The sequence below is a fragment of the Papio anubis genome, chromosome 12 (genome assembly GCF_008728515.1).
Source record: "Papio anubis isolate 15944 chromosome 12, Panubis1.0, whole genome shotgun sequence".
Taxonomy (NCBI): Eukaryota; Metazoa; Chordata; class Mammalia; order Primates; family Cercopithecidae; genus Papio; species Papio anubis.
Genome location: NC_044987.1, coordinates 14388125 through 14531615, shown reverse-complemented (window position 1 = coordinate 14531615; position 143491 = coordinate 14388125). Strand labels below are relative to the sequence as shown.

The 143491-nt window shown below is 48.2% G+C and overlaps 1 protein-coding gene and 2 long non-coding RNA genes across 5 annotated transcripts; 1 reads left to right on the top strand and 2 right to left on the bottom strand.

Moving 5' to 3' along the window:
• Window positions 1–55340: 55340 nt before the first annotated feature.
• LOC103877958 lies at window positions 55341–80606 on the bottom strand. 2 transcript variants are annotated; one of them, XR_004177326.1, is made up of 5 exons: window positions 80515–80606; window positions 77463–77691; window positions 69183–69308; window positions 65277–65453; window positions 55341–55519 (listed from the first exon to the last, which is right to left on the bottom strand). It is a non-coding gene; the product is annotated as an uncharacterized LOC103877958 (long non-coding RNA). The 2 variants fall into 2 exon arrangements; XR_004177325.1 differs by lacking the exon at window positions 55341–55519 and having other exon boundaries at window positions 62538–65453.
• Window positions 80607–80655: 49 nt separating this feature from the next.
• On the top strand, window positions 80656–83745 carry LOC108582063. Of its 2 annotated transcripts, XR_001895218.3 has the most exons (3): window positions 80656–81226; window positions 82953–83098; window positions 83572–83745. It is a non-coding gene; the product is annotated as an uncharacterized LOC108582063 (long non-coding RNA). The 2 variants fall into 2 exon arrangements; XR_002517255.2 differs by having other exon boundaries at window positions 82953–83745.
• Window positions 83746–89866: 6121 nt separating this feature from the next.
• Window positions 89867–118682, bottom strand: TRIM29 (tripartite motif containing 29). Its single transcript, XM_009187493.3, has 9 exons — window positions 116294–118682; window positions 107475–107570; window positions 106429–106662; window positions 104642–104840; window positions 101898–101999; window positions 99603–99695; window positions 97277–97375; window positions 93926–94002; window positions 89867–91068 (listed from the first exon to the last, which is right to left on the bottom strand). Exons 1-9 carry the CDS (start codon window positions 117095–117097, stop codon window positions 91006–91008), a joined length of 1767 nt encoding a protein of 588 aa, XP_009185757.1. The 5' UTR covers window positions 117098–118682; the 3' UTR covers window positions 89867–91005.
• Window positions 118683–143491: the final 24809 nt, after the last annotated feature.

Here is a 143491-nt window from a genome sequence, read left to right as displayed (position 1 = left end):
ATCCGCTCGTCTCGGCTCTGCTGTCACCTTCTCAGCCTCCTCTCTGTCTCCCTTAATTTGATAATCTTGGCCCCCTCCTCCGTTTGGGTTAGAGGCCGCCCCAGGTCCCCGTCCTCCCAGACTAACCCTCATCTCTGCTGACCACATGGCACACGCTGTGTCTTTTTACTTTCCTGCCTCATCCAATAGGTTCTGAGATCCTTGAGGGTCCTCTCCACACTTCGTTAAACCAAGACTACGAATTGCTCAAAAGCAGGGCAGGGCTGGGTCCAGGGTGAGCAAGTAAGGCACCCAGGATGCAAAATTCAAGGATATGCACACTCTCGGGCTTCCACAATCCCAGGTGGGCCCCTGAGAATGAATGCCTCCTGAAAACACTGGAAAACACCAGGTTGGGCTCACTGGAGTCCTGGCCCTGGGGCACAGCAAAGGAAAGAATATTAATTGTTAAAAACCAACCATGTAGAGACACTACGTTATTTCCCTGATCCTCAAAGTAATCCTATAGAATAGGTACTGACAGCTTCATTTACGAATAAAGAAAATGAAGCTTGGTACAATTTTGCACCTTGACAATAGTCCCAGAACTAATATCACAGAGCCAGAACAAACCCCAATCTTCCTAACGCAGAGGCACGTCAGGCTGCCTCCAGCAACCGTCTGCAGCTGCTGTCCCATGTCAGAGAAGAGTGCCTCTGAAGGGGTGTCCTGTGAGGGGACAAAGGGCTCGGCCTCCTGGACATGAGCGTAGGTGGAGCTCGGCCCAACGCCCCCAAACCCTGACTCGCAGGTGTGGCTGGGCCTGGGAATATCTGTGTTTGCCACGGTCCCCAGGAGGTACCCATGCACCGTCTGGTGGTGGGGACGCTGCACTGCACCAACCTTCCTTAGGGCCACCCTAATCCACAGGACTTTCACTATAGCCCCTCCCTTCTCACCCAGGCCTCCACGGAGTCCCCCTGCAGGAGCTTCCTGCCCGGGGCTGTGCCGGCTGCCAAGTTGTGCTGCTCCTGGTGCTCCGAGGGACCCTGGGAAGCAGCAGCCACCACTCAGAGCAGTCTGGTTTGCCTGTTGCTGCAGGCTGTGGGCTGCAGGAGCAGCCCTGGAGGGGCTTGGCACTACCAGTGGCGGAGGGGTCTGTGTAGACTCAGAGACAGATGTGGCAGGCAAGGATGGGGGACTTTGTCAGCAGCCCTACTAAGCCTAGATGGTTCTGCGTCCCCAGGCCCCACCCCCCGGCTCCTGCCTTTACTCTTACACTCCTTTTCCACCAGCATCACCACTGAGGAGGGCAGCCTAGCTGGCCCCAGCACCAGACAGGCAACGGCAGGAAGCACAGAGGAAACATCGAGGGAGAACAGGTACCCAGGGCAGCCGGAACGGGCCTCACACACCCCCACAAGCAGAGCCCATGCAGTGGCAGAGCTGTCGGTGGCAGTCAGGGCGGCCAGCCATGCTCCAGGTTTCCAGAGTGGAGAGGAAAGGATCCCACACTCCAGATGGGCTCCAGGGTGCTGGGAGCAGCGGGTGGCCCAGCTTGGAGCCAACCTGCCTAACTGGAGCAACCTGCCTACCAAAGACCAGTGACCCACCGAGGAAATCAGGCCCCAGAGAGGATGTGCCCACCACACTCACCCCCCAGCTGCTGCCACCCTCATCACCTCTCTCTTGTGACTTAAGTCATCAGGCCGCAGTTCTCAGCTGCCCTTCCTGCCCCACAGGCTGCCTCCAGCCCAAACTACACAGCCTCCAGAAAGCGTTCTGCCCAGACCTCTGCCCCATTGAACACAGGACTACCCCTCACCTGGCATTTCTGGGCACCCATGATCTGGCCCAGACATCCTGGAGGGTTCACCACTGCTCCTCCAACACAGCCACGTCTTCCCATCTCCCGCCCACCTCCCCTGCCCTGTGGTTCTGCTCTTCATCTGCCTACATCTGACTTATCTTCAGGATCCATTTCAAATCCTGCCTCTCCTCCTCCTCCTTCTCTTATCCCCTAAACCTTTGGCCTCCTGGAGCCCTTTGCCTGTGGCATTTGTATCACTCCCCACATACCCCAAACTAATCTATGAATTAATTAAGGGCAGAGACGGAGCTGTCCTCAGCATTGTGCTTCCCTACACACACAAACCTCTGCCATGTCTACAGCTCCTCCCACACACACGAAGCCATCAAGCCTCTTTCTTCAGATGACCTCCACAGGCAGGAAATCCTGTCTCGTATCCAGCCCAATTCCACCCTGCTCAGGGATCGTTTTCATTCCTCAGTGAAGATGGAGAGCAGTGGATTATCTTCCCCTAAATAATAACCCTTCTTAGGCTTTCACACTATTATTAAATCACCTTTAACCCACCTTTCTTCTTCAGGCTAAAGAATCCCAGTTCTTTTCGTGTTCCTTCAGAATGTGACTCCCTGACCTATAATTAGCCTGGTAACACTTTTGCATTCTCCCCAACTTCTCCACACCCAGAAAGAAGTGCCTTGAGAGGGAACCAGAAGGAACTGTGTGGAGGGTCTATGATGTGCCAGGGATCACCCCCCACTACATTTAATCCTTCTAGCTTGCTGCTCTTCACCCCCAATTTGCAGATGAGGAAACAGAGGCTCAATACGGTTAGCAGGGCTTCTTAGCCTTAGCTGACATGTTGGTTCAGATGATTCTTTGTTGAGCAGGTGCTGGCTGTGCCTCCTAGGACATTTAGCAGCATTCCTGACCTCTACCCACTAGATGACAGCAGTAACTACCACCCCCCCCCCACACACACACACACAATTGTGACAACTAAATATGTCTCCAGACATTGCCAAATGTCTTCTGGGTGTGAAATCACCTCCAGCTGAAAACCATTGGGTTAAAGGAATTTTGCAGAAATCAATCAACTTTTAAGTAACAGACACTAAATTCAGATCTGTCAGCTTCAAATAATTTTTCTTCTACCCCCATACAACCTCCTAAGACAAAGTCTCATCTGAGAAAGTAATAGGAAAATGTCACTATGTTTTCTACTTTTATCACTCCTTACCCCAACATTTAATCTTCTATATGTGTCACTAGGATCAACTCATAGATGACTCCGCTCCAAAGTCTAACCCACACTCTCCAAGTTTACCCACACTCAATTTGAAAGCATTAGCTTGGGTGCACCGTAACCACGGGAACTTTCTTTTTTCCAATCAATTGCTCAGTATCACTTATTTCAGGCCTGCTGCAGAGAAGTAGCAGAGAAAATTGAGAACAGACCCTCCTCCTCCAAGAGCAAAAGGTCCAACTTGGGATCTGGGGATGCACATGAGCAGTTCTAACACTTACTGAGAAACGCACAGACCATTCTTGCACAATCCCCAGCAGGCTATCGCAAAGCAGGAACACTGAGTTCACTGAGCAGTTGCTTAGACTAAAGATGCCAAGCAGTCAGTGCAAGGAGTTAGCTGAGACCAGCCTGCGTCACGGTGGAGATGCTGCCATCAACTGAAGCAGATGAATATAGTGGACTGCACGTCGTGACGGGGACATGCGTACTGATGGGATGCAGGGTAAGGGAACCAGGTGTCCGCACGCTGCCGTTGCTATTTCTGTGCTCCAGACCAGCCTGGGGAACTGAGCTCTGCTCTGAAGCAGGCTCCTACTCCCATTCCACCTCCTCTATTCCAGGTGTCAAGGGTGGGAAAAACATGCCAGGTTGAAACGTCATTCATCCGAAGCCACGCCAGGCCTAACGCAGTTCCTTCATCTCTATACATCTGCCAAATCTGACTTATTCTTCAAGATCTGCTTAAATGCTGCGTCCCCCTTCTCTCCTTCAGTCCCCACCACCCACTCTCTACTCTGGCCAAATCAGTCTGCTGATCCTATCCTGTCACGATTTCCTATTAACATTCCTTTCTCTTATGTATTCTTTCAACATATGGCTGCTCAGACTCTACTCTGTGCCAGGCACTCTTCTACAAAGCTGCTGTAACTGCTGTATCCTCAGTGCCTGGAATAGTGCCTGGTGCAGAGTAGAGGGAGACACTGACATTCTGGTCATGATTTCCACCTGTGCTTTGGCCTCACACACAGCATCTTAAACTTTAAAAACTCAGCCCTTCCTTCAGCCTTAGGTCATACCTCACCTCTTCCATGAAGCCCTCCTTCAACTCAAGCAGGGTCGGTCACTCCTCATGCTGGACTTTACTGTGAGCCATGCAGTTGATGTGTATCAAACATGACATTGTCCTCTCTTTCTGTGTCTGTCCTCTCTCCCAGTGTAAGATCCCAAGAGGGTGAGTACTCGTCTGTTTCACCTGTGTGGTTCTTCTTTTTTTTTTTTTTTTTTTTTTTTTGAGACAGAGTCTCGCTCTGTTGCCCAGGCTGGAGTGCAGTGGCGGGATCTCGGCTCACTGCAAGCTCCGCCTCCCGGGTTCAAGTGATTCTCCTGCCTCAGCCTCCCGAGTAGCTGGGACTACAGGTGCCCGCCACCTCGCCCGGCTAGTTTTTTGTATTTTTTAGTAGAGACGGGGTTTCACCGGGTTAGCCACGATGGTCTCGATCTCCTGACCTCGTGATCCGCCCGTCTCGGCCTCCCAAAGTGCTGGGATTACAGGCGTGAGCCACCGCGCCCGGCCTCACCTGTGTGGTTCTAAAGCACCCAGCAGAGTTTTGCCACAGATAAATAATAACAGCACGTTAGAAAAAAAAATAACAACTAGCATTCATTGCATGCTTCTAAAGGACCAACTATTGTTCAAGGTACTTAATAAGTATCAGCTCATTTGATCTTGACAGCAAGCCTGTGGGGTTGGTAGGAGCTCATGCAGGAAGCACAAACGCAGGTGGAGGTGGCCACAGTGGCAGTGGTGGTGGCAGCAGAACTGATAATACCGTGTGCCAGGAAGAGAAGAGCAGGTGGGTTACAGAACGTGGGCTTTGGAGGAAGACCTGGATTGGAGGCCTGGCTCCATCATCTACCAGCCGGGTGACCTTGGGCAAGTGACTTCTCTTCCCTTGGCTTCATTTCCTTCACTGTAAAATGAGGATAGTTCCAGCACCCACCTCACAGAGCACAGAGGTGTGTGACAACTCCATGAGCTGTGCAGACCACACACCTCCAGCACAGAGCCTGACATTGGCCTCAACAATCAGCACACGGGAATGTTTGCTGTTGTGATTGTTGTTATTATCGTATCCCTCTTTCAAGAATCATCCACACCTGTTTTCTGTCCCATCCTGCCTCAGCTTCCCATCCCCCTGATTACCCTCCTTCCACATCCTCAATCAGGTAGAGGAAAACCTGAGTGCAATATACTGAGAAGACATCTTCAGTCACTACCTTATTCCTCCTTTTCCAACAAATGATCCCTGAAACAAATAGATCCCAGATGTCACGACTCATGTATAAAAACCCAGGACCTTGGGACCAGAGAGGGAATGGAAGCTCTGCTTGGGTGTTGACAGAGCACTGAGGACTCAAAGATATGCAAATCCAAGGGGGCAGCTCAGGAAGCCGGGCTACATGTGAGATTGTTATCATCTCTTCTCTGCTACTGCAGTGATGATGATCTGCTGAGCTCTTTCATTAGAAATCTGATGCTGCTGTTAAAAGAGAGAGAGAGAGAGAGAGAAATACACAGCAGCCTCAAAATGTGGGCACAAAGTGGTCTCCTGGGGAAAGCAGCTTTATTTACGTCGGCTACAAGCACTAAGGGCCTGTTCATCCACTGTTTATTCGTGCTGTTTGGTTCCCCAGCACACGACCTTTATTCCATGCATGTTTTGCAGGGTATGATGAGCGCTAAACTCTCTGCGTTTCTCCTACATTTATAGCAGTTGGGATCTATGGCAGCCTCCTTCTTCCTGGCTTTCATCTCTGCATCCCTCCATTTCTGCCTGCAGCAGTGAAGCATCAATTATACACTCCAATTATGTGATTATACATATTTTCACTAATTAATAATTCTTGCCACTCATCCTGCCAACTCCCATTGGAGGGCTTCAGAGGGCATTGGAGAGGATAACTCACAGCTCTGCCACCCGGGAGGGAATGAGCAAGGCCTGAAGAATTCCTGGTATAAAAGGGAAACTGAGGTACCACAAGGTACTTCCTTGTGGCAGAGGCAACCACTGAATCCAAGACTTGCCTTTGTCTTGATAGGGGATTTGCTTGAGCAAATAGGTCCATTTGATGTTGCTGCTGCCTGAAGAGGTGGCAGGAAGAAAAAGTAGTTTAGCCCAGGGGTAGCACTTTGTAGGTGTTAAATTAGCTATCATTAAAGGCTAAAATTTCTTCTTACAGATATCTGGATTTTGGGGGTTCAGTACCATAGTGTGTCCTCCTCTCTTGAGATTCAGTAGCATGCTGTGAAGAAAAGTTACTCTGTGATTTGGACAAAAGCATAGCTGTGTTCCCCAGAGTCATACAGGAATGAGAAGGGTGAGGCCTGGGAGGTGACCCAGTCCAGCCTACTCCATTTTCAGAGACAGAGGCTTGAAGCCCAGCACCATTAAAAATGACAAACACACCTCAATCTTATGTCCATTGTCAAATTTAATCATCAAAACACTGTCGGGCAAATTTTACTGCCCTCATGTTACAGAGGAAGCTGAAGTCTAAAGAGTGACTTGCCCAAGGTCACACGGCTTATAGACAGAGCTGTGACTAAGCCCAGGCTTCAGAACATTCCAAAAGCAACACCATTTTGATTGTTTCGTGTTGAGAATACAGCCAATTGGTGGCAGAAGACTCCAGTACTTTGATACGTATGACAAATCCGTGAGTTCTTGGAGTTGAAGATAAGCCGATCTGACAAAGGGAACAAGACATTCCACACTTAAGTTGAGTCTTCCTGAAGCCAAATTTCACTTTCATTGATGCAGTCAGGCAAAAGTCCTAGTCATTGAAAAAAAAATCAATCAAAGCAGTTTTCAGATGGAGCAGACTGGTCACTTGATGGAGCTGACCAGTTCAGGTCAAACAGGTCATCCAGGCTGAGTCAAAACCATGATGCCAGCAGGTTGAGTGATGTCAAGGTTATGTCTCCACACCCAACGGCAGAAACCTCGCTCAACTTGGTCCAGCCGTCAGTTCACACACCCTCTTCTCCCACTTTCCCACTGCATGGGGCCACAGCCAGTAGAAAGATCTGGGCATGTTTGTACCTCAGCCCCAGCCCCACCACAATGGGGAGACAGAAGATCAGGACCTATTCTATACTGAGTCTGCAGCCAAGGGCAAAGCTGGCTTCAGTGGACTTAGGCAGGCTCAGAACTTATACCCAGGAGTAAGGCTTATACCCAGACAGGCTCAGAACTTATACCCAGGAGCAAGCAAACCTAATGAAAGGAGATGTATCTCCAGGTCTGCCACTCTATCAAGCCTCCACCCCACAGGTGCCTGGCCTGCAGGGAAGGCAGCCTCCAGCCAAGCCCTGAACCATTTGCATCACAGGAACAAGTCTGAATTCTGCCTGTCACTTTCCCCAGCTGCTTAGTTCTGGAAAAAATGACAGAATCCCAGCATTCCACTTCCAGCTCAGAGATTGGACGTGAGCTCTCCAGCAGCTTTTTATCAGTCCTTTTCATATAACTGATTTGCTAGACTGTGTATTAATTTTCTGTATAATATTCTATTGGCTCTTAGAAGTTGGGAGAGTCAGTATAAAGATGCTATGATGCACAAAAAGATATACAAATGGCCAACAAGTACATGAAAAGACGTTCAACATCATTAGTCATCAGGGAAATGCAAATTAAAACTACAATTAGACACCTCTACCCGCTCATTAGATGGGATAAAATTTTAAAGAACAAAATTACAAGTGTTGGCAAGGATGGGGAGCATTGTGTACGTCCTGCATGGCTCCTTTAGGTGGACTCTCCTACATTCCTGGTGGGAGCAGAAAATGGTGCAAAAACTACTTTGGCAAAATAGGCCGATTCTTAAAATGTTAAACGTAACACTTAAGACCTAACAATTCCACTGCTAGATATTTACCCAAGAGAAGCGAAAGCATATGTCTACATAAAGACCCATACGTGAATGTTCATAGCAAGTTTGTTTGTAATACCTCCAGCTGGAAGCAACCCCAATGCCCATCATTAGCAAGTGAATGGAGAAATAAATCCTAGCATAGCTGTACAATCAATGGAATATTACTCAGGAGAAAAAGGAACAAACTACTAAATACAATAAAATGGATGAATTTCAAAAAAAAAATACACCAAGTAAAAGAAGACAGACACAAAAGAGTATATAGTAAATGATTTCATTTATATAAAACTCTAGAAAAGAGAAATCTAATCTACAGTGACAAGAAAGCACATCAGTGATTGCCTGGGACCATGAGTTGTGGGGAGATTGAGTAGGACAGAGCACCAGGGAAGCCAGGGGGTAATGGAAATGTTTATATCTTGATTGTGGTGGTGGTTACATAAGGGAAAACATTTGTCAAAACTCACTGAGCTCTACACACATAAAATAGGTCTATAAATTATACCTCAGTCGAGTTGGGGAAAGGCCACATATAAGACTGTTATAAACAACCTTAATTTTGGATTTAGAGAAACACCTTTAAATTAATAACATTTAAATCTAACCCAAATTTGGAATTAAAAGAACAAATGTCAAAAAAATGTTAAAAGAAGAATACACACACACACACACACACACAGATGCTATTATGATGGACTCCATTCTGGTTCTCCAGGAATAACTGAAAACTATCCCCAAGGAGAATCCTTAAAGAGATGGAATGGATACAAAGGAGGAAAAGCAAGACAAAGAAATATGTTTTTATCAGCCATAGTTTTGTCCTCAACCCACTGCAGAACTCTGTTCAGAGCTGGACACTATCATGTGACAGCACCATTGCTAGACCAGGCAGCCTGGAAAGCCATAAAAACAGATAGCCCCAACCCTTCCTCCTGCTCCCAGTGCCTAAACCCAAGCCTCAGAGTCTGCTCTTCCTACCTAAGCCACGTCCACCAGCACCAGTGGAAAAGGAACCAGAGAGGGGCAGTCATGCACTCAGGTTGATTTCATCCTCTAGGGCATCATCCACTGGCACATACAGCCTAATCCATGTCTAGTGAATCCTTCCTCTAAAATGGGGTTCCCAAATTCAAATTCCTACAGGGGCCTACCAGGGAAGGTAAGTAAGTGGTTGAAGTGGGCCCACGGTGAGACAAGAGGGAGGGGTGGGGACTGGGGTGGACCCAGGAACACACAAGTCTTGTGTAAGAGGAGCACCATGCTTCAGGGCCCACATTCCTGCATGATTGGCAGTGTCCAGTGCAATCAGGCCTCCTGATTTTTCAAGATAAGCCAAAAATTCAAGCTGTTCTGTAAACTGTCTCAATTTTAAATATCGACAGCAAATCCAAAAAATTTGAAATATGGTATGGGCCAAACAAAACACATTCTCAAGCCAAAGGCCAGGTTGTGATAAGGCCCTAGATGTCAACGTCCCCTTGGGGCAGGAACCACAGCAGAGCCCTGAAAGGATTTGCTTTAACCTCCTGGTCAAGGCATAAATCCTCCATCCAACATTCCCAGCAAGTGGTTTTCCAGCCCATCCTTGAAATCTCCAGTGACTGGGAGACGGACCTAGGATTGTACACTCTCTCTCCCCTGCCCTCTTCTGCTGGCTCTGACCATTCCTTTAGGACTCAGCCAAGATGTTACCTATTCCAGGAATCTTTCTAGGATCCCAATATCTATATTATAGACTCTTCATCTGTGTGTTCATGGCCCCCTCAACCTCTCTTATCTCAATTCTCTCCACGCTGCATTACATGTCTGTCTTCCCACTATGCTGAGAGCTCCTGAGAGCCAAGGCTGTATATACAGTGGTTAACACACACAGTTGGTATATCAACTAGCCTTTTTTTATTGCAAGTGATAAAAACTCCATCAGACTCTCTTAAGTACACAGAAAATGTATTCTCCATAAAAGTGGCCAAGAAGGCATAGGCCGAATTCAGGCACAATTGAGTCTGGGGTTCACATGATGTCAACCACTCCTGGCTTCACCCCACCTCTCCCCTGCACTCGGCTTCCATCTCCTGCCCAGGCAATAGCAAGACGGCAGCCAAAGAGAGACAATCCAAAATGCATAGACATCACTACTAATCCCTTTTATCTAACAGAAAATGCAGGCACAAAGATGTGAAGTAACTTGCTCAAGATCCCATGGCTATGAGGTGAAAAAGTGAGGAAACCAAGGAAGCAGTCGGCTTCCAGAACTTATGCATTAAACATGTCATAATTCTGCCCCCCAAAATATGCCTTTTTCTTGGCGAGTTCCAAATGTGGCCCCTTATGGCCAGGCCACCATTGTTTAGATGATATTTGGTTGGTGCAAATGTAATGGCTGTGTTGCCATTACGTTCAACGGCAAAAACCACAATTACTTTTGCACCAGCCTATACAATTAACACCATATCCCTGTCCCCTGAAATGTCAACAGCACAGAATGGTAGAGGAGGAGCAGAATAACTTAAATCAAAGGAGAATTGCACAGAGGGCACCAACCCACAGCACAGCACTCCCAGTGCCTGGCAGGAAGCAAGGTTCTCTGTCCTTCAGCGTATTTTCTGGGAGAGCTCCTTGCCCGCTGTCTCTCCCAAGCCCACATTGGGGATGGGCAACAGGGAAGATGCTACTTCTGGGAAGCAGCTCTCTACTGGATGGGGTAGTGAGGACACGCGGATTGATTGCCTTAAATGGTGGGCTTCTTAGATTATTGGACAGATTTGGTGTTTCTCTTGTAGAAAACTTCTCTCAGGTCTTTGAGTAAATGATGGGCATCTTAGACAGGTTTTTTGGCGGATTTGGTGTTTCTCTTGTAGAATAATTCTCTCAGATCTTTAGCAGGCTGTTGGTGTCCACTTCTAGCCTTCCCCGCGGGTTAGGACCTGAAGCCCCAGTCCTTACTGAGCCATTGACTTTGATGTGCAACCTGGGCAGTGCTCTGCCCTTCCTCCAGCCAACAGCTTACTGGCCTCCAGCTGAGACTCCACCTCCAGGGGGCAATTTGAAACAACGTCTGGGGGAGGGGAGAGGATTACTTGTCTCCTTGACTCCAGCCACATCCCCTGCATTGAGCGGGGTGCTGATCACAGGAGGTGCTTGGACATGGTGCAGGGGATCAGTGTGTCCCCAGGTTGCTTGCTTTCCTGTCTTTTGCACACTAATTTTAGGTTGGAAAAGGTCCTTTAGCTTTCCAATGCTGCATTCCTCCATACTTCTGGCTGCTGTGAATTTCAGGTCATAGGCAAGAAGTGCCTCTCTCAGTAAAGCTTAATGTAAATGCCACCTGCTTTCAAACCAGCCAGTTTCAACCTAAGCTTGTCACTTTTTAATAGGACCTTACTGAAGGTCACTTCTGTTTAGCAAGAGCTCCAACCTTTCAGCCAGGGTCCGTGAGTCCCCACCACCTGACACCTCCACTCCACTCAGCCAACAACATACGTGTGACTTGCCACTTGCACGTTCCACTCCTGGAACTAACTTCTGCCCAATTTTGTTTAAAAGTAACAAAAGAACCCAAACTATCCCACGTGAAAAGAAGTGCATTGATTCATAGATCTGAAAATGCCAGGGTCTGACTCCTGGCACAGCTGGGTTCAGCGGCTCAATGTCATCAGTACATGCGTGGTCTTGCTCTGTTTGTTGCGTCTTTCTTCCATGATTTGGTTTCTTCTCCAGTTCCCTGTGGTTGATCAGAGTTCCAGACCCATATCCTCACCAATTAATGTCTAGCAGGGTGAAGTTAGAGTTTTGCTTCTCCTGGAGTCAAACAAAAACTCAAAGCCACTCTCACTGGTCCAAATTTGTCATATGTCCATTCTTGAAGGAAGATAGAGCCTAGGAGATACAGTGCTCCGATTGGCCAGGCCTGATCACACTCCTACCTCTGCAGCGAGAGTCAAGGCCTCCTACAAGGAAGGGAAAGGGGATTTCTTCAGAGAGAGACTGGAGAGCAGCAACCTTGCACTGGGTGACCAGAGGCTGGGCAGTCGGAACAGCAGAAGCGTATACAATGGATGCTTAGCAGGTGTTTATCCTGGGGGTGAACAAATGAGTCATTCATCCTCTGTGCCTGAAAAAGAAAGTATTCTGGAAAGAAGACATATCTTTTTTCTTTCCTATTCAAGAAGTCTGAGCCAGCAAAAAATGCTGTGTCCTAAGAACCTGTTTGCATTTACAGTGAATTCTCAATTATCTGTCTGTGGCAGATTCTCTCTGGACTATCCAGGTTGAGTCCCGCAGCACTTCAGGTTTCTAAGCAAAACCCAGAGGGCCAGACTACATTACTTTGAACATTCCTTAATTCAACAAGCTTTGCCTGTACTCCGGCCATCAGGCGGTGGTGCTCAGGGAATGCTAGTTCACTGTCATGTTTGTCCAAGCAAAGCAGACACAGGAAAACAAGTCCACTTTTGGTAGGAAGAGGCAGAAAGTGGGACCGGGGTGGGAAGCCACAGAAACCCTCGCAGAGCCATGCCTGGGGCGAGCACAAGCACATGAGCTTACGCTTCCTACATAGTTTGGGATTATCAGCCTCGCTGTCTCCAGCCACTGGCATGGATACTTGGGACCTGACCATGCTGGCCAGGTGGTCATGCTATATAACTGATATAAACTAAAGAGTGTGCGTACTGGCTGGGCACAGTGGCTCATATCTGTAATCCTAGCATTTTGGGAGGCTGGGGCTGGAGATCGCCTGAGGCCAGGAATTTGAGACCAACCTAAGCAACTCAGAGAGACCCTCTCTCTACAAAAAAAAAAAAAAAATTAGCCAGACATGTCTGTGCGTGCCTGTAGTCTGAGCTACTCCGGAGGCAGGAGGATTGCCTGAGTCCAGGCACCTGAGGCTGCAGTGAGCTATGATGGTGCCACTGCACTTCAGCCTAGGTGACAGAGCAAGACCCTATCTCTAAAATTTAAAAATAAAAAAAGCATGTCCGCTGTTGCTATCTATTATCTTCTTCTGAATTTGCTTAGGAGCCATCTGAGATTGGATTCCCTAGAAGCAGATCCTGAGCAAAAGATAGATGGGGAAGGTATTCATCAGAGGAATGCTACATGGAGGAACCAACTAGGTAGTGGGCCAGTAGTGGGCCCCTCCCGAACAAGGAAGGGGAAGAAAACAAGAAAGGCTGTGATTTCAGGGAAGTCGCAGCCTCAGCTTGAACCCATGGAAAGCCCTGGCGTGTGAATTACATCACAGACAGTCTTTTCCCATCTTAAGGCAAAGGCACTGGACTTTCCTATCCCTGAACCCTACAGTGATGGGGGAAGGGGAAGGGGTGGTAAATGCCCAGGCACATCCAGCTGTGGTGGCCTCAGGTGCCCCAGAGCAATCCTCTGAAGGCTGCCGGTGCAAGCTTTGACCAGCAGAGCAGGCAGAAGTAAAGCCAGGTGCAGAGAAGTGGTGAGGGGAATACGTGGGTCCTAGAAGGGCACTGTCTATGTCTGCTACAGGGGCAAAAGCACAGAGGTGTTCTCCAATTGCCCCAAGCCCTGCAGGAGCAGGCACAGAGGAAAGTGAGGGCTTCCAGTCCCCTGGGCCCCTAATTTCTGAATAGTTCCCAGATCCCCCACCTCACACTTTTCCTGTTGTCTGGTCTTTTTCTGGTTCCATGGTTCCAGGCTGCCCAGGCGGACACAGGCTGAATCTTGCTGGGTTCTGTCCTCTTACTCCCTGACCCCAGCCCAGCACCCCACCAGCGCGCTCCACTCAGCATGCTGATTTTCCCTGGAATGTGCCACTCTGCCACCATTTCCTTTTGAACAGATGGAATATAGCAAGTTCCCTTTCTATATCAATCACGTCACAAATCATTAAGCATATCGACATCAGGCAGAGCCAGCCTGTGTAGTCGCAAAGGGGTCGGGTGTTTCTCCACTGCCTCGTCCTAAACTGTCAGGAGTCCCTCCCACTCCAGGGCCCCAAGCCAGCGGCCCCAACCTGCTCTTTAGCTCCACAGGGTAGCACGAAGGTCATGTGATTTATCTAGCTCTTCTGCAGGAACTCTTCCCCAGACCACAGCTTTAATAGCTGATCTTCAGAAGCCAGAGACAGGAGGTTCTGCCAAAGGGCAGTCCAGCTCTGAATTCATCCAACAGCAAAAGCTGGTTGCATAGCCACCCAGGGCCTCCACAGGTACAGGCTCAGCCCATCTTCAAGGAGCTCACACCTTATTCCAAGATCACTTCCTCCCACCGCCCCTGTCAGGGCAGGACCGTGTTTAATGATCTCATGAGAATCTCAGTGCTTTCTAACCTAGCTCATTATGCCTCACAATAACCCCTTGCAGTTCATATTTTTATCAACATTTTATAGATGAGGCCCAGGGAAATCCAGTGGCTTGCTCAAGGTCACACAGCTAAAAAGTAGCAGTTGCCAGGCTTCAAACCCAAGTCTGTTTGGCTCTGCAGTCAGCACCATTCTCCATGCAACTATAATATATTCTTTGCCTTTCAGCTGAGGGTCTTCCTCCGTAATTCTGCTCAAAAGTCCTCAACGTAAGTGCTTTGTGATATCTACATTAATCTCCTCTATTTGTTACTTAAACCCACTTCCTCTTCTCTCTTCATTGACAAATGTACAGATGTTTGCTCACCCATTACCTTTCCTCTTCCAGATGCACTTCTAGTGTTTGTTTTTAGCACTCATGGTGGCAGATGGAAGAGGAGAGGAGGGGGCGATCATGAGGTACAGTAGATAAAATAATGGCCCCCCCAAAAATGGCACAGAACCCAGCCAACATCCTGTGCAAATAGTACCCACTTACACAAACCTGAGAGCTATGCCTCCTTAACTTTGTGCCCGAAGTACCTTGCTGGCATGGCCCTGGTCCAGCCCCTGACATGCACACAGACACCCACATGAGGTGTGAGGGCCTGTCTTGTCATCTTCCATCCCTGAGTCCACCCACACAGTTGCCTTAGCTCCACCTTTTCCCTGACCCCTCCCACACACACAGCCTTCCATGCCTCGCTCCCACAACCCACTCCCTCCGTGAATCATCTCACTTACATGTGACGCCCCCACCTAATCTCTCCCCAACAGCCTCCCCCAACGCCAGTGCACTGGGTCCAAGAGCAGAGAGAATCCCAGTGTTCCTGCAGAAGTCACCGTGGAAGAATAATCGTGTTGTGATTTTGAAAGGAAATTGAAATCCCCTCTTTACTGCTTTCTAAATGAACCTTATAATTTTCTCCCTGTCTACAACCTCCCTGTGCACTGGTTCCTTTGTGTCTGTGTGCACGTTTGTGCGAGAGAGAGAGAGTGAGCTCAGTTCCAGCAAGTAGGGCCTCTGGTGGATTCGTGGAAAGGACCCATCACCCAGCAGGATGGAGTGTGAGCTCCGGCCAGGAGCCACAGTGCACAAGGCACCCTCTCCCCTGCCCACTTTTGATCCCTCAGGTTGGAGCCTCCAAAATAGAACTGGCATGATGGAGCCTGAGTGCTCCAGGAGTTTTCCTGGGTTGGATGAGCCCAGCTTGTCTGAGGGAACCAGGGCTGGAGGAGAGAAGAGCAGCCCAGGGAGTGGGGCAGCAGGGAGCTCTGGAAAGCAATGGGGGTATGGATTAAATGGTGGGAGGAATGTCCCGGGAGGCCAAGAACAAAAGGCAGATCCTAGTGGTACACTCGCAGAAGGATCTAGAAGAGAAGTGTCAGGCAGGGGCAGGGAAAAAGAGAAGCCAGGGCTCCTGGGCAGCATGAGCGATGGGCACACCTGAGGGGTGTGGCCTATTCAGAACCCCCTGACCTGTCCAGGCCTGCTCGTCTGAGGAGGGTGGGAAATCAGGACCATTCTTCCCTCAGTAGGGGCAGGGAGACGTGAACCCAATCAAAGGGTGAGCCAGGGCCATCCCTGTGCTGTGAGGAGTGAGTTGGTCCTTCAGCATCCGGCTCCCTCTGGGGGCAGTGATCTTGGATATTTGGGCTGCGCATCTACCTTTTTTGACTACCCTAGAGTAGATAACTAGGACCCAAAGCTGAAAACAAAAAGCATCAAAAACCCTATACCATAAAACAACTGGGCCTTGACCACTGCTTGTGGCTTACTAAGAGGCTAGCGCAAATGCCATGGCTTCTTCCTTTGTCTGCTAATACGTGGCCCAGAGGCCTAGGGGAGGAGTTGCAGCTCAAAGAGCCTTGTATTAGTCCATTTTCACACTGCTGTAAAGAAATACTTGAGACTGGGTAATTTATAAAGGAAACAGGTTTAATTGACTCACAGTTCCGCATGGCTGGGGAGGCCTCAGGAAATTTACAATCATGGCGGAAGGCGAAGTGGAAGCAAGGACCTTCTTCACGTGGCGGCAGGAGGGAGAAGAGAGAGCAAAGAGGGAAAGCCCCTTATGAAACCATCAGATCTCCAGAGAATTCATTCACATTCAAGAGAACAGCATGGGGGAAACCACTCCCACGATCCAATCACCTCCCTCCCTGGACATTTGGAGATTACAGGACCCTCCCAGGACATGTAGGGATTACAATCCGAGATGAGATTTGGGTGGGGACACAGCCAAACTGTATCAAGACTCATTTAGAGACTGGAGAAACCTGCGGGGAGGGAATTCAGAGACCACCCCCATTCCGCAGCAGTAGGCCATTTGCTTAGGCAGCAGACTTGATGAGATGCCTTAAACTGACATGAACGGGGGAAAGGGCCTGCATGCCCCTTGTTGATGTGGCAAAGTATGGATGAGTTTTCTATGGCTTAAGAGACCCTGCAGAAGGTTGTGGCTTAGGCCACTTTGCTGATAACCCACCTAAGAGGGGAACCTGTGAGGCCAGGGGACCCTCTTGGGTTCTCCACAATCCCCCCACTTAAAGAGGCTGGAAAGAGTTGAGCTGGAATAGACCCTCCCACTTTGGGGGCCCACTAACGCTGATTAGTATTAGCCTGAGAAGCAGCAACACCCAACCAAGAAGACCTCAGTGCCCTGGTAGTACAAGGTACTTCCCCTCCCTCTTCTCAGCTGCACACTGTGGGAGCCTCCAGGAAGGAGGGAGAGCCGGCATGCCAGAGGGAAGATGTTCCCTCACCCCCGCTCTTCACTCCTGGGGAAACGGGGAGGAAGAGACCACCTCCTGCCCACTCCAGGCCCCAGGCCACAGGGTGTCCTACGCAAGGAAAGGTGAATTTCAGTCCCATGCAAGATCGGAATCTTAAACTCAATTTATTTAATAATCAAAACTAAGTCATAGAATCTGCCCAAGACATTGTCAAGGGACGGAAAAGGGAGATTCAACAAAGTACAGTTGAAAAAGTGGCATAAGAAAAAATGTTTAAATAAATATTTCATGTTAGTTCCCAACTGAATGGAGCCTGAATGATAAATCACTTACACAACGGACAACATCTTCCTTAGATAAGCTCCAGTATAAATGTGGGGATGGGGGGCGGCATTTTAAGGAGACATAGAACAATAAATAAGGGAGACAGAATCCCACAGAAATTCTAACAGTGGGGCCAAGCTCCCAGACAGGAAAACCTAAGGGTTATTAGGAAGCCAAGCCTATCTAGTTCTCCGCTGAGACCCACAACGCAGCCGAGCTTTGCTGTGGGGTTCAACTCCCAGCTCTGCCACTCTCTAGCTGTGTGAGCTTGGGAAAGACATTAAATCCCCTGTACCTCAGTTTCCTCATCTGTAAAATGGGGGAATAACTCCTCCCCAGGGCTGGTTGTGAGGATTAAATGAATCAATATGATGCGGATCTTAGAGCAGGACCTGACTGCATTGTCCCTTTCCTGTGTTCCCCATGCAGCTCAGCCGCTCTCGGAGTCCCTGCAGCTCTCTCTGCTTCTCCCCACTGCCTGCTCACACCCTCACCCTCTCCTGAGCCCTCTTCTGCCTCCCAGCATCTCTTTCTCATCCATAATGGTAATGGTGGCTTTTGACCCGTGGGGGCCCAGACTCCACATCAAGGCCTTTGCTGTCCATGCCGGCTTTTGCTTCTACTTCTGGGCTCCCTGCCTGATGCTTTCTGGATTTCCCAGTTCAGCTTCTCAAGAACAAGATGCTGAATGGCCTGGCCTCTCCATTTGGGCAGAGCCTTTGAAGCGAATTCTTGACTGAATAGATGCGGCCAGAGCTGGAGGAGTCACGTGATATAAAACCCAGTCAGCGAGGGCTGCCCCTACAGCAAGAGCTCTGAGCGTATGCAATGGGGGTGCAATTTCTCTTAGAAGACATCTGAGCCAGGCAGGCTCCCTGACTGACACGTCTTACACAGACGGAGACTCATTCACTCAGTCTCAGGGTTATAGTGAAGATATACGAAGGAATGGGAAGGGGATTAGGGAGACTCTCTCAAGAGTGATTGTCAAATCCCATCTGTGTGCTCAGGACACTGTGTGACTAAAGGGTCAGGTGAGGTGGTGTGGAGGTAGGGAGGAGAGGGTGGCCGCAGCCTGGGGAGCTGGATGAGGAGGCAGAGTCAGTGGGGCATAGGAGTCTGCAGCACCCAGCACAGACTGAGTGCCCTCGTGTGCCAGGTGCCCCTGGAGCTGCCAGAGCTACAGAAGGGATGCAGGTGCCACCTCCCTCCCTCATCATCCCTTTCCTATGCTCCAGCAGTTTGCCTTCCCCCAGTCCTCACTCCCCACCTGCCACCTACCCCTTCAGCAGATGAGCTCCTGCCTCTCCCCACCAGGCATCCTCACCTGGAACTGCCTTCAGAGCACCCCGACCTCCCTGGACTGCTCCACGTCACTGTCCTCTTATGCAACGTGTCTCCTGGCACCCCAGACAGCCCCTCAGTCCTTCAGTCCCTTTGTGTCCCACCTGTGTGTCCTAATTTTGTTTGTTTATTTACATATCAGTCACCCACCTGCTTTAGACTGAGTTCCTTGAAGGCAAGAATCTTGGATCCTTCATCTCATATTCTGGCCCCTAGTAGTAAAAGCAAGCAAACAAACCAACAAACCTACCTTTCTGAAATGAAGGAAAGGGCTGAAGTTGTCTGGGAAAGCATCACTGAGGACATGGCACTCAAGGAGAGACGAGATTTGAATTGGCAGGAGCAGGAAAGGGACAGTATTCAAAGGGAGCAAACAATGCAGGCAAGTGCGGGGGTGGAAATGGGGGCAGGGCCAGGTGGGGTCCATGGAACAACAAGACCACGGACGGAAAGAGAGGAACGGGGCATACTGAGAGAACACAACCTGCTTCCTGACCCTCCCCCTCCTCCCACCCTCTGCCATCTCTTCCCTCTGCTGCTGCTCCTGCCTCCCCACCCCACCTCACCCCACCCCGAAGTCCTCCTGAAGCTGCTGTCCTGATCCCTGCCTAGGATTCGTTGAAAGCCCAGCCTGGATCCAGCTGGTCAGTGTCAGGACTGATGCTGGGAGATTCTCAAGGGAGCCTGAGCTCTAATCCAGCTCTCATCGCAGAGCAAGTCTAGCACTGATGGGCTGTCCTTATCTAGACAGCAACAGAATGGTCCTGGCTGGCAGCCCTGCTGGGACATTCCCTGTCTACTTTGTCCATCCAAGTTCTGGAGGAGCCAGAAGTCTGTTCTCCTCTGGGTGACCCATGCTCCTACCGAGACCTCCAGTTTTGGTCCGGCAGAGTCTTTGATGCCCCTCCATCTTGCCGATAGTGGACAGCTCATTCCAACTAAGACTCCTTCACCCCAGACAGGCCAACCAGTTTTGTCACTGGCCTGGAAGAAGAAAAGTCTAGAGACCTCAAAAGAAGTCTTGCAAACTCCCCCCACTCCCTCCCACTTATTTCTTGGAAGATATTTGATGGTGTTTTGCCACATTTCTTATACTATCCTTTTCTGACCCAGCCACTCAGCGAGAGACTCACTGGAGTGAGAGGGGGAAGATGCATATTTATTCAGCTTTGACTTATGCTCCATGCTTGGTAGCATTATCTCATTTAATCCATCAGTAGGAGGCTCTGAATTCCCTCAGGGGACTCCTTTGAACTCTGGATACGTTCAGAGAAGTCCTGGGATTTCAGAGGTTTGGAGAAAGCTTCCATGTGCCCTGGTGTTCCCTCCTCATTCCTATCCCTGCTGCTTTCCCGAGCACTGATCCTCAGCTCTCACTGGGGAGGGGTTTCGGTAATGACTTGCCCAGGCCCTGTCCCTATAGACAGGGATTGGGTAAGTCTGGGATTGGCCAGGGAACCCCAGGCGATTCTGATACATACCAGAGTTTGAGAACCTCTGTTATGGCAGGTCCGAGAACGCCACCATAGTGGCCTCCTCATCCCACCTTTCCTTGAACAGATGGGGTCAGAGAGAAGTGACTTGCTATAGGCCACATGGTGCAGGAGGCTGGCCTAAAGGCTAGTCCTTCTGGCTTCCTGAGCTCCTGCATAGCCTCAGCTTGTCCCTCGCTGGCCCTCAGGGGAGAGGTAAAATGGCCCAGCTAGTGCCTGGACCCTTTAACCCCTCTGCAGCCTGCCTCCTTCTCTCTCCCCATCCACACTCTCCCCACCTGACCTCAGCCCCAGGCTGCTGCAGAGCCAAGCAGAAAGCGGGTTCCTATTTCTACAGCAGCCTTTATCGCACTGCATTGTAATTGCTTGTTTACCTGCTGGCTCACCACAGACTGCAATGCCAGGAGAGGAGCTCTGTCTCACTCTCTGTGTCCCCAGAGCCCAGCACCGGGCCCGGCTGAGCAGAAGGAGCTCAAATAATACATTATTTGCTGATGTACAGTGTTCTGTTGAGGGACTAGGTTAGTGGCTTCACTACTTACTCTTTTCAGGATATTTGCTGTTTTGAAGGGTGACGCCTGACTCAAAGGTATAGCATACGACCGGTGGAATCGTAGGCTTTGTGGTCAGAGGAGTCTTTCTGACAGCTCTCCAATCCCCAGTGTTTAGAGCTCCGCATGCTCCAATAGAGGTTGAGTCTGGTCCCGCCCTCTGCTCCACACCGTTCAGAGGTGCCCTGAGACCTTCTGCCTTCCCAAAGAGGGATTGCCAGGCCTCTCCATTTCTTTCTCTGATGATTCCATGTGGCTCTCCTTGACTGAGGAGTTGGCTCACCTTGGCTCAGCTCATCCCTCCCCCATCAGCTGAAAACAAAGCCCCAGGCTCCATTCATTCGTGATTCTGCAGCTTGTGAATTTCTAGATTATGGGCAAAGCCAGGGAATCTGACAGTCTCATTTAGCAGCCTCTCTCAGACCCCGGCCAGGCTAGTGGCCACTCTGGCTGGGGTCTCAGAGAACCAAGTTCACCTCCTGGCGTTTTGAACGGATGAGCGTATTAGTGCGTCTCACTGGCTCCTTCCTTCTGCAGATAATCCTGCAGACCATCGAGCTTCCCATCGCAAGAGAGGGGCTTTGTTCGGGATACAGTGACAGGCAGGTGGCTGGCATTGGAAGCCTTTTGAGTGATCTTCTGTCACTCAGCCAAGCCACCCCCTCACAGCAGCTGGACTCATAAACAAGAGGGGAGCAGGCAGACAGGAGCGGGATATCAGCTTTGATCCCAGGCTATACGAGTGGAAAAGGCTGTGGAGCTGTTTCTGAGTGACTGATTCACTAGGAAAGGTACAGGTAAGAAAGGAAATGAGAAGAGCTACTTCCTGGGCTGTGTTCTGCCTTGGGACTCACACACAATCCAGCAGGGCCCAAAGTCCCCATAGCACCTGCTGATTGAATATCCCTCCTTCCTGGCTCCTTCTGTGTCCCCGGAGGGTGGGAGTTACTGTCCAGCCCACTTCCTCCTCTTCTTCTCAGGGAACCCTCAGAGTCTTTCTGCCCTGCCTGAGTTCCAACAGAGAGCATTTGGGATTCCAGGACCTGAGACCCTCACATTCCTGGATCTCATGGACAGACCAGCCAGTGTTCCAAGAGCCACAGTTGCATAGAGCTTCCCCACATCATGGCTTCCATTCCCCCTCCACCCTGAGGCAGATTACTCTCCTCTTGGATACCTGAGGCACCTGAGACTCAGAACAGTTAAGAGACTTGCCCAGCATCCATGCAAGCAGCAATGCCAGGAATCAGATCAGGTCTGTTTGAGTGTTCACCAGTTATTTGCCTCCACGTAACCAGAGACTCACACACAGGCCAGCCCTGAGAGAAAACTGGGAAGCCAGCTCCCTCCTCTTCCTCCTCTAGGCTCCTGATGCCCCCAGGAAGGTGGTAAGGAGGGCAGGAGTCACCTCAAATCTTTTCCAGAATAAGATGGAGCATGAAGAAAGACACAAGCAAGCACTAAAGTGTCTAAAAAAAAAAAAAGTTGAGGACATTTTTCATGAGCCTAACAAAGGTGTTGAAGTTCATCTCTGAGGGTTGGATAGTTGTGGTTAGAAGCCTGACTTTTTCTCCCCTCTCAATTTTTTACTACCAAAAATGCAGGCATACAGGAAAGCTCAAATAATAACACATTAATAGCCCATATACTCACAATCTACAATTAACATTTTTACTTTATCTCTGTGTTTTTCTAGACCACTTGGGTGTAAGTTGCAGACATCAAGGCCGACATACCTAAGTATTTCAAACTGTTTCTTTTAAAAATAAGGACAGTCTTTACCATAACCAAAACACCATTATCATACCTAACAAAAATTAACAATAATTTCCTAACATCATCTAATATCTAGTCCCCAAACTTCTGTAATTGTCTCAGAAATATCTTTTACAGTTATTTTGTAATGCCAGAATTCAATCAAAGGGCATGCAGTTCATTTGATTGTTATGTCTGTTTAGTCTCTTCTACCTAAACCAGTCTCCCCACCCCTTTCTTTGGTCATACTATTGACTTTTTTTTTTTTTTTTTAATCAAGCTGGTCGTCTTGTAGAATGTCCTATTTTCCAGGCTTGTCTGATCACTTCCTTGTGGTGCTATTTAATTTGTTACTTTACTCCCTGTAATTCCTATAAACTGGACATTAGATCTCGAGCTTGATTCAATTAGAGTTAAAGATTTTTGGTAAGAATGTTCTGTAGCAGGCCACCTCTACAACAGCCCCAGCGATTCCACCTCAAGGGTATTCACATTCTTACTCTAGGGGAATGTGGACTGGATTCTGCAACGGGCTTCTAATGAATAGAATATGGCAGAAGTAATGGGATGTCAGTTCTGAGATTAGGTTACTAAAACACTGTGGCTTTTGTCTCACATGTTCTCTCTCATGTTCTCTTGGATCTCTAGACCTGGGAGAAGCAGCAGCCCGGGGAGAGGCTCAACTAGCAGGATACTGAGGCCCACCAACAGCCATGTGCATGAGCTTGGAAGCACATCTCCCCAAAATACCCCAGTCGAGCCTGCAGATGAGACTTCAGCTGCAGCTGACAACTCGACTACAACCTCCTGAGAGACCTGGAGCCAAAAGCACCTTGCTGAGCTGTGCCTGTATTTCTGACCCACAGAAACTCTGAGGTAATAAATATTTGTTGTTTTAAGCCACTAAGTTTTGGGGCATTTGCTCTGCTTAGCTATGAAATAACTTGTGCCCCTCCCCTAAATTCATATATTGAAGTCCTAATCCCCAAGTGACTGTATTTGCAGATAGGGTCTTTAGGAGGTAAACAAGCCTAAATGAGGTCATAAGGGTGAGGCCCTGCTATGGTTTGGATGTTTGTCCCCTCCAAACCCCATGTTGAAATTTGATCTCCAGTGTTGAAGGAGGGGCCTAATGGGAGGTATTTGGGTCATGGGGGCAGATACCTCATTAATAGATTAGTGTGACCTCTTGGGATGGGTGAACTCTCACTCTATTAGTTCCCATGAGATCTGGTTGTTTAAAAGAACCTGGCACCTTCCCCCTCTCACTCTTGCTTCCCCTCTTGCCATGTGATCTCTGCACACACCAACTCCCTTTCATCCTCCCATAAGTTAAAGCAGCCTAAGTCCCTCACCAGATGAAGATGCCCAATGTTGAACTTTCCAGCCATTATAATTGGAAGCCATACAACCCCTTTTCCTTCATAAGTTACCCAGAATCAGGTATTTCTTATTAGCAACAAAAAACAGACTAAGACAAGCCCTAATTTGAAAGAAACTGTGGGCTTATAAGAAAAGGAAGATTTCTTTCTATCTATCTATCTATCTATCTATCTATCTATCTATCTATCTATCTTCTCTCTGTCTCTCTGTCTCTCTCTGTCTCTCTCTCTCTCTCTCTGCTCCGTGAGGATACAGGGAGAAGGTGGCATTTGCAAGCCAGAAAGAGAGCCCACACCAGAAACCAAATTGGCTGGCACCTTGATCTTGGACATCCCAGACTACATAACTATAAGAAAATAAATTTCTGTTATTTAAGCCCCCAGTCTATGGTATTTTGTTATGACAGTCTAAAAAGACTAATATATGTGTCAATAGATAAGTAGTACAACTTCACAGGTGATGCTATAAACTACATATTGCATCACATCCAAAGGCACATAATGCCAGGCTGTCCCATTAATCGTTATCACTTGGTTAAGGTGGCCCCTGCCATATCTGGCCCTTGAAAAGGTTCATTTTCCCTTTGACAGTCAGCAAGTAACCTGTGAAACAATACATTGGCCCCTAGAATATCTTATTCTCCAATAACTTTTCACTTGATGCACTGAACATTTATTGATGATCTTTGCCTTAATCAATTATTTCTTTCAATATAACAAAATGATTGTTTTTCTAATTCTACCATTATGTCCATATTTATTGACTAGTGGTTTTCACAAAGAGGAGTTTTCTGTTATCAACAGGAATTAACTACATTGCCTCCTGAAAAGGACAGGCAAATGCCTGGTTCTTTCTTTTTAATTACTAATTTCCTGAATAAGGAACTGGTTCAATAATCACCTTCAATGATGGTAAATGAGTTTCCCTCTCTCTTCTCATCTGGTTTTTGTCTATCTATCTCTTATTGTCATACTCTGCTGGATATTTGTTCAATGACTTACAATAAATTCTACTTCATATTCTTTTTGATGCTCAGATTGTTCCAGTTTTTGCCAGTGGAAGCCCCTCCAAGCTGGAGAAGCTCTACTTTAAATTCCAGGCCCCTAAGGAAAGGTTTGCAAGAGGGCTGTCTCCAGTAAACCACCCTCACCACCCTTAGAAACTCCTGCTACACACCATGGATGGGGGACGTGAAGGGAAAGGGTGATGAGACACAATGAGGGAGGAGTCACTTGAGTAGTTATTCTATTTCGGGAATGAGGTATACCGGAAAAAGCAAGTGAACATCCAAACTCCTGAGCTTTGGTTCTGGTGGCCTTAACCAATTTACTCTGTGTCATTAAGGCCTATGACCTGGGCTCTCTGTGCCTCACATGCAGGTTTGCTGTGGGGCTTGGTACAGACATTACATGTGGTAGAAGACAGAGAGTCCTACAAATGTGTCAGATGGCATCCTCAGGGCCTGTGCCCCAAGCCATGTACCAAGAGGAAGACAAGGAGGTGGGGAAGAAGGACCCAGGTGTCCAAAATGCCTTTCCACAGCTGAGGCCTGTTAATTAGGAGAAAATTGTAAACACCTCAACACTGCAGCATGGGAGGGAGGAAGAAATTGGTCTGAGAAAGCTCCCAAGCTCCCCTAAGGAGGCAGGGATGGTAAACTCAGGTTCTTTTAATCCATTTCAGCCTCTGAATCTCCAGGCCTGCCCCCTATATCTACAGCCCAGAGTGGGTGACATTAACCAGTGCATCTGAATGATGTAGAGGAAAACTGGCTTTGATGTCCATATAAGCCCGGTGCCCAGATCATGCCTGTTCTCCACTGGCAATGGGCTGAGCAGAGCTGAGTTCTCAGTCAACTTCCCCAGCCCTCCCTCCTGCCTAACTCCATTCCCACCCCTGACTTGAACTTCCTAAAGGCAGTGAGTGAGATTAAAGGCTTGATCAATGAAAACTATTATGATTGTTTACTCCTGAGCCTGCTGATGCTTTTGCATTGCAAGAATGCTGTCTGGGCCTCCACCAGGAATAATAACACAACCTTCCTTCCAGTTTGGGAGGCATTGGAGGCTCCTCACCCATGATCGCTCCTATTCTTTCCTCTACTCAGGCCCAGCTTACCCCATCCCCACCAACCTCCCCTCCCCATCCCTTTTGTTCTCACCATTGAGACTGAATGTTAAGGTTCTCTACAAGCCCATGGGTTGAGCATTTCACATCTCTCTTATGAAGACAGTGAAGCTGCATCTCAGTGAGGTATTTTCTCACTCTACCACCCCAGGCCTATGGTAGAGCAAAGAATGGATAATGTGTAACAGCCTAAGAGAAACTCAGGTGTGCAACAGAGATGCTGGGTATCCTTCCACTATTAGCGTCTCTCAGCAAAGGGGCCTCCCTTTGTGTGTCCTGCCTCTGCTAGGCTTGGCCTGATTTGTCTGCCCTAAGAATGTTCACACCAATTGTTTGGCAACAGCAGGCAGAAATCACTGTAGGGAAAACAGCTGTCACCAGACCCTCTCAGCATTCCCAGGTGTCTGGGAGTGTTTCCCTGCACACTCTCTCCACTGGGGCACATGCAGCACACACATGCACATGTCTCTCCATCCTCTCAGAGGACCCTGTCATGTCGACTTCTCCCTCACAACCCCCACTCACACAGCCCTCTCCTACCTGCCAGCCCTCAGCTGACTTGAGAAAGTCAGGTTAACTTCTCAGACTGGCCTCTACCTGCCAATGACTATGCTGGGGCATTGCAAGTCACTGATGCTCAGCTGTGCAGCCTCACAGCTGAAGGCAAGCACTCCTGGCCTCTAATCAGTTCAACAGATATTACCCAATGTTATAGACTGAACTGTGCCTGCTCCTCCACTAGCCCCAAATTCATATGTCGAAGCCCTAACCCCCAATGTGACTGTATTTGGAAACAGGGGCTTTAGAGAGCTCATGAAGGTAAAATGAAGTCACAGGGTGTGGCTCTAGTCCAATAAGACTGGTGTTCTTAAGAGAAGAGGTAGAAACACCAGGAATAAGTGCACACAGAAGAAAGGCCATGTGAAGACACAGCAAGAAGGTGACCGTTTCCAAGCCCAAGAGAGAGGCCTCAGGAGAAACCAACATTGCTAACACCTTGATCTTGGACTTCTAGTCTCCAGAACTATGAGAAAATAAATTTATGTTGTTTAAGCCACTCATTCTGTGCTATTTTGTTGTGGCAGCCCCAGCCAACTAATACACCTAGACTTACCTACCTTTACCCAGACCCTTAAAAGATGAGAGATATGAAGATGAATATGGCATGACTTCTGTCCTCAGGGGTTTAAAATATAATAAGAGGATATCAATCAATGAAATAGAATCGAGAATCCAGAAATAAACCCTCACATTTAAGGTCAACAACAAGGGTTCTAAGATAATTCAATGGCAAAAGAATAGTCTTTTCAACAAATGGTACTGGAACAACTGGATATCCACATGCAAAAGAATGAAGTCAGATCACTACCTCACACCATATACAAAAATTAACTCAAACTGGATTAAAGATATAAACATAAGAGCTAAAACTATAAGACCCAGAAGAAAACATTAGCATAAATATTTGTGATCTTAGGTTAGACAATGGTTCCTAGAACAAACAACAAATGAAAAAAGCAGATACATTAGACATCAACAATTTAAAACTTTTGTACTTCAAATGACACCAACAAGAAAGTACAAAGACAACCCACAGAATACAAGAAACTCTTTACAAATTATATATCTGACAAGGGACTTGTATCTGGAGTATATAAAGAGCCATTATGACTCAATAATAAAAAGACAAATGACCCAATTTTAAAATGGGCAAAGGCTCCGAATATACAGTTCTCCAAACAAGATATACATATATGGCTAATAAGCACATGAAAAGATGCTCAGTATCATTAGTCATCAGAAAAATACAAATGAAAACCGCAACCAGATACAACTTCACACCCACTGAGATGACTATAACCAAAAAGAAAGATAGTAACAAGTGTTTGCAAGGATATGGAGAAATTGTAGCCCTTGTATATTGCTTGTGGGAGTGTAAAATGGTGCAGCCACTTGGAAAAGCTGTCTGGTCGTTCATCAAATGGTTAGACAAAGTTACAATACAATCTGGAAATTCTACTCTGAAGTATTTATGCAAGAGAGTTGAAAGCATATGTCCAAAAATCCTTATTCAGAAGGGTTCATAGCAGCATTATTCATAAGAGCCAAAATGTGTAAGCAACTGATGAATGTTCATCAACTGATGAATGAACAAATAAAATGTGATATATCCATATAATGGAGTATTATTCAGTAATAAAAAGAAATGAAGTACTGATACATGCTACGACATGGATAAACCTTGAAAACATTACGCTAAGTGAAAGAAATCAGTCACAATGGATCATATAATATATGATTCCTTTTAAATGAAATGTCCAGAATAGACAAATCCATAGAGATAGAAAGTAGATTAGTGGTTGCCTAAAGCTGGAGTGTGGGGTGAGGAGGTATGTGGGGTAATGGCTAAAGGTATGGAATTTCTTTTGGGCCTGAAGAAAATGTCTAAAACTGATTGTAGTGATCTTTGCATGACTCTATGAATACACTAAAATTCTTTAAATTGTTCATTTTAAGGGTGTGAATTGTTTGGCATATGAAGTATGCCTCAATTAAGCTGTTAAAATATAATAGGGAGACTTGTGCTTTGGAGAAGATAGAGTAGATATACTTCTCCCTATTCCTCTCACTAAGTACCACTGAAAACCCTGTATATTATATATAAAACCAGCATTAAAAGACCTGCAAGATGGGAAGAAGAAGACAGCTGTATTAGCTTGTTCTTGCATTGTTCTTGCATTGTTATGAAGAAATACTCGAGGCTGCGTAATTTATGAAGAAAAGTGATTTATTTTGACTTGCAATTCTACAGGCTGTACAGGAAGCATGGTGCCAGCAACTGCTTCTTGTAAGGCCCTCAGGAAGCTTCCAATCATAACAGAAGGCAAAGGGGGAGGAGGCACATGACATTGTGAGAGCAGGAGCAAGAAAGCAAAAGAGGGGAGGTCCCAGACTTTTAAACAACCAGATCTCTTGTGAACTAACTGAGTAAGAGCTCACTTTTCACCAAGGAGATGATGCTAAATTATTCATGAGGAATTCACCCTCATGATCCAGTCACCTCCCACCAGACCTCACCTCCAACACAAGGACACACATTTCAATATGAGATTTGGAGGGACAAACATCTAAATCATATCATTTCACCCACCTACCTCCCAAATCTCATGTCCTTCTCACATTTCAAAATACAATCATGCCTTTTCAATAGTTCCCCCAACGTATTAACTCCTTCCAGCATTAACTCCAAAGTCCCAAGTCCAAAGTCTCATCTGGAGATGAATGCCTTCCATCTAATAGCCTGTGAGATTAAAAAACAAAAGTTATTTACTTCCAAGATACAATGATATACAATCTAACTCCAAAAGAGAAATTTGGTATGCATTCTAATTCCAAAAGAGAAAAATTAGCCAAAAGAAAGGGGCAACAGGCCCCCTACATGTCTGAAACCCAACAGGGTCGTCATTAATGCTAAAGCTCCAAAATCTTCTCCTTTGACTCCATGTCCCACAGCCAGGGCATACTGGTATAAGGGAGTGTCTCCCAAGACTTTGGGCAGCGTCACACCTGTGACTTTGTAGGGTGTAGCCTCATGGCTGATCTCGTGGGTTGAAGTTGAATGCCTGCAGGTTTTCTAAGCTCAGGATGCAAGCTCTCAGTGGATCTACCATTCTCAGGTCTGGAGGGCAGCGGCCTCCTTCCCACACCTCCACTAGGCAGTGCCCTATTGGGGACTCTGTGCAGAGGCTCCAACTCCACATTTCCCCTTAGCATTGCCCATGTAGAGTATCTCTCTAGGGGCTCTGCCTTTACAGCAAGTTTCTACCTAGACACCCAGGCTGTCCAATACAACTCTGAAATCTAGTGGGGATCTGCCGAGCCTCCTTCATACTTGCATTCTGTGCAACTGCAGATTTAACACTATAGGGAAGCTGCCAAGGCTTATGACTTGTGCCCTCTGGAGCAGTGGCTTGAGCTGTACCTGGGGTCCTTTGAGCCACAGCTGTAGCTACAGTGGCTGGGATTCAGGGAGTAGTGTCTTGAAGCTGCACAGGACAGCAGGGCCCTGGGCCTGGCCCACAAAACCATCCTTTCCTCCTAGCCTCTGGTGATGGGAGGGGCTGCCTCAAAGATTTCTGAAATGCTTTCAAGGCCTTTTTCCCATTGTCTTGGATATTAACATTTGGCTGTCTTTTAGTCACACAACTCTCTCTAGCAAGTGTTGCTCTGCAACCCACCTGTATTCTTCTCCTGAAAACACTTTTTCTTTCTCTGCAACATGGCCAGCCTGCAAATTTTCCGAAGTTTTATGCTTCGCTTCCCTTTTAAATACAAGTTCCAACTCTAAGTCATTTCTTTGTTCCCATATCTGGTCATAGGCTGTAAGAAACAGCTGGGACACTTCTTGAATGCTTTGCTGATGGGAAATTTCCTCTGCCAGGTACCCTATCTCATCATTCTTAGGTTCAAACTTCCACAGATCCCTAGGGCCTGGACACATTGCAGCCAAGCTCTTTGCTAAGGTGTAACATGGGTGAACTTTGCTCCATTTCCCAATAATTTCCTCATTTGCATCTGAGAAGTCATCATCCTACCCTTCACTGTCCATATTTCCATCAGCATTTTGGTCACAACATTTAACAAGTCTCTAAGAAGTTCCAAACCTTTCCTCATTTCCCTGTCTTCTTGGGAGCCCTCCAAACTCTCCCAGTCTCTGCTCATTTCCCAGTTCCAAAGCCACTTCCACATTTTCTGGTATCTTTATAACAGCACCCTACTCCTCAGTACCAATTTTTTTATTAACTCATTGTTGCATTGCTGTAAAGAAATACCCGAGACTGGGTAATTTATAAGGAAAACTGGTTTACTTTGGCTCACAGTTCTGCAGGCTGCACAGAAAGTGTGGGTCCAACATTTGCTTCTGGTGAGGGCCTCTGGAAGCTTCCAATCATGGCAGAAAGTGAAGGGGAGCAGGCACATCACATGATGAGAGTGGGAGCAAGAGACTGGGGTCGGGGAGGTCCCAGGCTTTTAAACAACCTGATCTCATGTGAAATAATTGAGTGAGAACTCCCTTATCACCATGGGGATGATGTTAAACCATGCATGAGGGATCTGTCTTCATGACCCAATCACCTCCCACCAGGCCCTGCCTCCAACATTGGGAATCACATTTCAGGATGAGATTTGGAGGGGACAAACATTCAAGCCATATCATATCAACAGCCTTGAGAAGGACCTCAGAACCTCAGGAATGACATAGTGGGGAGCTACCTGGGGTTGTTTTTTTGCCTCACATATCCCTAACTTTTAGCTGAAGAAGCTGGCAACCTGAAAATGCCAACAGGTACAGAAAAATAAACGCCCCAACAAAAGCCTACTCTCTCCAGTAAGACAGAAGACAGATAACTTTTATACAATAACAGCTCCACTTCAGTCAAACACCACAGAAAAAACTGTAGCTCCCACATCCACTCATGTCAGCAAAGACCAAGAGAGGACCCTAGACTTCAATGCTGTGAGGCTGTAATGAGGCCCCTCAACACCCCTGAAGTTGCTGAAGTTGTGTCAGAGAAGTCCATGGAGGGAGCTTAGACTAATTCTGCCAAGCAGTAGCAAGCCCCCAGAATCATCATGCAATGTTATTGGAGACGACCTGGGAAGCATGGACTTCCATTCCTACCCAACAGTAAAAAAGTGCCTTTCCCTCTAGGGAAAAGGTGCCAGAGGAGGTCTAGTGGTGAGTCATAACTGTTACTGTTACCTGTTAGTAAAAAGACCATACCCACCATGGTGTCAATGGAGACCAGCTGGGGACCTGGAAATTCTATCCCTGCCTAGCAAAACAAGGAACCTTCCCTACTTCCATCCCAAATCAGACATCAACAAAGACTGAGTGGGAACCTGGACTTCTACCTCAGAGAAACAGAAAGTTTAATATCCAGAATCTCATAATATGAAAATGTCCAGGTTTCAATTGAAATCGCTTATTATACCAAGATCCAGGATAATCTCAAACTGAAGGGAAAAAAGATAATCAACAAATGCCAACACTGAGATAATAGAGATGTTAGAATTATAAGACAAAGATTTTAAAGTAGTCATGATGAAAATGCTTTAATGAGCAATTATCAACACACTTAAAACAAATGAAAAAATAGAAAGTGTCAGCAAAGAAATAGAAGATAAAAAAAAGCCAAATGAAAATTTTTGAACAGAAAAATACAGTAACCAAAATAGAAAGCTCAATGGGTACACTCAACAGAAGAATGCAGGGGACTGGGGAATGAATTGATAAACTGGAAGACAGAAATTGCCCATTATGAAACACAGAGAAAATGATCGAAACAAACAAGGAAAATTTACAGAGCCTCAGGGACCTGTGGGACTATACAAAAAAAAATCTAACATTCAAGTCATCAAAGTTTCAGAAGGAGAGAAGAAAGTAGACAAGGCTGAAAAGTACTCAAAGAAATAATGGTTGAAAACTTCCCAAATTTAGCAAGAAACATCAACCTACATATTCAAGAACTCCAAACAGGATAAACTCAAGGAAATCTACATGACAACACATCACAATTAAACTTCTGAAAACTAAAGACAAAAAGAAAAATATTGAAAGTGGCAAGAAGAAAGAGCTACTTTACCTATAGGGTAAAACAATTTTAATTATAGCAGATTTCTCATCAGAAACAATGGAGGCCAGAAGGAAATAGGACAATATTTTTCAAGTGCTGGAAGAAAAGAACTGCAACCCAGAATAATATAGCAAAAGTTATTTTTCAGGAACAAAGGAGAAATCAAGACATTCTCAAATAAAGAAAAACTAAAAGAATTTGTCATAAGCAGACCTACCCTAAAAGAATGGCTAAAGGAAGTCCTCTAAAAAGAAAGGAAAAGATAAAAGAAGAAATCTTATTCTTCTTTTAAGAAAGCCAGGAAGAAAGAAAGAGCATAGTAAGCAAAACTATGGGTAGATAGGCTTTCCTTTTTCTCTTGAGTTTTGTAAATTATGTTTTACGATTGAAGCAAAGATTATCACACTGTCTAATGTGGTTCTAAATGTATGAAGAGAAAGTATTTAACACAACTATCTTATAAATAGGGAAGAGTAAACTGATGTAAATCTACATGTATAGATCATTTCAATTAGCAACAATAGAAAACACATTTTTTTCCAAGTGACCATAGAGTATATATCAAGATAGATCATATTCTAGCCCATAGGATGAAGTTAATAGAATTAATTAGAACATAATTTAAAAGAGTTAAACTCACACAGTGTGTTTTCCAACCATGATGAAATCAAAATAGAAATAAAAACAGATAATAGGACAATCTTCAAACATTTGGAAACTAAACAACACACTTCAAATAATACATGGGCCAAGAAGGATATCTTGAGGTAAATGGTTGTGTTTTTTTCTTTTGTTTTTTGTTTTGGCACAATCTCAGCTCACTGCAGCCTCCACCTCCTGGGCTCAAGCAATCCCCTGAACTTAGCCTCTTGAGTAGCTGGGACTACAGGCATACACAACCATGCCCAGCTAATTTTTGTACTTTTGTAGAGATGGAGTTTTGTCATGTTGCCCAGACTGGTCTTGAACTCCTGAGCTCAAGCAATCTGCCTGTCTCGGCCTCCCAAAGTGCTGGGATCATAGGCATGAGCCACCATACCCAGCCTCAAGGTAAATTTTTTAAAAATGCATTGAAGTGAATGAAAATGGAACTACAATATATAAAAACTTGTGGGATGCAGTCAAAGCACCACTGAGAGGAAAATGCATAGCACTAAAAGCATATATTACAAAATAGGAAAAGTCTCAAATCAATAATCTAATCTCTGATTCAAGAATCTAGAAAAAGAAAAACAAAATAAACCCCAAGGAAGAAGAAAAATGAGAATAATGCAGATAGGAGCAGAATCAGTAACAATGAAAAGAGAAAAATAATACAGAAAATCAATGAAACAAAGAGCTGGTACTTTGACAAAAAGAGAGGGAGAGAGAGAGAAGTCACAAATTGCCAATATCAGAAATGAAACAGGAGCTATTAGTAGAGACCCTATAGACATCAAAAGAATAATAAGGTACTCCACAACAGTTCCACACACATAAGTTTGACAACTTAGAGAGAATGGCTCAATTTCTTGGAAAACACAGGCTACCACAACTCAATCAATAAGAAATGGAATTTCATTTGAATAGTTCTATAACTATCAAGGAAGTTGAGTTCACAATTTTAAAACTCCCAAAAAAAGAAATCTCAATGCCAAGATGGCTTCACTGGATAATTCTACCAAATGTTTAAGCAAGAATTAATACCAGTTCTATACAATCTCTTCCAGAAAATAGATGAGGAAGGCATACTTTCCAATTTTTCTTTTTCTTTTTTCTTTTTTTTTTTTTTTTTTGAGATGGAGTCTTACTCTGTCTTGCAGGCTAGAGTACAGTGGTGCAATCTCAGCTCACTGCAACCTCCGCCTCTCAGATTCAAGCGATTCTCCTGCTTCGGCCTCCTGAGTAGCTGGGACTACAGGCCTGTGCCACCATGCCTAGCTAATTTTTGTATTTTTAGTAGAGACAGGGTTTCACAATGTTGGCCAGACTGGTCTTGAACTCCTTACCTCAAGAGATCCACCTGCCTCAGCCTCCCAAATTGCTGGGATTATAGGCATGAGCCACCACACCCAGCTCCCAATTTATCTTTCAAAGTTCAGATTATCCTGATATCAAAATCAGATACAGGATAAAAATAAGAAACTATAGGCCAATATTCTTCATGAGTAGATGTAAAACTCCTTAACAAAATATTAGCAAATTTAATTTGGCAACATATAGAAGGAATTATATATTATACCACAAATAGAGCATATTCTAGAGATGCAAAATTGGTTCAATGTTTTGACAATCAATCAATGTAATCCACCATATTAACAAGCTAAAGAAGAAAAATCGCATAATTATATCAATCAATGCAGAAAAGCATCTGATAATATTCAATATCTGTTTTAAAAACTCTCAGAAAAATAGAAATGAAGGGGAACTTTCTCAAGTTGATAAAGAGCATCCACCAAAGAACCAACAGTTGACATGTTTAGTTACGGAAGACTGACTGCATACTAAAGTTAAACATCAAACTTAACACCAAAATTTAAAAATATGATACTATTTTTGGTCACTCAAAAAATTAATTACTTAACTGTAAATTCAACAAAACATGCATAGGACTTATATATTGAAAACTACATAATGCTGATGAAAGAAATCAAAGATCCAAGTAAATGGAAAGCCATGTGGTGTTCATGGATTGGAAAACGCAGCATAGTAAAGATTCAATTCTTTCCAACAAAAACAATTTTGAAAAATAAAGTGGGAAGAATCAGCCTACCCAATTTTAAGATTTACTGTATAGCTACAATAATTAAGACTGTGTAGTATTTGGAGAGTTATACATATCTAGATATATAAAACAAATAGAGAACCCATAATTAGACCCACACATATTTCCCCAACTGATTTTCACAAAAATGTAAAAGAAATTCAATGGAGTAAAGAAAAACTTTTTAGCAAATTGTGCTGGAGCAATTGGCATCCACAGGCCAAAAAAAAAAGAAAAATAAAAGAAAAACCCACCTTGACCTAAGTCAAACGGTTTGTACCATCATTAGCTCAAAATGGATCACGGACTTAACGCAGTTTTTACAGTAATTTACTCAAAATGGATTAGGGACTTAAATGAAAAGTGTAAAAATATAAAAAGTTTAGAAAATAACACAGAAGAAAATCTCTAGGATCTAGGGTTAAGCAAGAAGCTCTTAGACTTAACACCAAAAGCACAGCCCATAAAAAGAAAAATCAATACATTGAACTTCACCAAAATTAAAAACTTTTTCTCCAGGAAAGACCCTGTTAGGAGGGTGAAAAGACAAGCTACAAGAGTGGGAAAAATATCTGCAAACCACATATCAGACAAAAGACTAGCATCTAGAATAGATAAAGAATTCTCAAAACTCAATAGTAAAAAAAAAGCAAACAATCAAATTAAATGTCACCTTGACTAAATTGAGTTCTTGATTACATTGTGGTTTAAAAAAAAAAAAAGCAAACAATTCAATTAGAACATGAGCAAAGACACGAAGAGATATTTCACCAAAGAAGATATATTAATGGCAAATAAGCACACGAAAAGATGATCAACATCATTAGCCATTAGGGAAATACAAATCAGAACCAATAACAATAAGATGCTACAGCATACCTATTGGAATGGGTAAAATAAACAATAGTACCAATACCAAATGCTTTCAAAGACACAGAAAAACTGCACTCATATATCACTGGTGGGATTGTAAAATGATATAGCCACTCTGGTAAACAGTTTGGCAGTTTCGTTAAAGGAGAAAAAAAGCTAAACTAAACTAAAACTGCAACTATCACATAACCTATAATTGAACTCCTGGGCATTTATCCCAGAGAAATAAAAACTCTGTTCACACAAAAACCTGTACATGAATGCTATAGCAGCTTCATTCATAATAGCCAAAACCTAGCAACAGTGCAGATGTCCCTCAATCAGTGAATAGTTAAACAAACTGTGGTAAGTCCATTTCATGGAATATTTCTCAGCAATAAAAAGGGAACAAGCTCTGGGTAGATGCAACAATTTGGAGAATTATGCTGAGTGATGAAAGTCAATCCCAAAAGGTTACATACTGTATGATTCCATTTATATGACATTCCTGAAGAGAGAAAATTGTAGAAATGCAGAACAGATTAGGGGTTGCTAGGAATAGAGAGGGGAATGGGAGAGAGGCGGGTATGGCTACACAAAGGCAGCACGAGGGACATTTGTGGGCCTGGAAATGTTCTGTATCTGAATTGTATCAACGTCAGTAACCTGGTTGATGCTGTACTACAGTTTTGCAAGATGTTACTATCAGAGAAGCTGGGTAAAAGGCACATGGGATCTTTCTGTATTATTTGTTCCAACTGCCTATGAATCTACAATTATCTCAAAAGAAAAGGTTATTTTATTTTATTTTATTTTATATTTTATTTTTGATGGAGTCTTGCTCTTTCGCCCAGGCTGGAATGCAGTGGCGTGATCTCGGCTCATTGAAACCTCCACCTCCCAGCTTCAAGCGTTTCTCCTGCCTCAGCCTCCCAAGTAGCTGGGGCTACAGGAGCATGCCACCACACCCGGCTAGTTTTTATATTTTTAGTAGAGGTGGGGTTTCACCATGTTGGCCAGGCTGGTCTCGAACTCCTACCCTCAGGTGATCCTCCCACCTCGGTCTCCCAAAGTGCTGGGATTACAGGTATGAGCCACCATGCCCAGCTGAAAAGGTTTAATTTTTATAAAAGCCCATGCAGTTTATAATTTCAAAGGGCAAGCTTCCAAGAAATTAAATGAGTTTGTTTGTTTTTTAAGTGTTAATTGTTTTTAAAAATGTATATGGAAATGTATATGTATACAGAATGTATATTTCATATATACATTTATATATAATATATATACATATTAGAGAGAGAGAAGGAGAGAGGGAGAGAGACAGAGAAATGCATGGACTTTTGTAAGTGTCTGTACAGAGCCCACAGAAAGGGAAAGCACAAATCTCTTGTGGAGAAGGGTCATCTGGACTCAGGGGTCAATGAGATCTCATCTCCCAGATGTCCCTAAAGGAAACCTCACACACACACTTGGACCTCTGCCTGCCAGCTCCAGTCAATACACAATGCCCCTGTCCAAAGTGTCCAAAGTCTACAGTGAGACCTATCAGCCTCAGGCCTCCATCCTCTCCATGTCAGAGACCCAAGGAAGTCCAAGAGATCAGGTCAGGGACTCCTACTACCCATTCCCCCCATGACCCCGATACCTCCTTCCATTCATTGTCCCCCTCAGCTTCCCTTGAAGATTCTCTTGAAGACAAAAATAACTTCTTTCTGCCTCCATAAACCAACTTGGGGGATATGATTTGATGAAGATTAACACCCTGAAGGCCCCCAGCCCTGCAAGCATGCAAGCAGCCGAGCTCTGCATCTCAGCTAGGAGTCCTCAGGGAAACCTGCTGCAGTGAAAGGGATGCAATGAGCCCAAACAGGGTTAAGGGAGGAGCAGACTGTGGTGGGAGGGGGGATATACAGAGCTCTGCCTCAGACATCTTGTGCTCACAGACGCCAGGTGTATATATGGGTTGAAAGCCCAGAAGAGAAATCTAGACCAAGGTAATGCACATATCTTATATTTGATAGGCTACAGACTCAGCTGCCGTTACAAAACCCCAAAATAACAGTGACTTAAATGAGATACGGATCCGCTCTCTGATCAGCATAAGGAATCACAAGCATAAGGGCTGACATAATGCTCTGAGGGGTCAAGGCCCAGGTTCCTCCATCTGGTTTCATGTGCATAGTCCAAGATGCCTCACTGCCACCTACACACCAGCCAGAAGAAAGGGTGCACTGGGCAAGGGAGACCAAGCTCCTTCCCTTTGGGGGCATAATGCTAAGACATGCACACACTGCTGCTGCTCACATCCCAGAAACTCGTCATAAGGGTGCATCTAGCTGAAAGGGAGGCAGGGCAGTGTAGTCATCATTCCAGGCAGCCACGTACACGGTTTATTTCATCACTATGAAAGAAGAGGAGAAGGGATGGTTAGGAATCTCCACCATACACCCCTCAAAATAGATTATGGACCCCTGTCAGCATAATATTTTTGAGCACATAAACCCCAATATATTTATATTTGTTCATAATTAATATCTGTGCCAATATGTATATTAAATACTCGTAAAGATTGTTTTTTCCTTACTTTTTAGATAAAAATAAGTGTGATATTTTCTTCTCATACCCCAAGAAATCATCTGGCACGTGCCTCTTTGGAGATCACTAAAGATGTAGATTTATAAATCAACAGCAAATAGGCAGTGGCTGCAGCTCTAGAGTTGAATGAGATCACCCAAGAAGAGACACACAGAGGCAGGAGAAAGCTCCAAGGAAAAGAAATTGGGAAACAACAATATTTAAGTTGGGCAAAAATGTGAAAAGCAGGAGTGACCTGAGAAACTGAGCAGGAGCTGGTCAAGAGAGAAGAAGAGAAATGAGAACAAGTGTTTCTAAGGAAATCCGAGGAGAGGAGAGCTTCGGGAAACATCATGTAGGATGAAGACTGAAAAGAGGCCATTGATTTGCCAATGTGAAGGTCATTGGTGACCAGGGTAAGAACAGAAGAATATTAGGATGAATAGGCGAGAAAGAATTAGATAGCACATTTGATTCATTGTGCAAGGAGGGAGGTAGTCATGGAAGGTTTTTGAGTGTGGGAGACTCATGATGACAGCAAAATGCAAGGAAGATTCATGTGGGCATTTGCATGAAAAGTAGACCAGAGGATCCAGAGTCTGGAGTCTGAAGTCCCTCTAGGGTGTCAACCCAGAAAATGGCCTCAAACAAAACATACGGCTCAGGAGAAATGGAAATGACCCAGTGACAAATCGATATGGAGACCTGTCAAGAAAGAAGATTGACTCCAAGGTTTTGGGCGCTGGTAGCTGAGAGGATGGGAATGCCATTGAAATCATTGTTCCAGGAGGTTCTGATGGGGAAATGGGGTGCCTGGTGGACCTGCCCAGGAGTGCTTCCGGGGGAGGGTGCTGTGAGCACGCCAACCTGAAAGTGCCTGTTCTTCCATCCCGGGCTCCTGCCACACGCCTCGGCTACTCAAGCACTCAAGTTCAGAGTTCCCACCCTCTTTTCCCAGCAGTTCCAAGGGTGTGTTCATGATGGAATGCTGTCCTGGAGACCCTCTGAGCACCCAAGCTAACTTTATTGTGGTGCCGGGGACTGAGAGGTTGTCACTGAGGACAAATGGAGCTGCTCCTTCCCAGGCAGTGACAAGCTCGATAATGTGGTAGGCAGCAAGGTCTCTCCACCAGCATTGAAGCAGGACATAAAAGGCCCCGATGCAGCTCATCTATGAGGAACCTCACACATTGCTCTAGGAGCTGGGGTCACACTTACCCAAACCATCCTCAGCCATGGTCCATTGTTTAGGATGGTCAAGAAATGGGTCAAGAGAAAGAGAATGCAATGAACCCCCGTGAGCACTTGAGGAAGAAGGATCCATGCTCAACAGCCACAGTGTGTCCTTCTGGAATGACCCTCTGTGTGCTCTACCCCAAGGGGCCTCTCCCAGGGATTCTGGTCCACCTGGCTAATGGGCTGTGCTGAATCAGGATGGCCTGCAAAGCCCTCCCAGGGGATGTTCCCTGGCTGCTTCTTTCTTGGGCCTCTCATGGCTTAGGTGTGGGTTGGGTTGCAGAACAAGAATGGTGAAAAGAATTCTGGAAACTGCTCACTCGTTCTGCTTCTTGGACAGCCACACTTGGGGCTAGGTATCTGGAGGCACAAATACTGTTCCAGTAGCTCTATCTGGGTTATGCTTTGCCCTAGATCTGATGCTCTTCAGGGTCAGAAACTTCAGTGTGATCCTGGGAGTTGGGGAAAGCCTCCCTCAGGGGTCAAGAGAGACCCCTGGGCTTAGATAATGGTTCTCACTGGAGACACTAATGTGAGAGAGAACAGGAGCGAGCCACTTTTTTCCTCACTAGGAACAAAGGCTCCTGACCTGATTCCCTCTGCATTGACACTTCCTCCACCAAATTATTTTAAAGATAGCATAGGAAACTATGAGTCTCATAAAAAGAAATGAGCTAGTCCTGATATTTGGGCTAACACCAACACTTTCAACGATAAAGCAGCTATAGGGTGCCCTGGATACAACTATGGGGCTCATCTCAGATTTCTTGGGCATCTCAGAGAGTGGAACTCACTTAACACTTACTGAGCCCCCACTGTGCACCAGGCCCACCCTCTGAATCTTGAATGATGAAGAGGAGCTGAAACAAAGGATGGAGGGTATTCTAGGCTGAAGGAATAGTGTGTCCAAGGAACCGAGAGAGAACGAGAGAGAGCATTCTGTGCCTTAAACACATGGTTGACTTCTAGATTGGTTTGGTCACAGCAGAGAGAGGGAAGGGAGCAGTAATCCCAGGGCCAGAGGAATAAGCCCTGGCCAGATCCTAACGTGTTATGTGGCTGGAAGCTTAGGTTTTATCCAGAGGGCAATGGAGAGCCATTGAAAGATCTTAGGCAGGGAGGAGACATGATGGGATTTGTTTTAATAGAAATGTAGCAGAGAGGTTTACCAAGAATGCAATGTGGCCAAATAGCCTATTGAGAGAGACTAGCTGTATCTTGCTTTCTCCATTGTAGGCTCCAGCTAAAGAATGAAAGGTATTTCAGCTCTATCTTCTCCTCACTCCCACCCCAGGAAGGGAGCCAGGCTTTTATGTCTTTGAGACTTGGGCTTTCCTTGCCACAGGGGGAGCTGACAATGTTTTTGTGTGTTTTGAAGGGGAAAAAAAAAAAAAAGAAGAAGAAGTTGACAGGCCTTTCTGCCTCTTTGTTTTAGAAGGCCTGGGACTAGCCAGGGAGTGTTGAGGTTAAGAATTAAGGAGAGGCATGACCAAATTCAGAGAGTTTATGTGGTGTATGGGGGCTCAGGACTTGGGGAGTGATTGTTGTGGAGGTGAAGAGAGGAAGGAGTGGAGAATGGCTTGTGGGTTTCCAGATGGACCGATGGGGAAGTGGGTGGTGCAACTAGTCACTAAATAGAAGAGAGGATGCATTCTCTCTTTCTCTCATGGGAGAGAAAGTTCCCATAGATCTCAGCCACAAACAGCTGTGACTCCCACCCCAGCCAGGAACTGGCACCTTGACAACCCTTGGGGGAGAGAAAGAAATCGAGTGGCAACCCTGCTGCCAAGTGCCCCGTTGGCCTCTCCTGCCTGGGCACTGGCCAGTGAGAGTGTCTCTAAGGCTGATGCCAAAGAGAGCGGACCACCTTTTGCCCTGATGAGAAATCTTCAGAGCAGGCTCCAGCCTCCAGCATGGACTCAGAGGGCTGGGCGGGGCCACAAAGAGGGGTGTGAGACAGAGCCCATCCCACATGATCTCCAGCCTCATTTTCCTCGTTGCTAAAACTAGTGCTTTGAACCTGATTATCTGCCCAACTCCTTCCAGCCTGAGCCTGTGAGAACTGGCTGGAGCACCAGATGAAGCAGAATGCATTGTCACAGCACACTGGCAGGAGTATGAAGTGGACTGATGCCCACGGGGTCAACAGGGAAGGATTCCTAGAGCAGAATCTAGGGGACCTGGCGGTGGCCCCCTCAGTTGTAAGTAAATTGAGGGCAGCAGCCACTCTCTCTGCAGCCTCACCTTTGTCCCCTCTTCTAGGGCAGCTGCCTGGCGAAGGCCAAGGGCACAGCAGGTGCTAGTTCCTACCTGTTGACTGGGCCAGGAAGCAGACCAGCGCCGCCACCCCTGACTCCAGGCTCATAGCTCCTCTTTACCTTCTTCATCACTGTTCCTCCCCTACTTCCTGCTATTGCTTAGGGATGCAGTAAAAATAAAAAGGTGCCTCCAGAGACGGAGGCTCATTCTCCTTCCCCTTCCGCCAAACAACTCTCCTCTCCTCCCCTGCTCTCCATTATGCAGGAACCTCTGCTTTCCTGATTGTCGAATTTATCTTACTTGATTACCATCCCCAGGAACAGACTCCTCCGAGAGACAAGAGAATATCTGCCCCGTGGCCTGATGTCCTGGAGGGATGGGAAGGGAAGCAGTTCCTAGCAAGAGAAATGTAGCCAACTTAAGGGCCAAGCTTTACGATGGCAGTGCATAGACAGTCAGACGAGAAAATGTTATCACCTTTTTGCAAATAAGGAAATTGAGTCTCAAAAAGTGAAAGAATTCACCCAAGACCACAAAAGCAGTACAAATCTTGGCTTCTTTGTGTTTCCTTTCCATCCTCTCAAAAAGACTCTTACTGATCATTTATTTTGCACTGATCACCGTACCATGCCCTGCGGAGTCAAAGACCAATGAAGCAATGTTGTATAGCCTTCAAGCAGTCTCAGTCTAGAGGGGAGACAGACATAGAGTGTAATGGGTGACACACGGGAGGCATGGAAGTCCTGCGGGACTTCATCAGACCGGGACAGCGGAAACAAGACTTTCCAGGGGAGGTGACATGCAGGGGAGTCCCAGAGGATGAGTCACAGTTACTGGGCAGAGAAGTCGCAGAACTGCTTGCTGGGCCCAGCTGCACTCCCACCCAAGCCCCACCCCAACCAGCAGGCTTCCCGCCAGGATGTGGGCCCTGTGGGAAACTCAGGGTGATGCCCTCCCTCTCCTGGCCCTTCCTTTCCAAGGCCTCTGGGACTGGAGACGCTGCCAGAAGCCTGGCTTCCTGGTAAAGGGGTCTGCCAGTGCCTGAGGCCCTCCTGACGGCAGCAGCCCCCCTCATTCAGCCCAATCTTCAGTTTAGCTAAACCGTTGGATCCCTTTGGGTTTGATACCATCTAATTGGTTGTGGCTAATCCCATATTAACTTCTCCCGCAGAAGCTAGAGGGCCTCTCCCCGCCCTCCATCACGTCCCAGCCCCTACAGAAGCTGCTGTTATCATGTTTATGAGCCTCCACAACTACAGACAGGCAAATTTGCATATAAATAACCTGCCAGCACTGGAGGCTGTGAGCGGCACCTGGTAACGACTCTGTTTATTACTCTGGAGAGAGAAGGGGAGCAAGAAGGCCTTGTGCACTGGGTGGCCCAAGTGGGACGGCTACATTTCCACCCACCGATTAGCTGAGAAAGGGTCAGTGACCCCCAAACAGCAGAGGAGGAAGAAATGTAAAGCCATGCAGCTCCTCGTCTTTGGGAAACCCTGGCCCTCACAGCTAGAGATTGTAGAAGCTACCCGTCACCAAGGATGGTCCAGCCTGAAAGTGAATGCAGGGAGCCAGGTATGAGCCTGGGCTTGGTGTAGGTGGGGAACGTGAAGCAAAAAGAGAAGGGTCCTGTCCTCAAAGAACTGTCTACTGCAGCACGCATGCTGCAGACCTGGGGGAAAGCTCTGACCAGACAAAACATGGAGGTGAGGGCCCAAGGTGCAGAAGCGGGTCCTCCCAGTGAGAAGGCTTCCAGGAGGAAGACCTTGGTAGCCCTGGTAGAACTTGCCAAGGGGAGGAGCAGAAGAGGAAACACTCCGGACTGGAGGGAATGAAGTGAGGCCCTGTTGAATCAGTCCTGTACTGAGTGGACTGGGGGACCTGGGGAATAGGGAAATGGATTGGAAAAGCAGCAGAAGATACAGCTGAAAGGTAGGCTGAGTACACTGTAGTGTCCCCATATGACCAAGCTGTGACTTTACCTCCTAGATCTTGAACATTTTTGAAAAGGTGAATGACATAAGGGCAGCTCTGTGGGCTAAAAAGCTATGAAAGCTATGGCTGCTGAAGTCTCCATCAAAATGCTGGATGGCCCAAGAGTTCCCTAAGAAGGCACGGAGGGACACCCCTGAACATGATCTGATGTCTAATGAACACACCAGTAAGGCAGAATTCAGAACAGAGGCCACACCCCAGAGAGATCGGAACCGGAGGTCAGTGGAAGTTGGGTCTTAGAGGAGGCAGGGGTGAGAAAGACAGACTCAGAAGACCCAAAATCTGTAGCTGGAAAGCAAGCGGAGGCCAGGGAGAATGTTGGGGAAATATAATAAAAAAAACAAAATCTTCTCTCAACCTAGAAAACCTCTCCTCAAAGGTAGTAGAGATAGAAAACAGTTTTATCATTGAGTAAGCATTAAACCAGGATGTGATGTACATCACAGGCAATCTGCTGAGAGATTACAGAGACAGAATGCAAAATGCAATCTCAACTCTTATATAGCCAGGTAGATACAATCCACTGCATATATGTTTTCGAGATAAACAGAAACTAGTCCTCAAGGAAGAGGGCCCGAAAACTTCAACCTAAAAAGAAATGCAGAAAGACAGGCTCTCCAGAACAAATGAGTTTACTTGGGAATAGCAGAGGATTGTAATCTGAACTATGTGCGTGATAACAGACCACAGGCGCATCCAGAGGGATCAGGGCAAAGGGGAGTCTTTTAAAGACACAGAGAAGTCCACACAAGCCACTTTGAAACAAAGATCACAGGTCACAAGTTCGTGATAGGAGCCGGCCTTTGTTCATCGGTGGAGACAGCCGTTGCAAGGTGAGTGTCCTTGTGTGAGTGGCTTAGCTGGAACACTGCAATCTTGAAGAAGTTCTTGTGACAGTCCTGTTACAGGGATTTGTGTGTGACGGCTTCTTCATGGCCTCCCTCAACTCCGTTTGGTTAAGCATGTGACATAAGCGACTCCATTTTGGTGCTGGCAACTTTTACAGTATCCCCATTTGTAACACATAGCTCGTCCTAACTTCACCTGGTAATTAGAGTGACCATCTGTTAGCTTATTGACTTTATCTAGAAGAAAAACAAGCTTCTCATCCTTATGACGCGAGTTGGTTTTGCAAATTAAAGCAGGAAACCCCACAAAGTTAGGCTCTTACTCTCTCACAAGAACTGGGAGAGACGGGGCACTGTCTCCTTTGATGTTAGGATTTCAAAAAATGGCTCCCAGGTACTTGAACCATGCCTGACTCTCAAGAGGCTTATTTCACCATTAAAAAGATTTATGTATGTTTGAAAAGGACCTAGAAAGAAATTCTGATATGAAAAGAAAGAGGGGGAGAAGTCTCTTCTCTTATTTTCAGCAGGGAGAATTAAGTTTCTTATTTTAAACTTATATTCGCCCTTCCAGGACCAATAGGGTTGGAAGTAGCTGAGCCTCCTCAGGGAAAGGACTGTGAGTAACCTTCAGACCTGGGTTCAGATCCTAACCTTGCCTGTGCTAGCTGGGTGGACAAGTCAACCCTCCTCTGAGTTGGTTTCCTCATCTTTGAAATAGGGATTATAATTTCTACCTCACAGCGTCCCGAGGAATAAATAAGATCATATTTTAAAGTCGTATGGAAGCAGCAGGCACTCTAAAATATTCATTCTTGAAATTAAATTGTGTAACATCGGCCAAGCACAGTGGGTCAATGCCTGTAATCCCAGCACTTTGGGAGGCCGAGGCAAGTGACTCACTTGAGCTCACTAGTTTGAGACCAGTCTAGGCAACACGGTGTAACCCCATCTCTACAAAAATAATAATGATGATAATACAAGAAAATTAGCCAGGTGTGGTGATGACACATGCCTGTAGTCCCAGCTACTCAGAAGGCTGAGGTGGGAGGATGGCTTGAACCCAGGAGTCAGAAGTTGCAGTGAGCTGAGATCGTGCTACTGCACTCCAGCCTGGGCGATAGAGCCAGGCCTTGTCTTAAAAAAAAAAAAAAGTGTAACATCATGAGGGTTGGAACAGTCAGCTGGAGAGCAGTTCACCAAATCCCAAAACATTGATGCTCAAGGAGTCCTTCAAAGCCTGTGTCAAATGGTCACGGGACAGATCAGAGGGAACTGCTCCTCCGGGCAGCTGGTACGGGGAGCTCATTTCCCTAAGAAGCATCACAGTCAGAAAGCATAACTAGGTAACGGAATAGTTTAGGACACTCGTGAATGAGTCTGAATAGGCTGTTAAGGGAGAGGCAGGTGTTCAGCATGACCCTAACTCGGAGGTTGTGAGCTCTAAGATAAAGCCTTTCCCATTAGATGGCCTTGGAAACACTGCCACAAGTGAGCTCTGACCAGACAGATGGGTCACGGGTTTGGAATTAGGGGATAATAATTCTATTTCTGTACACCACATCCCACAGGACCCCTACATCCCCAAGATGACAGACCGAATTTGCAGTGGTACCATTTCTATGGCTCCCCTGCCATTTCTGCTAAAAAACAGCCTTGGGTGTCCCCTGTTCCCACCACAGGATGGCTGCCCACCTGTGCTCTAGAAAGGCCAGTTCTCTCGAGCTGGGGGAAGGAGGGCACAAAGGCCTCCAGTCCCCAGGCAGTAACACCACAGAGAACCTCAGTGACCAAATTTCACATCCCTTTGCACTCTCCAGGCCCCCTCGCCCTGCCTCCCAGGGACGCTTTCCTGTTGCCACAGCAACTGGATTCCCAGGGAACCTGTGGGCCCAGGCCACCATCTTGGGGAGTGGCTAATGATATGTTCTGAAAATCACAACATCTCAACCCAGGTCCCGTGGTGCAGCTCCACGCTGGGGCTACTAAGCTAGAGAGAGGGGGTGTCCTGTGGTGAAACTGCATTTTCTGGTGCTTGCCTATTTGGGGCTGGGAGAGGTTGAGAGGAGCAGTAGGCCATGGTTTCCAGGGTGTTCCCAGCTGGCTTGGCCAGGTCATCCCACCTTGGCCAGCACCCGCAGCGTCTGGGGGCTGGGAGGAGGAGCACACCCCTGTGATCCCTCCCATCTTTCCACTGCGCTTTCCTCCCCGCCTCAATCAGTTTCAGAAAGTGGCTTGCACAGGCTCAGTCAAGCACATTGGGTGGTAGAATGTGGTGCAAGGGACGGTGGCTGGGGAACAAGCAGAGGGGCAGCAGGAAGTGGTGGGCTTTCATCTGGGGTGGCTGGGGGCGAGGGGGGCTGCTGGAGCAGACGGCAGGACCAGGGCAGGGCCATCAGGTGGCAGAACCAACAGGGAGGGTTAGAGCAGAGCTAAGCCTGGCACTGGCCCTGAGGATGATTGAACGGGGCGTCGGGAGGGATTGAAGCTGGAGACAAAGGATTTGCTGCAGAGCCCAGAGCCCTGATGGAGTACTGCGGGGACGCGTTGATGCAGGAGATAGAGGCTGCGGCAGGCCCTGGGGGTGGAGTCAGGGGGGTGATTTAGCACCTTGGAAGACAGGACAGGCAGGACCTGTGCTTCGGGACAGAGCCACAGGCTGCTCCCATCCATCCCCAGCTGAAGGCTGCAGTGACAGAGGAGGCCCAGCGGAGGGAGGGATGGGAGGGAGACGTGGCAGCCAAGGGGAAAAGCACGAAGCTGGCTCCGGAATGCAGCCTGCAAGCACATTTCGCCTGCAACACTCAAACAAATTCCAGGGCAGCTTTTCTGGGGAAAGGGAAGCGTGGTTCAAAGAGAACATAATGAATTGGCTGAAATAAATAGCTAATTAGTTCCAGATAGCTTAGGAGGTTCACAGAAGAGCTCGCTGTGCACTGCAGTGGGCGGCAGCCACCCCTGCCTCACTGGACACAGGGCTCAGCTGAAGCTGAGGGAGGTCCTGAAGCCAGTGGCCTCAGACAGCAGCTCACCCAGACGCTTCTCGTTAGTGTCTGGGCAGCCTGCAGCAACCATGGCTGGGAAGCCTGATGGAATCGGGAAATGTAGAGACAGGAGCTGGGGGGTTCATTCCTGGCTCTTCAGCTGCCACTTTAGACGCCTGGAATGGCTTCTCAGATCCCCGTCTTCTGAACCAAAAAAAAAAGAGATGAAACCAAACTAACACCCACCCTGTCTCCCCTCCAGGGTTTTTGTGAGAATCAAATGAGAAAAGGTTATGGCCCAAATGCTGGCAGTTATCCTCTATTAGACACAAGCCTCATGAAGGATGGGGGTAAGCTTGCTCCCTTTGGGATGCCCTGCATTTAACATAAATAAAGCCTGGCACAAATATTTGTTGGATCTTGTTGAGTAAACATGGACTTTTCACTGTCTTGGTGGTCCTTTTAGTCATCCACACACAGATGAAGCCCAGGAAACTTGGAGGCTCAACCTAGGGATATTCAGGTGTGACCCTGCCCTAAAGCCAACCCCAAGTGATGTTTGGATCAACTGTAGTTTTGAAACATCGCCCCGAAAGACAAAGAATGGGAGTTATTTAAAGTTGCATGGAGGGGGTGGTCCGGGACCCCTGTATCTGGAGTGCAGCTGAGCCCCTCCCCAGGGAGGGGTTATCCTTCCCATCCCTCTTGAGTTTTCTGAGTCAGAGGCAGAGACAAGGAGGGCCAGGGTCTCTTCATGACCTCTGTATGCTATTCAGTCTGATATCTGGAGGCCCAGAGCATATCAGTCTTCTTAAACTGCAGACATATTCTACACTAATTATAATTTGGATACAAGTAGGAGTTAAGTGGCAGTTGACTAGTTGGCATGCTTTGTAGACATGTAGTCATTTATTAATTTTGATTTTGAAGTTCCCTTTTTGCATCTTGGAGCCAATCGATTCTTTTTTCAGGTCTCCAACATTTCTGGAGGCCCTTGCAAAGTTCATGGCACACAGGCACCAGGCCCACTGTCAGACAAAAAAGCAGCCAGGGAGAGAAAGTGGGGTGTGGCGCCAGGACACCCCGTGCTCTCCTAGAGAGGGAAGAAGCCGCCGGGCCTGTGGCAGCTTTAACACTTTCCCAGGAAAGAGGAGACATACGTTCTTGTTCCCAGAAACAGCCACCAGATGCTGTGTGAGCCTGGACAAGCTGTGTGACTTGTCTGCGCTTCCGCTTTCCCCTTAGAACAAGGCTTGGGAAATAGGGCTGGAGGCTACAGGGGAAAGAGGGTTGCCGAGCCTTCTCTCCCCTAAGCTGGAAGATGTGACTGAGAGCATTTGAGGGTGGACTGGGACCATGTGGCCTGGACACCTGGACACGGCAGAGGGCATGTTTGTTTCCCTCTAGAAGGCAGAGACCCTCTGCCATGCGGAGGGAGCTGGCTCTCCCTCTGAAGTCCCTGCAAAGCAAGAAGGGGCCCAGTCAGACCCGAGTCTCATCACCCCAGCTCCCTGCCTGCCATAGACTGAGTGTGTGTGTTCCTACAGAAGTCGTCTGTCGAAGCTCCAAGCCCCAGTATGATTGCATTTGGAGACAGGGCCTTTAAGGAGGTAAATAAGCTTATATGAGGTCATGAGCGTAGGTCCTGATCCAATAGGATTAGCATCCTTATGAGAAGAGACAGGAGAGTGCTCTCTTTCTCCCTCTCCCTCTCTTCCACCGCTTCTGCCACCAAACCCGTTCTGCAATTCTCCAGCACAAATGGGTATCCTACAAAGACCATGGCCTTCCTTTGAGGGGAATGTTTTCTAGACCAGCATCATTCTGTACGTCACATCGGTAATCAGGCCCTAAGAGTAAGACTGGAGAGATGGAAAGGAAGACAAAGTTACTCTCCCTATTACTTTGAAGCCCTGCATTGGGGATCCAAGCATCTACCCCCCGCTCCATTTCCCAGGCTGAATCTTACATCTGGGGAGCAGGACCCAGCCCCTTTTTGGTAAATAAGGTGACGAGTCTCAGTTCTTCCAAGCGCCCACATGGCCTGGGCTTGGTCGATTGGTGAGTGTGACTTTTCTTCCTCCTTCTCTCACCCAAACATGCAAACACCCCACTGCCTGGAGGCTGCAGCAGCTAGAACAAGCTGCTGGGAGTGTGTGGACAGAGAGATGAAAACAAACCTGGCTCTTGATGATGTTTCTCGCCGGATTTTATAAGCCAGTGCCATTTCTCAGTGAAGTCAAATCCATGCGGTCCTCATTCATTTACACACTGGGCAAGGGTTTGTGCAGAAGAGAGATGGAGACCCCAAGGGCCCACTTTAGTTGATTTAACAAATCCCTTTCAAGCTTTAGTTTTTTTTATTAGGAAGCAGAAGTTGCCTGTTCCCAAACCACACATGTAGGCACAGACACATACGCATAACCCCCACTCCTTTCAAATTCTAATCTCTCCAAACCCAAAGACGGGAATATCCCCACGAACCAAGCATTGGAGGGCACGTTTTTCCTCTTCTCCATTTAGCATCTGCTGGGAAACAGAAGGGGAGCCTGGGAAGAACTTGCAGTAACTGGGAGGAAGCAGACGAACTGCCGCTCCTGCTTGATGATGCCATGAGCCCTGCAGGGTCCTCCTTTATCCACTTGGCCCCACACCAAGAAGAATTTCAGAAGGCCAGTGGTGGCTGCAGACACACAGCTCGAGCCTGGATTTAATCTGTTTTGGTGAGAGGACCCTGGACAAAGAACAAGGACACGAAAAGGATGGGGCAGCCCTGAGACAGGTTTCTCATCCTCTCTGCTGAGCAGGACCTTCCAGAGGCGTCCAGGGCAGCTCTCCACCCCCAATGCCAGATGCAGTATCAGGTGCATGGAGCACCGGAATAGGAGTCCAGAGACCTCAGCTGTGGGCCCAGCTCTTCAGTTGGTCTTGAGTGACCTTGTCAATTCATTGGATGACTGAGCCTATTTTCTTCCTCTGTGAAAATGAGTGTAGTGAAACGTGACTGCCTGCAAGAAACACATGAGGAGGGGCGTGAAAATACCTTGCCAAGTTCTTTGGAAAGGTGAGTTATTAGGGGTACTTATCTTAGATGGTGTTTCTGGCAATCTTATTTATAAACCTTTTCAGGGCAAAGGATCCTGTAGCTCCCCCCGTGACAGCTGTCCTTGTCTCGTAACTGTTTGGGAAGTCCTTCCCGGTATCCAACCTGAATTGCTTCTGAAACAACTTGTCCTGCACGTCAGAAGTGAACCTGAGTATGTGTGAGACAGTTGAATTGTTCTTAGTGTGCTGCGTGTGTGCACGCACACTCTGTGCACACCCCACTGTAGGAGAATGAGCTTGGGGAGGAAGAGGAAGGCCATTCTGGGAGGTTCTCACATCTGAGCCGCAGACCATGCAGAACTGTGAACAGTGCACCACAGCCACTGCCCAAGAAGTTGCAGTAAAGTGGTACTGCTGGGAGGGTGTCCCCCTTACCTCATCAGAAGAAAGTAATCTGAGCAGCTTTGACTGTTTTTCAAATCAATGGGTGTGAAAATCCACCCAGAACTTGGTTTATGAAATGTGTCATTTTCATCTGTGAAATTTGCACCCGCTGACCTCATATCCTCCCTGAAAATGGGGGACTTTCTCACCTCCTACCTCGAATTTAATCTGCATCTGATGTGCTGGCAGACCTCAGACCCATCTGCATCTCTTGGAGCTGTTTCCTTCCACTTCGGAGTAAATGATGGTTCCAAGGAGCTAGGCTGATGGGAACAACGCCCACACCATGTGGATGCCTCTCTTCTCTCTTGCCCTTTTGGGGCCTTGTCTAGCAAACACAGAGGCTCTAGTGCCACAGAGATTTGCAGCCTGTCTCTGTCTGCACCCACAATTCAATCACACAACCTGAGTGGGCATAAAAGCTGATTTTCTGTCCTAATGACTCCCTTAACCGAGCTGACAGCTGCCATCCCTCAGGGACCTGTGGGTGAGAGTGCTGGAGACCAATGACTCCCTTGCTTCTCTGCCCCTCTGCCCCCTGCCCCACCTCCCTGTGTGTCTTTGAGGCTGAGGTGCCCAGATGGCCACTGTGTGAATGTGCCCAGAGCTGGGAAGAAGAGAGAGTGGCCTAAGAGACAGAAGGTGGGCTGCATGCTCCCCTAGGGCTCTCCCTCTCCTGCCAGCTCCGTCTCAAGTCCATTAACCTTGCTCTGTGTGTGCTGTGTTAATGGGCTGGGAAGGACAGATCGCCCCTCTCACCTGCTGAGAGGAGGGGGCTGCCACTTGTTGCCAACCTCAGAAGTGGCACAAGGTGCTCGGAGGGCAGGACCAGAGCCCAGGCAGGCCCTGGTTGATGGCCTGGCTTCCCCGCTGCCTGACTGTCAGAGGGAGGAAGCAGCTCCCCTGGGGTGACAAGATGGGTAGCGGGCAAGAAAATCCTTCATGCTCACTTTCCCCTCCACTGATCCTCAGATATCCTCCTCAACAGCTAGGGAGATTCAATAATGCACATTTCCTAAGTGCAGTAGAAGGACTTGTGATAATAATCTCTTCTATTGGATTAACTCTTCCGCATCTGCCGTGTGGATCCCCTACCTCGCCAATGTGCTTGGAAGGCAGGGGAGGCTGCATGGTGAGGCCCTGCTAGAGCACAGGGAGAGGCCACTTGGCAGAGTGCAGCATCACAGCCGTGGGCGCCTGAAACCCAGCCCCGCCGGTGCCTCCATGGCTGTACCATGTTCCCATGCTTCATCACGCTGTCTCTCAGGGTGGGACCAGGCATGGCCTTATTCACCAAGGCAGGATTTCATCCCCTCTCCTGTTTAGAACCCTGTGACTGGCTGGACAGGGAGGTGGGCACCTTGAGCCATGGGCAGCCAACTCATAGGCTGACCAGAGGCCTCAGAAATGACTGGGTGCAGGAGGTAATTCACTCAACAGTAATTATTTCAGCCAATCAGGCTCTCTCTCAATGGAAACAGGAAATAATAAAGCAGTTGGTGGGAGTGGGAGAAGTGAATGGAGATCCCCTGAGAGCAGATGAGTCCTGCTGGTGGCCGAGTCTGGAGGGAAGAGCCATGAACTCTGGCTGCTGTGAGACCTCAGAGAGCCATGCCCTGAGAGCACCACTGGACCCTGACCTCCCCACCTCACCCAGTCTCCCAGCTCAGGTCCCATGCCCCCTCCCAAACCTGTGCCGTAGCTCCTAATCTAGATGTTATCGTGAATATCCTTGCGATTAATCTCCATGTTCAGGCAGGCTCTGGATACACTGGGGAAACAGCACGGGGGTTCATAAATTTGCCTGATTAAAAATCACATGGGCAATTTGTTAAACCTGCAGACTCCTGGGTCCCATTTCAGACCATTGAATCAGAATGCCCAGGATGGACTCCAAGATGCACACTTAAAAAACACCCAGGATGAGTCTTATGGCGAACTTGGGAAACACTGGTTTATTCCCATCCCCCTTAATTCATCTGCTGAATTGAATGTACAAACACCAAGTTGCTTAAAATGAGAAAAATACCATTTTGGGGGCCAGCCAGGCAAAAAAAAAGAAAAAAGATGTTGCCTAAATTTCTCATCTCCTTCATCCTCTACCTGGCCCCCAGGCAGGCTCTTCAAATGTTGGAGCAGTTTCCCTCTGGAGGGATGTCACCAGGTGGATATGATGTCAGTGCCTTCTGGGGCCACTGCTGGACCAACAACTTTAGTTGCAGAAAAGAGGAAAGTCACACTTCTGTGGAAGAAATCTCTGGTTGTTCCCAAAAACTCATTTTTCTCTCCTCTATGGCAATAGAATTTTTAGCTGGACACATAGCAGCCCAAAATAAAGAAAACACCTTCCTAGCCTCCCTTGCAGCTAGATGGGGCCATACGACTAAGTTGTGCCAAAGGGATGCCACATGGGATATGAGCAAAATGTATACAAGTTACGAATCAGGGCTATGGAAAGGGGCATGCCCTCCTCTTCCCCATCACCCTTCCCACTGGCTGGAATGCAGCCCTGGTGGTAAGGCACCTTAAACCACTGAATAAGGCCAAATCCCAGGATGCCAGAGTAATAAGGCAGAAGGGGCCCGGGTTCCTGTACCAGGGAGCAGCTGCACCAATCCTGTTATAGGAGAGAGACATATATTTCTATTTTGTAAAAGTCACTGCTGTTTCAGAGCTTGTTATAGCATTACTGCAGCTGAAACTGTATCTTAACCACAGAGTCTTAGTGCAGTTTCCACCCAGGGAGTGTGTTCACCACAGCCATCCCACTTCATGGCAAGGCTTAACCCCCTAGAAAGCTTCCTCCAAGCCCTCCCACCCATCAGAGCAGAGCCTGTGCTTACTGGGTCCTTGTACTTAGAGCCAGGACACCAGAAGCAGGAGTCGCCTCCCACTGGCATAGTCAGTGGTGTTCTAGCACATTCCACACTCAGAGTGGATTTTTTGTAAAACCCTTTCCTCTATTCAACAAAATTATTTTCAGTAATAACCATGGAATGAAACAAATATTAATAATGGCCAGAAATGAAACACAAACAGTGGAAATGTTCTTTTATTGAACCTCATATATATAATCATTCCAATAAAAGATTAAAAAACTACTTTAGGTAAATAATTGTCTAGTAATTAATAAGTGAATTTTAATAAAACTCAAACATTTGCAAATGGCACAATTTAGGCAAATACTAAATTCTGCCAATGATGTTATATTTTGTCTTCCTTTGGCTTCATTTTTTAGCTTTAAAACAATTAACAATTAATACCTTTAAAAGAATAATACATTTTAATTTTAAAAATATGATTTTAAAGATATTATAGAGATAATATAAAGAAATAATAAATATAATATTTTAAAGATATTTAAACTAAGCCAAATATTAAGCAAAATATTTCATGTATGAATTGAAACTCGCGACTACCAAACAAAAATATTATACTTCATGGTTTCCACTTTGTTTTATTGTTTTATATTTCAAGCAGAAATAAAAATTCCAGGCCTGGTGTGGTGGCTCACGCCTGTAATCCCAGCACTTTGGGAGGCCGAGGCAGGTGGATCACTTGAGGTCAGGAGTTCAAGACCAGCCTGGCCAACATGGTGAAACCCCATCTCTCCTAGAGATACAAAAATTAGTCAGGCATGGTGGTGCGCACCTGTATTCCCAGCTACTCAGGAGGCTGAGGCAGGAGAATCACTTGAACCCAGGAGGCAGAGGTTGCAGTGAGCTGAAATTGTGCCACTGCACTCCAACCTGGGCATTGGAATGAGACCCTGTCTCGAATAAAAAGATTAAAATAAAATAAAAATAAAAAATTCCAAGTGGTCCCACCGAACGACAGAATTGATGTTTGATGTAACTCAAGATGTGCTGCTTCTTGAAAATTAGCTGCTGTCATTGTTGATTGAGAGTCTACTGTTTAAATGCAGAAATATGTATTACCCCAAGAGTTAGGGACAAGCGACACCCGAATGGAGCTCAACTCCAGATAATAATGAACTGACTCTCAGGACAATCCTGTATAGATAAGTCCATGTCTGTCAGAGGCCCTCCAAACAACTGGAAATTCTCTGAATTAACTTCGACGTGCATATAATGTTTATTAAAGAATAAGTCATTAAAGTGTGGACCAGGCGCAGGCACAGTGGCTTACACCTGTAGTCCCAGCACTGGGAAGCTGAGGCAGACGGATCACTTGAGCTCAGGAGTTCGAGACCAGCCTGGGCAACATGGCGAAACCCTGTCTCTATAAAAAATACCAAAAATTAATCAGGCGTGGTGGTGCACTGTAGTCTCAGCTATTTAGGGAGCTTACGCCGGAGGATCACTTGAGCCCAGGAGGTTGATAGTACCATTGCACTCCAGCCTGGGTGACAAAGTGAGACCTGTCTCAAAAAAAAAAAAAAAGTAAAAATGTGCCAGTTTGAAGTTTTTATATATATATATAATCCATACTCAATTGTAATTGTTGCAATTATTTAGAACTTACACCAACAAAAGACTTTTTGGGAAGAAGAATTTTATCACTGATATTGTTTAGAATTTCCAGGGAATAGTGATTAAAGAAAAGCAGACTGACTTTTAGTCAGCGTTGTTTCCAAGTTCTTTGCAGTGTGGACCTTGCTACCTGAGTCTGGGCGAACCCCCACCCCTGACCCGCCCTGGTATGCCTTGCAGCCTTTTGCTATTAAGTCCCCTTGTTAGACCTGGCAGTCTAGTTATTTTTGGCTCAGCTGCTTTATCTTCTTTAGGAAAGCAAAGTTTGAACAGCACACTGGGACCCCAAACACTAGTGTGAGGTCCTATCAATGAAAACTCATTTGCTATTTTTGCTTTCTTTTATATCATAGTACTTCCAGCTCATGAATGGGCTGACCATTAATTGCCCTTCTTTATGAACCAAGATAAATAACCACAGCAACATCCTTTAGGAATTACTGCACACTCTGTCTCTTGCAGAAGCTTGAGTGAGTTTTTGTTAAAAAACAAAAGAGCCTCAGGAGGAGGGCAAGAGTCTGGGGTGAGGAGCCCGTGGTGGTGTGGGTGGGAGGCGGCAGGCTGGAAGGGCTGCAAGCCCCGTGGGAGGGGGACAGACCTGGGACATGGAGCCCAGGAGACAAGAGCAGGCAAGCCATCCAGCATCAAGGAAGTCAGTTACTTACTAATAGTAAGAAGAACTACTGTTTAGCCTTTAAAAATATATATATATATATTTCTCTTTTTTTCTTCCCAACAATTCTGCAAGATGGGCTCAGGGGAGTTAATACAGATTTGCTCAAGGACTGTCAGCTAGGAAGAGAGGATTTGAACCCATGGCTTTGCTCCTTCCACACAATACCTCTGACACTGTTTCCTATGCTGTCCTATAGCCAGCAGGGGCCTAGCCTAGGTGCTGGGATGCAGAGGGGGAGCATCCAGGCCCTAGGCATCCTGGAGACAGAGTTATGGAGTGAGGCAGGTACCACCTTACCTACATGTGCCACACCAAGCACAAGGTTTGGGCACAGGTGCTAAGACACATGACCAGTTCTTAGAACTGGGGGCAAGATCAGGGCCTCATTACCAGCAAGCATAGCTTGAAACAGTCTCTGAGCATTGAGATAGGAATACTAATTCTCTTGGCCTGGGCTCAGAAGCAATGCAGGCCTCACCATTGAGAGAGGGGCAGCAGAGGGACACCGAGGCTGAGACCAGCCTGATCCAGTGACGCATTGAGCCTGTCCTCTCCAGAACACTGACAAGAGCTCTGGAAGTCCCAGGCCCTGCTCACCGCGTTTTCTCCTAAGAAGCCCCTCCTCCAGGGAGTTAGAACCAGGCAAGAACAGGAGAAGGGCCCCTTCTAGGTGAATTCCAAATCACAGGACACCTTTGCAGCAATTTTTTGGAGACTGAGAAGGCCAAATGCCTGAATGTCTTTGTTTCTGGCTATGGGTGCTGAGAAGGGTCCAGGAACTTTTCACCATTGGCGTCATTAGCAGCAGCAGCGTGACGTTTATTCATTCAACAAACACAAATATCTGCTGAGGGCCTGCTATGTGCCAGGCACTATTCTAGGCACTGGACAATTGGCAGTGACAAAACAGACAAACCCCTGCCTTGGTAGAGCTCAATTCAAATGGCAAAGACAGACAATAAACAAACAAACCGTAAAATATGGGAGTGAAAAGTGCCATGAGGGAAACTAAGTCAGGGTAAGAAGGCAAGGCAGTTGGGGGGGCTGTTTCAATAGGGGGGTCAGGGAGGTCTCCCAGGGGAGGGGACACAGGAGCCAAGTACCCCATTTCCTACCTCCGTTGCTCAGGGTGTTCAGGCAGCCTGGGATCCAAGATCACAGGCCCCAGTCTGAGCCCCTGTCATGAGAGGTGATGAGCAAAACAGTGCATCTGTGAACCCCCGGGCCCGATTGTCCCTGGAGTTCAGAGGCACATCTGCGTGAACACAGGAAAAGGGAAGAGACCACCACTTCCTTCAGGGATGTAGCAAGCACAAGAGTAAAGGGCATAAGGTAGGCACACAGGAGCCAAGGAACAAATGCCAATTAATACGATGCAAACTGGCCATCTGTCAGGCCGGCTGCAAGGGACAGCTGCACGTGGGGAGGGGCGGGCACTCGTCTCTGCGGTGATTCTGTGGACAAGTGCAACCTGAATGTCACAGGCTTCTGCAGCCGGAAGTTAAAATGGTGATTCTGTTAACCTTAATGCCTAAATTTTGATGCCCCAAGCCCTCAGCTGTGTAGCGGTGGAAAGAACAGGCCTTTTTTCTTTTTTCTTTTTGAGACAGGGTCTCACTCTGTTGCTCAGGCCGGAGCGTAGTGGTGCCATCATGGCTCACAGTATCTTTCAACTTCTGGGCTCCAAGTGATCTTCCCACCTCAGTCTCTCAAGTAGCTGGGACCACAGGCTTGCAGCACTATGCCCAGCTAATTTTATCTTATTTTAATTTTTGTAGAGATGGGGGTCTCCCTATGTTGCCCAGGCTCATCTCAAACTCCTGGGCTCAAGCGATCCTCCTGCCTAGGCTCAAATTACTGGGATTATAGGCATGAGCCACCATGTCCAGCTTAAAGTCCAGGGTTTTAGGGAGTCACTGCTCCCATCTATCCCTGAGACTTCAGGGAAGTCCCATGCTTGCACAGACCTACCCTGGCCTTGCTCTCCAAAGTCCCAGGCCCAAGGCATCACCTCTTGGACTCTATTCTATTGCTAGTATCTTGCCACCACCAAGCCCATCACCACAGTAGTGAAGTCCAAAGTTAGTGAACAGAAGGGCTCCCTAGATTTTGCCACTACTGGGAAAGCTGCAACTCAGGATGTCATTCCTGCTAAGTGAGAGGGGAAATGCTCACAGCACAGAAAGCAACACGAGGTTGGCACCTAAAATGTTATCCAGCTAGCCACCCAGCTGTTCCACAGCGCTCTTCAGTTTGCCAAGCTGGGCCCACCTGCTCCCTTGCACTGGAGTGGGGAGGCCTCCACCAAGACTCCCATCCCTGATGGCCATGCAGGAGCTTGCAAAGCCCAGGAAAGGCGCTGCTCCAATGACCCATCCCCTTGGTCCCTTGCTTCTACCCCAAGCATAGCTGCGGACCCCGCCTTAGCAGGGATCTCTGCCAATTCATCCAGCAACTCTGATTTTGTGAACAAGGAGGGTGTTTCTTCTCAGTCAGTCAGGGATGTCACACAGCAAGGATTTCTGAACAGCCTCGTGTTACAGATACTTCAGTTCATGGGCATGCAGAGACCCCTTTCTCACAAACACATACATGCCACCAAGGGGCTGGGTCAGGAAGAGACGAAGTATCCACACTCCCGTATGAACGGCGGGGCCAGGGACTGGGTCCAGCTTGCCCACTCAGGCGAGTTCTCTGTGAGTGCCCTGTCACTCTCTGTGTTATCTGCTCCCCTCACTCCCCATCCATCAGACATGTCTGTGTCCGTGCCCTGTAGACAAGGCTTGTCTTTTCATCCCAGGAGCTCCCTGGTTGCTGTGTAAATGAGTGCAAAAGAAAGAAAGAAGGAAGGAAGAAAGAAAGAGAAAGAAGGAAGGAAGAAAGAAAGAAGGAGAAAAAGACAGAAAGAGAAAAGAAGGGAAAGCTCTTGGTTGCAGTAGAATTCTGAGGTCCAACTAGTAAAAGTAGAGAGAATGCTGGAGTTGGGAGGTTAGCACAACCCCAGATTAAAAATGAAGAAACAGTAGATGAACGCAAAAATGGAAGCACTGTATTCTTTACAAATATCAACATTGCACAGGACAAAGAAAGGCTGTGGGATATTTCAGATTAAAGGAGGCTAAAAAAACTTGAAAACCAAATGCAGTATCTGAACCCCTAGACTGAATCCTGCACTAGAAGGGAGAATGCTTTGAAGAGTATTATTAGACCAAGCAAAAAATTTGTAATATGGGTGATGGATTTACACATGTAAATGTATAAAATTGTTAACTATACTGTGGCATATAATATTCTTATTCTTAGGAAAAACACGCTGTTAAGTATTCAGGGGTAAAGAGCCATAATATATGTAATATAAAAATGGTTCAGGAAAAAATTATGTATAAACATACATGTATAACCACATGTTCATATAGTATATATATACATATATACGAGACAGAGAATAAGAATAAATAATACATGGGTTAAACTATAAACAATAAGTAAATCTGGATAAAGTGAATATGAATATTCTTTGTACTATCTCTCATTTTGCAACTTTTTGTAAACTTGAAATTATTTCCAAACATAATGCTTTAAAATGCTTTTACGTGCCTCACACTTAACTGATTTCTGGCATGTTCACATACACTGGTACTTTTGATCCTCCCAGCAGCTCCATGAGATAAGCAGGGCAGGCATTTTTGTATTTCCCACTGTACAGATGAGGAAGTTAAGACACAGAGATGTTGAGTGATTTGCCAAGGATGACATCCTGGCAAACACAGCTTGAACGTTCATCTCCAGGTGCAAGTCTAGGCTTCGTCCCGTAATATCCACATTCTCCAAATCCTTTCAGAATCCATTTGCAATTCCTGCTAGTCATCTCTCCAGGAGGTCATGAACTCCTAATTTTACTTTATATATACACACACACACACACACACACATATATATACACATATATATATAGATAGAGAGAGAGAGAGTGAGAGAGAGAGAGAGAGATTGAAATGGAGTCTTGTTCATTCACTCAGGCTGGAGTGCAGTGGCACAATCTTGTCTCACTGCCAACCTCCACCACCCAGGTTCACCTGATTCTCTTGCCTCAGCCTCCTGAGTAGCTGGGACTACAGGTGTGCGCTACCACGTCCGGCCGTTTTTTTTTTTGTTTGTTTGTTTGTTTTGTTTTGTTTTTTTTGTATTTTTAGGAGAGATGGGGTTTCACCATGTTGGCCAGGTTGTTTTCAAACTCCTGACCTCAGGTGATCTGCCCCCTTCAACATCCCAAAGTGCTGGGATTACAGGCATGAGCCATTGTGCCCAGCCCCATAATTTTACTTTTATGAGTTTATTACTCAGCCTTTAAAATCCAACTCAAGTCAGTTTCTTCTGCTTTCTCCTTGCCCCTGTGTCCCCTCCCTGAAAGCTACAACTGTCCATCAGTGACTTTCCCCAGCATGGGCGCCTGCCTCCTTTCACTTCAGAATTAATTGCCTATGTTGCAGTTATTTCCTATTTGTTTCTGTTTGTCTCTCTGAAGGGCAGGGACCAAGTATTGTTCCTCTGACTCCCAGCTCCAAGCTCTGTACCTGGCTCTGTGAATGTTGGCTGAATAAATGACGATGTGACTGAATGAAACCTCCTCTTATTTGACCTAAACTCACCTCAATCAAGTCTCAAAGTGAGGCTTTCATTGTGGAGCTGGAATTAAGTAGGATTAAAGTTAATGCTGTCTTGGCTGACATAATTCTCTCACTCCTTCTGTTTCTTCCAAGGGTAGAAGATCAAGGCAGCGTACAGGTCATAGGGAAGCCACATGGTATTTGTTCCTAGTCAAATAAGGAAGATCTTCTTATTGAAAATGGTCTGGAGGGAGGGAGTCAATCTGCCAACAGATATGAAGTAACCAGGTAGGCTGAGTTTAGGGGATGCAATGGACAAAGGAGCAGAAGCCCAAAAGGGGCTAGCAGGCAACTGCTACTGAGTCACGGGTTCCATATCAGTTCAAGCTTCAGTCCTTAAGGGATATGAGAATTTCTGTGGAGTGACATGCAACACAATTTAGGCGATCACCTCGCACATGTGAGTATCCAGAAAATAACTAAGGAGCATTCTGCACAGATTTCAGGAAACCTGATTGATATCTACCTTCCTGGTTCATCATGCTCAGGGGACAAAGGGCTATGATCTCTCCAGCACAGCTCTGTGCAAAGTGTGAGAAGATGGAACTTTCAAATAAACCCCTGGATTTAAGACAAGGCTGAAATTTTATTTGAAGGGATTTGCTTTCGATTTCATTTTTTAAAATGCATTTTTAATAACAAACCTATTCAATCAAAAGGGGGTATTTGACTGTTTGGAACAGCAGTGGGATCGCCCTCAATGTAATTTGGATCCTTTCCTAAACCCATGTCCTTTGATTCTGCCAGGTCAGATCTCTCCTCAGTCGGTAACTCACAAAGCATGGTTGTCAGTGGTGTGGAAAAAACTCAGCTAGGAGTGTCCCTAAAGACACCTCCAGACCCATCCCGGCCAAACAAGACAATCAGTTCCCATTCATTGGACACCAACAAGTGACATCACACAGACGATGTAAATGTTGAAGCGGGAAGGACTGTGAGGGGCGCATAGTCCCAGCCCCTCTCACAACATTGAGACCCCCATGGCCAATCTGCTGGACCACCAGGAAGGAGTGTGAACTATTCTACCTCCTGTACCTTCCTCCTCCTAGAGAGGGAGGCCGCCGAAGAGTGACACGCCCCTGGGGCTTATCACCAACCTTCCTGGTTTGGGGATCATGGGAGAAGCAATGAGGAGCATTCTTAGGTCTAATGGGCGGGTCTTAAATGAAAACTCCCAAGAAAACCAGGGAGATGATAGATGCTGCTAATCTCTGGGGTTGGCATGCTCCAAGAGGTAGTGTCAGGGAGCTGGAGTTCCTGGAGCTTGAGCAGATCTGAGTTAGGCACCAGGAGGTTTTACGCAGATTCCTTCAGTTCGGAAGAGGGCCTGCAGAGGACGCTCCCTGGAGAGCCACCGGTGGGCAGGAGGGAAAAGCAGAGGCTGCGGGAAGCTAGCCGATGGTGGTGGGTGGTGCAGTGGACTGAACAAGGCCTCCTCGTGGTGGAGTGGAGAGCTGCATGGCCAGCCCACAGTCCGTGGCTGTGAGGCTCTGGAGTCCCAAGAAAAGCTCCAGGGACCTGGGAGAATTTGACTAGGGTGGGAGCCAGGGGTTGGAGTTGGCAGTGGTTGGTGTCCCTAACGCCAGGGAGGGCAGTGGGGCAAGGTCATATTCACTTTGAGCTGAGTCTGCGTCTTTATAAGTTTGCTCATTTTGACAAATTTGTGACACATTCAATTCAACATTTTCCTAAAGATGTTCAAATCCTAGTGTTGAGAGTTGAGATAGTCTGGTAGTCATGCAGACTTTCTCGGTCCAGTGACAATGACAGAGTCAGGACTTAATCTAAGCAGATCATCTCAAATTTAACATATTCTCAGCACAGCAGCCAGAGGGATCCTGTAAGAGCCTGCAGATGATATCCCTCTTCTGTTCCAGCCTGCCTGCGACCTCCCATTCCACCTAGAAAGCCCTTACAAAGATTGCAAGGCCCAGCGTGCTCTGGCTTCTGACACCTCAGACCTCATCCCTGCAGTCGCCTCTCGATCACCCCATTCCAGTCTTACAGGCCCCTCCCTGGTCTCCAGCACACCAGGCCCATGGGTGCTGCCCTAGCTGCTCCTTCTGCCTGATCTTCCCCTAGGTGTCCCCATGACCCCAGCCCTCTCCCAGTTAGTTCTTTGCTGGAGCATCATCTCACAAAGGCTAACCTGACCCCTCTGTTTTAAATTGTAGCACCCCCACCATTCCTATGCCCCTCCCCAGAACTTGGAACCATCTGACATCCTGAGTGTCTAAGTGATCTGCTTATTGCCTGGCTGCTCCACTAGAAGGTAAAACCCTGTTGGGGTTGGGATTTTTGTCTGTTTCACTGACCACTCACTGATGAGTGCCTAGAATAGCACCTGGCATGTAGTAAATACTCCAAAAATGTCTGTTGAATGAATAAAGATGAAGAAGGTGAAGCCTGATGGCTCTTAGTGTTGACCAACTCAGTCGGCTTGAGCCCCAGATCAAACCACTTTCTAACAGCGCTCCTGCTCCCAGTTCTGCTGGCTCAGCCCCGGCTCTCGACTCCCATATCTGCTTTCTGCCCTTTCCCATTGCCTGGCTCAACTCTGTGTCTCCCCACCACCCCCACCATGACAACAGGGGCCATGCATATGGGCCTCAGATCAGCATTTCCCACAGCAGTGATCCACCTGCCTCACCCCAGCCTTTCCCACGGCGGTGATCCACCTGCCTCACCCCAGCCTTTCCCACGGCAGTGATCCACCTGCCTCACCCCAGCCTTTCCCACGGCAGTGATCAGCCTGTCTCCATAACAACCTTCCTTGATTCTGAGACTCTTAATGAGCACCCCAGTCCTTCACAGCCTCTCTTTCAGTCAAACCAATCCCAATATCTTTTTAAAACATCTTGTACCATCCGTTTGACCAACATAGATGATCCTGTAGCCACAGGAAAAGCCACCCTCAGGAGAAGGCTTGTTGGGCCAGGCAGGGTTTCTCTCAGTGCTGGGCCTGCCTGTGAGCCTCCAGAATAGGATATATCTGGCCCAAGGCGCCTCCCAACAGAATCACCACCATGCCAGAGCGAAGAAGAAGGGTCCATTTTTGAGGCTGCTCCCTAAAGTAAAGGAACATGTGTTCTCAGAATCATCAAGTGCTGGAGGACCCAAAAGAGAAGCTCAGTAGACACAAGCCCCATGCTTCCAAGGCAAAGCCTTCCAGGCTCACCGATGTTACCATCCAGAGCTGGCATCTCAACAGCCCTACACAGACACAGGATTTCTCAGAGCCATGGAGCACAACAGAAACACCAGCCATCTGTCTCTTGAAATTTTCAAGGAAGGGGTCCCGCATAGCTTGGAAGACACATTAAGGCAAGTTTTGTGCTTATACCATGTTGTGTGTGCAGAACGTTCGTGTCTTCCCTTGGATGATCCGAGTGTGAAACAGGCAGGTTCCCATCTACTGCCCCCCACTTGATCTCAGCCAGGGGTCCCAGCAGTTCTGGAAGCCCACAGGAGTGAGATAAGGCCTGCAAAACTGCTGAGGAGAGAGAGCAAATCCCAGCCGAGCAATGTTCCCAATCGCTCTGCGCCAAATTCAGTTGAAATGAGACACTTTTCGGAAACAATTTCTGGGTAAGTGGTGGAGAAAATAAGAACACTGTGAACACGTGGAGGAAAGAAAGGAGCAGCCACCCGAGAGCAGAGACGGCTCTTCGTCCGTCAGGCGGAGCGAGCTGGGACGAAGCACGTTCCTCACACTCCGTCACACAGAGGCATCGGCTGGGACAATGACTTGTGTGGGTTGTCATGACGATGAAATTGAAACTGGGATAAACAATAGCCACTCAGCCAGCAACCTAACCCCTGAGCTGACCTGTCATTTTGATTGCAGCCACCTGGGCCCCACATAGACATCAGGAGATGAACATCTCTCGGGGCAGGCTTTGATAACAGGTGGCTAAACGTGAGGCTGGAAATCAACGGAATCTTTTTGCTCCTCTGTAAGGCAAGCTAGGGAATTCAGCAGCATCCTCTATAAGGTCCCCAGAGCCTGTGGAGGGACAACAGAGCACATAAAGTGAATGCAATGGACCCAAAGACACACAGCATCTCAGCAGAGAAGGCTAGGAATTGCTACCCCACCCTAAATTCAAAGTCCCTTGGAAATCATTGCCGGCTCACTGAGGGTAGCACTTCTAAAGCTCAACAGGGCTTCCTGGCATTCCTCACCAAATGGACCAAGGCGAAACTTAATTATTGTCTCTGTTAGAACTTGAAAATCCCTTTGCAGTTCTAAGGCAAATGCAAATGCAGTTTCTGTGGCCTCTGTGCCGCCCTCCCTTCCTTCTCTGGTTGCCTCAGACACATCTGCAGAAGCTGAGCACCAGGAAAGAGAATAGAATATGCCCCAAAGGGCTCAACTTGACTTTAAAAAATGGTATTATTATTTATATTTAATAGCAGCTTCAGAGAAAGCAGCAGATCCTAGGGCATGGCAGAAATGTAAATGCTAACTGATTGTTATTCTTACAGAAACTTAGAATTCTAAAGTTTAATCATCCTCATTAGCATAATTTGGGCGACTTCAGTCCATAACCTTATCCTGGAGTTGATTATTTATGGCGCCCTGAACAGAAGTCGAAAATTAACTTTGATTTAATGTAACAATTCCATCCCCAATATAATTCATAATGCAGATACATTTGTCAAAAATAAATCAGGCTGCTCACCCAGCTCAGAACAGGAAACCAAGAAAGGAATAGAAAGAGAATCCCTAATCTTTTCTTTCTGTAGTTGTTCTGGCTCTCCCTTCCCCTGCTCAAGTCTGCGCTTGCTCAGGGACTAGCTTTGGAGAAGGCTGAGAGGTTCAGGGTGGAGAAAAATCTAGGGATCAGGCGGACAGGCCAGGAGGGAGTGGAGGTTCCCTCGGGATGAACATCTTGCATCTCCTGAGGGCTTTATCCAAGTAAGCAGCTTTCTTTTTTACAGTTTGCTTCTACCTGTAGTATTTCATTTAATCCTCACCACTTTAGGTAGGGCAGCTGGGAACTGAGGCCTGAGGAAGTTAAGCAACTTGTCTCTGTCCCACAGCTTGTAAAAGACAGTGTTGACCCTGGGATCCTGGTCTCCTGGCTCCTCAGGCAGTGCTCTCAGGCTGTCTGCATGTGGAAGGAAAGGTGCTTGGGTATGCAGCCTGTCTCCTGGCCCAGGGAAGCAGAGCCCTTATGGACTCCATCAAGGACTTGGGGTGACAGTGGGAGATGATGCTCCCAGAGCAGACAGGAGCAATTGTCAAGACATTACCAGCTCACCAATTTCCAAGAGCTCAGAAGCCGCATTTATTGCTTCTACAGGAAACACTTAGAAAATATAAGTCCCAGGGCCGGGCAAGGTGGCTCATGCCTGTAATCCCAGCACTTTGGAAGGCCAAGGTAGGCGGATCACTTTGAGGTCAGGAGTTCGAGACCAGCCTGGCCAACATGGTGAAACCCCATCTCTACTAAAAATATAAAAATTAGCCGGGCATGGTGGCGTGAGCCTATAGTCCCAGCTACTTGGGAGGTTGGGACAGAAGAATCATTTGAACCAGGGAGGCAGAGGTTGCAGTGAGCCGAGATGGCACCACTGCACTCCAGCCTGGGCAACAAGAGCAAAATTCTGTCTGAAATATACGTGTGTGTGTGTGTGTGTGTGTGTGTGTGTGTGTGTGTGTGTGTGTATTCCCCACACACAGGGCAAAAAGAACCCTAGGAGACCTCTCCTAGATGATGGGTCAGAGTCATCCTAGGATTATGGTTAGACTTATAGACTTACCCCACTATGAATAGATTTGCCTCTCCAAGGTACCAAGTTCTCTACCAAGGAAGAAATCTCTTTCCATGGACAGTACCAAGGAGCCAGATGGGCACTTCTGTGGAGCTCTTCCTCCCTGCTAATTCTCTGTCTGGACTGCTGAAGCCACCCAGACGTGCCAAGTTTCAGTGGCAACAGGTTTGCCTGCCAGTAACCAACATCCTCTACCTCCTCCCCACAAGCACCTACAGGCTGACAATGCCAACTCTCCCTTTTCCATGCCAGGCAGAGCTGATTCTATCTCACAACGGGCAGCAGAACCCTGTGCCAACAGCCAGAGTCTGGCCCAGTGGCTGGCAGGATAGTGACCACATTCAGACTATGCCATTTGGCTCTTTGGCTTCTGCTCTGAAAAAAAAAAAAACTGGCTAAGAAGAGGTAAAAGCTGTTGGCAAAATATAAAGTTTGCATTCTCTTGGTCTCAACTCAGCAGGGATAGTGATGGGTTGGCATGTCTTTTGTGTATATATGTGTGTATGTACACACATGCACATACGTGCATCCTCACACTCAATCACACGTTTTCAACAGCTATAAAACTACGACAGAACCAGGACAAAAGGCTCATCATGAAAGAGAAAGTACCCAGGGCCTTAGATAAAACTGTAACCAATCTTAGTTTGGGTCGCCATGACATTAGAACAATGAATTGATTAATTCAATTAGAAGAATCAATTGGTTCATCTAATTCAAACAACCACCTGATCCCACTAATGAAAAAAAAAAAAAGTCAGTTGTTAAAGCCTTTGTTGACCAAACACTCAAGGAGTTGGCTGAACTGATGTTTTACCAACTAAAAGCTGGTGATGCTGTACAGACATGGCTTTTGGCTCACCCCTTCCTGGGTGTCACTTTACTGAAAGAAAGAATATGGCATTTTGGTCTCTTCTGATTCCGTTTCTAGGTAAGTGATATTAACTATAACAACAGCAATAACAATAATGGGTACATGTGTGCATGGGGACGTCTACTGTGAGCCAAGAACTCTGTTGTGTACTTCATATACTTTCAAATAATTCTCACAACAACCCCATGACATCAATGTTGTTATTATCCTCCTGACTTTAAATATGAGAAAACTGAGGTTGACAACAGTTAAATTACTTGCCCAAGGTCACACAGCTAGTCAGTGATACATCCAAAGCCCAGATCTGGGCCATTTTCCTCCTCTTTACACGTGTTCATATGTGTGCTGTTGTTTCCCCAACTAGAACGTAAGTTCCATTACAGAAGGGACCCTTGTCTATGTTGTTTGTTCTTGGATTCCCAGATTGAAAACAGTGCCAATACACAGGCACAGAATAGGCTCTCAATAAATAACTATCGAATGAATGAGTTAGCCTCACCTCAACTGTGAGATGAAACCAAGCAGCTTCATACCACCTCTGAAGTGAAGCCCCAACACAGACAGTATCCGAGGATGGGTATTGGGGTGTGGTCCTCCCAGAGAACAAGGATGGGGTGAGTCCATGCTCTCTGCTATTGGCAGGGACAGGAGGACAGACACTTCCCTGCCCCAGTCAATGCAGGTTTCCATCAGTCATCTGTCTCCGTGAAAGGCCCCTGTGCTGGAAACACCCTGTGCCTCTCGTCACCCGGTGTCATGGGACAGGCATCCATGCTCCATCTTGCCAGGCAGCTTTCACAGGTGGGCAGCAGATGGTATTGGTGTTCTGGCAATCCAGCTGGACAAGTTTCTACCTGAACTTTGGCTCTGCCAGTGACTGGGTGGAGGAGCCAGAAAAAAAGGTCTGGAGAAAGGAAAGTGCCTTCTCATTTCTGCTTCCCAACCCCACAGGGCCGGGAGCAAGGGATGATGTGCTGAGGATAGTAGGAAGCACCACTGAGAACATACATTCTTTGAGCATTTGGGACCTTGGGTCTCCCATTCATCCTCTGGCTTTCAGATATACCTGCGAGAACTCACCTGGGACAGGCCTGCAGACGTGAAGCTCCTCTGATATTGCATCTGATCCGTCATGTTCAGAACTGCAATCCCTCCTGATGGGCAATGCCGTGAGAGTGGAGAAGTTCAGCAGTCCGAGGATTGTCTCTAGGGCACAAGATGGAGCAAGCACCAATTCTCAACCTGGCCTCTCAGACAAATGTGTTGTTGCTACTGTTGTTTGCAAAGACCCTGATCCTATTTATAAGCCTTGTTCTTTGCTCCTCCTAGGGACATGAGAAACTGTACAAATAAGAAGGCAGGTTTAACCCTTTCCTTGTTGTGGATAGACACTTGCCAGAGACGTGTAGGAGTGAGTAGCTTGCAAGATTAACACCTCAGGCTTGCAAAATGCATTCTGTTTGCCAAAGCATTTTCTCATTTCAGCCTTATGACTGTGAGATAAGGGATATTGTTTTAAGTTCATATTACAGATGAGAAAACAAAGGCTGAGCCAAGGCCTCAAAGGTCATTCTAGGCCACCTTCCCTCTCCTTCTACCCAGGTTCCAGGCCCATGGAGAGCAGGAGAAGAGAAAGAGTCGTGTTTACAGGCCACCTGGATAGAGCACGGTTCCTTGGTGAAAGGTCACCTGTCCCTGAGCCTGCTCTGTGAGGGCTGGGCCAGGCAAAGCACTTGCAGTGGTGAATTTTACGTCAACTCTACTCAGCCACAAGGTGCTCAGATTTTTGGTCAATCATTATTCTGTGTGTCTGCGAGGGTGTTTCTCAAAGAGATTAACATTCGAATTGCTGGACTGAAGAAGGCACATGGCCCTCCCTAATCTAAGTGGCCCTTATCCAATCAGTTGAAGTCCTGAATAGAACAAAAATGCGGACCCTCCCAAAATTAGGAGGGAATTCTTCCAGCCTGTCTTCAAGCTGGGACATCAGTATTTTCTTCACTCGAACTGGAACGTCAGCTTTTCCTCGTCTCGAGCCTGCTGGCTGCAGGTCTTGGGATTTGTTGACCCCCAAAATTGCATGAGCTAATTCCTTAGAATAAATCTCTTTCTTAATACATATATATACACATATCCCATTGGTTCTGTCTCTCTAGAGAGCCTTGACTAATACAGGGCCCCAGAGGCTCTGAGCGGGAGAGGAGCTGGGAAACCGGCTGAGCAGGCTGGCCTCCTCCCACCCCAGCACCAATAGAGAAAGGAAGTGTTTCCTGCTCTTCCACACATGCTCCTTTCTAGAAGCTGCCCTTCCTTCCCCAAAGCATTTCTTCAAAAATATTTACTGACACCCAGCACGTGCCTGGTTTTGGAGTATGGGGGTATCAGTGAACGAAATAGACGAAAATCCTTGCCCTCATGGAACTCAGATTCCATTGCAAAGATAATAAGAACATTAGTCTATTATGAAGTGAGAAAGACTAAGAACAAACAGAAAGTAGATCAGCATTGGGTGCTTAGGTGCATTGGGGTGGGGGTCAGGGACAGTGTTGAAGGGAACTGAAGACAGGCCTCTATAGGGAGGTGAGATTTGAGTGAAGATTTGAAGGAGGTGAGGGAATGAGCCAAGCAGGTATTTGGGTGAAGATTATCCCAGACCAAGGACACAGCCAGAGCAAAGGCTCTGAGAGGGGAGAAGCCTGGAACTGCAGAGGCCAGTGTGGCTGGTGCAGAGGGGGAGCAGAGAGAAGGGCAGGGCCCTAAGACATGGGGATGAGGTAGCCCGAGGCCTGAGGGGACACCCAGGGGGCTTTTGCAGGGTTTCTGGCTGAGGAGTAGCACAATGTGATTTAGTTTTTTTGTTTTGTTTTTTTGTTGTTGTTGTTTTGTTTTGTTTTGTTTTTTGAGACAAAGTCTCGCTCTGTCACCCAGGCTGGAGTGCAGTGGTGTGATCTCTATTCACTGCAAGCTCCGCCTCCCGGGTTCGAGTGATTCTCCTGCCTCAGCCTCCCGAGGAGCTGGGACTACAGGTGCGTGCCACCACACCCGGCTAATGTTTTGTATTTTCACTAGAGACAGGGTTTCACCACGTTAGCCAGGATGGTCTTGATCTCCTGACCTCGTGATCTGCCCATCTCAGCCTCCCCAAGTGCTGGGATTACAGGCGTGAGCCACCGCGCCTGGCCTGATTTAGGTTTTAAAAGGATCCCTCTGAAACGGAGCGTGGTGGTGCATGCCTGTGGTCCCTGCTACCCAGGAGGCTGAGGTAGGAGGATCACTTAAGCCCAGGGGTAGGAGGCTATAATGAGCCATGTTTGCACCACTGCACTCCAGCCTGGGCAACAGAGTGAGACCTCATCTCTATTTAAAAAAATAAACAATTTTTAAAATTAAAGAAAGAAAAAAAAGGATCCCTCTGGGAGCACATGGAGAACGGAGAACACGTTGTAAAGCCGGCAAGAATAGAAGCAGGGAGGCCGGTTTGGAGGCTCTTATCAAAGTCCAGACCAGAGGGTATGGTGCCCCCACCCAAGGTGATGCCAGGGCTCAGACTGTGGATGGAGTCAAGCAAAGATGGAGACGCCCCAGAGCTTCACAGGCAAGTTCCAGGGTTCTGGGTCCTTCTGCTCTCTGCCCAGGGAAGTGTCCTAAAGACACTTTCTTTGCTGGGACCCCAGGGGGAAATGCCTCCTTGCAGCTAGAAATAGTCTTCCTCTGGTGGGGGCTGGAAAGGATGATGAGAAGTACAGGTTCTAGCTCCTTCCCCAATATCTGGGTGAGCCATTAAGAGCTGACATCATACAAGTCCTAGAGCTGAAGCAGGGGCTCAACAGGAAAAGAACAATGGTCTCTCGCGTGAGTGCAGTCGGTGGTGCACTGGCAAATCTTTAACAACTGGTTCTTTGGGAAAAACATGTGTATGTATGTGTGTAATTTTACAGGTCTAAAGAATGTGTGGCATATATCTTACAAATAATAATAAAATATATACTATCCTTTATCATCAATTACGTAGAAACAACTGATTCTCACAGAATGCTTTAGTTGATTTTTGCAGAACTCCTCTACTTGCAGCTAGTCTATGATCGCAATTGACAAGCCAGTGTAATTCCCACAGGGATGCTGATTGATATTTTCATTTACATTAATGGGTTAAAAAAAAAAAGTGAAATGGGCTGGGCGCGGTGGCTCACACCTGTAATCCCAGCACTTTGGGAGGCCAAGGCGGGCAGGTCACAAGGTCAGGATTTTAAGACCAGCCTGACCGACATGGTGAAAACCCATTTCTACTAAAAATGAAAAAAAAAAAAAAATTTAGCCTGGCATGGTGGCAGGTGCCTGTAATCCCAGCTACTCGGGAGGCTGAGACAGAAGAATTGCTTGAACCCGGGAGGCAGAGGTTGCAGTGAGCCAAGATCATGCTATTGCACTCCAGACTGGGCGACAAGAGCAAAACTCTGTCTCAAAAAAAAAAGAAAAAAAGTGAAATGACAAAACTATTTGTTGAAACTTCCCTTGTTCATCAACGATGTGAGTGACTTCATTGTGGCATCAGATACTAGTTTTCACTTACTGCAAGAATATTTCCTCATTTTTCATAGATGTGTAATAGTCACAGACACAGCACACTTTTAAGTTTAATCTGCATCATTAAGATATTCTCCATCGCTTTTTTTTTTTTTTTTTTGAGATAGAGTCTTGCTCTGTCACCTAGGCTGGAATGCAGTGGTGCGATCTCGGCTCACTGCAACCTCCACCTCCCGGGTTCAAACAATTCTCCTGCCTCAGCCTCCTGAGTAGCTGGGATTACAGGCATGCACCACCACGCCTGGCTAATTTTTATATTTTTGATAGAGACAGCATTTCGCCATGTTAGCAGGCTGGTCTCAAACTCCTGACCTCAGGTGATCCACCCACTTCAGCCTCCCAAAGTGCTGAGATTACAGGTGTGAACCACCGTGCCCAGCTTCTCCATCGCTTTTTAAAGTCTGGATAAAGAACAGAACAATGAATGATTTAGAGTCTTTATCAATTCCATGTTGTGAATATTCCTAGCCTGGCTCATTTCAAGCTGACATCATTGAGTGTGGCACTGGGAAGAGATGCTTGCTGGCGTGGCATCATACAGCCTCTCCACCAGACAGATACCAGAGATGGAAATAATCTCGAACATAGATAATAAAATGCAGTAAAATAATTAGGAAGCAATGAGTTCTGAGTATTTATTACCTTGATGTTTAATATGACTTATTTAATTGTAGTTTATATAATGTAATTTCTAATAACGGCTATGTTTATCAACCAGCTCACAAAATCACTAAAGGTTTAACGCTCCACTCTCGTGAGCCCATAAATGCCAGCTCTAACACCACCCTGACTAGTAGGGTGCTTTCATGGAAATTACCCATCTTCCTCACTCAGAGATCAGTAAGCTACCAAAAAATGGGGAAACTGAGGCCCAGAGGGGTGAGATGAGATGCCCAAGGCGCCCGGTAACTGCTGTCCTAGAGTAAGAGTGGCCTTAAGGTATGGGTATGGGGTGAGGGAGGGCGTGGTGAAAATCCAGGAGAGCCAGAGGAAGCAGCTTCATATGGGGCAGTGAGGGTTGATGGGCATTCCTGGGTGTGAGGTGCACCCCATCCCAGGCCCACATCACTACCCTTGGTTTCCCACAGCCTGCCTGGGCCAGCCTCTCAGAACAGGATCTTGGTGGATCATTAGGGAGAAGCAGGCTCACCCAGGTTGCATAGGCTGTGGTTGATTAACAAATTAGCTGTAAATCACGCACCAATCAACGTAAATAACAAGTTTGTCCACAGGATGGAAAATCTGCCAGCGCCGCCTCCTCAGCTGGGCTTGTCAGAGTCAGCACAGGAGGATCCGGCCTCAGAGAGTCAGGTGGCCCCACTGGCCCAGTGCCCTAGTGTTTCATTGTCCCTGAATTTAGGGGAAGGCCAACAGAGGGGTTGAGAGGCAGGGACTGGTAATCCAAAGATCACAGCTGCCCTTCCCATTCTGTACCTGCTCTCCCCGGAGCACCTTAAATCTCAGAGTCCTGTTCCAGCTCCCCAAGTTCCTTCTGTACCCACCAGTGCCTCCAGAGTACCCACTTGACCCTCTGGTCCCAGAAACGAGAGTTATGATAGTGATTTCAGGTCCTCGCCAGCCTCCCCAGGCCACGAGCATCCTGGGTGTAGAGGGAGAAGCAGCACATGGCCCTGAGCAGCCAGGGAGGGAGGCTGAGCAGTGGCCTTGAGTGCGATCACTCTGAATTTGGCCCACCCCTGAAGCCAAGAGCAGATCAGCCTCCTGGGATTCTGGATGCTGGAAGGGGTGAGGAAGGAGGGAAAGCATAGCCAGCAACTGGCCAGAGAGTGACCCACACGCTAGCTTCTGTGCCAGGAGGGTACTGTGTTACCTTGGACAAGTTAAAGAGTCTCTCTGAGTTTCCATTTTATGCATGTTAAAAAATGAGTTAGCAATACAACAAATCCTTGGCTTTCATAAGTTAAATATTCAACTATTTGGTTTTCACTATTTGGTGACATGCTGTTTGCCTGGGCAGTGCCCACTCACAGGCTCTGTTCAAAAACTCCCCAGAAGCCCTTGGTCTGGCACCTTACCAGCCCGGATCAAAGCTCAGAAAGGAGGTTCTGATGTCTGCTTCTGCCCTCCTGGCCCTGGCACACTCCCCCCGAATTTCCTTCCCAGTAGGACTTGGAATCTGAGATGCTGTGGCAAAGCACCAGGATCTCTGTGAAGGAGTCTGCATGGCCTGAGGGGGCAGCTCTGCCCACAGCCCTGGTGCCAGGCTTTAATGATCCTGGGTGTTGGACACACTTGTGGGCCTGGGCATTCCACAGACTTAGGCTCAAATGCAGGTTCTGCCACACACAGGTTACATGCATGCAAAGAGGTGACTTGACGTTTCTGCCTCAGGTACTCTTTTGACCCTTTCCAGAAAGAAGACCTGAAGGGCCGCAGGGCTGATGGCCTGGGACAAAGGACAGGAACTCCTCCCTCCCCGCTTTCCCCCATGGGCCTCCCGCTTAAATTCCCCATCTGCTCTTGACAGCTCAGCGTGAGCTCCTCAGCCCCAGAAAGGAGCTGAAATTAGGCTCCGATCAGCCTAGGGGGAACCAGGGAAGACAGAGCTGTGGGAGGTGAGTGGCAGCACAGGAGAAACGGGGAGAAGGCAGATAAAGAGGGGTGGAGACAGAGCAGGAAGGTGGGAGCGGGGAGCGCTGACACAGCACTCACTGCAGATTCCTGCCGTAAATCACTCTCAGGGCAGCCTGGGAGCCCTCGCAGCAGGAGGGGGAAGGCTCCAATCCCAGATTCTAAGTCCAGAACGTCAGCCTGGAGGGCTAAGGAACTCTGGACATCCCTTTGCTCATGCTGGAGGCCTGTTTACCCCACTGCAAAATAGGGAGCACTATCCCCTGCTCTTGGGCCCTGGGCAGAGACCAATTATGTCTCAATGCCGAGGCATTGACGTCCCCATGCAGAGGTGCATGGATTAGGAATAGGATCATTATTAAGTAATTATCGTTCCTAACGGTTTTAACAACAACAAAAAAAATCACACAGAGCCAGGAACATGCCTGCTCTGGGGCGTGGTGTAATAACTCACATTTATGTGGTGCCTCGCAGCATGAAAACCACGGTCGTATATTTTTCTCATTTGATTCCCACAACGCAGCAGTGCAGGTAAGGCAAAGATTTTTCTCCGTGTTTGTTTTACAAACCAGGAATTTCAGGTTCAAAGAGTAAAGAGTTCAAAGAGTTCAAAGATTATGGCCCCTGCTCCCAGGGCCATAGAACCAGCTAGTGGGAAGGAGCAGGAACCTGAGATCAAGTCTTGTGATTCTAGACACTACCTGTTCCCTTCCCATTACCCTTTCCTGAAGGGCCTGGGAATGGAGCTGAATCCTAGGAAGGTGACATCATAGGACTTTGGGGTCCAGGTTTGGCTCCCAATGTATGACCTCAGAACCTCCTCAGTATAATGGAGATTGTGCCACATTCAATGCTCAGCTCCTGAAGTTGCTGGGTGCATTCGAGGACATTGTGGATTCAAAGGGCTTAGCTAAGGTCCTAGTGGTGAAAAAGTGCTCAGTAAACATTAGCAATTGTTACCATCATTCCTGAGGTCCAAGGGAAAAGGGGTTGCCCGCTGGCTTGCTGGCCACTCTGGAGGCCAAGAGGTGACAGTGATGAACTCCCAGCTCTCGCCCCATTTGAGGAGCCTGGGAAGTGATTCCCATGGCCACTCTCCTTTTCCCCAGCCCACGGCAGCTGGCCCCACAGAGTGTTCATGGAGGACCCCACAGATGATGGCCCCGGGCCCTGGGGAGGAACGAGGCTCTGCTGTGATCTTGGGTGGAACTGACCTGAGCCCAAGGCAGGTGCAGGACAGGGAACTTGCTTCTCACCAGAGCCTTGATTTGGGAGGAAGCTTGGGGGCAGGGCAAAGAGCGTGACCTGAAAATTGGCTGTGCCTCAGCGTCCTCAACTGTAAAAGCAGCTGATAATGGCTGGAGTGGGGAGGGGCTGCGGCAGTCTGGGTGTGGTGTTCCCTCTGTTTCTCCCTGTGGAGGCCAGAACAAGCCCCGGGATGCCAGAGCTACCCAAAGCCCGGCTTCTCTCCTTCCTGTGAACATCCCTGGGATGGGACCCCTCATTGGACAGGGCTGATTGAGTGGGAGTGGGAGTCAACAGGAGCACTTGAAGGCCTCTCCCACTTTCCCAGAGCGTGAAGCTGCTGCGGCCTTCCCGGCTGACCACCCCACCTGCCACTCCAAGCCCTCAGAGACGGCCCTGCTCCCCGCCATGGCGGCCTGAACACCTGACCTTCCAACGCGCCATTGCCTGGTCCCGCAGCCCTGCCCCAGGGCTCCCTTGGCCCCTATGCTGCAGCAGGGCTCCCACAGCCCCTCAAAAGCAAGCATCAGCGCACACGGCCTCCTCCCACGTCCCCACCCCACGCCGGGCACCAGTCAGGTGACGTGCTCTGAGGCTCTGAGGGCTCCCGTTAAGTGGTATGATTTAACCTGGGTTCTGTGTTTTGATTTTGCCCAGCTGCGTCTGTGTGCATTTAGATTAATCCTGTTAGCTGCTGGGAGTGGGGTTACCTGCTGTTTATCAAGAGTGCTTGTACAATTCCCGCTTGAAATGCAGCCACCTTCCCTGGGCAGAGAAGCTCCAGTTTCCTTCATCCCACAACAGCCTCCGGGAGAGGTAGGGCGTCCACAGAAAGGGCTGCCTGGTTACTCACACTGGCTTTGCAGGCAACGACGTGGAGTCTGCAAGCCCCTAGACCCGTACCCCAACCTGCATGCCCTCCCCATCCACAGTACCTACCTAAGTCTCCACTTTTATCACAAGGCCTTTGATCTGCTGCATCTCGGAGTCCAAAAGGCTCAGGATCATGGGTGTGGCTGCTCTAAGGCCAGTGGGAGGCAGGGGTGCCCTGACCTTTCCCTTGCTTGAGTCATGTAGGTACCAGGTTTGGATGAAGGAAAGTTACAGTCCTGGCCTGTCGCTGTCAGAGGTGGGACCTCAGGCGTGTTCCTCAACTCAGTTTTCTCACCTGTAAGGTGAAAGGAATGCCACTAGGCCTACATATGCAGAAGTTTGTCCTAAAGGCGAAAAGAAGTCATTTGTTGACAGCACTTTTCCAGCCCTGCTCGGTCATCAGGCGTGAGGCAACAAGGATGACCTGGTGGGCACACGGTTGGAGCAGGGTCCCGTCCTATCTCTGTTCACAACGTGTCCTTTAGAAAGTCACCAATGCACACAGCCTCTCTGTTTCTTCATCTGTGAAATGGGAACAGTAATGCTGCTCAACTACCCACAGTTGAAGTGACGACCAAGGCCGGCTACGATGAATTCTGGCCCCCATCTGCACACTCACCGTGTGCTTTCAACACAACTTCCACTTTCACACCGCGCAACATGGTGAGGGAGAAACTGCCACCTTCATACCATTGATATGGAGACCAAGCCCAGAGAGGTAGCAACCACCCAGGTCCAAACCTGGCTCTGCCCCTCCAATCCTGTGTTCCTGGGAGACACGGAGTGGGTCGAGTGCTGTTCATCTCCATGGGATCGTGTGGGTGGTCTGGGAGGCGGGTGGGGCACCTGCCTAGCCATGATCAGAACCCCCCACCCCAACACTGATGTGCCCGTTCCTGCTGGGCTGTGAGTGCTGCCAGAGGACACTGGTGCAGCCTCCTCTCTCCCACCCCACCCGGGGTACACCCAAGCAGTGCCTATTCCTCTAGAAGGCATTCCTCCAGGTTCCATCCATCTTCCCACTTGGGAAATCCTTCCTAAGCAAGGTCACGCATCCTCATAGTCTCCCCTGCACCTGTGTGCTGAGGTTCCCCAGACTCTATCTCCACCCACACCTTGGCCACTTCTCTCACAGTCTCAGATGTTTTTTTTTTTTCCAAGATGGGGGTCTTAGAAAAACCCTAGGCTGGTCTTGCACTCCTAAGCTAAGTGATCCTCCCGTCTCAGCCTCCTAAGTAGCTGGAACTACAGGTGTGCATCATCACGTTTTTTATAGGTTTCTCTTTCTCTCTTTTTTAACAGCTTTGTTGAGATATAATTTACATACCATACAATTCACGCATTTAAATTATACAATTCAATGGTTGTTAGTATATTCTCAAATATGTACAACCATAACCAGAGCCGATTTTAGAACATTTTCATTATCTCAAAAAGAAACCCTCTACCATTTAGGTATTACTCCTCAATTCCCCTACCCCACACCGTAGCCCCCAACCCTAAGCAAACACCACTCTACTTTCTCTCTCTACAAATTTATTCTGGACTTTCATATAAATTGAATTATGTAATAAGTGGAATACGTTTTAAATCTTGTTTTTTAAATTTTATTATTTATTTTTATTTATTTAGAGATGGGGCTGTGTTATATTGCCCAGGCTGGAGTACAGTGGCTACTCACAGCCCACTGTAGCACACTGTGGCCTTGAACTCCTGGGATCAAGTGATCCTCCCACCTCAGCCTCCAGAGTAGCTGGGACCACAGGCACGTGCCACTGCACCCAGCAACTTATCATCATGTTTTCAAGGTTAATTCATGTTGTAGCATGTGTCAGCGCTTCATTCTTTCTATGGCTGAATAATATTCCATTGTATGGATAGACCATATTTTGTTTCTCCATTCATTAGTTGATGAATATTTGGGTTGTTTCTTATTTTCAGCTATTATCAGTAATGCTGCTCTGAACATTTTTGTACAAGTTTTGCGTGGATGTATGTTTTCAATTCTCTTGAGTATCAGCCTAGGAATGGAATTTCTGGGTCATATGGTGACTCTCTGTTTAGCCATTTGAGGAACTGCCAGGCTGTGTTGCAGCGTGGCTGCCCCATTTTACACTCCCACACAACCGTGTATGAGGGCTCTGGTTTCCCCACAGCCTCGCGCTGGCTATTGTCTGTCTTCGGTTATCCCCATCTTACTGGGTGTGAAGTGGCATTTCCTTGTGGTTTTGATTTGTGTTTCCCTGATGCCTGATGATGTGCAGCATCTTTTCATTTGCTTTTTGGTTATTTATATGCCTTCCATGGAGAAATGTATATTCAGATCCTTTGCCCATATTCTAATTGAGTTTTTGGTCTTTTTTTATTATTGAGTTGTAAGTGTTCTTTATATATTCTAGATACAAGTCCCACAGCTCAGATTTGAATACCTAACTGAGCCCAGCCTTATGGTTCAGAGGGAAGAGAATTACTTGGAATTAGACTGAATTGGATTCAGATTCCCACTCAGACATTTAGTAATGGAGAATGTGCTATTTAACTCACTTGCAGGATAGAGGTAATTACACCTGTGAAATAGTACATTCAAGGCTCCATGTCTTTACCTGTGTGAGGCATGGAGCTTGGAGTTGTTCAACCTTCCCACTGAGATAGGTAAAGAACTGTTATTACTCATGTTTACAAGTGAGGCAACTGAGACACAAGGAATTCGCTGTGGATCATGGAATCCTAAGTGGCAGAACTGGAACTTGAACCCACATCTGTGGAACTCCAGTGCCAAGAGCCAAGGTAGGCTACGAATGTGTGTTAAATAAATGAATGAAAAGCTACACAGATGGGGATCTCACTATCTCACAAAGCAGTCTGCTCTGCTGTTGGATTCTACTATTTACTACAAAAAATCTCACTGTTGAGCAAAAACCACCCATCTCCCATCATAACTCCTTCCCACTGGCCCTGGTTCTGCCCTGCAGAGAATCCCTGATGCCTAAGGGCCAGGGTCAATGCCACTGACTCCAACTCTAGTATGTAGAAGTCCTCTCCCATCCCCCACTCATACACACAGGCAGAGCCCCAGCCCTGGCTCATCTGACCCCCGGGTGAGGCTGGGAGCACCCACCTCCTGCAGGTCTATTCAGGCTCTCCCACTGGATGCAGAGAGAACCAGCTCCCCTCTCCAGGGACCAGGGACTGAGGCTTCCCACTGGGAGATGAGGCCCTTGTCAACAGTGAGTGGGACCCATGGGTACTGGCTTTGTGACCTCATCAGTGTCAGGTGATATTATGGCAGGAGCAGGACCTAGGTGAGAGCTAAAGGAGCCTGTGGCTGGCTGAAGGGAGAGGGAATGCACAGGGGACTCGCTTGTTCCAGCCATCTGAGCAATCTCACGCTTGGTTAGCTCTGCAAGTGACACTACTTCGGAGCTGACCCGTCATGGCCCCATAGCTGACCTGACCACAGTATCTGAGACTCCAATTCCGGGCTGTGAGGCCTGAACAGCCTTGGAGAGCACTGGGGAGAAGGAGCACGTCACCGTATGAGCCTCCGCTACCCCCACTGAGACAGGAGTGAGCACTGAGTCCCGGCCAACCCCTGCAGACAGCTAGGGCTTCACCTCTGTCTCCAGGAAGTGTCATCTCTGGGTCCCTGCACCATGGCCTGCACTTGAGAATTCAGGCTGGATAGGACAAGCTAGGACTGCCCTCTCCAGCCTCCAGGACTGAGACCTTAGCATTCCAGAGCCAAGACCCCCAGCTGTGTTTTGGAAGCAGAGGGAATTCAACCGGACACATGGAGGATCGAGGGCCATCAGTTCAAGCAGTGCCTGCAAGTCAGTGTTACATTGGAGAGACTTCAGAGCCTGGTTTGCTGTCAGGACAACCTGAGCTTAAATCCTGTCTTTACAAGTTACTTCACTGCCCTGGCCTCAACTTATATGTCTGTAAAATGAGGACACTGATGCTGACCTTGCTCATCAGGTTGTTACAAGAATTAAATGAGGCCGGGCACAGTGGCTCATGCCTGTAATCCCAGCACTTTGGGAGGCTGAGGTGGGTGGTCAGGAGATCGAGACCATCCTGGCCAACATGGTGAAACCCATCTCTACTAAAACTACAGAAATTAGCCAGACACGGTCATGTGCGCCTGTAGTCCCAGCTACTCAGGAGGCCGAGGCAGGAGAATTGCTTGAACCTGGGAGGTGGAGGTTGCAGTGAGCCGAGATCGCACCACTGCACTCCAGCCTGGCGACAGAGTAAGACTCCGTCAAAAAAAAAAAAAAAAAAGCATTAAATGAGTTATTCAAGCCTATCCCAAAAGGTTAAATGATTCTGTGACGTTCTTAAAATGACAAAATTATAGAAATAGAGATTCATGGTTGCCAGGGGTCAGAAAAAAAGGAAAAGGGGAAGTGCCTATGAAGGGACAACAGGATCTCTCCTTGTGGTGACGGAACAGTCTGTATCTTGACTGTGTCAACGTCAATTTCCTGGTCATGATCTTATACTATAGTTTTGCAAGATGTTAATATTGGGGGAAACTAGGCAAAGGGCGCACTGGATCTCTATTATTTCTTACAACTGCATGTGAATCTACGATGATCTCAAAATAAGTTTCATTTTTAAAAAAAAAACAGAGTTCTTTAAATAATGTTGGGTGCAAGGAAGCATCTGTAACATTAGCTATTCTTTTTTTTTTTTTTTTTTTTTGAGATGGAGTCTAGCTCTGTTGCCCAGGTTGGAGTACAGTGGCACACAGTCTGTACTCACTGCAAGCTCCACCTCTCGGGTCACGCCATTCTCCTGCCTCAGCCTCCCGAGTAGCTGGGACTACAGGTGCCCACCACCACATCCGGCTAATTTTTTGTATTTTTTTACTAGAGACAGGGTTTCACCGTGTTAGCCAGGATGGTCTCGATCTCCTGACCTCGTGATCCACCCGCCTCGGCCTCCCAAAGTGCTGGGATTACAGGCGTGAGCCACCGCGCCCGGCCACATTAGCTATTCTTGCTCCCCATCCCTGGGTTCCTCTGTGAGCTGGCGTGACCTAGGAACCTGCATCCTGTGAAACCCTCACGACATCGGGGGAGGGGCTGGAGAGAAGAGCCTGATCATATGTTTAGCAGCTTTTATTTCTGTGCCTGCCTTGAGTGCTTAATAAATGCAGGAGGGAGGGAGGGAGCGAATGAGTGAGAGAATGAATGAATGAATGTTACAACAAGTGAACTCTCCATCTCTCAGGAAATGAAATGGCCTTAAAGCAAGAGGCACTTGGGATGGATGCAGGAACCATCTTGCAGCCCTAGATTGGCCAGCCCGGCCCCTGCTTTGCCTCGTCCACCCCGGCTGCATTCCTTGTCGGGGGCAGGCTGTGTGCCTTCAAGGACAGCAGAGTGACGCACTTTAATTAGTGCAAGAGTAAATTACACTGGACGAAGAGAGTCCCGACTTCTCCCGACAGCGTGGGGAAAATAGAAGCCTAGCATTTTCAATTTAAGGTTTAGTTAGATAATGCCTATTGGTGCCAGTAGATTACAGAGTGGATATTAAATCCTGCAGGATTTGGAATCCGAGAATACAAGACGAATCCACAAGTAGGGGAAGCAGCCGGAAGGGGCTGGCCCGCTGTCCTCAGCTAGCGAGAGCACCTCTCTGGGAAGCAGCAGCCCACACAGGACCAGAGTGCCCACAGCGGCTTCAGAGGGGTAGGTGAGGGCTAAAATTCTAGAGGCTGGAACTACTTTCCTGCCTGGCTCCCTGAACCAAGGTTTCCTGTGTTATGAATGGGAAGACTAACACGCAAAGGCACCACAGGTTTTGGCAATCAGAATAGAAACCCACACTTCAGTCTCATCCAACCCTTCCCTCCCTTCTCCATCCAGTCAACTCTTATGCTACCTTCAAAACAGCTCAAGAATCTCCTCCTCCAGGAAGCCCTTTCTAACTACCCACTTGGATTCCTCTGTGAGCCCGGGGGATTCCAGGCTTCCTGTGGCATTGAACTCACCAATGATGATTATAATCACAGACATACCTGTCTTCCTCTCCCCTCACTCTTTTGAAAGGTGTGACCATGACCTGCTCTCTCACACCATTGCTCCCAGGCACAAAGGGGCACCCAATAAACATGTGCTGCACAGATGGGGTTTCCATCGTGTTTGTGTTTGTTTCCCAACAGTTGATGCATTTTGAACATGTGATACATTCACAGCCTTCAAGACTCAAGAGGTACAAAGAGGTCCATGGGAAAAGTCACCCTCTCACCCTGCCTCGCAGCTCTCCAGTTCCTTCCTAGGAGCAGCCAGTCCCTTGTCCCTTGTACACCCATCCAGGAGGCTTTATCCTCATGCAAGCAAATGTGGATGTGCATTTCTTCCTTTCTCAAGAAAATAGCGGCTATGTCACACATTATTCACACACACAAGATAGCACGTCACTATCTTCACTCCACAACCTTTCTTAGAGACTTCTTTTTCGCTACATGGAGGAGGTCTCTGTGTTCCCAGGCATCTCTGAGCTACTGCGGGAGCAGGAGGCTGCGGGGCAGGGGGCTGGAAGGATGGGCTCCCAAGTCCTGCTTTTCCATCAGGATGTGCAGTGTTGATTGGCATCTTAAGGTGCCTCTGTGGCATACCTGGACCAGCAGGCTAGGAGCAGCCAAAATAAGCAGCCTCAGAAGTGTGGATACAGGGCCTGGGAGCCTTGTCCCGAGCCCACAGGACAACTATAAGCCCCATCAGACTTCCCAGGGGGCAGGATAATGTTTCTGGCAGGCCCAGCTCGAAGGCTCAGGCTCAGTGGAGGAAGCTAGAGAAGCTTATTAGTTTAAGCAGGATAAAATGTGTAAATTAATTACCCCAGCCACCCATGCATGTAGCGGCCGGTCTGCACTGGGAGGAGAAGCATTAGCCTCCACGCCTCCTGCAGTCTGGCTTTCCTGCCAGACGCAGCCCAGAGGACCCATGGCTGCATGGCCACCAGGGAAGGAGGGACCCAGGAACCAGAGCCAGGTGGCCTCGAGGAGCTAAGCAGGCCCTCCCTGAAACGCCAGGGATTAGATTCTGCCATCACCACCAGCAACAAAAGCAGCAGTCAGAGAAGAAGGGCCTGAGGCAGGGAAAGGACCCTCTGTCCTGCTCTCCACCGTGCATCGGGCACCAATTTATCAAGTGATGATGCACCAGGCACTGTGGCGACACTTACTTGCCCCCTTTCACTTGATCCTCCTACAAACCCATATGGTCACTATGATTAACCCTATTCGGCAGATGAGAAAACTGAGGGTAAGGAAGTGTAAGTAGCTTCTTCTATTGACCCAGCCAAGTCAGGATTCAGGTACAGAGTGGCACATTGCCTCCCTCAGAGAGGCACAGACAGAGGATTATCTCTGGGACTGTGTCACCCCCCAAGAGTATTCCCTGCTTCCACACCCACCTCATGGCAGATCCCTCCCCCTCAGTCCATGGCAGCCGTGCTGCAGCCTCCCTCTCTGGCATTAGCACTCCTGCAACCGGGACCTACTCTCTAACTCCCCTCCTCCACCCACTGGCCCTCAGCTCTCAACCATTTCCTAAACCCCTGCATCCTCTGCACAACCTGCTTGTGTCTTTGCTTGCTCCTGCACCTGCAATGCCACCAGCATCTCCACCTGCCACAGTTGGTCCCATCAACAATATCTCAAGTCACCAGCATAGCGCACCTGGGCCTCTACTCTTGCTTCACCTCGGTTCATTCCTGAGTCCTCTTCTTAGAGCACTGATCTGATTACTCACTGTCCCATGGGGGTGGCCCTGTGTTTACGGTAAAGCTCAGCCCCTAGGTAGTCCGGCATGATCCAGCCCTGCCTTTCTCACACACGCAAAACTCACTGTCCAAGTCAGATCCCTCTGGTCCCCCCAGATCTTCTCAACCCACTCTCAGCACAGCTGACCCCTCCTCAGGGGACACGCCTCCTCATCACCCTGTTTTGGGCCCTGCACACTCCGATCACCTTCTGGATCAGCTCACAGGCCCAGTCTTGCGAATTCATGGAGAGCGGCAGCTTGTGTCTCCTGTATCTTGTGCTTAGATCTTCGTCCAACACAGAGATCTCAATGAATGCAGGCCTCCCCCAAGCCACACCTCCATTCCTGCTCCTCATCAGATATCTGTGCTCCTCTCTCTCCCCTGGGCCTATGCAATGCCCCCAGTCTTGCGATCAGGACACCTAGTGCAGTCCCCGCTCCAGGCAGGTCCACACCTGAACCATCAAAGACCCACACCTCACCCTCAAAGAATATGGCGCTTCCTTCTCAGACAAGCTCTCAGGGCTCCACCTTCCACAGCCAGACCTGAATCCTGCAAGTTACCCATCAGTAACAAGGCTTGCAGCCCCTCAATTCAGTCAGTTGAGGATCTTAACATGATAATGGGACCAACCTCAGAGAAATACAGAATTTGCTAATCAGAGCCAACCTCAAGGCCAACAAGGGAACACATTATATGTCCACTTGGGATGAATGTATTGAAAATGATAAGCCCAGTCAAAGACCTCTCCTCCCTCCCTCACCTGGCTCCCTGTCCTTCCTGGGGAGCTTCAGGGATCCCGGGCACCATCCTTATTCCCTGGGTTGAGGTCACCCATCCACTGCCACGTCTTGCAAGAGAGTCTGTTGGTTCCCAAGTTTCCTCACCCCCTCCCCACTCCTTTGCCTCTTCTTAGCCTCTGCCTTGGCTAGGTGATGAATTAGGAGCCAGGAGTTGGCACATTCACCAAGCAATTAGTGTTTATCTCCCTTGTTTCTGTGGCTGAACAACAGTTCATTTTCAAACTTAATAGTCAAAACTCAGAAAGATAAAACTGCCTGGGCCACTCTTGGGAGGTGATTTGAGGGTTTGGTGGGAAAGGCGGGTGGGATATGAGCTGGCCCTGCCTCAGCCATCCAGCCCCCACCCCTCTGGACAGGCATTCCTGGGGTCCCACTCGTTACCCTTCTGACCTCTCTCCATGGTCCATCAGGAGGCAGGGACAAAGGTCCCCATGTCGTAGCTGGGACATGGCAGGGGGACAAGAGTCAGGCAGCTCTGCAGTTCACAGCCTCTCAGTGTCTCCTCTCCCTTGGACTTTGAGGACTCTGGCTTTCTGTCTCACGCTTCACCAAGGGCTGCCTTGTGTAGAGCCCTGTCTGACTCATGCAAGTCTTCTTTGGGGGCTACAGAACTGAGCCTGCTGTGCCCACCCAGCCCCCTCCTCAGGCCAGCTACCTGCAGAGGGAACCCAAAGGTGGGGCCCACATAAGGGGAGCCTGCCCCTTCTGCAGAATTCCATGCCAGCTCGGGCAAGATCTGGTGGGGTGAGCAGTAAGCCCTTATCTCCTACTCAGACCAGGGGACTGCTGTCCTGGGGTCACATATTCTACAGGCTAGGACAGAAGGGTCTAGTCAGCCAATATAGAAGTGGGGAAAGGAGGAGAGAGAGAGACGCTCACCTTGTGGAAGGGCCCTGGGACCCAGTCCTGATGGCCCTGGCTGGGGCAGGAGTTTGGCGCCCACTCACTGCAGTGAAATGCTGTCACCTGCCGGCCGTACCCCAGAACTGCAGGAGCCCTGGTGCGGGTCCTAGGACTGGGCCCACCAGCTTCCACCCTGTGACTCTCCACCAAGTGCAGAAGGCCAAAAAGAGGGGAAATCAAGCTTCATCCCAGGTTGAAATGTCGTCATTATCTTTGTTGTTAATTCCACAATTATAATAGCATAATCTCTCAACTGTTGGGCCCTTGCTAAGCCAGGTACTTTGCAGTACCTGCACTGAAGCTCAGACAGAGTGCGCAGCTTGGCCCTAGGCTTACAGCTGATGGGCAGTGCAGCCAGGATTCTGGCCCTGAGAGTGTGGCTGCAGCTCCAAGCACTGCCCTCAGAAACCCATGCCTCAGCTCTCCACACAATGAAATGCACCAGGCACCCCTCATTGGATGTCTTCCAGCTCCCCTTTTGATTTTTTCACCTTTCTCTCCCACTTCCTCCTCCCAGTTAACTGCTTCTTAGCCTCCAAGGCTCGTCCATGTGCCAAGCACTGTTCTAGGACGCCATGATGGAATAACCCCTGCTATCATCGAGTCCACATTCCAGCAGGTCCTGAGGCCCAGAGCAGAGCTCAGAAGCTCCTGGGTCTCCAGTCTTCCTCCCTCCCTCCCTCCTGGACAGAGAAGGCTTCTCAGATGGGGACCCTTGGCCCTGACAGGGTCTAAAGGAAAGGAGAGGCAGGGGACTGGGTACAGGGAGCCTTGGGGATTTGGGAGTCCAACCTGCCTGGCTATCGGCCCAGGCCTGATGGTGGATTCCCAACCTGGGACCAAGCTCAATGTTCCTGTCCCTTCCAACCCTCCTTTCGCTGTGGTCTCCAACTCACAGGCTGTTGGAGCTGGGCAAGAACCCCAGAAATGACCCAATGAATACACCTCATTTTGTAGATCAAGAAGGTCAGGGCCAGAAAGGGCAAGCAGTTTGCCCAGATCACACAGCCAAGCGACAGAGCCTGGATGAGACTCAGGGCTCCCAACTACCCAGCCAGAGCTCCCTGCTGAGCCCCTCTGCTGCCTCCCTCCTCGCTTGTCTGCCAGCGGGCTACCCACACCTCTGAGAATCGCCCAATGCCCAGAGCTGGGAGAGGGCAGGAGACAGGGGAGCATGGGCCAGGACTCTGCCTCGGTCTGAGAGGAACAGAAGTGGACATAGAGCCTTGCCCCCCTCCTTGATCTCCCCTCCCCTGAGCCACTCGAGGCCTGGAGTAATCCTCCTATTCTCACTCATGCTGGGGACAGAGGCATTCTCAAGAACTGGGAAGAAAGGATCTCCCTGATTGCTTTATAATCACAGCTCAGACGATAATGGACCTGGTGGGGATTGATGGGGAGAGTATGATGCTTGGCAACGTCCCCACCCAGTTCCCAGCACAGCCCCGGGCCTCCCAACACAGCGGTCTTTCCAACGTCCCACCAGCCAGCCTCTGTGCAGCAGGTGCAGCCCCTGATGCGGTCCAGGCACAGGATAGGCAAGGGCCCGGCTGCCCCCACAGGGGAATTTAGCCAGACCTAGGTCCCATCCAGTTCCCTTCCTCTGGAGCTGGTGGGCTTAGGGCAGGACCTGGAGAACTGGGAGCTTCTTGTGGCCAGGGTCTTTCTGAGAGTCCGGGCATCTCTGGAGCCCAGGAATGGGCCCTTATCACAACCCCAGGGTCCTCAAGAAGGGCCAGGAGGCTGCAGGGCACAGTGCCCACAGAGGTGGACCTGCTGGGGCACCAGGTAGGGATGCTTCTCAGAAGAGAGTTTGAGGGAACCAGCACCCAGAGCAGGGGCTGTAGGGAGCGGCAGCTGACCCCAGGGACACTCTGCAGTCCCAGCTCCCAAGGGAGAGCACCATGCAGGCGGCCAAGCATACAGGTCCGACTTGTGGTCCATCTTCCTCACAGTGCCGGATGGTCCTCCACGGACTCACTTGGCCCCTTCTCCCTCCTTTCTTTTCTCACCCTTACCCTCTTGTCTCCTCTCTCTCTCTTCTCAGCCATTTCTCCCTCCCTTTCTCATTCCCAAGAGCCCCTTCCTGGCACGCATGGCTGCTTGGCTCCCAAAGCTCCCTGGCCCAGGAAGGCAGAGAGGAGGAAGGAAGAGTGTTGTCCCTCCACAATGGACCAGCAGCCAGCTCACTTAGGGACTCTTACTAGGACAGAGGGACTGCTCCCCTAGTGTCACGTGGCCCCTGGTGGGGAGCAGAGTGAGGAAGAACAGTGAGAACAGAGGGGCCCAGGTGTCCCTGCCACACCAGGGACAAGACTGTGGTTGTTTGGCGCCCTCTTCCCTCTCTACCATCATGCCTCCTTCTGGCCTGCTCACCTCTTCCAGGAAGCCTTCCCTGACTGTCCTTCCAGGGCTCTCTGGGTTTCCAGGGACTGGATGGCCTTTTCCCTTTCCTCCATCCCCCAGCCCAGGATGGTGCTGTCCTCAGCAGCCTGACTCTCCTGCCAGCCTCAGAGGTGAGCTCCCCTTCCGAGAAGGCCCTCTGTGCACTGAGAAGGCCCTCAGGTCTGAAGCCTCCAGTGGGCTTCCACTCCAGCCCATGTCTGAGCACCAGAGTGCTGGGGGTTACAGGCTCCCAGCCACTCCTGGGCCCTTCTCCCCCTGGGAACTCTGGGGTGGGCTGGCCAGAAGGTCTGAGCATGGCAGAAGGTATTGAGTGTATCCCCAGGCCCACAACCCACCATCATTTTCCCCGTGTTCATTGTCAGCCAAGGCCTGCCTCCCTAAGGCCCAGGCTCCTGCACTGCACCCCTGTGTCCCAGACAGGGTAAGGGAGGTCAAGGGAGATTCAAAGGAGCCACATCTGCAAGAGGAGAGCAGGAAGATGACTCTGCCCTCATCAGAGGGAAAAAGTACCTTCAGAAGAATGCAGCCTGTTCCCCTGGGGACCCTCAGGGAAATGGTCATTCAATACAAGAGAAGTGACAGATCAATGGTTTATTCCAAAGGGGAAAGCCCAAGCTGGATGTCTCCGTCCCTGACCCCTGCAAGCTGACCCACCCTTCCAGAGTCCCCACAGGCCTGGGGCTGTTGAGACGGGGAGGTCCCCACTGTGCTGCACCTGGTTTTGTCTCGTCTCCAGTCCCTGGGCACCTTGATATGCAACATGGGTGGTAATCAGAAGGAGGAGGCAGCCTCTGATGGGGCAGTGGCTACGGGTGGGGGCAGTGTGTGAGGCATCCTTTGCAGCCAGCCCAGCCACACTCTCCATCACCAGAGAGAATGCCAAATTATAAACTGAATGAAATTCTACAGGCAAACGGTACAGCAGCTGGGAAATGGTAGCTGGGCCAGTAGCTATTTTCATGGGTGGATCATATCGTGTTAAGGGAATTATTTATCCCAGAAGAGCGAAGAGAGGAATATCTTGGCTAAGGTCATCCTGCCAGTCAGGAGAAGCCACCCTCCAGGGACCACAGACTCAAAGTGGCTGTGGTGGAGACCCACTGCCTGCATAGGGCGATGTCAAGACACTGAGAGGTTCCCGTCTGCAGTGGCCAAGGGCTGCAGGTTCTGCCACGCTGGACACTGATAGGTAGGACTAGAGAGCGCATGTAGGGCCAGTCCTCTGGGAAGCAGGAGGTGGGCCATGTGAAAGGGAGATGCGTGGCTGTGCTGTCCAGGTACCTGCTGGCAACACTGGGGGATGGGGCCTTGGAGAGAAAGGTCTATAGGCCTGGAGACAGCAGGGCGTGGGCAGGAGAGGCAGGCTGATACCGTGCGGGTACTCACTGCTAGCCCCCAGATCCAGCCCGAGAGGAGGAGGGTGGTGGGTTAGGGCAGGCCCCACCTATCTCACCCCTGTGATGCATTGGCCTCTGAGCACAGGAACGATGTTGACCATCTGAGGTCATGAGGCAGGAAAGGAGTCTGAATGGAGTGTGGCCAGTGGGGAAGTTGGAGAGGCCAGAACCTCCCCGAGAGGCTGGTAGAGGGCTGCAGAGGGCAGGTGCAGGACCAGGCTCCCTTCCACCCAGACAAGCACAGTAGCTTAGAAGGCAAGAGCAGCAGGGTCAGAAGGAAGAGCAGGGGTGTGGCGCCTCATTCCTTCCGCCAGGAGCTCATGGGGCTTCGTTGGACCCAATCCCGTTGCCTTTGTTGACGTAGAATGGCCGGTAGTGAGACTGTGGGGAAAACAAAGAGTGGTCAGGGAGGCCAGATGACAGATGAGCCCGCTAGCTAGACCCACCCTATCCTAACCTGCCCCAGGAGGTAGCAGTGATCCAAGCCCCGACAATTCTAGGAGCCTTTTGGCCTGATCTGCAAGATCTACCTACCCTGTGATCAGGTGCTGGTCTCTAATGTCAGGATTTACAGGTTTGAATCCTAATTGGAGTCCATTCCCATAGTTAGTGGGTGAGCTTGAACCTCAGCCCCCCATCACACTGGTTGAAATTTCTCTCCACAGCTCAGGAGGTTCCTCCAGCGCTACCACAGCTGCTATTTATATAACACTTTCTACTCCACGGAACTTCACAGCACTGTGCCGAGGGCTATATGCGGATGCACTCATTTAATTTTTACAACCACCCAATTACATAGATTACTATTATCATATTCATTTTATAGTTGAGCAAACCAAGACACAGAGAAGCTAGGCAACTTGCCCAAGGTCACTCAGCTGGTAAGCAAGGAGCCGGAATCCAAGCCCCAGCAGGCTGCCTCCAAAACCCACACCCCCAGCCCCCAGTTCTCGGCATCACTTCTCTTATGGCGAGGGCTTCCAGGATTTTCTTTGGCTCTCTCTGCATAAATCTCCCTTACAGAGGGGGTGCAGAGAGGGTAAACAACTGCCCCAGCCCAACACAGTCCCAGGCTCCCCACAGCCCTTTGCCTCTCTAGTCCGGCTCCTCCTCCCCGAGCCATTGGTATTCAGGGAGCATCTCTGGAGAGAGCCCAGTGACAGCTCTCCCAGCCTTCTCCATGTATTGTATCTCCCAGTAATTTCATGAAATCAGCGTGCCCCACCCCACCCAGATCACTTCATCAGGGCCCTGAGGAGGCAGCCCTCCAGGATGGAGTGGAAGAGCACGGCTTAGCTGCTGCTCACCCAGGCAAGCACCATCAGTCCCTGGAGGGTCTCAGGAAGAGGATTTGTCCCTGAGCTGGGTCACAGGCTAAGCCCACCCCCATGCCCTGCGGATCCCAACACAGGAGACATCATTTGCCCCTCATACACACACCCCAAGGGTGCACTGCCCTTGGCCCTGTCTGCCAGGGAACTGACACCTCCTGGTCAGCTCCTTGCCTATGTCTGGTTCACAGCAGGCATTGTGGGCCTGAGGGATGCTCAGACCTTGCTTAAACCACCTATTAAACAAAGGAAGAAACTGGGACCCAGGGAGGGGAAAGAACAGCTAATTACTGGCAGAGCAGGGCCTGGACCAGGTCTCCTGACCCCCAGGGGCCAGCCGGGACCCCAAGCAATTCACAGGGCAAAGTGAATAGATTTGGAAATGGCTGAAGCCTTTCTTTGAGGAAGACTGGGTCAATAATATGGGTTGCAGGTCGATGAACGGCATTGTCTGGTTAAAAGCCCAGAGTGGTAGGTGGACATCAGAGCAGACTGCTCCCCTCACCCTCCCTTCCCCTCCCTGGCTTGAGGTCACAGCACATATTATAGTTGGAAGAGCTAGGAAATCATCCTAATTACAGATGGGAAAACTGAGGCACAAAGGAATCATTCTTCCTCACGCAAGGTCACACAGCAAGTCAATGAGACAGCTGGTGCCAGCCGCCAGGGAAACTGATTCCCAGCTCAGCCTCTCTGCACCCCAGCACCTGCCTCCACTCTCCCAGCGCTGGCTGCTTGCTGGACACCAGAACCCTGCCCTGCCAGGGGCCTCAAAGTGCTGATGAGCCTTCTCTTCAGGGTCCCAGGCTCTGAGAGGGTGGAAAAGTATGTAGTAGGGAGGGGAAGGACTGAGTCTAGAATGGAAACCTCCTTTTATCTCCCCATTTCTGCTTTCTGCAGTCCTGCTGTTGCAATGCCCCTGGGCCCAGCTCCAAATTACACACACGATCATTTAGCTCCCATCGCCAGCAATTAAAGATTCTCTCCAATTAAACTATCCCCAGCCATTCTTTGTGGTCCAGGGCAAATCACCTCTCCTGCTCTGACCTCCAATTGCAAGGACAGCAAGAGCCAAGGGCTGCGGCCCTGGTTCCAGCAGAGCTCCTGATGCCACCCACTTGTCACGGCAGCTGGCTGACTCCTGTAGCAGGGCCTAGAATGGACCTTCAGGAGCAAGGCATTCAGGCACACGGGGGCTCTGCATGTGAACTACAGTCCCTGATCACTGAGCTCTCAGTCAGGGTCAGCTACGTCAGATCTAACGGGCACTGGAGGTCATCTCAGTCCTCACATCATAAAAAGCAAGAAAGTGTCTCAGAGAGGGTATCTAACTTATCCAGGACCCCACAGTCAGCAGGTGGCCTGGACCCCAAAGCCATGCTTCCCTGTCTTGCTGCTCTTCTGATATCCCTGGCCTAGGGTCATTAGATATTGAACCTAAATATATCTATTCCCAACTTTCCAGCCTCTCCCACCCCCACACTATCACCCCAATGGCCTCTATGCTATCAGCACTGGAGAACTGCCCCGGGGAGGTGGGACCCATCTCTAGGAGGAGGCCTGTCCTCCTGCTGGGCTGTTTTACAATCCCAGAGCTGGCAGAACCCAAGCTGTCATTCCACTAGCATAGGCATCCAACAAGCATTCGCCAAATAAAAACCCCAAGGCTGCCCACTTTATAGATCAGAAAACTGAGGTCCAGACAGTGTGTGTTTAGCCAGTCCCCTGCCCATTAGCCCTGGCTCTCTACTACCCTCTGCTGTGTGCAGGTATTCAGGCCACTGCTGCCTCCTTCTCTACCCCATGGCCCAGAGAAGTCATCATCCTCCCACAGACCCTAGAACCTGTTGCCCCCAGGGAGCCGGTCTCTGGATGTGCCCAGGCCCTCCTGGCAGTGCTTCCCTTACCAGCATAGTCTGCTTGCCAGATTTCCAAGTCTGGGGCTGGGCCTTGGGGCTTTGGCTCCGCATGAGGGAAGGATAGCCTGGGAAGACAAGAGACTCAAGTCAAAGGGAGCACCGCTGGTGGTCAGGGGCCCCCGGGGCCAGAGCAGCACAGCTGCCTTCTCCAAAGTGACCACCAAGCATCATCCAGCCCATTACCAAATGCAGCCGCCTGAAGAGGCGTGCAGCAGCCAGGGTGCCGCAACCGAAATTCCTGGGGAGGCTGGCCAAAGGGAGGAGGCAGCAAAGCAAACAGAAGGAGGAGGAGCTGGCCAGGTGGGCTGGACCAGGCAGCAGGGGAGTGTTGCACCCACATCCAGTGCAGCATCACACTGCTCTGCAGGGATTTCCACTCACCTTCCCCGGAGGTTTACACCACGGGCCCTCCCCTTCCCAGAAACCAGGAGCACCACGCATAAGCATGACCTGCCAGAGTTTCCTGGCAGGAGGCGCTCACTTGGACTCCCCTGCGCTGTTTGGATGATGCTTCCCATTCACGGAGCCCCACTTGTGCCAAGCACTGTGGAAGGGACTTTGTAGACGTCTCCTCACTGAGCCTGGCCCCTGTATCTATGAGCTATGAGCTATGAGCTCAGCAGTTTGCCTGAGTTGCACAGCTTATAATTAGCAGTCAGGATTCCAAACCAGGTGCTGCCAGACTCCAAAACCCAAATTCGTGTTTTTTCTCCCCGGCTCTGTGGCCTCTCCCCTGTTTCACTAGCCAGAGACTAGGGCCTAGAGAGGGCCAGGAATTTGTCAGTGTGGCTGCCACCCAGGGTTAGGACAGCAAGCCCAAGAGGCCCAGAGCAGGTGCGCTCTCTGAGCTTGGCTGCAAAGATGCTAGTCTAAGGCGGGGCCGCCCTGACTCCCTCCGCCTCAGCCCAGACAGACCAGAAAGGAGCTCTGGTTCACAGCACAGTGAAGGCACTCTCAGTGTCAGCCATCCGCCTGCAGGGAGGCCTGGGAAGACACAGGCCATGACCTGGATGCTGAGGCCCTCAAGAAATAAGCAGGGTCTGTCCTGGGCCAGATCTCTGTCCAGTGAGAGGCTGCGGTCTGTCTTGGGGAAGCCCCTGTCCTGCCCTGCTCTAAGCGAGGATGAGCAGGTCAGGCTCATGATGAGCACTGCCAGGCTGCCTGTTGGGCTGGCCCTTCCCAGGTTGGCACTGAGCAAGGAGGAGGGGGAGGAGACGGAGCAAAGAACCTGGGTCTCTTCCTGCATCTGGGGGTGGGGGCAGCCTTGGAAGGGGGGCATTCCAGGGATCCTGAGTGGAGATTAAGAGGGGTAATTCAGGCCTCATCTCTCAGTTCCCGGAAAGAAAATCCCACGCCAGCCATGAGAGAGGGGAGAATGGAAACAGGGGTGGGGTCAGGGTGGCCCAAGTCACCCGCCTTGTGCAGCAGGCAGAAGTCCAGATAGAGTGTGCTGGGGTGGCAGGTGGGGCATGCATCCCTCTCCAGGGAGCTCTGGGGAGAAGGGACCGGCACACCCTAGAAGTGGCAGAGAGCCCCCCGTGTCCCACCTGGCCCGCTGTGGGAGAGAAAAGGGGAGGAATGGAAAAATGGGCAGGTACCGGGATTAGTTTTAGACAGCCCACTGCGACCCAGTGGTTTGGAAAACTCTGCAGTGGCCTGTCCCAAGGTGGTGAACTGATAGGGGGTTTTCCCAGTGCCTGCTGGGAGAGAGAGAGGCATTAGTGGCACAGTGCTGGTCCCACGAGGGGCCAAAAGGACCCACCCCTCATGCTGGAGGCTGCTCTGAATCACACCTGAGGGCGGCCACCTCCCCTGCCAGGTGCTCTGTGGTCCAGGCTTGAGCAGAGAGCAGAAAGGCATCTGCTAGAAGCCAAACAGGCCAAGGCAAGTCCTGGAGCTCCCCAGGCCCGGATCAGAGCTAGGACATGCCCGGGGCTTCTGCAGGCTGGGACCCTCCACCCATAGTCCTGTCTCCTTCATCTTGCCGGCAGCTCCAAGAATCCCTGCCCTGGGCATAGTGTAGGACTCTGGGCCAGAAGGGACAACTGAGTGACGAGGCCTCAGAGGCCACTGCTCAGGGATCTGTCTGCCCTGCAGAGCCCCTTTCCCTCTCCTGAGCCCACCCAATTTGCTGATCTTGACTTGCAGGCCAGATGTTCGGGGTGCCAGAAGAGAGACAGGGTTACTCCCACCACAGCCATTAGAGCTGTCCCTGGGATCTTTCAGGAGATACATGAGGGCCAGGGGCCCATAGCTGGGGTCTGGTTCAAGTCTGCCCCCTCCGGATGCCCCCAGCCCCAGGGGACAGGAGGCATCGACCACTCTCCCTTGTCAGAGTGCTGCAGAGCACCGCAGGCAGGCGGGGGACAGAGTGCCAGAAAAGAGGATCAGTCTTGGGGGGCCTTAGGGTCATCTGGTCCTGCCTTTCCCAAAGGGCCGCCTGCAGGATTGGCTCTGCAGGATGCTGGCAGGTGCTCCATGGCCACAGGACCCTAGAGCCAGCCAACGCTGCGAGTTAAATAAACTCTGCAGTAGGAGAAGCAGCACCCTGAGGATCAGAGAGGTTGGGTGCAGGGGATATGGTGTGTCCCCCCCGTCCTGACCACTGAGAGCTGTTGTTGCAGCGTGTAGGTAGAGACTAGAGAGTGGTGAAACAAGCCCTGGGAAACGCTGACGTAGCCCAGCCCCCACTCCTGTCCTCATTTTCAGCAAAGACCATGGCGGCAGCTCCCGGGCTCTCATCTGGCCCCTGTATCTATGAGCTCAGCAGTTTGCCTGAGTTGCACAGCTTATAAGCAGCAGTCAGGATTCCAAACCAGGTGCTGCCGGACTCCCAAACCCAAATTCACGTTTTTTCTCCTTGGCTCTGTGGCCTCTCCCATTTCACTAGCCAGAGACTAGGGCCTAGAGAGGGCCAGGAATTCGTCAGTGTGGCCACCACCCAGGGTTAGGATGGCAAGCCCGAGAGGCCCAGAGCAGGTGCACTCTCTGAGCTTGGCTGCAAAGATGCTAGTCTAAGGCGGGGCTGCCCTGACTCCCTCCGCCTCAGCCCAGACAGACCAGAAAGGAGCTCTGGTTCACAGCACAGTGAAGGCACTCTCAGTGTCAGCCATCAGCCTGCAGGGAGGCCTGGGAAGACACAGGCCATGACCTGGAAGCTGAGGTCCTCAAGAAACAAGCAGGGTCTGTCCTGGGCCAGATCTCTGTCCAGTGAGAGGCTGTGGTCACTGGACAGCGAGGTGAGGGAGGAACTAGCAGCTCAGGGAAGAGACCCAAGCAAGGTTTGGGAGGTGTGGGGCAGCTGTGGAGGAAAGCAGGGGCCAGGGTGGGCAAGCTCACCTTTCAGGGAGAAGGAGGAGCTGCCTTGGACGACGGGCAGGTCATTGTCAGAGCTCTGAATGCTGGAGGAGTACTCCCAGACCCGGGAGGTGTAGTTACCTGGCAGGGAAAAGAAGGGCTGTCAGGCCCCCACAGCTGAGAGGGGGAGAGGAGGCAGGACCAGGACACAGCCAGGTCTGTGACTCTCCAGCCACTGGCCACAACTTAACCCAGGATGCCACTTGTGATCCCAGTGATACCTCACCCCCATCCTTCTGCCACCATAGCTACCTTTCTAAAATATAAAGCATAGTCTGGTCCCTGCCCTACCTAAAGGCCACTATCCTCAGAATAAGGCGCAACGTCCCAAGCGCAGCCCATGGCTCTGTCGTGAGTTGCTCTCCCCAATCCCCGCCACACACCCACCATCTCCCACTTCTTGGCTTCGTCTCTATCCTCCCTCCACCACTGGACATTCAAACCAGGCTAAGTCTCAGTGTCTGAGACACTCCAGCTTCTCTCCTGCCCCAGGCTATGTACCCAGACCCTGTCCTCTGCCTAGGACACTTCTCCTGCTCCCCACCCTCGGCGATTCAAGGGTGGGGTCTTCAAGTGTCAGCTTACATGGCACTTCCCCAATGTCTGCATGTGCCTCAGCCCCATCCCCACATCATCCTGCACCCCCTACCCTCTGGGTGGCAACTATATGTTCAATTGTCTGTCTCCCGCAGTGAGCTCACATGAACTAGGAATGTGCCTGTCTGGCCCCTACATCACACCTGGTGCCTGGCACAGAGCCTGGTTCCTGGAAGGTGCTCATTGTATGGTTGATGGACAGAATGCATGAACCAATGAACAAATAAATACAAACACATCCTAAAACTTGGGGATGAGACAGTTGATAGTTGCCAAGTTGAATAGGCTAGCACACGCCTATGTGCAGGCATGTCCCATAGTCCAAAGGAGAAGGCAATGGGAAGGGGGTAGGAGGAGCTGCTAGGGCACTCAGAGGGCACTGGAGTGGGGGGCTCAGAGCCCCCGTGGGTGATGCACACTTCTCCAGCACCCCCATCTGCCAGGCTTGAAACATCAGTGACCTCCTTAGTCAAGCTCACCCCTTGGCTGCTTGTGGGGAGGGCTGGGGGCTGACTTTCGGGCTCAGGGGTCAGAGATGGCTGGGGCTGGCCACCTGCCCCTGTGCAAAGCCCTCCCACAGGGATCCCAGGCAGCTTCTGTAGCAAGGCCTCAGTGAGCACATCTAGCCAGGGCTCTGCGAGGCCAGACACCTTGCCCTTCTGTTCACTCATGCCTTTAGTCTCTCTCTCAATGACTGCTTCCTGACCCCCTCCTACTTTTGAGCTCTGGGCCTGTAGCAGCAAACAGGACAGACACAGCTCTGTCCTCAAGGTGCCCATGGTCTACTGCATATGTGGAGGAGGGGGTGCCACTGGTCACGGCTGTGAATCCAATCCTGGATGTAGAGGCCCAGGCATTGCTGTGGTGCCCCTGACCCTCCAGTCTCCATGGCTCTTGTCCTCACAGAAGAGTCCTCCAGTGCTATGTCTGGGGCGGGGGCTGACCCAGTCCCCTCCTTCCCCGTGCATGGCTGGCACGTGACCAGGAGCCCGCAGGACAGAACTAAGGGCTCCCAGAACCAGGTCTCATTGAGTGGGATGGCCCTGCCCTTGAGCAAATGGTCCCCTCGGAGCACTGGGCAGAAGGAGACCCTGAACTTAGCAGCTCCCCCTAGGGAAGCCACGTCCCCACCCCCATTTCATCTCATCTAGGTCTTAAGGTGCTGCTCACTCACCTTACCTCCTGGAGCTCCAGGGCCAGTCCCATTTCCTGCCATGCCTTCCTTTCCAGTCACAGCCAAGCTAACAACTAACCACTGTACAACTTTTCACTGCAGAAGTACGCAAATCAGTAGATTCTCTTTGGGCCCTCGTGCCCTCATACTGGCTGGGGGGCTTCCCCACACTTAAGCCTAAGGTGGCTGCTCAGCCCCAGTTTTCCCCAAATCCTTCCTCAGGAATCAGAAGAGCACACGGACTCAAGGATCTCCAGGGATGCCGAGATTCCTGGCTATTTTTCCTCCAGCCTAACTGTGTCCCCCATGCATGTACACACACGCACACATACACACACACACACACACACACACACTTTAAGCTCGGTAGGTAGGACCCCTCTCCACCCGTGTCTGGGCCCCCCACCCATCCCAGCTTCCCACATTCATCTCACACTGGGGTCTGAACCCCGTGCCCCCTGGCCCCACCTCTACGCCCCTCCTGCCTGCACAGCCCCACATGAACCCTGTGCACCCTCAAGCTGAGCCACCACCTACCTTTGGTGCCATAGAGATTGTTGAAATTCTTCTGGGTGGTCTCCTTGGTGAAGCGGCCGGGAGATGAGGGCTGGTATGATGTCCGGGCCCCACCTGTGAAGCAGATGAAGGGGGCTGTCATTGCAGAAAACGGTCTCATGCAGGACTCCTTGCTCCCAAAAAGTTGCCCAAGTGCCCATCACAGGACCTGGATTCCACCACTGAGAGAGGTCCTTCGGGTCTGACATAAGGCAATCAACTAATTTATCACCAAAATTGGCATGCTTTTGAAGAGTAGAAGGGCTCTGTTAGTAACCGTGAGGAGAGCATCAGCATAAACCTGGAGAGGCCACGGCAACCACGGGGGCAGAAGCGGTGGGAGATCAGAGCCTCACTTCACAAGTGCTTTCCTTTCTGCACACCTGGGCTCTCACAACAGCCTTGTGAGGAAGCAGTGGGGACTGATACCCCCACTGATACCCAGCTGAAAACAATGAGCTCCCCATGTGTATTCTGGTCCTCTGTTACCTCTGTTCCTCCCCACCTGACCCTCAGATAACACCACACCCCCAGTTCTGGTCCTGCCAGTCCTTCCTGTAAGCCTTTATGCCTGTGGTCCCTGATGCCCTCTGCCCATCGCAGTCATGCCCCTCTAGTGAGCACAGGTTCCCGGAAACTCACCCCTCCTGGGAAGGAGTCACAGCCACTGTCAATCCCACTGACCTCAGACCTCCCAGACTCAGGACCCAGTCCCTTTAGGGGCCTTGTTTCTTTCATCTCCTTGGTGACTCCTTGGTGTCCTCCCCACACCTCCACCCTGAGCCTGGGAGCTCCCAGAGGGCAGATTTCCTGTCCCTCCCATCCTCGGCACAGGCTACCCACAGTGCTTGGGCAGGGATGCTGGGGGAACCTACTTCTTCCATCACAGACATCATAGACTGACTCACAGCAACAGAGCTGGGAAGTCTCCCAGCATGTGAGCACAACCTCCCCTCTCTTCAGATATGGGTACTGAAGCCTGCCCAAGATCCCCCAGGCCCTAAGCCCTCAGGGTGGCATCATAGTGGGTGCTGGTGTTCCTTCCACCCCCTCCTACACCTGCAGGAGGCTCACACCAGGCCCTCAGTCTCCTACAGAGCAGGAGAGACCCACAGGAGCCCATCAGGGCACTCGATGACACCCCGGGGCCTGGTCCATGGATGGTAGGGAGAGACAGGAGGGACAGGGCTGGGGTGAGGCCTGGTGGGGTTTCTAAGGAGAGGGGTGCTGGGGCTGACTGGTTAGAACAGCTTATCCTCTCCCAGAACTTGCCCAAAGGCACAGCACCCTGGGCAGGGAGGAGGCAGGCTGGCTGGCTGGGGCCTGGCCCACACCAGGAATGTCAGAGGAGGGAGAGCCCAACAACCAAGAAGCCCAGGGGTTGTTTTCAAACTGGGTGGGGCAGCACAGGTGCTTTTCTGTTGAGCTCATCTCTCCAAATCCCCCAAGCCTCTCCCACTGTGTGTGTGTGTGTGTGTATGTGTGTGTGTAAGACATGTGTGAATTACTGATTAGCTCCTGGAGGCTTCCCCCTCCCCAGCCCCTGTGCCTTCCCCATGCCTCCCTCCTCCCCCAGTCCCACTCTCCCATCCGCACAGGCACACACTCTCATGGTCCGAGGGTCGGCGCACCCGCCCTTATGTAACGGATATTTCTGTGGTTTGTTGCTGGTGCCCAAGAATGAGAGGCCGCCACAGGACAAGGACAGGCAGGCACTGGTCTATGCTAGGCCAGCACCTTGCAGGCTGGGACTGTCCAGGGCCTGGGAGGGAGGGCCAAGGGGGCCAGGGTGCAGAGCCGGGAAACTCAGAAGGAGAGGCACTGCTCTCCCCGCCTAGGCGAGCAGAATGGTCCTGGGGTCGGCAGCCATCTCAGAGGGCTCAGCCCCTACAAAACCTGAGCCAAAGCAAAACACAGCACCAGCCTGGCAGAAGGGAGCCCAGGAGACCTCTGGAAAGAAAGAGAAGCAGAGGTGTGAGCTAGAAGTGAGAGGGCAAGGAGGGCAGAGGGGCTGCCTGTGTGGCCGAGGAGGATTGCCTCTGAGGAGGTGGCACCAGGTAACTTCTCGTTCGAACCAGGATGCTTCTGAGAGCTAACGCAGACGCTGTTCATAATCACATCAGGACAACGTGCAGATGCCAGGACTTTCCCACGCAAACTGGACATACCATCACCCCCACCCAGAAGGAACCTGGCTAAGAGTCACTGCATGGACTTTGCGGGTCCCCTGGGCAGCAGGAGAGACGCTGGGTCTAAGGTGAGAGGGCTCCCTCTTACCTTTGGGTGTCAGGTACATGGAGTATCTCTTCATGGTGTCCGGTGCACTCCACTCACCCCCGAAGCTGTTCGTGTAGTTGTTCACGTAGCGATGGTCACCACCTAGGAAGGAGAGGGTCGGGTCAGCAGAGGAACCAGGTGGGAAGGAGGAGGCAGCCCACTGGGGACTTTGGGGGCTCAGATGAGTCACCCCATAGCCCACCCCCTATGTCCCAGGGAGAGCCAAGTTTCCGCAGCCTCCGAGAATATGACGCCCTGACCGGCATTTGCTCGGTTCCTGAGTTCTTGGTGGAGAGGGTGTCTGCAAAGAGCCACCCACCCTCTCGGACGGAGCCCTTGTGAATAAGATCGTGTGCACAGCACTTCCGAGCACTTCACCTTTACAAGGTGCTTCAATGCCCATTTCTTATTTGATCCATACATCAACTGTGGTTACATCCCCCTGAGACAGATAAGGAAATTGAGACTCAGGAAGTAAGAGAAGCAGCTTGCCCAACGTCACATGGCAATAAGGGCAGAGTTGGGGATTGAGCCCTGGCCCTCTACTTCCGGGTTCAGTCCCAGCCACTGCTGGCAGCCTAAGGTGAGGGGACGAGGTCTCAGTATTGGCCTCCATGGCCCAGGTATTCAGGCAGTGGAGTGAGCTGCTATGGCGGGGGCCACTCACCTGCAGACCCCCTAACCCCCAACTCAAACAGATCTGCTGCTCGACGCTTGATTTCCCTCAGCCACACCCAGTCCATTCCTTTCTCTTGCAACTTCCCCGTGTTCTACTTTCCCTGTCCTTCCCTCTCTCTCTCTCCTGAGCAAGAGGAGGAATGTGGCTGAGAGCCTCGTTCTTCATCTTCATCACCTGCACCTGTCTGTGCTCTGGTGCACAGTAGATACTCAAAGAATAAACAAACGCCCTTCTAGGTGTTAGCCCAGCCCTGTGCCCCACAGAACCCAGGATGAAGTGGCCTGGTGTCTCCTAGCACAGGGGCCTTTGAGGTGTGGACGAGTTCCTGGTCTGGTGGGCAGGCTGGCATCAGGGAGGAGTGGATGGTCACTCCACTGTCTGACTCACCGGCCACCACCTCCTAGAGCAGACACACTCCCAGCATCTACACAGCAGCCACACAAAAAAACAACATAGGGGCAGAGGATCCGCCCCCACGGCCCCAGGCACAGGTGTGGGCCACTGAATCAGCAGTGCCTATCCCTGCTTCTGCTTGCCACCTCGCCACACACCTCATACAGGACGCAGGGCCACACCTGTACAGGGCCAGCATTGTGACCTAGAAATGGGACATTGAGCCGTCAGGAGGCTGAACAGTTTCTGCAAGGCTCACTCCACCCCAGTCTAGGCCATCCCCCCAGGCCTGGCCAGACCTCACCGGAGGGGCTCCCCTGCCGGGTTTGTACCCCAGGGCTGATGATTATCACACTCCTCAACCCCACTGTTGCAGCCACCGGCAGCTGCAGCTTCTCAGATGAGAGGGCACGGGAGACTGAATAGCAGAGTGTTCAACCCCGCCGTACCCCCTACCGAGCTGTGCGCCCTATGAAAGGATGCGTCTCTGAGGCTCAGCCTTCTCACCTGTAAAATGCAGTACACCCCGCAGGGAAAATAAGGTAATGTGCATGAGGAGCTCAGCGAAATGCCCAGCATTCAGCGAGCACTCAATCATTGTCAGCTGTCACCATCACCATTAGCATCATCACTATTGTCATTAGAAGGAGGATTTCGGGATCTGAGTGCCGTTTGAAGCCAAATGATTGTCTTGCTGAAATGGCTTATCTGTCCTTGGGTGTGACTGAATGTCCCCCACATTTCACAGGGACACTGTGACACTGCCATCACCAAGGTGCACAAATGGCCTCCTGAACCCCAACCCTTCCGCACACTCCTATCCCCCTCATCTCCTTCTCCTCCCCCAAAGAATCATATGCTGTGTCTGGAGAGCAATCAGGGGTCCTTTCCTTTGGGGTATTCACGTCTAGCATTCATTAATAAGGCTGTACTCTCAAGGCCCCGTGCAACACCTGGGACATCGGGTGGGGCCTTGGGGAAAGTGCCCAGGCTTCAGGCCCTAAAGGGACTGGGTGGAAAAGGACTTAACAATGTTGTTTCTCAGGTTCAGAGGTTTTCTGTGAGATGATTCAGTTGACCTCTGAGGGGACAGCGTGACTCAGAAGAAGAGCTGACTTCAGGGGAGCTGGTGAGTCACAGAGACACTGTCCCACCATCCCCAGCCCAGCCCACCAGGCCAAGTCCAGCCTCTGGGCTCAGCACTGCGCAGCATGGCCATGATGACAGGCAAGTCCTCCCTCCAGGCATGGCTGCAGTTCTAGGTCACGTCTGCTACAGTCTGCAAAGCCACCAGTTTGGAGTCTGGCCCATACCAGGGGCAGGATCCACACAGCTGCTGGGCGGGGCCCGGCAATTAGATGTAGATCTGAACAAAACCAGTCTATGAGTTTGATGGACAACCCACAGAGAGGAGGCATTTGTGCAGCCAGTGCCCAGGATGTCCCTGCTCTGGAGGCCTCTTGCTATAGCTGCATAACTTTGGCAGCAAGTTCAAAGGAGGGGGAGGGTTAGAATCCCTGTATCCTAGTCCATACAGCCTGAGGAAGGGTGGATGGGTGGGTAGGAACAATAAGAATAAGCTCACCGGACGCCAGCCCATGTCAGGCAGCAGGAATTGATTTGGGACAGAAAGGTCCATGGCCTTGGGGCCCAGCCACGAGAGGGGACCTACCATTCTCCATGTGGTTCCTCTCAATGAAGTTACGGCTCAGGTCCGCCTTGCACATCTTCTCAACGTGGCGCATGCATACATTGAGCAGGTCGTCCTTGAAGTTGCCTAGCGACTGTCCCAGGCCCTCCCCCTCCAGCAGGACATGATAGGTGGGCAGGGGTGGGGGGAGAGAGTAATTGCTCATCAATGCACCAAATTCCTACCAAGAAAGGAAAAAACCATTAACTGCCTGGGTCTTCATGAGCTATGAGGACTCTTCTCTGCCAGGGGCTCTCACAGTGCAGCTGGGGATCTCAGTGCTGCAAGCCCCACTCTTCCTCACTGGATGTTTGTTTCTTCTGTAAGGTGAAAAGGTTCAGCTAAAACTCACTGGATGCTAACAGCCCTGATGGCACTGGCATTCAGATGTGTGACTCCACGACTCCCACCGCTAAAGCGGGTGCATCTGTTTACCTCATAGGGTTTGTGAGAGGGACACAAGCTGTGAAGACTGGGAGTGAATGCACTAAAGAAATGCAAGGAATGACTATGGTATTCAGGGTCAGCCACGGTGGTATTTCTTTCTTTGTTTCTTTCTTTCCTCCCTTCCTCCCTTCCTCCCTCCCTCCCTCCCTCCCTTCTCCTTCCTTCCTTCCTTCCTTCTTTTTCCTCCTTCCTTCCTTCCTTCTTTCTCTTTCTTTCTTTCTCTCTCTCTTTCTTTCTTTCTTTCCGAAGCCTCACTCTCTCGCCTAGGCTGGACTGCAGTGGCACGATCTTGGCTCACTGCAACCTCCATCTTTCGAGTTCAGGCAATTCTCCTGCCTCAGCCTCCTGAGTAGCTGGGATTACAGGTGAGTCCACCATGCCTGGCTAATTTGTTTTTGTTTTTGTTTTTTGTAGTAGAGATGGGTTTCATCATGTTGGCCAGGCTGGTCTCGAACTCCTGATCTCAGGTGATCCGCCCGCCTTGCCCTCCCAAAGTGCTGGGATTACAGATGTGAGCCACCACGCCCGGCCCACAGTGGTATTTCTACCTTTACATGCCATGCTCAGTGCTGCCTTTGCACTTCTCATTTCCCTCCCTCCTCACCGAAGACTCTGTCCTCCCTCTCAAATCCTAACCGGCCTCCAAGACCCAGTTGAAACTCCACCTCCTCCACAAAGCTGTCTTAGCTTCCTCTAGCCCGCCTGCCCTTCTCTGAGCTTCTACAGGCACTTATCTCCTGAGCCATATGCTTTATCATTTAATTACACACTTTTCTATATTGTTCTCTAATTGTACATGTCTTATCTTCCCAGCTGGATTGCAGTTGCTTGGGGGCAGAAACCATGTCTTGTACTTCTCTATTCGCCACAGCACCTAATAGAGTACTGGGCATGCAGTAGTATCCAAAACACTCTAGCAGATGGAAGGATGAATGGATGAATAGACAAATGGACTAGATCCAAGATAACAAATAGGCAGCACTCCTACACCACTGCCCCTCTACCCGATTCACTGATCTCAGAACTCTTTCCTACCGAGCCTACGGCACTGCTAGCACATATCAACTGAAGTTCATAAAAGGTGATATTTGTGTGCCATCTTGAGAGTAGGTAGAGAAATGGATTGGATTAAAAAATTAAACAGAGAGAATGGCGCTTGGATAGATGGATGAATGGATGGATGGTTGGATGATTGGATGGTGAATGAATGGATAGATGAATAGGTAGATAAGTGGATAGGTGGATGGATGGATGATGGAGGGGGGTCTCGAAAAGTGCACGGGGAAATTGAGGGCTTGAGTGACAGAGGAGTGGCTTGTTACCTGAAGAAACAACACAGAGTCGCTGATGCTATGCAGCTGCTCCCGGGTCTGCTTGTCTTCATTCAGCACCTTGGCCCTCTCATCCAGAGCATCCACGATCACCTTCACTTGGTCCACAGCATCCTGCTCCCGCTGCTCCAGCGCAGCCCTCACTTCCTCCTTTTGCTTCTCCAGGTCCCGCACCAGGTCCCGGAAGTTCTGCTCCAGGATGGCCTTCTCATTGGTGGTGAAGCTCTAGAGGTCCAAAGTCAGGGAAGGGATTAGGCAGGGCTTTAGTTAGGGAAAGAAATCTCCCTAGTTGGGTATGTCTTTAGGTTTCCAGCACAGGGTCAGGGCATTCCCACTGCCCTAACCTGGCAAGTCTGTTTAGCCAAGAATCTCATTCAAAGGCATCACTGAGGGATGCCACCTACTGATAGAGATAGCCAGGTTTGTTCACAGCCCACATTCCTACCGTGGCTCCTTCCTCTTGGTGGGTTGATGTGAGCCATCATTCCCTGTGGGCCCCAAAGTTCTCCCATGGGTCACAATATGCTCCCTGAAACTCTAACCAGAACCAAACACCCTTCAGAAAATGAATGTATATGTAGAAATGTGTATTCAGAAAATTAATGTGTATGCCAGCTGTGTATGTAGTCAGGGTCAAGCAGGCAGTGATTTCAGATTGTAGTTTGCAATTATCCAAACCACGGCAGACACATATTTAGCCACAATGGCATAAGTAGAGAAGAAATGGTGTGCATTTGGTGGCTGGGGAGTCTGGTGGGCAGAACAGACATTGGAGAACATCGGAAGACACACTGGGGTCTTTACTTGCTGGGATAATATGAAATGGGTATTAGGTCACAGACAGGATCCCACCTGAGTGCCTGGCTCAGACTGAGAAGGGCAGTCAGTGAGAATGTCAGAGGACGTGGGAGAAGCCAGAAGAAACACATGTGGGATGTCTATGTGTGCCTGAGACTCAAATGGGAGCCAAGGCCTGCCTCTTTGCAGGCAGGCCTGGTGGGGTAAGGGAGCAGCAAGGTGAGCTTGGGGGCGCTCACCTTGATGCGGTCCTTCTCCTTCTGCCACTTCTCAGCTTCATCCTCAATCTCAATGATCTTGAGCTGCAGCTGCTCCTTTTGCAGTGACAGCTCTGTCTGCAGAGAGAGAGCCAGGATTGGAGAAGTCAGTGGGAGGAGATGGAAGAGAACCAGGGAACAAGGGAGAGGGTCCACCCAGGGGGCACACTCACAGCCAGGGCTCATCACTCATCTATTCAGCTCTTCATTCAGCAAACATTCATCAGGACCTCGGATATGCCAGGCACCATGCCAGTCGCCAAGGATCTAGCAGTAAGTTAAATACCATCTTGCTATATTCTCAGGCCACTAGGGCTGGACATTCTAGCCTTGTCTTTTTAAGGGCTAAACCTCTGCTTGTCTCCTCCACCCAGCATGAGCAAGAGGGAACTCATTTACAGGGTGCTTGCCCCTTTCAGTGGACCTGCAGACACTGGGAAGAGAAAGGAAGGGGACCCAGCCCAGCTCAGCCCAGCCCAGGGAGTGTCTCATGGCAGTAACAGTGTGCAGCGTTTCTATGGCATGACGTAGGGCTGTGTTGCAAGCAGCAGCCAGGGTTGCCTCTGGCGTGGACTCCGTCTGGGCAGGCACAGCTATAAAAACCTGTTTATGGGAAAGGGAAGGCATTCTTCAGTTTTGGCAAGACAGGGACTTTTACCCAGGGGCTCTGGGGAAGGAGAAGGCTAGAGAGGAAGGCAGTGTAGAGTGGAAGAAGGGGTTGTAGGGACTCCTGCTCAGGAAGAGGACACAGACTGTTGGGGTCTGGAGTGGTTTAGGAAGAGGTTGTATCAGTAGTGTGCTGGGACATTAGCTTTCACTCCCATATTCACCTTCCATTTGGGGAAGTGCCCTTCTCTGAAAAGCGGCCACAATAGAGACAAAAGGAGAGGCATGAAGCTAAGGCCAGTCCCATCCAGCCAAGCCTCTGTTCTGCTGGGCTGCCCTGTAGGACTCTCAAAGCCCCTTTCAGCATGGACAATAGGTGAATGATCTCCACCTGACAGAACAAAGCATCCAAGGGAGCCTTGGATTGCTCCAGATTTCCCCACTACCACTGGGTTTTGAATGCAGAGTCCCACCCCTTTCTCTGGTCATCTCCTTGAGGAGCCCAAAAGAATAGTCAAGGTGAGGAAGCCACAAACCTCTAGGAATGTGAGTTCCAGCAGCCAGGAGTCATGAGCACCTGGACACGTGCATCACCACACGGCACAACTTCTGAACGCCCCACCAGGCCAAGGGAGGGCTAACAGCGGACCTGCTGCAGGCACCCAGGGAAGTGGATCCGATGGCAGACAGAGTTTCCCTGGCCTTCTTGGAAAAGGTGCCCAGAGGGTGGGGAAGGCATCGGGCAAGAGCCGCAGAGCTTTCCAGACAGTCCTTGAATCCCTGTCCTCCCCGCCCCCACCACCACATTCCTGGGCTCTCCAGGCAGGGAGATTCAGAGTTGTTCTCAGTAGCATTTGCCCCACCAGCAATGGGCTGGAAATGCCATAGCATGGAAAATACCATTACCAGAGATGGAAAAGAGGACCTAAGGAGATGAGGATGGAGATGTGGCCCTATCTCTGGAAAAAAGGCTGGAGAGAAGCCAGCAGTCACTAAATAAGATGGTGACAGAGTGGAAAACAGAAAGGAGGCCCACTGTAAGGGCAGAAACTAGACCGTCACACTCTCTGAGGATGCAGAGCCCAAGAGTCCAGGAAACACAGGCTGGCAGATCCCATGGCCTCAAAGGCCTCCGAGGAGGCTGGAGCTGGCAAGCAGATCTGAGCTGTGAGGAAGAGTCCAAGAGAACCAAGACTGGGGTTCTATCCCAGGCACCTTTCTCACCCTGGAGAACTCCTGAGTGAAGCCCGAGGTCGGGGAACAGCTGGAGGCCCCCAACCTCCTGACCCAGCTCAGCGATGGAGGAGTTGGCACCTGGGTTCCTCACCCCACCTTCCACCCCCAGAACAAGGTCTGATGGAAAGGAAAACAGAGAACAAAAGCACAATCCCTCCCACCACAGGCCAGGGCCCAGCGCTCGTAAAAGTCCTGTCTCAAATAGGGGATAGGCAGCCCTTCCATGAAATGAGCAATGGTGGGCTCAGAGGGAGCTCACCGGGAGCACAGGACAGCAAGTGCCTCTGAAAGTTGCCTAGCTTCTCTGTGCCTCAGTAGCCTTGTCTGGTCCATGGTGGGCAGGAAGAGGACCTGCCTCCCAGGGAAGCTGTGGAATGCCCTGGGATTGGGAGTGAAGCTCCCAGAAAGCATCTGGCACAGCGTGAGCACCGTCTGAGCAATGGTCCCCATCGTCACTGTTGTGTGGGCACCTTCCATGAACCAGGGGCCAGGCCAGGTGCATTCACTCACACCATGCTCGCAGCAGTGTGTGCAGCGTGGTGGGCAGGTGGGCCCGGCATTGGCAAGTGAGGAGCGCGGCAGGTGTGATCAGGTGAGGTGTTGGTAGTGTTCAGTGGTGAGGACAGTGTATGCTGTTGGATTGGGATCCAGATGGAATGTGTACACTGTCCAGACACAGAGTGAACAGCAGGGAGTGCAGAGAGGCTGGCGAGGTCAAGACACTGGGCTGAATGCAAGACGGAAGCATAGCTCATGGATAATGGAAGATTAGAGCACACTGGCAGAAATGAAGGAGGAAAAAAGGGGATGAGGGTGGACTAACCACCTGCAAGTGGAAGAAGGTCTGACCAGAGAAGGTGAGGGCTGCATGGTTGGGGCTGCAGAGGAAGAAAAGTCTCCCCAGGTGAGCATGGATTCACTGGCCAAGACAGATGAAGGAGACAGAGTTCAGGGATGCAGAATTCAATGGGGATTAGAACAAAGAAGTGTCTAGGCCAAGGGCAGGGTGATGCCAGTCCCCCCAGAGTCCATCCTGTGTAAGGGAGCCAGGGAAGAGGGCAACAGGGCTAGCTGAGCACCGAGGGGTGGAGAGCAGAGCCAGAGGTGTTGGCAGATGATGTGGAAACCTGTGAGGGCAGGGTCAGAAGGGGAGACTGTCTGCAGCTGTGGGTGGAAGAGTCGGTCAGGGTGGAGGAGAGACTTGGCCTTCTATTTCTTTGGGGCACTGAAGAAGTTGGACACAGGCTGGGAAGGGGCCTTGTTCCCACAGCATGTCTTCCAAGACCAGACTGGCAGGACACAGCGGGTTCTTGGAGTTCCCTTGGACTGGGAACTCTGTGCTGCTAGAACACTCCTTTATCACCTCCGGGATGAGTCCTACCCTGTCAGGGGAGGAGCATTTGGGGTGAGACCTAGGGATGCACCTCGTGTCTGTTCAGCTCTTGGCAATTTTTCCTGTATAGGAAGTAATATAACATGGGAAGGTTTAAAAGATGCTGGGCTCTCCTTCAACACTAGTAGAGGGAAGGAAGGGAGTGTTGATTACTGAGCATCTACTATGTGCCAGGACTTTTCTCCTTTAACCAGCAAAAGCCTCCTGTGGAGGTAAGTGGCATCATCCCTCCCCTCCCCGCCCCATTTCACAGGTGTGAAAACTGAGGCCTAGAAAGATTACACAGCTTGCCTGAGTTCTCACAGGTGGAAAGTGGTAAGGCCAAGCTGCAACAATAGGGCTCAGATCCTATTCTGTGCCTTAAGAGGCGCATCTAGAGGTGGTGGCACCGGGCTGTCCTGTGGGCCTTCTGTGGCATTGTCCTTCCCCTTCACTCCTGCTGACCTAAGCCCCCCGCATGCTCCCTTCACCTCGCAGATGGCCCACTTTAGCAGTTCCACGTCTTTCCTCTTGCCCCCGCTTCCCTCCCAATTCCCTCCCCACACCCTCCCCATCATCCTGAGGCCCCAGCTTTCTCTCTCCCTCTCTCCCTCTTCCTTCAGAAAGTGGTTAAAGGCCCTGATGGCTGACAGGGCCTCTGATCCCCACAGTCTCACCCTGCCCACGCCTCCCTCCTGACTTCCTACTCTCCGCTTCATTCCTCCCTGCCCAGACCTGTCCCTAAATGACTCCTTTGTTCCCTTCTCCCACACCTGTCTGGTTGCCTCTTGCTCTCTGATGCCAGGATCGGGCCTTGCATGGGCCACCCAGCCTTGAAATCCTTCAGCCTTGGGTGAGCAGAGGCTTTCCTGAGAGCAGACAGGTGGTGCAGCAGCTAGCAGCGCCTCAACCTGGATGTGGTCTTCAGGTGGAGACACACCTGAGCACCCACCTGGATAGGTGAACCTGCACTGCCTCCAGGGAGGAGAGGACTGGCCATGATCTTCCCCTGGCCTGAATTCGCTACAAGGCCTGTCGGCTGTGACATTTGCCAAATGAGCCAGTTAATTGCCAGATTTGTACTCCCAGACAAATGGTAATTATCTGGATAAGAATCTGAAATGCTGGATAGATTTCCCCATTTCCACCCGGACGTCAAACAGCCTGGGATCAGTTAGTCTGCTTAACTGGGATTTACTGTTCCTTTTGCTTCCTCACAGCCTCAGGTCAGGGGAGGGGTGAGACGGGGCAAGGAAGGTATCACCCTGGCCGTCTCCAGGTCAACAGTGGGGAAGAGGACGGAATGCCAGGCCCACAGACTGTTAGCAGCCCCCTCGGTCTCCTTCACCTTGCAGATGGGGACACAGGCATAGTGGGAACCTCCCCTGCCTGAGCCTTGGTTTCCTTGTGGTGAAATTGGACTAGATCTCCGATTCCCAACCCAGCTACATATTAGAATTCTCTAGGGAGACCTTTAAAACACCTCCTTGGGTAAGGACTGGGAATTTTTGTTTCAACAATGCACCAGCTGATTGTGGTCTGGGGATTGCTGGCCACTGGACTCAGTGATCTCAAGAAGACCCTTCCGATCCTACAGGAACAAAAAGGCTTAAAATAGCAGAGAGGAATCCCAGCTCTGCCAATCTTGAGTGCTGTAACTTGTGTAAGTCTCTTGACGACTTTGAGCTTGTTTCTTCATCTACAGGTAGGACATGCTGGGCCAGGCACTGGCACTCAGGTGTGTGCCATAGACACTGGATTGTCTCCTGCCTGCCTGTCACTTTGCTTCCCTGCTTCCTGTCTCCAAGCCTCTTTTATTTTGTTGTTTCCCCCTTAGCACCCAGAGAGGTCACCCTGCCTCCTTTCTCACCCACCCCGTCCCAGAGCAAGCACTCTCCCCCAAAGTCACCAAAGTCTCCAGGGAAAGTGGGCCCAGCCCCTCCAGGGCACCCTGGCCTTTAGCCCAGCTCCCCTTCCCGAATCCCAAAGAGCTTTCCTGGGCAGACCAATGCTGCTCAGAAACACAAGGACCCGTGGCTTCCCATGCCCAGCAACCAGTGGCTCAACTTTTGTGGAAGAATTGGGCAACGAGATGAGAAACAAAGCCATGATATGGTGAGAGAACTGAACTGAACCAAATGGTGGGGTTGAGAGAGTGGAGGAGGCATGAGGCTGAGCCTCTCCAAAGCAATGCTCCTGGCTGAGTGACCTCTACACATGCCTCGTCGTGCTGCCACCCCAGAGCAGGCCAGACCCATGTCAGGGCAAGGCCACCCAAGAGCAGCCAGCCAGCCACCCAGGAGGTCTTAACATCCTGGCCTGCTGAAGCTTGAGATAGGCAGAAGGAAGACCATGAGACACAGACAGGGATGTATGTGTACATTTCAATCCCACCCACCTAACCTAGCCTGGGAAGTGTCCAGTGGCAGAGGGGAAGACAGGAGGACATGTATGGGACCTATTGTGACATTCAGGGTGGAACTGGAAACATGCTGACCCAGGGACCACTAGAGGAAGGTGCTGTCATATTGTCGCACCAAGTGATCTTTTTCTAACAGAGACTCTGCTCAGAGCTGAGGCCCAGGAGACAGGCACCCACAGCCCTGGGTGTCATCTTAGCCTCACACAACCAACCAAGGCAGGTCTGAGGCTATGTCACCTGGGCCTTCACCACTGGCCTGCAGAACAGGTTCTGAACAAGGCTGCTTGCAAACAGCTATGTGTGGGCTGATGTTTGGGTCTGCAGGAGATGCCTCAAAAGGATGCCAGGACTGGCATGCTCATTCACTTTGGCCCATCTACCCACTAAACTTGCTCTGTGCCAATGTCCCCCACCTCTGACATTCCAGCAGAGCCAGGCTGAGACAGCTGGGATGCCCAGCTCAGTCTCCTGGCTGCCTGGCTCCACTTCTCCCTGCCTAGCCCTATGCTGCAGGTGCACATGCATGTGCACACAAACGCACAGGCTACCTGAAGCTCCCACCATGACGGTCACTTTAGGGGACCAGGCATTTTCTCCCAAAGCACACATATCCCAATCCCATCCCCTTGGGGCCCCTTCCCTGAGGCATTCTCAAACACTGGAAAAGGGCTTAGGGGGCTTCCTCCTCAAACAAGGACCTTGGACAGGCCCCTTCCTTCCTCTATGCCTGTGTCCCTATTTGCAAGGTGAGGGAATACTCTGTTGGCCTGGCATTCTGTCCACTGCAACTTGATGTTGACTGATAGCCACTCTGCGTAACTGGTGGGTGCTCCCCAGTCCTGTCTGTGTGTATGAGCCCTGCCTCCCGACCTACATCATGAGCCCTCCCTCAGAAAAGAACTGTGAGTCCCTCGGCGGCCCCCATACCGGAACCTGAACTCTGAACTCTGAGCTCCTGGCACATCCAGACGGGGCTGCCCAAGACCTTCCTGCCCACCAGAACCACCTCTTCCAGGGGTACCCAGGCTTAAGCAGAGATATCCTTGGTTCAGTCCAAATTTGAGGCCAAATCCTACACAGAAGATGATCAATATTTTGCTTGTAGTCGAGGTGGGAATCTGAACCCTCCACCTTCTTGACACCTCTTTGCCCCCTCCTCATCCTGAGGCCTCAAAGACATTACTATGAATGCTATGGCTCTGTGGGGTAATTTGAAAACCAACAATCTAGCCTTACCCCTTGGGAAACTGAGACTGAGAATGGAAAGGACTTATTCACAGTCTTACAGTTAGTTAGAGGCAAAAACTGGGACTGGAACTCAGTCACATTTCCTAAAACCTTGTCTGGGGCTCTGCAATTTCTCTGTTGCTGTGATGAGGATGATTGCCTCTTATTCTGTCTAACCTCCCAAGTAAGCTCCCTAGAATGACTTTCATGGCCCCTGTCCCATCTATATCTCTCAGTATGAAGCCTGGGGCCACACTGGGGTCGGAAGATGGGGGAAGCTGGAAACATCTTCCTGGGCCAAACAAGGCTTCTGGAAGGGATCTGTGAGTACATTCCCCTCCCTACCTCAGCCCCTTCTGTCCAGGGGTGTGAGTGAGAGATGAAAGGAGAGAGTAATCAACCAGCTCCTCCTGGTCAGGAAGCCTGGGCAAGGAGGAATCCTGTGCTGTCCAGATCTGAGACGTGCAGAAGCTCTTCAGGAAAGTGGAGTTCGCTGCTTTGGAGGTCAGGAAGGTTTGCCCCAGGAAGGCCACCTACAGCAGGAAGCTGTGTACCTTAGGGAAGAGTGAACCCCACATCTGTGGGGCAAAGGGCAGTGGCCACAGCTGGGCCCTTTGCCCAAATCACCTTCCCCAGGTATGCTACATCCACAGGCCTGCACTTGCCTCTGCTCCTCCCCATAGAAGTACAGGCACAGGCACATAGAACTCATGCAAACACACTTACGTATCACATATACAAATACATGCAAACATCCACAAAGGCACAAAAACACCCACGTGCACATAAAATAAACACATATACAGATGCTCCTCAACTTGTGATGAGGTTATTTACCAATAAATCCATTGTAAGTTGAAAATGTGATAGGTCAAAAATGCTTTTAATACACCTAGCCTACCAAGCATCATAGCTTAACCTAGCTTGCCTTAAACTTGTTCAGAACACTTACATTAGCCAACAGTTTGGCAAAATCTTCTACTACAACGCCTATTTTGTAATAAAGTGTTGAATTTTATGGAATACTGTACTGAAAGCATAGCACTTTCACACCATCATAAATCAAACCATCCTAAGTCAGGGACTAGCTGTACATGTACACGCCATCCACACACAAACTCCAAACTTCCCCAACAGTGTCCGCCTGCAGGAATAGGTGTGTCTACACACAACTACACATGCAAAACACAGGGCCCAGCTGAGAGAAGGATAAAGGAGGCTGTGGAGGAAGTCAAGAGACCAGCTGGGGATCAGCTAGAACAAGCAGCCACTGTACCACAAATAAAAACTACAAAGACAAAAGAAAGAACATTTCAGTGGACCCCAAACTTCTCTCTTCTAGTATCTTTCCTCACCCACAACCCATTCCCCAGGGGCCAGACCCACTCAGATTAGAGGAATTATCTCTTCTTCAAATCAAAAAAAAAGAAAGAAGAAAGAAGAAGGAAGAAAGAAGGAAGGAAGAAGGAAGAAGGGAGACGGGAGAAGGGAGGAGGGGGAAGGGGAGGGGGAGGGGGAGGGGGAGGATGAGGAGGAGGAGGAGAAGGAGGAGAAGGAGAAGGAGGAGAAGAAAGAAGCACCCCAGCCAGGCACAGCGCCCAGGAGTGAGTTCTGTGCCATTTGGTCATACTCTGTGACCTGACTTGAATTTATCCTATGACTTTGGTCAGGCCCCCAGTCTTTTCTGAGTCTCCATCTGCTCATCTAGAAAATGTCCCGGTCTCCTGAGACATTAGGGGATTGGGGAGCCACCTCTGATCCCTAGGTGGGATTGGGGGGACACGGGGTATGAGGGGAAAGAAATGTTTTCTAAAAGAGCCAAGGACAGCAGAAACGTAAGCCCCAAACCCGAGGAAGCTCCAGTGGAGAAGATGAAGGTCGGAGGGGTGGGGTGAGAGAGGACAGGCCTGGAGGAGCAGGAGGGGCCCCAGCATTTACCTCCTTCTCGGCCTTGGCCTCCTCCACCGTCACGGTGCTATGATTCTTGTGCTCTTGGAACATGCAAAGGTAGCAGATGCAGGTCTGGTCAGTCTGGCAAAAGAGCTCCATCGTCTTGCCATGCACGGGACACTTGCGGGCCTCAAAGTCCCGGATGGGCTCGAGCAGCTGGTGGTCTCGGAAGGCGGCGCCCTCCAGGTGGGGCTTGAGGTGCAGCTCGCAGAAGGAGGCCTGGCACACCAGGCAGGACTTGACCGCCTTCTGCTTGTTGCCGATGCAGGAGTCGCACAGCACCTCCTCGGAGCCGGACTTGGACCGTGAAAAAAGGCCCGTGTCGGCCCGGGGGTAGCTGTTCCGCCGGGTCTCCCCGGGCTCCATGATGGACACCGCGGGCTTCCGGGACTCTGAGAAAATGGACTTGCGCAGCTCGCCCTTTTCGGCAAAGGTAACGGGTGGCTTCTTGGCAGCCCCCAGCTGGAGCCCTGCGTACGGCGACCTCTTGCCTTCCATAGAGTCCATGCTGAAGTAGTTGGAGTTCTTGTCCTCCCCGGACTCGACAAACTGGATGATGGGTCGCCGCCACTCATTGCCCGCGAACAGGGCGCTCCTCCCTTCCCCTGGCTTCAGGGCACTGCCCAGGCTCTTGCCCTCAGCTGCCTCCCCGCCGTGCCCGTTGGTGGTCTTGGCATCCTTGCCGTCAGCCTTGGTGCCATTCTCCAGGCTGCCATTGGGGCCCGACGGGCTCCGGGCATCCCTGGCTTCTGGGCTCGACCCGTTGCTCCTGGAGGCATCTGCAGCTTCCATCTCAGGGTGCTTGGCTGATCTGTTTCAGGCTCGCTGGGGTTCAGGATAGGTGGCCTTTCTGGCTGGCGTCTCGGCAGGGAGTGGGGCAGGCAGCCACAGGGCCTAGAGACACACCTGTGAGGAGGAGGAGGGGGAGTAGGCGGAGGAGGAGGAGTGGGAGGAGGGGAGGAGCAACAGGCGCAAGCCTGACACAGCGGGCCGGGAGAAGCAGGCAGCCCCGCAGCCAGCAGAGCAGATAATTACACAGGAACCACGCCCTACACATTCATCCCTAACCTGATTTTTAAAAGAAGTGTTTTTTTCTCCCCCAGCTTAATTATTTTCTACAACTCAGCAACCAGTTGGGCTGCTTCCCTCTGACGCACTTGCTTCTCATCCAGGGAGCCGGGAGTCTCTGTCTTCACAGGTGGGCAGGCTTCACTGCACCCAGAGGCCCCTGGGGCAGAAGGTGAGGTGTCTGCAGAAGCCTAAGGGACACAGGGCTGTTAACTGGGTCACACAAGTCAAATAGCCTTGTAATTTGCGGGCCTGAGTTTCAGAGGAAAGATTGTCCACCCTGGGACTGTAACGCTGCTTTTCACCTTAAGGGGGAAGGATGGGTTCCGTTTGATTTGGCTGCTGATTATTGAACCCTACTCGCCAACCTCCAGGCACTTTTCTAGGTATTGCATATATACAAGCTCATTCGAGCTTCCCTAAAACCTGTTCAAGTACCCCCTTTTAATAGATGAGAAAACTGGGCCTTTAAGAAGATAACTCACTGGCCTAAGTCAAGTGGCAGAGCTGAGATTTGAACCCTAAGCCTTTTAGAAGCCAAAGCCCCTTCTTCAGCTGAGGGGTCATGGAGTCACCTGAATATCTCACCGGAAGATGGCTTCTGAGAGTCTGTCCTCTCCCAATGACCCTAACAAGATACATATAGACTTTAGGTTATTGCTATCAGAGCAGGTCAGACCCTGTGTGGATTCAAAGGACCGAGGCACAACAATGAGGGGAATCCAAGCAATGCCAAGCCAGGTGGTTGGGTCCTCAGAGCCCAAACACTTGACTCTCACCTGTCTCCACACTTGGTCTGCTGTGTGACTCAGAAAACATCTGCCCATCCTCTCTGGGTCAGGCCACAGGCAATGCCCTCCAAAAAGAGGCCAGCAAAGTGTGGGATTCAGATAATCTCAGAAGTCACCTGTTCAAATATGACTATCATATAAATACAGACCTCAGGAAGAAAAATGAGAAAAACAAACTTCATCCCCTCCTCTCCGTAACCCCTGCAGAACACCAGGGACCCTCAGCTCTTGTGGAACATGCCCCACAGTCACTTCTGGGCTCTAACCCACTGGCCTGGTCCTGGGAAGCCTCCAAACCCCCAAGGAAAGGGCTGTGCCTCTCCAAGGCCAGGCTGGGCAGGGCAGAGCAGACAGTAGGTGAGGCTGGCATGGCAGGTTCTGGGCTGTGTGGAGGAGAGTGGGTTTCCCTTCCTTCCCCTCCAATCCAGGTCAAGCTAGGAAGCCCCCCGCCCCTTTGCCTCACCAGGCTGAGCAGCTAATCCTTTGCAAAAACAGTCCCTGGGAGCAAGGGCAGAAATAAGCTCAGCTCACAAAGCAGTTCAGTTCTGAGAGAATGTATGTGGGGTGGTGTTGGCGTGGGGAGTCCTGGCTTCATGACGGGGATTCTCCTCTTGCCTGAGGTCTCTGTCTGTGGGCCCCAAAGGAGCCCCCTCTTGTTTGAACTCACTGGTGAATTGGCTTAGAGCTCATTGGGCCTTCTGGGGAGGGGAACACCTTCTCAAAATGCCAAGCCCAATTTCTCTGGGCTCTTGCCTGAGATATGGAGGGAGAAGGAGAGAGGCAAGTCCTGTCCTGGCCTACTGGATTGGGACATATCCCTCCCACTTTCCCTGATAGTGTTTCCCTAACCTGGAGAGAACAGGCGGTGAGGAGAAAAGAACAGAGAGAACACGAAGAAACAGAAGAGGAAAGTCATCTGGTTCTGGTTACAGTTCAACATCAATGCTGGATGAGCCTGGGGGCACCCTGGAGGGCCTCTGCTAGTTCTTAGAGTTCATGCACCCATCTTCCAGACATCTGGGGAAAGATTCTGAGCCTTAGGAATAGGCTGACACAGAGTAGATGTTCAGATAATATTTGTGGGTGCATGAATGGACAGACGGATGGATGGACGGATGGATGGAAGTTAAAGCTAGATGAATATGAATGGGGAAATAAATGAACAGATGGATAAGATGTGTAGATAATGGATAAGTGGGTGGTTGGATGATGAACAAATGGATGAATGGATGGATGGGTAGATGGATGGGTGAATGAAATAAGTAAAAGGTAGATGAATATGAATAAGAAAATGGATGGATGGACACATAGTTGAAGAATTGTGTCAAAGAATTTAAAAAAGAAGGGAAGGAGAGAGAAAGGATGATACATGGGAAGGAGAGAGGAAAGAGAAGGGAAGAGTAAGGAAGGAAGGAGATCTCAGATAGGCAGTAACTAGGTGAGTGGGTGGATTGCAAGGGTGTGCTGATAAAAGTTTAGGAATGGACTCTTTCAGGCAAAAAAGCACTGGTTTGTAGCATTTGAAAATTTCACCCTAGTCAGTCTCAAGCTACCAGTGTGAAGAGCACTGGAAAGAGATGCACACAGTCAGCTCTCCCGAGCCAGTGTGAGCCTGCTCCAATGCATCGCTGGAGGACTAGTGGATGATCAAAGTGGAAGACATCTTATAAGACGGAGGATAGAAAGATGGATGCTGGAGGATGGCAGGGGAACAGGTTCAAGAGATTCAAGGCAAAGGAAAGATGAGGCGAATTTCTCTTCCAGGAGGCTTTCTCTAACCCAAGCCCAGTCACCACTGCCCCTATTCAACCCCTGTAACATCTATCCATCCCTGTCTGTCCTACTCAGGAAGCATTTAGCTCAGCCCACCTGGTGTTGTTAATTATTCATTCATTCACACATACTTATTGAGCATCCTACCATGGGCCAGGGTTAGGCAAGGGACTGATCATACGGACAAGAAGGAGTCCCAGATCATGCCCCTGGGGAGTTCATAGTTTAGTGGGAGAAGAGATCAGTAAGCAAATCACTTGAATTTGGCATGAACAGTGAATGAGAGAAATATGTGTGAGGGCCTTGAGTTGCTCAGAGGAGGGAGGAACCAGCATGTGCTGAGAGAGGCCTGTCTCTCCAACCAGGATGAGCATGGCTCGTTTTCCATGCACATAAGTGGCCTCCCTGGCTACACAGAGACAGAGTCAAGTGTTGACTTGACTCAGCAGATATTTATTCAGCTGAATTCTCAGTGGGTGTTGGCTGACTGGTCTTTTGGTTCTCCTAGGCCAGGGTGCAGGGCCTCTCCTCCCTTGAGGGACTGCTCTACCCAAATACATAGCAGAAGGTAGAGTCTCCTGGAGATCCCAGAAGCCAGGAGCTGAAAAGAAGCAAACAATTGTCCCTTCAGGGCCGGTCCCCAAGCCCTTGTCCCACCACCCCAACATCCCTCCTGGAGCTGAACCAAAGAAGAAGATTCCCACCCCTGAAGCACTGAGGTCTGGATGGGTACAGCACACCTCACAGGAAGATGATCGCTCCCAAAGCTCCCCAGGCCCTCGCTCAGGACCTGACTACAGGCAACCCCATCTGCTGGGGTCCTGCCCCTCTCCAGCCCCAAACTCAGTTGCATAGGTTCCATAAGAGGGCATTTCCTCATGACCCTGAGAGCCCATGTGTCCTGTGCAACTTGGCAAAAAGCCCCCGAAGGCCATCATCTGCACTGCTGTGGCAGAGAGGTCTCTTCACTTTTAAAGGCCTTGAAAGAAAGGGAGCCCGTGAAACCTCCCACTCCAGTCACTCCTCCCACATCTCATCCTGTTCTCCCTGTGGTCTAGCTTAAAGTCTTCCTGCTGCAGCATTTCTCCCTATACCAGGTGGTGGTGAGATGCGACTGGCTGCCTGCCCCTACCTCATCCCTTGTAAGCTTTAGAAGGTAAGAAGAGCTGGCAGGTGTGGCTTCCAGAGGATTCCTATGGAGCAGAGGCAACTTCTACCTCTTCCTGCTTGGCCCTGTCAGACCAGGCATGCGTGAAAGCCCCCACAGAGTCCCTCCTCCCACACGCACCCACAGGCCAACCCCAAGCCTCCTCCCAGGCTTCTCCCATGAGGCACCTCAAAGATGTTCCCTTCCTGGCAACCTCCCTTGATTCAGCAGGTGGAGCCGCCTTCGCTTACCTACTGTGTGGCCTGGGAACACCTGATTCTGTCACCAATCATCTTCAGATGAAAGAGGAAACCCCTTAAAAGGAGAAAACTTCTCAGGCTTCGTTGGAATCCCAGGGTTGGGAGGGAGTGGTCGGCTGGTCCATCCCCTTGCCCCTGGGCAAGGCTATATCAAGAAAGTCTTTGATGTATCTTTTAAAGAACTATATATTATTTAAAAGGCCTGAGAGAAAAAAGGTTTCATAGCTTCCTTCAGCCATTCATTTCAAGCTTTAGGACCGCTTGCTGCGGGAAGTTCTTCTTTGAGTCTAACATAAATACTCTATAAATGAAAGTGTACCGTGCAATTGGAGTTAAGGAACTGAGCCTCTGGCCCTGCAAAAGGGAAGGTATGAGATAATTGTTTCCGTGAGGAGAAGAGTTTGATCCAGTCTTAATGCTTACATGGTTCTTTTGACTTCTTTTTTTTTTTTGAGACAGGGTCTCACTCTATTGCCGTGGCTGGAGTACCTTGGTGTGACCTCCTCTCACTGCAGCTTCCACCGCCCGGGTTCAAGCGATTCTCCCGCCTCAGTCTCCCAGTGCCTGGGACTACATGCCCGTGCCACCACACCCAGCTAATTTTTGTATTTTTTGGTAGAGACGGGTTTCACTATGTTGGCCAGGCTGGTCTTGAACTCCTGACCTCAAGTGATCCACTGGCCTAGGCCTCCCGAAGTGCTGGGATCACAGGCGTGAGCCACCACGCCCAGTCTCTTTTGACTTCTTGGTGCCCTTGTCCTCTTTTTGTACCTCTAGCTATAGACAGCAGCAAAAAGCCTATGGCGGTTCAAAACTTTATAGCAATAATAAAATTTCTGAAGTCTAATTTTCTCATGCCTGCTATCCTAATACAACAGAATTTGTCCTGAAATTGGAAGGATTTAGATTATATATTAGGAAGAACTCTATAGACTGAGTAGTACTGTTCCTGTGATCATAAATTCCTTCCTCGGAAGCCCTTCAAAAGCAGGACTGATTTCTACCTGCCCGGAATGTTTCAGGCACCCTACCTGGGATGGGAGGAGAAGGGAAAGGAAAAGACGTTTGTGGCACCTCTCCAGGGGGCCAGGCATGGTCCCAGCCCTAGTGTACAGAGAATAAGAAGATACTGTCCTCACCCTCAAGGGCTATTAGCTCACTGGGTCGCTTCGGATTCAAGCAACAGTCCTCTTGCTCCTACCCTTGCCTCCTTCTAAGGGAGGAGGTCACCCCTCATATTTTCTTATGCTCAATTTCTGCCTCCAAAAAAAGAAGAAGTTAAAAGGCAGAAATGAAATCCACAAGCAGACAGCCCAGCACCACACCCTGGGCCTGGTAGTTCAAGATCGACCCCTGACCTAATCGGTTATGTTATCTATAGATTCCAGATATTGTATAGAGAAGCACTGTGAAGATCCCTGTCCTGTTCTGTTCCGTTCTAATTACCGGTGCATGCATCCCTCAGTCACGTATCCCCTGCTTGTTCAATCAATCACAACCCTCTCACGCACACCCCCTTAGAGTTGTGAGCCCTTAAAAGGGACAGGAATTGCTCACTCAGGGAGCTCGGTTGTTGGAGACATGAGTCTTGCCGAAGCTCCCAGCCAAATAAAGCACTTCCTTCCTTAACTCAGTGTCTGAGGGGTTTTGTCTGCAGCTTGTCCTGCTACACTTCCAAGGCTTTTATCCCCTGAGAAGACACTGGGTCCTAACTGTAGCTCTCAACTGAGCAGAATCAAGACAGGGCATCCCCAGGGAAAGGTGATCAGGTCTGGGTCTTGTAGTACAAATTGACCTAGGACTCTTGCGTAATGGAGAGGTCCTCAAGTACCCTGCCACCTTCCCAATACTGGCTTAGGACTCTGTGGAAAATGCCCACTGGATCAGATCCCTTGGGGACCCTGTGCCCCCCCCCATCAACACCCATAAACAATGCTGTGATAGGTACTTGCCTGTGTCAAGTTGCCTAAGCTACAGCACCCAGTCATTTAATCAAACACTAATCTGGGTGTTGCTGCGAAAGTGAAGTCACCTACAGTCCATTGACTTTAAATAAAAGAGATTATCCTCAATAATGTGGGTGTACCGCATTTGATCAGTGGGAAGGCCCTATGAGTTAAAAACCGAGGTTTCTCAGAGAAGAAGACATTGCCCCAAGATTGCAGTATCAACTCCTGCCTGCTCTCTGGGTTTCGGACCTGTCAGCCCCAACAATCTCATGAGCCAATTCCTGGAAACAAATCTCTTCATATAACTATAGGTCCTATTGGCTCTGTTTCTCTGCAGGATCCTGACTGAGTCCTGCTACAGCCCAGCCCTGGATGCGCAGAACTTTGTCAGGGTTTCTCCATGGGATAAGAACTTCACTGGGGTCTGCGGGACTGGCTGGCTGTGGGTGCAGCCAGAGCTAGGGTGGAGGAGCCCCAGAACTTTCTTGATATGTGAATTTGGGCAAGTTACTTAATCTCCCTGAGCTAGTCTCCTTGCCTACGAAATGAGACTGATCCTAGCTCCCTGGGAGGACCATTGGGGGATTAGGGAAAGTGAGAAATTGTGAAAATGCCGAGACTGTGCCTGGCTCCCAAGAACTATTCAGTATGTTTTTGTTAAATGTTTCACTTTGAGGGAAAGTGAGCAGAATTTTCTCTGCTGGAGAAGGACTGGAGACGGCCTGGTGAAGAGGAATTGCCAGGGCTTTCTTCCTGCTCCAGCAGCTGGGGCGGGCGAGGCTTCTAATCGTCTGCTCCTGGCTCTCCTCCATGTCATCTCCCAGGTACCTTCCAGCCCTGAAATTCTATGATTATAGGGTTGCATCCTAAAATGCAGAGAAGGGCAGTGAAAATAATTAAAGACTTGGAAAACAGGACCTGAGAGGAAAGGGTTAAAGGCACTGGGATTATTTAGCCTGGAGAAGGGGTGTTTTAATCATACCCTTCTTTACCTAGAGAGGGTTATTTGGATGGAGGCACTGGTCAGTTTCTCTCCATCCCTTTAGAGGGCAAAGTCAGAGGGGACGGGGAACCGTCTAACAGGCAGCTAGAGGGATTGAAGTTAGACAGCAGGGTGCCTGTCTTGCCCAAATAACATCAACTATTTTACAGGACTTGTGGGGAGGTTATTTGTGGTAGGAAATGAATTAGATGACCTTTGGGTTTTCTCCTTGCTATTCAAATTCTAGACACTCATTTCCCCAGAATTGTGAAAAATAAGAGAAAAAAAAAAATCGAAGAGGAAATTGAACAGGCGTGGTGGGGATAGCCCAGCAGCACTCCCCGGCCCTGCCCCTGGGCACAGTGGAGTGTCAGCCTCGGAGGCCCAGAGCTTGCATGGGGCCAATCAGAGAGAAGCCTGTGCCCTGGACTTGTTCCTTGTTGCAGTATCAACTGCAGCTTGTCTTCCTCAGACCTCGGAAGACGTCTTTCTTCCCCACTCCTTCCACGCACACTGAATATGAACCTGCCGCAATTCAGGAAGGCATTAGGGAAAAGAAGATGCACCTCTTATCCTGAGGCTGCAGTAGCACTGACTCCCAAGGAACATCCAGACTCAGCCAGTTCCCTCCCAGACCCTGAGCTTCTTCCCTTCTTCATCGTCATTGCCACCATCGGAATAACAAGGCTGGCTACTATTCTTTGTTGAGGGCATACTCTATGCCAAGCACTTCATATAGGAGTACCCCTAATTCCATGGTACACGGTATAGGTAAGGAAATAGAGGCCCAGAGAGGTAAAGCAACTTGCCCAAGGTCACACAGCTGAGCTGGGGTCAGCCCTGTACCATCTATTCATGCTGTCTGAACTTCACTACTAACCCCTGAGGAACATAATCCTTATTTTACTGGTGAAGAAATTAAGACTGAGAAGTTGAGCAATTTGCCCTCGGTCACTCGACTGTTAATCGATGAAGCCAGGTCTCTCAGCTCCAAAACCCGTGTCTTCCCTCCTAAATGAGGATGGTGAGGCATACCCTGCTTCTTGCAGGTTCTCATCCAATGGATGGAGGGGAAAAACCCCTGGGAGACCCCCCCAAGTCAGTGATGGGCAAGGGTCACTCCTCTGTCCATCAGAGAAATTGGAGAGAATAATGACAACAAATAGCATTATTATCATGTTCATGAAGCACTAACCATGTGTCAGGCACTGTGCTAGACCCTCAACATGCTCATCTCAATCAATCCTCCCCTAAGAGTACGAAGGGGGTACTTCCATTCTCCCGTTTTAAATAGGAAGCAACTGAGACACACAGAGTTTCAGTAACTTGCCCAAGGTCGCAAGGTGAATAACTAGCAGAACTGGGTTTGGAACTCCATGTACTCTGACTCCAGAACTCTCCCTCTAATCCCTTGAACTGTGCTGCAAAATTTTTTCCTCCTGAGCCAAGTGTGCTAATGAAATTGAGTCCAACAGCTACTTCTGAGCTGTCTCTAAAAGTTCTTTCCATGCCCTTCATGTTCTTCCAGCCTCCACTCCTCAGGTGCCCCAGAGCTGTCTCATTCCACATGGCAGCCCTTGTGCCTACCCTGGCCTCCTGAGCTCAGAATGGGGGAGATTCCCGCCCCAGGAGGAGGCTCTGTGGTCAGAAGCTGTTCTCCTCTCCCAGGCAAGGCCCGGCTCCCTGTGTGTGGGCTCGCCTGGGGACACAACTGAGCCCAGGACGAGAACCAGAGCTGGAGCCACAACCCAAATGTGACCCAGAGCAGAGCACTCGGGGAAGGCCCAGGGAGCAGGAGGAGGCAGCCTGACCCTGCAGAGATGGGAGGTGTGGATGGCTCAGAAGGAGAGGACCCAGCTCTGCCTAGGTCACTGCCTGGCCTGAGGCTCTAGGGAGAGAGGAATGGGAGGGAAGAAGGGGACAGAGTGAGGGGACACTCAAGCACCAACTCAGTGCCATCCTGCTGGAGCCGTGTGCTGCTCCAGGAAGGGCTGGGTGGGGGCCCACTTTGGAGTCCTCATCATCCGGGCAGGGAGGCTGGGTGTGGCAGCTTCCGGCAGGGGAACTGCTAGCCTCTCCACGCCTCACCTCTTGACTAGACCCTCCCCTCACACACAAAGCCGGAACAGACTGAACCATCGGCAGCTCCCAGAAAGCGAGTGTGCCCCTCGGGCTGCCCCACCTGCTGTTCCGGTGCCTCTCCGCCCTCTGCGGGTCTCAGCTCAGTTGGCATTTCCTCCAAGAATGGCTGCCTGACCTCCCCGCCCCAGTCCAGGCTGAGTGACCCCTCCATGTGCCCCTGCAACTTCACTCAGTTCCCCAGGGCCTGCCTTGCCCCACTGCATTGGAATCATCTGTTTACACCACTTCCACCAGCAGGCCGTAAGTCCAGGCCATCTCTGTAGTCACAGAGTCTAACACAGTGCCCAGCAAACAGTGGTGCCCAATAAGTATCTCGAGTTCACGGGTGGTTAAAACAGAACAAAGCCAGCGCAGACTGCAGGCAACTCGTGGGTACTGCCCCAAAGCCCAAGGTTTCCGGAGGACTGCCAGGCTCTCAGCTGGTCTTGGCAAGAACGGATCAGAGTGCAAGAGCTGTGGGATGCTGACTGCTGCGGCAGTGAGGCCAAGTCTGGTGGAAGGCGAAGGGTTGAGGGGGAAGGCTGCCCAGGGCAGGGCGGCTCCAGCAGGGAGGCCAGCCAGGGTGCAGGCCTGCGAACCTGGCTCAAATTTCCTCTAATCTGACAGTTTTCAAGCAAGCCAGGTGGAGGAGACATGTCGGGACAACAGCAGCCTGTCCATCCTGTTACAGATGTGCTGGCACTCAGATGACAATGAGGCAAGAGCCCTGCCTGCCTCACCCTGGGGAGACATAGGGTGGCAGAGTTGGGGGGTGGGCAAGCACCAAGGAGAAAGGGCAGGAAGCAATGCCTTGGGGTGTCTGTCCTGAGCCCCTCCCTCATGATCTCCCCTGAAGCTGGGACTGCAGTCCCTGAGCCCCAGGGCTAATCTAACCATCAATGGAACAAAGGCAATGGAGGGGGAGGAGAAGAAGAAAGCTAGGTGGGAGGGAAAGAGAAATGAAACAGGAGTGGCAGGAAGGTGAGAATGCAGCAGACAGCAAGAGCCAGAGTGAGTCAATGAGAGAGGGAAGCAGATCACATGGAGAAGCTATGTCAAAATACACTTCACAGCCGGCAGAACCCCGTCCCCAGCATCGTCTGTATGAACGCAAAACAGCCCTGTGAAGTATAATTATCCTTTTCTTCCCTTTTGTTTTATTTCACTTTTTATTATGGAAAACTTCAAAAACACACAATGTAAACACAATAGTGTAATTTCAATCCTTACGTATCCATCACCCCGCTTCCACAATGAGCATGTCGTGCCATTCTCCTTTCACTATATTTTCACCCACTCAATTTTTATTGTTTTTTGACATTACTATTTTTTGGGAAAACTTGCACACATTAAAATGTGCAAATAGTAGCTCTACAATGTTGATAAAATGTTTATATCCAAGCAAACCACATCCCTATTATAATATGGTACACTGCCATCTCACTGGAAATTCTCTCATATTTCTTCCCAGTCAATCCTACCACTCGCCTCCATCCCCAACTAATCCAATTTCTAGCTACAGATTAGTTTTAGCTAATCTAGAACTTCACATCAGTGGACTGGCATGATCTTCATTCCTTAGTGCCTTGCTTCTTTCTCTTAGCATAATGTCTCTGGGACCCATTCATCTGGATGCGTGAATCGTGGTTTATTTCTTTGAAGTTGCTGACTAGGATTCCACTGTATGGACACATCAGAATTTACCTAGCGATTTCCTGTTGATGAGCATTTCCTGTGCCTGACTATTGTGAATAAAGTTGCTATGAGCATTTGTTTTTGTGGGCATGTTTTCATTTCCCCTGGATAAATACCTAAGAGTGGAATTGCCACATCAACAGTAGGTGTAAGTTTAACCTTTTGAGAAACAGTCAAACCTTTTTCCAAAGTGGTTGCACTATTTTGCATTCCCACCACAAGGTACATGCATTTGAGGTGCTCTGTGATCTCATTAACATGCAGTTGTTGTAAGACTTTTAAATTGTAGCCATTCTAGCAGGTATATGTAGTAGTATCACATTGTAGTTGTACTCTGTACTTTTTAATGACTAATGATGTTTAAACAATGTTTCATGTGTTCATTGGCATTCATATATCTTCTTTTGTGAAGTATCTGTTTAAGTCTTTGGCTTATTTTTTTGTTAGCTGGGCATAATGACACATGCCTGTAGTCCCAGCTACTTGGGAGGCAGGAGGATGGCTTGAGCCAGGGAGGCAGAGGTTACAGTGAGCCAGGATTGCGCCACTACACTCCAGCCTGGGCAACAGAGCAAGACCCTCTCTGTCAAAAAGAAAAAAATAGTATTTTGCCCATTCTTAACACAGTTGCTTGTCTTTTTATTATTGGATCATAGGAGCTCTTTGTATATTCTAGTAACAAGTCCATCAGATATATGTTTTCTGAATATCTTCTTCAAATCTGTGGTTTGTCTATTACTTTTCTTAATGATGTCCTTTTAGATTTATTGAGACATAATTTAAGGCCAGTCTTTTTTTTAAACAGAGTCTCACTCTGTCGCCCAGGCTGGAGTGCAGTGGCGCGATCTCGGCTTGCTGCAAGCTCTGCCTCCTGGGTTCACGCCATTCTCCTGCCTCAGCCTCCCGAGTAGCTGGGACTACAGGCGCCCGCCACCACGCCTGGCTAATTTTTTTGTATTTTCAGTAGAGACGGGGTTTCACCGTGTTCACCAGGATGGTCTTGATCTCCTGACCTCGTGATCCGCCTGCCTCGGCCTCCCAAAGTGCTGGGATTACAGGCGTGAGCCACCGCGCCGGCCTGTTTCCTGACTTTTTAATGATCGCCATTCTAACTGGTGTGAGATGGTGTCTCATTGTGGTTTTGATTTGCATTTCTCTAATGACTAGTGATGATGAGATTTTGTTCATGTTTGTTGGCCACATAAATGTCTTCTTTTGAGAAGTGTCTGTTCATATCCTTCACCCACTTTTTGATGGAGTTATTTGTTTTGCTTGTAAATCTGTTTAAATTTTTGTAGATTCTGGATATTAGCCCTTTGTCAGATGCAGAGATTGCAAAAATCTTCTCCCATTCTGTAGGTTGCCTGTTCACTCTAATGATAGTTTCTTTTGCTGTGCAGAAGCTCTTCAGTTTAATTAGATCTGATTTGCCAATTTTGGTTTTTGTGGCCATAACTTTTTGTGTTTTAGTCATGAGGTCCTTGCCCATGCCTACGTCCTGAATGGTATTGCCTACGTTTTCTTCAGGGTTTTTATGGTTTTAGGTCTTACGTTTAAGTCTTTAATCCATCTTGAATTAATTTTTGTATAAGGTGTAAGGAAGGGGTCTAGTTTCAGTTGTCTGCATATGGCTAGCCAGTTTTCCCAACACCATTTATTAAATAAGAAATCCTTTCCCCATTGCTTGTTTTGTCAGATTTGTCAAAGATCAGAAGGTTGTAGATGCATGGTATTATTTCTGAGGCCTCTGTTCTGTTCCATTGGTCTATATATCTCCTTTGGTACCAGTACCATGCTGTTTTGGTTACAGTAGCCTTGTAGTATAGTTTGAAGTTGGGTGGCGTGATGCCTCCAGCTTTATTCTTTTTGCTTAGGATTGTCTTGGCTATACAGGCTTTTTTTTAGGTTCCATATAAAATTTAAAGTAGTTTTTTTCTAATTCTGTGAAGAAAATCAATGATAGCTTGATGGGGATAGCATTGAATCTATAAATTGCTTTGGGCAGTATGGCCATTTTCACGATATTGATTCTTCCTATCTATAAGCATGGATTTGTTTGTTTGTGTCCTCTCTTATTTACTTGAGCAGTGGTTTGTAGTTCTCCTTGAAGAGGTCCTTCACATCCCTTGTAAGTTGTATTCCTAGGTACTTTATTCCCTTTGTAGAAATTGTGAATGGGAGTTCACCCATGATTTGGCTCTCTGTCTATTATTGGTGTATAGGAATGCTTGTGATTTTTGCACATTGATTTTGTATCCTGAGACATTGCTGAAGTTGCTTATCAGCTTAAGGAGATTTGGGGCTGAGATGATGGGGTTTTCTAAACATACAATTATTCATCTGCAAACAGAGACAATTTGACTTCCTCCCTTCCTATTTGAATACCCTTTATTTCTTCCTCTTGCCTGATTGCCCTGGCTAGAACTTCCAATACTATGCTGAATAGGAGTGGTGAGAAAGGGCATCCTTGTCTTGTGCCAGTTTTCAAAGGGAATGCTTCCAGCTTTTGCCCATTCAGTATGATATTGGCTGTGGATTTGTCTTAAATAACTCTTATTATTTTGAGATATGTTCCATCAATGTCTAGTTTATTGATCATTTTTAGCATGAAGTGGTGTTGCATTTTATCAAAGGCCTTTTCTGCATCTATTGAGATAATCATGTGGTTTTGTCATTGGTTCTGTTTATATCATGGATTACGTTTGTTGAGTTGCATATGTTGAACCAGTCTTGCATCCCAGGGAAGAAGCTGATTTGATCATGGTGGATAAGCTTTTTTGATGTGCTGCTGGATTCGGTTTGCCAGTATTTTATTGAGGATTTTGCATCAATGTTCATCAGGGATATTGGCCTGAAGTTTTCTTTTTTTGTTGTGTCTGTGCCAGGTTTTGGCATCAGGATGATACTGGCCTCATAGACTAAGTTAGGGAGGAGTTCTTTTTCTGTTGTTTGGAATAGTTTCAGAAGGAATAGTACCAGCTCCTCTTTGTACCTCTGGTAGAATTCAGCTGTGAATGCATCTGGTTCTGGGCTTCTTTTGGTTGGTAGGCTATTCATTACTGCCTCAACTTCAGAACTTGTTATTGGTCTATTCAGGGATTGGACTTCTTCCCCCTTAGGAGGGTGTATGTGTCCAGGAATGTATCCATTTCTTCTAGATTTTCTAGCTTATTTGCATAGAGGTGATTATAGTATTCTCTGATGGTGAGTTTGTATTTCTGTGGGATCAGTGGTTATATCCCCTTTATCTTTTTTATTGTGTCTATTTGATTCTTCTCTCTTTTTTTCTTTATTAGTCTGGCTAGTGGTCTACCTATTTTGTTAATCTTTTCAAAAAACAAGTTCCTGGATTCATTGATTTTTTTGTAGGGTTTTTTGTGTCTCCGTCTCCTTCAGTTATGCTCTGAGCTTAGTTTTCTTGTCTTCTGCTAGCTTTTGAATTTGTTTGCTCTTGCTTCTTTAGTTCTTTTAATTGCCTTGTTAGGGTGTGAGTTTAGATCTTTCCTGTTTTCTTCTGTGGGCATTTAGTGCTATAAATTTCCCCCTAAACACTGCTTTAGCTGTGTCCCAGAGATTCTGGTACATTGTGTCTTTGTTCTCATTTGTTTCAAAGAACTTATTTATTTCTGCCTTAATTTCATTGTTTACACAGTAGTCAATCAGGAGCAGTTTGTTCAATTTCCATGTAGTTGTGCGGTTTTGAGTAAGTTTCTCAATCCTGAGTTCTATTTAATTGCACTGTGGTCTGAGAGACTGTTTGTTATGACTTCTGTTCTTTTGCATTTGCTGAGAAGTGTTTTACTTCCAATTATGTGGTCAATTTTAGAATAAGTGTGATGTGGTGCTAAGAAGAATGTATATTCTGTTGATTTGGGGTGGAGAGTTCTGTAGCTATCTATTAGGTCTGCTTGGTCCAGAGCTGAGTTCAAGTCCTGAATATCCTTGTTAATTTTCTATCTGGTTAATCTGTCTAATATTGACAGTGTGGTGTTAAAGTCTCCCATTATTATTGTGTGGGAGTCTAAGTCTCTTTGTAGGTCTCCAGGAACTTGCTTTATGAAGCTGGATGCTCCCGTATTAGGTGCATATATATTTAGGATAGTTAGCTCTTCTTGTTGCATTGATCCCTTTACCATTATGTAATGTCCTTCTTTGTCTCTTTTGATCTTTTTTGGCTTAAAGTCTGTTTTATCAGAGACTACGATTGCAACCCCTGCTTTTTTTGCTTTCTATTTACTTGGCAAATATTCCTCCATCCCTTTATTTTGAGTCTTTATGTGTTTTTGCATATGAGATGGGTCTCCTGAATACAGCACACCATTGGGTCTTGACTCTTTATCCAGTTTGCCAGTCTGTGTCTTTAAATTGGGCCATTTAGCCTGTTTACATTTAAGGTTAATGTTGTTATGTGTGAATTTGATCCTGTCATTATGATGCTAGCTGGCTATTTTGCCTGTTAGTTGATGCAGTTTCTTCATACTGTCGATGGTCTTTACAATTTGGTATGTTTTTGCAGTGGCTGGTACCAGTTTTTCCTTTCCATATTTAGGGCTTCCTTCAGGAGCTCTTTTAAGGCAGGCCTGGTGGTGACAAAATCTCTCAGCTTTTGCTTGTCTGTAAAGGATTTTATTTCTCCTTCACTTATGAAGCTTAGTTTGGCTGGATATGAAATACTGGGTTGAAAATTCTTTTCTTTAAGAATGTTGAATATTGGCCCCCACCCTCTTCTGGCTAGTAGGGTTTCTGCAGAGAGATCCACTGTTAGTCTGATGGGCTTCCTTTTGTGGATAACCCAACCTTTCTCTCTGGCTGCCCTTAAACTGTTTTCCATAGTGGCTATGCTATTTTGCATTCCCACCAACAAATTTTAAGACTTCCAGTTACTTCTCATCCTGCCAACACATCATACATTCAGTCTTTATAAATTGTAACCATTCTAGTGATTGTACAGTGGTATCTCAGTGTGGTTTTAAAGTGAGCTTATCTAGTGACTAATAATGTTAAGCTTCTTTTCATGTGCTTATGTGCCACTTGCTTCCCTTTATTAGCGAAATGTCTCTCCATATCTTTTGCCCAGTTTTTAAGCAGGTTGTTTGTCTTCTGACTGAGTAGGAAGAGCTTTTTAAAAGATATTTTGAATCCAAGTCCTTTGTTAGATACATGTTTCACAAATAGTTTCTGCCCCATTATAGCATACCTTTTTAATCTTCTTAACCATGTCTTTTAAAAAGCAAGTTTTGGCCAGACACGGTGGCTCACACTGGTAATCCCAGTACTTTGGGAGGCTGAGACAGGCAGATCACCTGAGGTCAGGAGTTTGACACCAGCCTGGCCGACATGTTGAATCTCCATCTCTACTAAAAAAAATATATATATATACAAAAACTAGCCGGGCATGGTCTTGGGCACCAGTAATCCTAGCTACTCAGGAGTCTGAGGCAGGAGAATCCCTTGAACCCAGGAGGTGGAGGTTGCAGTGAGCCGAGATCATGCCACTGCGCTCCAGCCTGGGTGACAGGGCAAGACTGTGTCTTGATAAATAAATAAATAAATAAATATGAAAAGCAGGGTTTTTTTTTTTAAGGAAGTCTGATATATTGATTTTTTTTTTTTTCTTTAAGATCTGTGCTTTCTATGTCCTATCTAAGAAATTTTGGTGTTTACCTCAGTTTGGGGTTGGTATAGATAGAGCTGTTATGCATAATAGGTTATAAAGTTTTTAAATCTTAGATCCACTATTTCAAGTTAATTGTTGTTTATGATGTGAGATAAGGACCATTTTTTAAATTGTATATGGATACCCAATTGTTCTAGCACCATTTGTTGAAAAAACTATCATTTCCCCCATTGAATTGCCTTAGCACCTTTGTGAAAAATCAATTATCTACATATATATAAATCTATTTCTGGACTCTCTATTCTGTTCAGTGATCTAAATGTTTACTTTATTCCATAAGACACTATCTAATTACTATAACTTTGTTGTAAGTCTTAAAAATCAGGTAGTAAGTCCTCCAAGCTTCGTCTTTGTTTTTCATAATTTTTGTACCTATTATGATCCATGGTGTTTCCATATGAACACCATGGATCAGATTACAAAATTCTTTTAAAATCTGCTGTGATTTTGACTGAGAGTTCATTAAATCTGAAGATCAATTTGGGGAGAATTGACAGCTTAACAATATCAAGTCTTAATAATATCAATATGTACCATGAACATGGTATATTTCTCTATTTAGATCTTTAACTTCTCTCAGCAGTTTTGTAGTTTTTAGTGCACTACACAAATTTTAGCTAATTTATTCCTAAGTATTTCATGTTTTTGTGCCATCATAAATGTTATTTTCCATTTAAATCCCAACTGTTAGTTTCTAGTACATAGAAATACAATTAGGCCAGGCACAGTGGCTCATGCTTGTAATCCTAACATATTAGGAGGCCAAGGTGGCAACTCCAGCTTGAGGCCAGGAGTTTGAGAACAGCCTCAGTAATGTAGCAAGACTTTGTCTCTACAAAAAATTTAAAAATAAAAAAGTCAGTCAGGTGTGGTGGCACATGCCTGTAGTCACAACTACGTAGGAGGCTAAGGTGGGAGGATTGCTTGAGCCCAGGAGCTCAAGGCTACAATAAGCCATGATTGTGCCACTGCGCTCCAGCCTGGGTGACAGAGTGAGGCTCCCTCTCAAAAATAATAATAATAATAATAATTAATTTTTGTATATTGAACCTCTATCCTGCAACATTGCTAAACTCATTTATTAACTGTAGTGTCTTAGTTTGCTTGTGGATTCCCTAAGATTTTCTAGATAGAAAATTATGTTGCTTATGGCCAGGCGTGATGGCTCACACCTGTAATCCCAGCACTTTGGGAGGCTGAGGTGGGCGGATCACGAGGTCAGGAGATCAAGACCATCCTGGCTAACACGGTGAAACCCTATCTCTACTAGAAATGCAAAAAAAAAATTAGCTAGGAGTGGTGGTGGGCACCTGTAGTCCCAGCTACTAGGGAGGCTGAGGCAGGAGAATGTTGTGAACCCAGGAGGCAGAGCTTGCAGTGAGCAGAGATCATGCCACTGGACTCCAGCCTGGGCAACAGAGTGAGATTCCATCTCAAAAAAAAAAAGAGAAAGAAAATTATGTTGTTTGTAAATAAAAACAATTATGAACCTTCTCATCTGTGTCTTTTTTCTTTTTCTTGAATTCTTGCACTGGCTAGGACCTCCAGTACACTGTTGAATAGAAATAGTTATAACAGACTTATTTGCTTTGTTCCTAATCTGAGAGGAAAAACATTCCATTTTTCACTACTAAGTATAATGTCAATTGTAGGATATTTTTAAATAGATGCCCTTTTCCTGATTGTGTAAGTTCCCTTGTATCCCTAATTTGCTAAGATTTTATCATGAATCTGTGTTGAATTTTGTCAAAAACTTTCTCTTAATCTACTGACATGATCATTTTTTTTTCCTTTTTAGGTCTCTTTATATGGTACATTCATTTTCTATTGCTGCCATAACAAACTTAGTGGCTTAAAACAACACAAATTTATTATCTAATAGTTCTGGAGGTCAGAAGCCCAAAATGGGCTAAACTCAAGGTGTTGACAGGGCTGCATCTTTTCTGAAGGCTGTAGAAGATAACTTGTTTCTTTGCCTTTTCCAGCTTAGAGAGGCTGCACATGTTCCCTGGCTCATGGCTTTTTTCCATCTTCAAAGCCAGCATTTGTAACACTCCAATCTCTGCTTCTGTCATGACACATCTTTTTGTCTGACTCTGACCCTCCTGCCTCCCTCTTTTAGGTACAAGGACCTTTGTGATTACATTGGACCCACCCTGATAATCCAGAATAATCTCTCATCTCAAAATCCTTAACTTAATCATATCTGCAAAACATCTTTTGCTACGTAAAGTAGCATATTCACAAGTTCTGTGGATTAGGACATAGATATTATGACTACCACATATGATAAATTATAGATTGGCTTTTTAAAAATTATGGTTAAAAACACATAACATTTACCCTTTATCATTTTTAAATATACAGTTCAGTAGTGTTAACTACATTCACATTGTTGTATAACAGATCTCTAGAAGTTTTTCATCTTACAAAACTAAAACTCTATACCCATCAAACAACAACTCCCCATTCTCCCTTCCCAACTCGACAAAACCACCATTCTACTTTCTGTTTTCATGATTTTGACTACTTTAAATATCTCATATAAATGGAATCATACACTATTTGTCCTATTACGACTGCTTATTTTACTCAGCACAATGTCTCCAAGGTTCATTCCAGTTGCACATAAATTGACTTTTGAAACTAAAAGTAGATCTACCATTCAATCCAGCAACACTACTACTGGGTAACTACCCAGAGAAAAAGAAGTCATTATACAAAAAAGACACACACGTGCATGCAGGCACACTCACGTTTATAGCAGCACAATTTGCAATTACAAAGACATGGAACCAACCTAAGTGCCCATAGACCAATGAGTGGATAAAGAAAATGTGATGTACATAAACTGTGGAATACTACTCAGCCATGAAAAGGGAATAAATAATGTCTTTTGCAGCAATTTGGATGGAGCTGGAGGCCATTAGTCTAAGAGAAGTAACTCAGGAATGGAAAACCAAATACCGTGTATCCTCACTTGTAAGTGGGAGCTAAGCAATGAGGATGCAAAGACGTACAGAGTGATATAATGAACTTTGGGGATTTGTGGGTGGGGAGGTTGGGAGTGAGGTGAGGGATAAAAGACTTCATATTGGTTACAGTTATACTGCTCAGGTGATGGGTGCACTAAAATCTCAGAATTCACCACTATAGAATTCATCCATGTAACCAAAAACCACTTGTACCCCAAAAGCTATTTAAATAAAATAAATAAATAAGGATTTTAAAATTTAAAAAAAGTGACTTTTGAATGTTAAGCCAACCTTGAATTCCTAGGATAAATCCCATTTGGTCATACTTTATTATTCTTTTTATATATTGCTGATTTTTTTTCTGCTAAAATTCTATTTAGAAATGTTTTCTCCCCTTCTCTTTTCTGCAACAGTTTTTGTAGAATTGGTATTTTTTAAAAATGTTTAGCATCCCAGAAATGGCTTGTACTGGCTCATGACAATGTACTTTCAAATTCTCAGAAATTTTGTAAGCCAGTTGTTAAATACAGCCAGTATTAAAAATTAAATTATGTTAAAAACAAAAGTAATACATATGGAATGAATACTCATCATATCTTAAATATTTTTGCTACATTTTATTAATATCAATGCCATTAGGGTATTTATGACTATTTCATTTATGTGGCATTATCTTTATATATATTTGTGCATATATATTTATGTACACATCTTTTTATCTCCATGATGAGTGACATCACATTGGTAGCAAGAAATTGACCATAGTGGGAATATTTACACCATGGAAACTGGCAGATGCTACAAAACAGGTTGTTGTTTTTTCTAGAGTGCCAGGTGTAAAACATTTACCAATACACCTGGGGGTAGAATGCACTAGTGAAACCACTTGATCCTGGAGTTTTCTTTATGAAAAAGGTTTCACTTTTTTAAAACTATGAATGTAATTCTTTTAAGCAGATATAAGATACTCAAGTTATTTCTTATTGAATGACCTTCGTAGTTTGTGTTTCAAAGATTATGTCCATTTTATCATCTAAGTCGTTGAATTTATTGGTGTGTAGTTGTTTATAGTATCTCCTTAGGTTTTTTTTTAACATTTGTAAGATCTGTAGTGACATCCTTGCTTTCATTCCTGATATTAGTAATTTGTGTCTTCTCTCTTTTTTTCTTGATCAGTCAGGTTAGAGTTTTATCATTTGTATTGATCTTTTCTGTGGTATAAGGACTAAAATTAAGGTTCAATATTATGTGCTACCTTGACATCTGATGAAAACAGGAGGGCCTCATCTAGCCTAGCCCCAAGTTCTTCATTCCACTCTGCTCCTATCCCCTAGCCAAATCCTCTTAATAAAGAGAACGAGGTGCAGTTAAACAAGCCAACCACAGCCTCCTGCAGGAACCATGGGGCACCCCATTCTCTTAGTGCTACAACCTGCCCCCCACAGCCTCTGGCTGTTCTCTGCTCACAAGTACAACCCCCATGTGATTGTCCAACTCTGTTCCCAAGTGCAACACCCCTGCATGAGATGTGGTGTCCTCTTCCCGCTGGCTATGAGTATGTGTAACTAAAAAACTGTTGTCAGTTTCATCTGGTGTCAGACGTTGTGTTATCCCCATAACCCTAGGGTGGGAATTTCTCTCTCACCTACTTGGTTAATAGGAAGCAATTTAAATACTTCCCAAATGATACATTTGATACTTCATGGATTTTTCTTTTTCTCTCATTTTTTAATATTTCATTGATTTCTGTTTTCATCTTTTTATTTCCTTCATGGGGTTTAATTGGATTTAATTTTCTCTTTCTTGTCTGGTTTCTTTTGGCAGTAGCTCAAGTGATTGATTTTAGAACATATTTTTCTAATAAAAGCATATAATACTGTATGTTTCTATCTAAGCATTGATTTAGCTACATCCAAGAAACTTTGATATATTATTTGCATGCTTTTTTCATCTATAGTAGAATCTTTTTTGTACTAGGATAGGAATCACCTTTTGGACTCACTCCTTAGAAGTCCCCAGAAGATGACTTATGCATCTCCATAGGCAAATTGGTGATTCTTTGCAATAACAACTTTTTGGGATTCTTAGATGCCAAGTAGTGACTGACAACACTTAAGTTCTTAATAGAGGTTCAGTCCTCAAGTGGGAAGTATGTGTGATTTACAACTGTAGGTATTACAAAAAAGATAATCCACTGACCAGCAAGCATATTGGCCTTTCTTCTCACATAGAAGGAACTCCTAGTCTGAAATCATATGATCAAGGTGGTACTGGGTGTGGAGAATTATTTCCACTTCCTGTTAGTCCTACCTAGATGGTGCTGCAGTGGCAATTTTGGCCAATGAAGCATTTGCACAGGAGTATGGACTGCAACCCAAAGAGTTCCACATGGCTGCTGAGGCCTCAGGAAACTTACAATCACGGCAAAAGATGAAGGGGAAGCAAGGCGTGTCTTACACAGTGGCAGAAGAGAGAGAGCCCTGTATGCTTTTTTATTCAGTTCAAAACATTTTCTAATTATCCTTTTGATTTGGTTTATTTAGAAATCTGCTGTCCAATTTCCAAATATTTGGGGGATTTTCTAGATATATTTTGCTTATTGATGTCTCATTTTATTTCACTGGTGTCAGAGAACGTATTTTCTATGATTCCACGCTTCTTAAATCTTGAGACCTGTTCCAGAATGTTGTCTATCTTGGTAGATCTTACCTGTACAATTGAAAAGAATGTATGTTCTGCTTTGTTGGATACAGTACTCTGTAAAATGTCAATTAGGTCAAGTTATTTGATGTTATCGTTCAAATATTTTATGCCCTAACTGATATTCTTTTGACTTGTTTCATCAGTTACTGAGAGAAGAGTGTTAAAACCTTCAACGATAATTGTGAACATATCTATTTCTCTTTTCAGATCAGTTTTTGCTTCATATAGTTTCAAGCTCTGTTATCAAATGCATAAACATTTCAGATTTTTGTCCTATTGATTATTTTACCTCGTTTTTATTAGGAAATATTTCTTTGTTCTTTGTAATATTCAAAGTCTACTTTGATCTATATTTATATAGTCTCCCAAATATCTTTTCATTAGTGTTTGCATGGCATATTTTTGCCATCATTTTAATTTTAATCTATTTATGTGTTTACAATTACATTGAATTTCCTATAAATAACATTGTAGTTGAATCTTCCTTTTTTAATCCAATATGACAAACTCTGCTATTTAATTAAAGTGTTTAGACCATTTACACTTAATGTAATTATCACTATTCCTGGGTAAAAACCTACCTTCTTGCTATTTGTTATTAGCTCAATTTGTTCTGTGTTCCTTTTGTCCCTCTTTTCTGCCTTATTTGGAAGTAAGTAAGGACTTTTTATGATTCCTTTTTATCTCCATTTGTGGTAGATCAGCTGTTTCTCTTTATTTTATTTTTAGTGATTGCTCTAGACTTTACAATATACACCTTTAGCTTACCACATCTACCTTCAAATAATCTTTACCATTTCACATATTTTAAAACAGGGGTCAGTAAACGTTTTTCATAAAGTATCAGACATTAAATATCTCACACTATTTGGGTCATACAGTCTCTGTTGCAACTACTCAACTCCACCATTGAAGCAAAAACTTATCCATAAATGAATGATCTGTATTCCAATAAAATGTTTACAAACACTGAAATTTGAATTTCATATAATTTTCACATGTCACAAAATATTATTTATCTTTTGGTTTTTTCCTCAACCATTTAAAAATGTAAAAACCATTCTTAGGTCATGGGCTATCGAATAAGAGGTGGATAGCTGATTTAACTTACAGGCCATAATTGACCAACTCCTGGTATAAAAGCTTTATAACAATATACAGGCCAATTTATATTTCCTTCTCATCCTTTGTGATATTGTTGTCATAGAATTTTACTTCTACATCTGTTACAAAGCCAAAATACTGTGCTGTTATTGTTGTTTCAAATATTCAATTCAATTTTTTAAACTTTTGAGTAAGGAAAAAATTTTTATATTTACCTATATATCCATCAATCATTTCCAGTGTCCTTCACTCCTTTGGGTAGAGTCAGATTCTCATATGGTATTATCTTTCTTCTGTCTGAGACCTTCCTCTAAGTATATATATATATATATTTTTTTGTAGTGCAGTTAATTAAATTTTTAATTAAATTTTAATTAAAATTTCTAGACACAAAAATAATGAGGGAATATGACCCATATTCAGGAGATAAATCAACCAATCAAAAACAGATATAATAACATTAGCAAACAAGAATGTTAAAAAAGTTATTATAAATATGATTCATAAGTTAGAGAAGGTAGAGGAATGCATGAACTTAATGAGAGAGAAATGAGTGAATTTTCTGGCAGTGAATTTTCTCAGTTTCTGTTTGTCTGAAAGGCCTTTGTTTTATCTTCCTTTATGAAAGATATTTGACTTGCTATAGAATTCTAGGACACAGGGGTTGTTTTTTGTTTGCTATCCTTCTTGCAGTACTTTAAAGATGTCACACCTTTATCTTCTGGCTGTCTTTTTTTTTTTTTTTTTAATGAGAACTCTATTACCATTCTTATCTTTGTGCTCTGTACATGATGTCTTTTTTCCTCTGCCTACTTTTGAGATTTTTTTCTTTATCATTGATTTTCAGATATTTCATTATAATATACCTTGATGTCATTTTCTTTATTTTTATTCTACTTGGGTTCATTGAACTTTTTAGATCTGTGGATTTATACTTCTTATTGGATTTGGGAACATTTGAGTAATAAATTTTTGAAATAATTTTTTTCTATTTTTCCCCCTCCCATCATCCCCTTATAATTCCAATTACATTGCTCCACAGGTCATTGAAGTTCATTTTTTAACTCAGAATTTTTCTCTATGTGTTTTATTTTGTATAATTTATATTGCTCAATCTTCAAGCTCATCAATCCTTTTTTTCTTGCAATGTCTGATATTCCACTAATCCCATTCACTGTATTTTTTATTTCAGATACTTTCATTTCTAGAAGTTCCATTTGAGTCTTTTTAGTACTCATTTCTCTCTCATTAAGTTCATGCATTCCTCTACCTTCTCTAACTTATGAATCATATTTATAATAACTTTTTTAACATTCTTGTTTGCTAATGTTATTATATCTGTTTTTGATTGGTTGATTTATCTCCTGAATATGGGTCATATTCCCTCATTATTTTTGTGTCTAGAAATTTTAATTAAATGTTGGGCATTCTCAATTTTATATCACTGGGTGCTGGACTTTTTTGTGTTTTTTAAAGTAGTACTGGACTTTATTCTGGTGCATAAGTTAAGTTGGATCCTTGCAAACCTTATGATTAAGCTTTGTAATTAAAGTGGGCCCATTGCAGCCTTTAGATTAGAATTAATTTAACCTAGTACTAAGCCAATACCCTTCTAACATTCTATCTAATGTCCCATGTATTATATGATCTCTCAACTCTGGCTGGTAGGAACACAAATTCTAAGTTCCATATAAGCTCCAGAAACTGTTCTGTCCACTCTTTTATTATTATTATTATGTCAAGAGCTTTAGGGTTATAAGTAGTTTTTGGTTAAATGGACATTAGTGACTCAGAAGGCAGGAGGGTGGAAGGGGGATGAGGGATGAAAAATTACCTATTGGGTACATTATATGCTATTTGGGTGACGGGTATACTGAAAACCCAGACTTCACCACTATACAATTCTGCCCATTCTTTGGTGATTCTTCAGCTTTGGGTCATTCACTCTCACAGATTATAAATCCAAGTTAGCCAGTCGAAGACTCAGGGGACACCTATGAAGATCTCAGACTTCTGTCTGTTTCTGTGAGCCTTTCTCCTCTTTGGTACTCTGCCCTGCAAGTTCAAGCACCTTAGCTTCCCTCAACTGCAACTTTCTCCTCAATTCAGTGAGACTACCAGGTCTATTTTGCTTCTCTCCCCCTGCTCTGTGACCTGGAAACTGCCTCCAGGCAATAAGCCAAAGCAATTGTAGGGCTCTCTTCATTCGTTCCCCTTCTCTTAAGGATCACAGCCCTATACTGACTATTATTTAATGTCTATAAAACATTTTTTCACATATTTTGTCCAGTCTTTTAGTTGTTTAAAGTGGCAAGGTAAATCTAGCTGCTGTTACTCTATCATGCTGAAAGCAGAAATGCTTCTTGATGAGCAAAATTTGTTTTTTTTATTTTAATGAAGTCTAATATATTATTTTTTTCTTTAATGACTATTGATTTCTGGGTTCCATTCAAGACATCTCTGCCTACCTTTGAGTCTTAAAAATATTATTCTATGCTTACTTTTAAAAAACATATATTTTAAGCTGCTATATTTAGATCTATGATCCAATTCTAATTAATTTTTTGATATATGGCATAAGGTTCAAGGGTCAAGGTTCATTTTCTTCAGAATAAAGATGTCCAATTTTTTAAGCACCATTTGTTGAAAGATGTTCTTTTCTCTATAGAATTGCTTTAGCACCTCTGTCCAAGATTGATTAACTATGAAAGAGCAAGCCCATTTCTAGAATTTCTGTTGTGTTTCACTGATTCACTTGTCTATATATGTCAATACAACACTGTCTGGATTGCTGTAGTTTTATAAGTTTTAAAGTAATCTAGCATAAATCCTTCAGCTTTGTTTTGTTTCTTTTTCAGGATACCTTGGGTCCTTTGTACTTCTATATATTTTCACAACAAGCCTGTAAAATGCTATCAGCAAAGCCTTCTAGGATTATGAT

Bases quoted from the DNA above. Each gene is read 5' to 3' on its own strand.
- TRIM29 (XM_009187493.3), bottom strand. From the start codon at position 117,097: ATGGAAGCTGCAGATGCCTCCAGGAGCAACGGGTCGAGCCCAGAAGCC. The intron at 99,696-101,897 runs GTAAGAGGGAGC...TCTGCTTCACAG, and splicing joins CATGTACCTGACACCCAAAG to GTGGGGCCCGGACATCATAC. The intron at 97,376-99,602 runs GTAGGTGGTGGC...TTTCCCTGCCAG, and splicing joins CAATCTCTATGGCACCAAAG to GTAACTACACCTCCCGGGTC.